The sequence below is a fragment of the Neomonachus schauinslandi genome, chromosome 1 (genome assembly GCF_002201575.2).
Source record: "Neomonachus schauinslandi chromosome 1, ASM220157v2, whole genome shotgun sequence".
Classification (NCBI taxonomy): Eukaryota; Metazoa; Chordata; class Mammalia; order Carnivora; family Phocidae; genus Neomonachus; species Neomonachus schauinslandi.
In genome coordinates, this window is record NC_058403.1 from 124,854,301 (window position 1) to 124,996,968 (window position 142,668).

General features: G+C 50.3%; 2 protein-coding genes across 3 annotated transcripts in view; both read left to right on the top strand.

Annotated features, from left to right (window-relative positions):
* Positions 1–33,255: 33,255 nt before the first annotated feature.
* SLCO2A1 (solute carrier organic anion transporter family member 2A1) lies at positions 33,256–115,691 on the top strand. The gene is made up of 14 exons (XM_021678702.1): positions 33,256–33,351; positions 69,309–69,446; positions 74,887–75,049; positions 94,658–94,885; positions 95,773–95,871; positions 97,958–98,094; positions 99,838–99,916; positions 100,452–100,616; positions 101,687–101,876; positions 104,085–104,250; positions 106,639–106,802; positions 110,254–110,318; positions 112,696–112,819; positions 113,712–115,691. The coding sequence occupies exons 1-14, from the start codon at positions 33,256–33,258 to the stop codon at positions 113,830–113,832; spliced, it is 1,935 nt and encodes a 644-aa protein (XP_021534377.1). The 3' UTR covers positions 113,833–115,691.
* Positions 115,692–135,660: 19,969 nt separating this feature from the next.
* The window catches only part of RAB6B (RAB6B, member RAS oncogene family), a 64,640-nt gene continuing 57,632 nt past the window's right edge, over positions 135,661–142,668 (top strand). For both annotated transcript variants that reach the window (XM_021678773.1, XM_021678775.1), the window contains exon 1: positions 135,661–135,730. In XM_021678773.1, the coding sequence (XP_021534448.1) occupies positions 135,661–135,730 (70 nt within the window). The remainder of the gene's footprint in view (positions 135,731–142,668) is intronic.

Here is a 142,668-nt window from a genome sequence, read left to right on the forward strand (position 1 = left end):
GCAACCCCACCCTTATTGCAATCCCAGTGCTAATATCAACATCAGCAGCACAGTATTATACATGTGGAACAGTGCTTCAATGGGGCCTGAAGGCTCCCAGTGGCACCTGAAACCAGAGGGTTCCCAACAACCTAGGGCCTCCTCTGTGGATCTGCCATCCTTCCAAGGTGAGCCATTGTCTCTGCAGCTGGGAACACTCAACGGGTAATTTCTTTTTCATGCGCTCTCCTTCCTATTCTTTTCTTTAAACTCCTGAGAAAGAGGGAGCTGGAGACAAATATGGGAACAGATTCTATAGGCCACAGAAAGGACTTTAGATTTTGGTCCAGTGAGCTGGGAAGTGTTCTTTGGACTCTGAAATGTTCTAGAAGAGTGACAACATCAGACTTACATTTTAAAAGATCATTCCGCAACTGTGTAGAGAATAGAGGGGCGAAGGCAGAAGCAGGGAGACTGGTGAGGAGGCCCTGGCAGTAACCCAGGTAGGAGAAGGTGATGCTTGAATCGGGTGGCAGCCATGGAGGTGGTGGGAGCGGTGGTCTAGTCTGAACAGAAAACTGAAGGAAGAGCCAGCAGAAGTTGTCAGTGGAGTGGGGCGGCGTGGGGGGGGGGGGGGGGGGCACCAGTAGAAGCCCAGGGTTTTTGTCTTGAGCTCCTGAAACGTGGGATGGGTAAAGCTGTGGGAGGGGCAGGTGCTGAGCTGCCCTTAACAGGGACAGAACCCTCTGATACCCTCTCAGTGTCACCATCTGACCCAGCAAAACAAACCTTCGCCATCACAGGCTTCAATTTCTTCTTGATACTTGGTGGTTGGAGACATAGGCTTGCGGAAAACCCAGTCTTGTTCGCCTTCTGGAGCCCACTGTGCAGTGCAGCTACTGTGTAAGGCCTTCCGGTAGGGTAGGACGCCCAAGGGGCTCTTCTTACTCCAACAGCCTGAGGACGCCTGCTCCAGTCTTTGCAAGAACACCATCTGGAGCAAGTAAACTCAGTTGCCGTGTTTAGGCCTACATCCTCCAATTCAATAGTAGAAGATAGTTTTTAGAGCTGGCTATTTTGGTTAAGTGATGACTTTTGTTGTAAACAAATAACCCAGCCAGAGAGCCCTCAACCGCAAGACCAGGAATTCTGACCCCATCCCCCCATTGTTGTGGAGAATGTCCACTCTATGTCTTTTGAAACAATAGAGCCAGCTGAAATGTAAACAGCGCCTTTCCCCTTGGATGTCCCTCCTGGGAGATCCTTCTCCCCTCCCCCAGGGTCTCTGCAAATTGAATAGCTTCTACAAGGAGACTCTCCGTCAGAAGTCTGAGGTCATGGCTGAGCTTAGAGCTCCTGCGTTCTTCCCAGGTAGGACCCTGACTTTCAGTGAGAGGGCCTTTCTGGGTCTCTGCATCTGTAAGTTTGGGGAGTGGGCAGATCCTCAAGTGTCTGAGTTTCTGGACACTGTTGCTTGAGGTTTTGTTCTGGCCACTAAGCCGTGGCTTAATGGTGAACTTCAGTGGGGGTGAACCATGAGCCCAGTGTCTATTTTGTTCATGGGTCTAGCATGGGGCTTGGCACATTATAGGTACTTGGTGAGGCGCCACTTAACAAAGACTGTGGGTCATTGAGGAGAGAGGGGCTGCCGCACCATCAGCACAGTGGCCTGGCACCTGGGTCACCCAGGTGAGGCTCCAGCAGGCACAGGTGGAGTCTGTTGATGATTCCCCCGGGGCCTGTCCTGTGCCCTGGGAAGGGATGGTGCTTTGGAAACACTCTTGAGCCTTAGAAGCTGTTGATAAGTGTGCCATGGAGGACCAGCCCCAAGCAGGCCTGAGTGAGGCTCTTTGTGGAGTGCGTGGGAGGCTGGGAGGAGCCTTCAGAGATGGATGGGAAGAAAAGAGGCCCACTCCATGCCGGGTCCTGACTGTCACTCCCTGACCAGAGGATTTGGAGAAGGAAGGTATGCCTGGGATGTCTAGAGCCTCCTTTGAAGGATCCAATCTCCTATGAATGGGTGTCTAGGATTTCCTTATATGAGAAATGACCAGCCAGGCCACGAGCATCATGGTAGCACAGGGCGGGGGCCCCCGGGACAGCGTACCTACCTTTCTGCCCTCCAAAGTGTCAGAGAGAACCTTCAGTCCCTCGAAGACATTGGGAGTAAGTCTCGCTTTCATTCAGTGAATATTTAATGAGCACCTACTTTGTGCCAGGCACAAAGCAAACCAAAACCCCTTCCTCTGTGGGGCCCACACTCCGCTGGGATGATAAGCCCTCTTTCCCATACATTGAGAAGTCTCACTCAGAGGGGTCTGGGCCTCTCCCTGCAGCCAAGAGGGTGGCTGAGTGGCATGGACTGGAGCTGGAAAGTCAGGCTGTCAGAAGCATCATGAGCAACAACCAGGCCAACTGGTTGCAGACTTTCTTAGCTACAGATTTTTTTTTTTTTAAGGAATCTTACCTGGAACCCCATGTAAACACTGTTTTACTAAGCCTAACTTTATTTGTTGCCTTCCTATTTGTGGTGTGTACTTATTAAGCCAATTGGTGAGAACAATAAGGCAGTTTTGAATAACATAGCCACTTGAAATCCAGGATTATGGAAATCAGTCAGAATCATGCCAACCTAAGCATCTAGCACCTTCCCACATATCAGGGTTTCTCAGCCTCAGCACTATTGACATTTATGACTAGATATTTCTTGATCGTGGGGGCCTGTCCTGTGCATTATAGGATGTTTACCACCATCCCTAGGCCCTACCTACTAGATGCAAGTAGTAACACTCCCCTCATTAGTGAAAACCAAAAATGTCTCCAGATACTGTCAGGTGTCCCTGGAAGGGGGTGGGGGTGGGAAAAATCACCCCATTTGAGAACCACTGCCATCTGTTTTGATTGAATATCAAGAAAATACTGTTTCACATGGAGAAGTACTTATATTTGGTAAGGGTGTGTTTTGGGTTTTTTTTAAATCAGCTTTCTGGACTCTCCTAGGACCACATTTTAATTAAATAGAAGTTTTATTCTAAGGTCTGTACAAAAAATAAGTTACAATAATGCAGCAGCCCAAGTTAATGTGTTGGTAGTTTTCAATGTACTAAAATTTGTATGTAACACATTTTGTGTGCGTGTGTTGTTTTTATTACAATTTTGAAGAATAGGAAAATCTTCATATTAAAAACACTCCAACCGAGCGTTGGCAGATCCTAAGCCCTCTGGGAGGCAGGTTCAGAGATGCTTGTTTCACATTAGGAAGCTGCTGTGGAGAGGCCAGAGTCTAATGACAGGGCAGGTTGGGCAGGAGGACAGGGTCATGATGCCTCTCAGCTGCCCCAGAGACCCCAAGACTTCACTGGACAATGCCTGGAGGGGGCAGGGAGGGTGTACAGAGGACTGGGGGCCTCTCTAAAGAGAATCCAGAATTGAAGAGAAGAAAAATAAAGACTGATTTAGGGGGTGAGGCCTCTCACAGTTCTAAGAAATAGCCCCATAATCTCGGGGACACAGGGCCAGGAGGTTAAACCCAAAATAATCATAATGAAAACAATCTGTTTGCACCATTTGATGCTTCCAGAAATTTTCAGGAGCAGGTCCAAGGTGGAGAACCCAAGCAGAAGTGCTGCTGATTGGAACTGAGCAGGCAGAAGTGAGATGAAAGGCTGGGGGACAGCGTCTCTCCCAGGTCCCAAGGAGAAGGGCATTGGCCACCCTGAGCATGACAGGGTGGGGGCCCACAGGCTTCAGAAATAACAGCTGGCTTTAATGTCCCAGCAAAAATAGCCCTTTGCTGGAATCAGTTTTTTCTCCCTCCTCCGACATTGGGAGCCAATTTCAGGGCTCGCTCCTGGGAAATCTGTCTCAAATACGGTGGGACAGCTGACCACAGGCTAGTGCTCACCACACCTGTGGGAACTAATAATAAAGCAAAATGTGGCAAAGGCCTGACCAGGGGACCGACGATCCCCGCTGGCTGTGTCCCCAGCTTCTGCTGCAGTTCTCAGACGGAGACTGGCGGTCAGGACGAACGCACTGGAGCCTGGGGTGCTCAGGGTCCCCCCCCCCGCCCCCCGCCTGGTCAGGGCGCTCTGAGCACCTTTCTCCCCTTTCCCTTCACCACAATCGCTCTGGGAAATTTTGTCCTTGTGCTATGATTGACCACTTTCACCATGTTCACATTTTGGTGCTGACAGAGGCCTGAGAGATAATGTGGTCCAACTCCTCATTTCACAGATGGGGAATATGAGGCTCAGCAGGGTGACTTTTCCAAGGTCACCCACCCAGGCATCGTGATCATCAACTCAGTGCTTTCTGACGGCAGAAGGCGACTTGTCCAGAGCCTCTCAGGTTTATCAACCAACCTGGTGTCTCCTGAGAAACAGAGGGAGCGTGAGTGAGCGCGTGCATGTGCACACTTGAGAGTGTGTAGGCCCTAGCGCCACCGAGGGAGCGCACGGGCTTGTCTACACGTGTTTGTAAGACGCTGACTACTGTCTGGACACTGCGTTAGGGGTTGTGATCAGGCTAAGGGCTGGGGGTTGCGGTGTGTTGGTGAGCCCTGAGAGTCAGGCAGTCCTGTGGGGACTGAGGGAAGTCCTCCGAGGTTTTTGGCTGGGGGGGTCTTGTGTTGAGCTCAGCCCAGTCAAAGAAGGCATCCCAGGACAGGAGGTCCACGCAGGATGCTCAGAATGTCAGCCAGGGAAGAGAGCCCACAGGAGGAACAGGGCTGGGGGGCTGGAAAACAGGAGGCATGTTTGGGAAAGGCCGAATGGTACATGTTGACTGTGGGGCAGGTTTATTTGGGGAACGAATAGTCAGCTGCCAGACATTTATTGAGCACTGGCTGTGTACAGGAGCTGGGCTGGGTGCTAGAGACAAAGGTAGAGGACGCTTGAGAGTTTACCAAGAGTTTATTCTGTTCCTTTCCCAACAAACTTACAGAGGCCCTGCTTGGTGGCACGCAGTGTGGCTTTGAGGAAGATGAAGTCCATGCGCTTGAGAACTCCCCACAGGGAAGACTTCTGGCTGGGAGGGCGGGGGGGAGGCGTTGAACACAAAACGCAGTACAGAGGGCTGTGGGGGCTGCCTGTGTGGGGCTCCTGCCTCATTCTCAGTTCCCTGCCTAATCCTGACTCCTACACACCCACCCCTAGGAGTCCTTCGGCCAGGATTGGTGTGCACCCCCCCCCCCCCCCCCCCCCCCCCCCCCCGGCCCCCCCCGGCCCGGGTTGGGGTCCCCCCCCCCCCCCCCGCCCCGGGGTCTTCTCTGAGCTCCCAGAGTATGCATGTGTGTATCCCCTCACCCCTGTGGCAGATTCTCAGAGACCTCCAGTGAAGAACCACTGGCCCCCATACAAGCCCAAGTCTTGGTGTGACGGGAGCGCAGAGCTCAGTTTATCTGGGGAAAAGAATCCCAGGACCCTGTACTTCACAATCAGGGACTCAAAGAAAGTCTTGAGGCTTTGCTTGACTCCTCATTCTGGGGCTCGTGCTGTGCCCTTGGAAGCTTGGCAACGTCTGTGCTCTCCATTGAAGGTTGTCACCGGCTTGCCTCAATATCTCTCCCCCAGGGTGACTGGACACCTCACATTCGGGAAGCACCTTACAGCCTCCTGTGACCTCACACCTCTCTGTGGCATTGGCAGAACAACTGTGCCTTCCATGCACAGACGAGGCCACTGAGGCTTGGAGAGAGGGAGGGTGGCACTCGAGAGCGGGCTCCCCCCCAAGCTGGCGCCCTTCACGAGCCTAGGCCCTGCCCTGCAGCTTTCCTCACAGCCCCCACCCCTTCCAGCCACCAGGCAACTTCGCTCACGACACAGGCCACGTGTGCTCTGTCCTATGCAACTGGAGTGGTTTCCAAAACCAGCTGTGAGGTTTCCTGAAAGGTGCTGCAGGGCCCGCAGCTTCAAGGGTCCCAGCAGAGCCCTGCCCAGGAAGCCCTGAGCGGGCACTTCCCTGGCTGTGCACTTGTGCTAACCCTGGCCTCAAGGGCCTTCCTCTCCTCATTAAGGAAGGATGCTGGGGAGGAGGCTGGAGGCTCCGGGGAAGCCAAAGGCCTTCTGGGAACCATCCTAAGGGAAGTGGATGCCCCTGTGTCGTTCTGCCCAGCACGGGACCACACCCGCCCCTGGCTTCAGCAGAGCTTTGGTGCTGGAAAGAATGGGTCTCAGCTCCCGGGCCTTGCAGGAGGCAGAGGTCAGCACATTGCAGGGCTCCACCTTTCCGCCTCCGAAAGCTCCCGGCAGACACAAGGCCTGGGCCCCCTCCCAGGCTGGTCTGGAAGCCTGAAGTGCCCAGGGTGTGGGGACCAGGAACCTCTGCTCTTCCAGCAAGCTCTCGGAGCTGCGGGCCTCTGCTGAGTGGGGACTCACCTGGGAACCTTCCTTCCCAAGGTCGCTTCTGGACCCCAGACCACCGCCCACTCCCAGTGCCTGGATCCCAGCCATCGATGAGCAGAGGGCCTGTTTCTTTGCTGGTGGACAAGACACGCCAGTTAGAGTCCTGCCTTTCACTCCAGACTTCCTGAGTCCACTACCTGGTCTCCCCCTGAGGCACACAGGCCTTCTCTGTCCCTCACAGCTCTGCCCCACGCTCTCCTCTGCCAGGAACGCTCTCTCCTCGGGTCTTCCCCTTACTGACTCCTGCTCATCCATCAACTCCATCTTTCCCCTCACATCCCCAGGAGGAGCTCGTGGACCCCAGGATGGCTGGTCCCTCTATCCCATGCCCTGGCCTTTTCCTCCAGAGTGCTCCTCATGGTCACAGTTGATGACCTGACATTGAGCCCTTGACCTCCCCTCTCCAGCCACAGGAGGACTAACATGGTGCCTGTCCCTTGTGTGCCCGGCCAGACGCGGTGGGATCAGCCCAGCTGTGTCTATTGGGCAAATCGAATGTCCTAGCAGGATTGGGGTTGTCAGAAGGTACTGTCATGTGAGCCTGCGTACACCTGGGGTGCGAGGGGGCATGTGTGGCCCAGAGAAGGTTCTTGAGGACAGGGCAGGTCGGGAAGCATTACAGGGCTCATACTGAGAGGGCAGGCCTGGGCAGGGTGCCAAGGGTGGTAACTGGGCGGGAAGATGAGAGGGGCAGCTCGTCTTATCACAGGTTTGCAGAGGAAGAAGAGACCCGTGGCGGACAGCCAAAGGCAGATTCCCTCAAGCCCTCATGCAATGGCACCAAGGGTCCCCCCTGTACAATAGAGCTTCCTCCTTGTGGGGGGGCAGCTGTAGATTCAGGAGCAATGGGCTCAAATCTACTCCCCACCCTCTCTCTCGATCCCCACTCTCCTCATCTGTAAAGTGGGAATGATAAGACCTAACTGACGGGGTTCTTGGGAAGTCAGATGAGGGAAAGGTGAATCAAATGTCATTTTGCTTTTTCCTTCTTTGCAGAATCACGGGCCAGAGGTGAGGGCCTCAGAGGAAGGGAGTCCTCCTGGCTTGTGGGAAGCGGTCCCGCTCCTGTGACTCATGGCTCTGGGAAAAAAGCAGAAGTGGATTCCTGAGACTTTGCAGAGGTGGGGAGAGTTTTTCTTGCCTTTTCTAGCCCCATTGTTCAACAAACATGTACCAAGCTTTTACCAGGGACCAGGCACTGTGCGGGCACCACGCAAACGCAGATGGAACGACACAGTTCTGCCTTCAGAGGACTCCCTCTCTAGGGCTCAGGGAGGCCTAAGCCCTGAATGGGGGGCACACTTGGGAGCCAGGGTGCATTTTCTAGAGCACCTAATGACCTGTTAGTGTGGGAGAGCCAGGGCCTGGTTGTCAACTACACTCACTCCTTGGGGATCTGTCTGGACCTTGGCTTTCAGTCCTTCTCTGTGTGTCTCAGGCTGGATGCTCTGGAACTCCAGACTCAGATGGCCAACTACCATCAATCCTTTCCCACGTGGGGACTGTTTGACAGCTCAAACACTTGTCCAAACCTGAGCTCTGGAAGCGCTTTCCAATTCTGCTCCACCCTTATCCCAGATGACGGCAACTCCAGCCTTCTAGTCCTCAGGCTAAAATCTTGATCACCCTCTTTTTTCCCCACAGCCCACCGCCAATCTGTCAGCCAGTCCTGTGAGCTCTACCTTAAAGTAGAGCAAAAACTCATCGATAGTGGTAGAAAGCAGACTGGGACACAAGGAAACTTCTGGAGGTGATGGTTTAATGGGTATGTATGTATGTCAAAAGGCATGTGCAGTTTAATATATGCCAAGTATACCTTAATAAAGCTGTTTGTTGTTTATTTTTTAAAAAACAGATGTTTCCAGTGAACTTTTCGAGTCCCAGACAAGTCCCTTCCCTCTTGTAGCCTCAGCTTCCCCACCTGTAAAAGGAGGGTCTCTAAAGGACCTTCCAGCTGGACCATCTAACCACCTGCCACCGTAATCAGCCCCCTCATCTCTCTTAGAAGCATCACACATCTTGAAGGGAGAGAGTAAGGCCTTGTGGCTCAGGTTTGTCCCAGGACTCTCTGATCCCAGCTCAGATCACCATTGCTCCCTATAGAGTCGGCTCAGACCAAATGAAGAGCTGAGTTGGGGAGAGATGGATGCCAGGAAATAGGGCCAAGTCATGTAGGAAAATAAGGAAGTGAGTAAATCCATGACTCCACAACTGCCTGGGCTCTCTTCAGGCCCAGAAAACCTCCAGAGGGCTGGACAGAAGCACAGACATTTTGCCAATGGGGAAACTGAGGCCCAGGGAAAAGTCATTTTTCAAGTATACTGAGCTGGAAACTGGCAGAGTTGTTACAGAAATGCAGGTTGCTGTTAACTGGACTTACTGTGGTGATCATTTCACAGTATCTACAAATATCCAATCATTAGGTTGCACATCTGAAACTAATATAATGGTATATGTCAATTCTATCTCAAAAAAAGAAATGCAGGTTGTTGGACTCCCAATCCAGCGCTCATTCCAGCCCGTCCCCTGGGGGTTAGAAGATACAGAGTTCGTCTGTGGGTCCCTGGGCCTCTCTAAGCTGGCTCCGCCTGTGGCCTCGGGCTCTGCCTCCAGGGCATCAGGGAGGGCTGTATCCATTTGTGAGCACCACACCCCAACAGGGGAAAGACTGCACAGTGCCATGTGCCCTGAAGTGTTTCCATTCAGAGAACCATCTGTACCTGCTTCCTTTGGGGGGCGGGAGGGCAAGGGCTGAAAGCCCTAATCCGAGGCAGGTCTCAGGACGTGGAGTCTGGAGGGCGTGGAGAGAACCATCTGGAACTGAGCACCTGTTAACTGGATCAGCACCTCACATCCATCGTCAGAGGTGGTTCTTAAACAGCCCTGGGAGGCTGGCATTGTTAACCCTGTTTTGTCCTGTTTTCTTAATGAGAAAACTGATATTCGGACAGTGAAGCAGCTTTCTTTGGCCTCAGAGCTGCTTGGGAACACCAGGGCTGGACTGCAGGCAGCCCCATTCTGCAGACTTTTCAGAAAGAAGGAGGAGAAACAGCAACAACGGCAGCAGAGTCTGGCACTTTCCACACCAGGCGCACCTTGTCCAAGCCACTGTCTGGACTATTTCAAAAGCCTCTTAACTGGTGTCTCTGCTTCCTCTTTGTTCCCTTGCAGTCAGTTCTCAGCACAGCAGCTAGACGGGTCCTATTGGAAGGTAAGACAGGCCGCACCCTGTCCCACCTCTGCTCAGAGCCCTCTGAGGTGGTCCCATTTCTGAGAGTAAAGCCCAAGTCATGGCAGTGGTCTGTGAGCCCAACACCAGCTGGTCACTATTCTCAACCGATTTCAGCTCCTGCACTCTCCTGGCCTCCCCAGCCACACAGCCTCCTTGCTGTTCCTGCAGCGCATCAGACACACTCTGCCCCGGGGCCTTTGCACTTGTTCTCTGCCTGGAATACTCTTCTCCAGACAGCCACATTGCTCAATTCCTTCATTCCTTTGCGTCTTTGTTTAAACATTGCCCTCTCCCTGAGGCTCTCCCTGACCACCCTATTTAATATTGCAATTTGCACTCTCCCCAGCCCCAGCATTCCCGATCATCCTACCCTACCCCTTTTCTTTTTCCACAGTACTTCTCCCTCTCCAGTGTATAACGTGATTTACTTATTTATTGTATTTATTGTTTGTCTCCTCTGGAAGACTATAAGCTCCATAAGGCCAGGGATTAGTGTCTGTTTTGTAAATGGGTGAGTCCCAAGCATCAGAATAGCACATTGAACAGTGCCTGGGGTAAAGTGGGCCCTTTATAAATACATGAATTGTTTTGGAGGTCACTACCCTGGAAAGAGCATGGGCTTCTGAATTATCTTTATCTGGGTTCAGAGCACTCCTCCAGCCCTGACTAGTTGCTTACTTTTATCTCCTTAAGCCCCCATTTTCTCATCTACAAAATATGATTTATTTTGAGATATAATGCACATGGGTTGCCCAGCAGAGTGCCTGGCCCACAGCAGCCGTATGAGAGCCAACTGCAGGGAGAAGTGACTTTATTTAGCAAATAAATGTTATGAGATGAAGCTCTGGCAAATTAAATAGGACAAGTAGAGCAAGCCCCCACAAACTTGATTGGGGTGTGAGGCTCTTCTCAGAGGAAATATTTTCTTCTCTCCTTGGAGGAAAGTGTTCTGGTCCCAAGCAGTGAGTTTGAGAGAACACTGCAGAGGAATGGGGGACCAGGCCTCAGCCCCGTTCACTCACGTCTGGCAAGGGCACTCAGGGTCGCTGGCTTCGCCTCTCAGGTGCCTCCCTTATAAAATAAGACAAGAATGCTTTCTGTGCTGACTTTGGGGGGAATTAAAGGGATTGAAGGGGAAAGCATGTGTGAACATGCTTTGTGGGCAATGCAGGATTGCCTTTATGAGTGGAATGCCTAGCTGCTCATATGGGATATGATGCTGGCTGCTTCCAGAAGGTGTTATGGGCTGAATTGTGCCCTCCCAAATTCCTATGTTGACGTCCTGACCCCCAGTATACCACAGAATGTAACCGTACTTGGAGATAGGGTCTTTAAAGAGGTAATTAAACTAAAATGAGTTCATTAGGATGGGCTCTAATCCTGTGTGGTTGGTGCCTTATAAGAAGAGGCATTTTGGACATGGCCACACACAGAGGGAGAAAACAGTCATCTCCAAGCCCTCCAAGCCATGGAGAGAGGCCTCCAAAGAAACCAATCCTGCTGACACCTTGATCTTGGACTTCCAGCCTCCAGAGCTGCCAGACAATACATGTGTGTTGTCTAAGCTTCCCAGCCTGTGGCACGTCGTTACAGCAGCCCCGGGACACCAACAGAGTAGGTCTGGGCGGGACTCACTGAACGTTAGCAAGAGCGGAGAACCATGCTGCTCTGCTCCCCTCCTGCCCACACACACACTGGCCCCAAACATCCATCTCTGGAGTGCCCCATGGTTCTCCCCCTACCACTGCCTCCCTCGGTCCCAGAGATGTCCAGTTGGGTCTTTCAGCCTGAAGAACCTGGGAGCTCAAGAGGAGTCCTGATAGTATCGCGGGGGCCATCTCTGGGCAAAGACCCTCAGGAACATACCCTGTCAAGGTTCCATGAGGAGGGGGTTTCTGGAAGGGTGTTGGTCCCATTGACTGGGATGGAAAGCGCAGCTTCTTCTCTCCTTTTTTCTGTTGGCAGAGGAGAGAAACGTCTGTATTCTCTGGAAAGGGCTGGGCATACATCCAGGGCCCTGTTCCCAAACCCCCTGTCCCTCCACATGCTCTGAAAGTCCTGTCTGGGCACGCTGGGCTGTCAGGGTTGGGAGATCTGTTTGTGTCAAGTGGTTGCCTCTAAGCTGTGGTGTCTCAGATCCTCCCAGTGAGAGCACAGGGCTCTGCAAAGCTGCCGGCAGATGGCCTTCCCTTCTCTCCTCTCCCAAACGACGTTTATTAAGTCATGAGATGCGGTGGGGTCCACTTGCCTTCCCCTGAATCACCTAACCCTGTCCCCCTTTCAGGCCAGGTGTCCCCTTCATATTTTTTAAATTATTTTTTAATTTTATCTAAATTCAAGTTAGTTAACATATAGTGTAGTATTGGTTTCAGGAGTAGAACTGAGTGATTCATCACTTAACCTACAACACCCAGGGCTCAGGTATCCCCTTGAAACTGCTTTGGTCAACAGTACAGGCTAGAGGTCAAGGAAATGAGACCCACATATCAGTGTAGTGGATACTGACCCTTTTGGAAGAGTTTCCAAGTCAGATGCTGGGGTACAAATCCTGTTAAACCTTGGTAGAAAGTCTCATTTCTTCTGCAGAGTAACAGGAACAAACAAACAAAACACGGGTTTTCTCGGCAAAACAAGGCCACCCACATCCAACTCCCCTTAAGTCTAGGCCTGCCTGGTGTAACTGTGAGTGTCGTTCTGTTGTCCTGTTATCTGTCACACTGCAGCACGTGGGCTGAGGTCATTTCCTCATTTGACTGGCTCCTGACTTAGGAAAATGGGAGCTCCCAGGCCCCTCCTTGTCTGACGCACCCTGGGGCCCAAGGGGAGAAATGTCTGAATTCCAACCCTGCAGCCTTGCTCCCAGTTGGCCCTGAATTGAAGACTAAAGTTCAGCCACCCTTGGTCTGCTGGGGGGTCAACCCCAAAGGAACAGACTGTCCTGTAGAAGCACCAGCTCCACAGTAACTGCTGGCCTGTGGTGTTTCTGATCCACAGGGAATCCTGTTTGACATTGGACAGTGTTCCAAATCCAGAATGCAGCTCTGGGTGTGAATCTTCAGTCCTGACCAAGTATTTTCAGTGAAGGGCTTTGGACTTTTGCTCCATCCATCACGCTTCTCCATAAAGACGGATGTTTTCTAACAGAAGCTGGACAACATGCAGATGTCAAGTTCTATGGCCTCTAATCTATTTGTGCAAAGGATCAAACCAAAGTGGGCTTTCCTTGACAGTTCCAAGAGTGGATTAGCAGCCTGTGACCTCTCCGAGTGACCTGAGACCCCCACCTTCTGTCCTTCTGTCAGCAGAGGAGTCTCCTGGGAAGGGAGATGACCAAGGAGCTGGCCCAGGTCCCCACATATCCGAGGAGTCCCCGAAGCTCCTTAGTAGCCTGAGCTTGGAAGGTCCTGGAAGGAGGTAGCTGCATCCCACGGGGCCTGCCTGCATTTGCAGCTAAGAACATGATGCCTGATTTCATGAGAGCCCACTGCCAGGGAATTTCCTTCTCATCATTGCCTCCACATTGAGGTGAAGACAAATAACCAATCAGGAATGTACTTTTAAAAGATGTTTAGGGAGTTTCCTGGCTGTCACCACACATTAGCTCTCTATACCTCCTACTTCTGCAGCCTGATCCAGTTGGAATTCAGAATGATGCCTCAAGAATCATAAAATCCCGACTAATTTTTTTTTAAGTTCAATTATGCCTACTAGATGATTTTTACAAAGTCAGGAAATGAGAATTATGTTTCGTAAAGATTTCAAAAAAAAACCCCAAAAAACCACACTGGACAATCTGTACTTGGTAGGGTGCCTACTCCACCCTCAGGGGTTCCTATGTTGACTGACTATGACCGGCTGCCCTGACCACAGCTGACTGTCCCCCACCCGAAGGCAGCTGCTCACGCTGACCAAGAAAGGAGTCTGGCACCTGGGTCCAGTTTGGCAAGTGCTTTGCTTTCAGGGCAGTTCCACAGTGGCTGGATCCGACTGCCCCTGAAGATCCTCTCCCAGGGAGTTTTGAGTTGGACACACAGAGCAAGAAGTGGGAGGAGATTTTGAGAAGGAGAGAGACATTGAGAAAGAGAAAGCAAAACCCGCAGAGATGTGGGCAGGTCATCTTGAGACAATGGCAGATCCACCAGGGCAGGAGAGCATCAAGATGGGCGGTGGGAGGCACCTTGGCAGAGTGGTTCTCCTGTGCTACATGGCTGGGCTTCCGACAGCTTGGGTTTGCATCCCAGCCCTGCACGGACTAGGTGTAGGACTCTGGACAAGTCACAGGTCTCTCTACGCCCCAATAGCCTCCTTAAATGGCAAGAATGAGACTCTATCTTATAAGGCTGTTATAAGCAGCACATGATGGGTGCAGAGCATCTAGTGTCATGTCTGGGACCCAGGTGGGACAAGTGCTCAGTGCATGCTCACAATCATCATTATTGAGGCTGCCTTAGTATTAATCCCAAACCATGAATCCTGACTGCAGGGTACTGCAGGAGTCCTGCCCGAGTAGCTCTCTGTCCTTTTTCTTCCTTTCCAATACACAGCCACCACTCCAACTAACTTGAGCATGTCTGTGTTTCTTGCAGCTTGAAAGATCTTCTCTAACACAGAAATAAGAAGAACTGTATTGATTTGCCAGAGCGCAGGTGGCCAGGATGCCCAGGCCCTCCAGGACTCCATGTTATACACGTGGGAAAAGCAGCTGCTGGGTGGTGGCTTGGCCTTTAAAGGGCGAGGTCTTGAGTGTCCTTTGGATCAGTGCAAGCCCAAAGAAATGCAGTTATGGGGCACGGCGTAGCTCCCGGAGGGAGAGGTGGTGGAGGCCATTTCAAGCCTGGAGTGGAGGGAGGGAGCGGATGTCCCAGCCTGTCCAGGGGAGGAAGGGCAGCACTCCAGAGGCTGCTGTCCCTTGGCAGCGAGGCCATGCCCCTGGCTGCGTGTGTGTGAAGCAGGTGTATGCGTGGACAGGGATGGGTGGATAGGTAAGAGCGCAGCATGTCCCATGTCCATTGATGCATCTGTGTTTGCCAGGGTGGATGTGTGTGAGGGCAGGCTGCAGGGAAGGGTATGCATGTGCAGTCTTGTACCTGGGGCGCACTGTGCTGGGGTATCCTGCGTGTGTGTGCCTGAGGATGGGTAGCGTGCTCAGGTGTGGGTGTGGCCCCAGGTGCGGATGAGTGTGGGGTCACAAGTGTGCTTCGTGTGTGGGTGATGGCTGTGCGTGCCCGTGTGTGTGTGTGTGTGTGTGTGTGTGTGATTCTGCGCATGGTGGGTGTGGGAGGAAGTAACCCTCTGCTTTCAGCGGCCCTGCTGGCCCTAGTGCGGGCGGGGCGGGGCGGGCTGCCTGGCCACCTGGCTGACGGGGCTGTAAAGACAGGCTTTATGGGGCCTGCTGAGTCCCAGGAACCAGAGCCATTCAGGGGCCGCTGACAGAAGACAAGGAATGAGGAAGTCCCAAAGGCTTCTCTGGGTTTTCATTTCAAGAGGCACGGAGTGACCTTTGTCCCCACCACTTGGGCTTGTGTCTCCCTAGAGAAGGAGAAAGGTCAAGTTTCACTTACTTCCAGTTGTTTTCACTTTCAGACCCCCTTGATTAAACACCGAGGAAGGTGGGGTGGTAATGGCATGACGTGTGCCCGGCTGAGGCGCCCTCATGAAGGCCCTGGCCAAGGCGGCCGACCGGCATGGACACTCCGACACAGGAGCCGCGACCCGCCAGCCCAGCGGACCTGAGGAGAGACGCGGTGACTCCCAGGGCACTCCCACGGGACCTGTCTGGGCCTCCTCGTTTGGACTGCCAAGAACACAGCTCCTCAGAGGAGGAGTGGTTGCCCCCGGTAACGCAGGGCAGAACCAGCCGTCAGGCCTGGGACTGGTGGAGCGCGGCTGGCTGACTGTCCCACAGCAGGTGGTGGCGGGAGCAACTCTCCCGACCCACGTCCTAACAGTCTGTGCCAGACGGCGTGGCTCCCAGCACCTCTGTCCGCCCAAGCCACCAAGCCACAAGGGGTGCCTGCCTGGGCCTCACTGTCCCTTCCTGTGCAATCGGGTGCCGGCTGGGCCCTGACTACTCCCTCAGGCCATACTCACTCCAGACCCTGGGGTCCCCCCAAGACTTCTCCTCAGCCTCAGTCTCCCACTCTTGAGGAAGGTCCCTCCCATGGGAACTGGCCACGAACAGGCCCAGCTTTCTCTCTGGGTTACCAACCCCCAGCTCCACATGTCCCCTCCCACTTGGGTCGTGTCTGTCTTGCCCTTGACCACTGCCCTCCCAGGTCCTGGGGCTCTGCTGGATAGTCACCGTTGGCTCTCTATTCTCCAGAGTGTCCCCAACAGCAACAACTCACATGTACACACATGGCCAGACACTGTGCATCCTTAGGGACACCTTTCCCCATCAGCACACGGCTTGCCTGCCCGCAGCCGGCCCCTCTCCCCTCTCACGACCCCTGTAAACTGGCCCAGATCCGTCTGAGGCTTACTCTCCTGGCCCCCTCACCCATCGACCTCTGCGGGCTCCACCTGTGTTGTCTATGTCTTGGCGGATCCTTGACGTTGCTCGGGAATATGTTTGTTCTGCGTGTCAAATAACATAATGATAGTCTTTTCCCCATCAGTCTCCATATGAAAGGGAGCCCAGAGCGTTCCTTCATGCCTTCTACTTTGTGAGGACCAGGTGAGAAGACAGCCATCTGTGAACCAGGAAGTGAGTTCTCACCGGACAGAATCTGCCAGTGCCTTGACCGTGGGCTTCCAGCCTTCAGAAACATGAGATAAATTTCTATTGTTTCGAAGCCAGGCTATTCTGTTATAGCAGCCTGAATAAACTAAGATACTCATGAATACTTTTTTTTAAATTGAGGTATAGTTGGGCGCCTGGGTGGCGCAAGTGGTTAAGTGTCTGCCTTCGGCTCAGGTCATGATCCCAGGGTCCTGGGATCGAGTCCCGCATCGGGCTCCCTGCTCAGCGGGGAGCCTGCTTCTCCCTCTCCCTCTCTCCCTCTCTGTCTCTTATGAATAAATAAATAAAATCTTTAAAAAAATAAAATAAAATAAAATAAATAAATTGAGGTATAGTTGACATAGCATATTAGATTAGTTTCAGGTGTACGAGATAGTATTTTGACATCTATATATACATTATGTAAGTCTAGTTAACCATCTGTCACCAGAATTACTACAATATTATTGACTCCATTCCCTATGCTGTACTTTACACGGGGATGGCTTCTTCATTTTAGAACTGGAAGTTTGTACCTCTTAATCCCCTTCACCTATGGCAACCACCAGTTTGTTCTCCGTTACCTGTGAGTCTGTTTTTGTTGTTTTGTTAATTTGTGTGTTTTGGTTTTTAGATTACACATATGAGTGAAATGTTATGGTATTTGTCTTTCTCTGTCTGACTTATTTGGCTTAGCACAATGCCCTGCAGCTGCACTCCTGAACACACTTTCAGAAAGGAAGAAGGCAAGCTGAAGGAAGACACGTACCTCCACATTGCTCTTGGGCAAAGATGACGCGGCGAACATCTTCGTGAGTGATTCCCATGTGAGAGCAGAGCTGGACTATGCTATGACATTATCCAGGTTAATGACACCATTATATGCATTTGTAAAATAAATAATAAGATTTCTTTATTCTTAGACTTTGATAATACTTCTAGGCCCTATTAATAATACTTGTGGATTGCAGATATACCAACAAAATCAAAATTTATTGCAAAATGTTCGCTATTTGAAAACAGATTAATCTTGTTCATTTATCCTGTAAAGTGTCACATGTTAGGCTGATTTATCTCCTATATGCTTGTGAAATGCTTTGGGATGAACATTGCTCTCAAATACAATGTCCGGAACACGATCTGCTTCACTTCCCTGCACGGCGTTTTGGGGATGTGTCGACACCTCTGTTGGCCCTGGGGGCGGGGTGGGCAGTCACTCCTTCCCACTCCCCAGTTTAAGTGGGTCAGCAGCCACATTTCCCGCCACATCAGCCTTGGCTGAAATAACTGGCAGGTTGACACAAAAACCTGCTTGAGCCTCATATTTCTTCTTGTTGTGGTTTCCCTACAAATGCCAGGTTACGAGCTGGATCCGATGTTGAAAGAACAAGCAGGAAAGAGGGGAGTTACACTGCTTTTGATTTGAGCAGGCAAAAGGCCAAGATGGGGGGCAGCAGGCGGACCCCAGCCTTGGTAAACTTGAGGAGCAGACTTCCTGCTCACTCTGCTCTCAGGAGTTCTGCTTCAAGAAGTCATTTTGGCCTCAGAGCCCAGAGAGGGAAACCTGGGGCTGTGACTTTGGTCACGTGGCCCAGACAGGCAGCACTCTCCAACCCCAAGCCAGCATGAACTGGCTGGACTGGGGGGGACAACAGTCATCTGCTGGAGCAACACATAAGGATTCTCGCCTGGCCAGGGGCCTGAGCAACACTGCCCAAAGAAAGGAGCGTATCCATGGGGGTACTTGAAATGATCTTATGTATATAAATTTTAGCATTTTTGTAAATGGTTATGAATTATTACAATCTAAACCAGGAAAATGTGACATCAAATTCAATAATCATTTATTATACCGTGATACGCCATAGACTGGCTTCTTTAACTGAATCCACATTATCACGTTATTTGGCCATTTTAGGTAAGACGGCTTTGTCTGCCCAGCAAGACTGACTTCCCTAAGACAGGGCCTATGCCTGAAACTGTATGGGTCTGGCACTGAGAGCCCCATCAGCAAGGTGAGCCAGGCATGAAAAGAAGCCCAGCTGTGAGCAGATCTTCCCAACTCTTGGCTCTGGGCAAGACAGGTTTGTTTCTATTTGGTGACCAAATCAATTCTTTAAAAAAAAAAATCTTTCGTGTGCCTTTTATTGACCTCTGGCTCCATCCCTGGCCCTTTTTTGTTCTTTAGTTCTCCTTTAAGGCCCCAAATCTGAGGACTGGGAATTAGGGGCATCACTTGATGAGACAAGGGGAGGGATGCCTTCAAAGTAATTAGAGGACACCCTGCCCTTGTGGATTCCTGGATCTTTAATCTCCAGAGAAGGGGAGGCAGCCCTGAATGCTGTCTCTAGTTGGGGGGCCATCAGAAGGTCGTTGGGGGCTCCTTCTGGGGTGGGGCCAGTGGAGGGGAGGGCCAGGTTGGCCAAGTGGACAGGGAGCCTGTGGCCAGGGGCTTTTCATTTGTGAGCTGCTGAGGGACCAATCCATTGTTCCTGAGCAGCTAGCTGCAGGATGGAAAGAGGATTTGTTTTATGCCCCATCTGAGAACTTCAAAAAGGGAAGGATTTAAAGAAACAGGAAAAACTCAGTTTAGATGAGAGTAGCCAGGATCGTGTCAGATCTTCAGGAATGGACAGATTATTCTGGAATGAATGCATTCGTTCATTCAACAAATATTTACTGAGCATCTTTTGAGTGCCAGGCAATGATCCAGGCACTGCTTCGCTGGCTTTATTAAAATATGGCTGTTTTAAATCAAATCTGGGTCTTGGTAAGGAAGTGAGTACCGCTTTATTACAGTATTTGCCAAAGAAAATATCAAATACTTTTAGGCTTCATCCAGAGAAACTCAACCCCCGCCTCAGCAGCTTCATACGTTCATGAGTACGTACACCTCAGCCCTCTGAGCATGAGCGCCCTTCTTCCTGTGCAGATACGATCAGCCATTGCTGGCTGAGGGAAACAGGGCAGACATTTGGCAGGGGACTCAAGGTAAAGGCTGTTTATTTAGTCCCTCCTACAGACAGAGGGCAGAGAGGAAGGAGCCGGGGTGGCTCTGAGGCTTAGCCCCTGGGGAGCGACGCTGGCCTGCATTGAGGCTGTGCTCATGCAAATGTGTTCATCCCATTTCCTTTCCAGGGCTGGCATCCGCCCTGTGTGGAAAGTCCTTCTGTGGGTGCTGGTTGGGGGGCTCAGGGTGCTAGAGGAAACAGAGTATTCTGAATGTGATTGATAATATTTTTCGGCCTTTGCAGAGGCATGTGTCCTTTTTTTTTTTTTAAGATTTTATTTATTTATTTATGAGAGAGAGAGAGAGAGAAACAGCATGAGAGGGGAGAGGGTCAGAGGGAGAAGCAGGCTCCCCGCTGAGCTGGGAGCCTGATGTGGGACTTGATCCCAGGACTCCGGGATCATGACCTGAGCCGAAGGCAGTCGCTTAACCAACTGAGCCACCCAGGCCCCGCGGCATGTGTCCTTTTAAAACTTACATGGATGGGACATAGAGAAAATGCAACAGTCCGAAAGGAATATGTGTGTCCAACCTGGAAGCAGGCAGAGCACCCTCTGATGGCCATCACTACCACCTACCTATGGCTTGCACACCATTAATGGCCATTAATTCTTACTTCCTGCTCTCTGGCCACAGCGAAGTGAACCAAGAGTGAGTCCAGGCACAGAAACAAGCTGATGTCAAGGGACTCACCATTGTCAGCTGAGCCAAAGGGGAAGGATGAAACCATCCCTCCAGCTTAGATGGCCCACATTTATATGAGCCTGCTGTATGTATTGAGGGCTTCCGGAGGAGGCCATTTCCCCTAAAACAGTGATCCTCAAAGCATGGTGTGAGCTGGACTCACAGCAGAATCACCCGGGAACTTGTTAGACATGCCAGTTCTCGGGCCTCACCCCAGACCCACTGCATCAGGAGCTCCAAGAGGAGGGCCCAGCAATCTGTGTTTCTGATATACACTAGGTATGAGAATCACTGCTGTACGCGCACTGCCTCCATTCATCCCTCCGCATCTGCACAGCCCAGGCAAGCTTTGTCATACGTAATCTACAGGTGAGACACCAGATCCCACTGTGCATTGAGTGGCCCTGCTGCTGCCCACTGGCCCCTCCAACTTCCACTGAAGCCCATCGGTGGTGGGGAGGACAGAGCAGCAGAGGTGAATGGACCCCAAAATGTGCTGTTGTAGAGACCAGATGGGCCAGGCTTCCATATGACCTGTGACGCTGTCTCTCAGGGACAGGTGGAAGAAGAGGTGACATCTTCACTGTCTGGGCGCCGAGATTCCATACTCTTGACACTTTAGCCTGGTTCCAGAGAGTGAATTATCCTAGTCTGGATGAACAACATCATGAGCATTATCCTTACTATTTGCTGCTATTGCAACTGCGTGGCTGTCAGGAGTGAGAAGGACATCTAGCAAGACTCAGGGATTTCTGCCTTGGCGTTGTTGATGGGAAACAGGCGAGCAAGGGGAGGAGGAGTTTTGGGGGGGAAAGGTGGATGCACTCAGCTGAGTTCCAGGCATCTGTGGGCTGTCCAGATGAGAAGTCAGCGGACCCTGGTGTGTGGCTTGGAGGTCAGAGAGGACCTGGGCTGGAGAACGCTGGTGTGAGCGACTCAGCGGCAGATGGCAGCTGAGGTCATGGGGTCAGAGTGGGGGAGGCTTAGAGCACTAGCGCGCTGCCATGGAGAGGTGTGCACACCATGAGGGTGCTGGAGGAGCCTGAGAAACAGCCCGGGGCGGGGGGCAGGAGAGGCAGGAATGGGGAGTGTTGGCTCAGCAGGGAGAGAGCCCTCATGAGAGAGCGGGCGAGGCTGCCGAGAACCCACCAAGAGCAGAACCCCAGCCCCTGGTGAACTTGTCAAGGGTAATCCCACTGGGACGGTGAAATCGCCAAGCCAGCTTGTGGTGGTTGAGCTGTGAATGGTAAGCGAGAAAAATAGAGACAATCTCAGGAAGCCTGACCGTAAAGGAGAACAAAAAAACAAGACAGCGGCAAGAGGAAGCCAAGGGGTTGTTCAGTTATTAATATGGGGAAACGTGAGAGCATAAGCAAATTTTCTGCAGAGAGAGAAGAGAAAGCGACCGCAGGGGAAGATGCCAGGGAGAGGAGGAAACTGGAAGGAGCAAATACCCTGCCGAGAAAGCTGCAGGGGATGGACACAGAGCACATTCAAGGGGTTAGTCACTCTCAGCCAAGAAGAGGGATAGCCCTTCCATGGAACTCTCTAGGCCGTGGGCTGGAAGGAAGTGGAAATAGGTGGGGACAGGGAGATGGGAGGATTGAAGGCGTTAAAGCACTGCGTGTCTCTGTGAAGTGCAAGGCCAGCTACGGTTGGGTTCGGCCAGAGTAGAACATGGGTGTCTAGGGGTGGAGCAGCTCCTGGTGGAGGCGACCCCCAGGTGTGGGCACAGGTGACTGATGCGGCTGAGAGGGAGAGGCCACCAAAGTGGAGGAGGTCAGGCACTGTGGATGTGGGGACGGGAGGGTGGTCATGTGGTGTGAGAGGAAGCCAGAGGAAAAGCTCTTGAAGAGTGAACCGAGGGACTGGAGGGGTGGGGGAGGGTGGGGGGGAGGGATGGGTGACAGAAGTGAGAAAGGGGCTGAAGGGAGGCTGGGTTGGATATGTGAGCCTCATGGTAGGCAGGGCCCAGGAAACAGAAGTGGCCTCAGGGACCCAGGAGAAAGCCTCCTGCCATCCTTATGGTCCTGGGTATTGGAGAATGAGCAGCTCCACTCAGAAGGGCACAAGTGGCCCTTGTGGGAAGCCAATTCTGATAAAAGGCAGGAGAAGGGAGCAGAGGGGGGCAGAGGCTGAGGAGGTGAGGGATGGGGACCACGGACCCAGGGCTCAAGGCAGGCTGAGAGGAGCTGGAAGGGCAGAGCAGTGGGAGCAGTTGGGTCTGGAAGGAATCACAGAGGGGACTCAGGGTGGAGGAGGCAAAGGATCTAGATCCAGAGGTCTTGCGTTTGAGCATGCCCCATGCCAGGGTGGGGGCCTGGCTGCTGGCCCGGGTGGACCCAGAGGCTTGGCAGGGTAGGTTGATGTTCTTCAGGCTCCAAGGCTGAGGGAGGAGGCAAGGGCAGAGGGGCAGTGATCACATTCCCTGAGTTACACCGGCACTTTCTCAAATCTAGCTATGGTTGGTGGTGTTCTCTTGTTGCCTTTGATGCCTTCCTCTCTCTCTGCCTGGATAGAGCCTACTCACCCTAATGCAGTTCCTACCTTCTCTACAAGCCTTTCCTGATCATCCTGGGCCTCTGAGCTCTTACCACATTCATTGTTTTCTCATTTTAATCCTCAAATAACCTTGAATTTTTATTTTATAGTTACCCATCTATGGACTCATATATAATTGGTGAGTCTTTGCTGATTGCACACCAATCAAAAATTTATTATGGATAACTCTTTTTATTAAGATTTTTTTTTCTTAGAGAGACAGAGCATGCATGGGAGTGGGGGGCAGAGGGAGAGAGACAATCTCAAGCGGACTCGCTGCTGAATGCAGAGCTCATCAGGGCTGGATCTCACGACCCTGAGATCATGACCTGAGCTGAAATCAACAGTTGGATGCCCAACCAACTGAGCCACCCAGGCGCCCCGATAATTTTTTTTAATGTGGATGTTACTATATCAAGATATGCGTATCATAAAAGCATAAAAATAGAAATTAAAAATCATGAGACAGAAATAGCTAAAAATAGTTGTGATATATTCTGTCCACTGCCCTTGGGATTGTTCTAGGCCCCCACCAGGGTGCACACACTCCTCTTGAGATCACAGATCTGTATTAGGAGCTGGAGGGATAGGCTGGTATCTTATATTTCCTCCATGTCTCCTTTGTGAATAAGAATCATGTCATGTTCATAGCAGGTGCTTAGTAAATATTTGTGAAAGGGACAAATAAACAAGTCATCCAGGAATGTTTTGGGATAGAGGCAGCATCACAGCATGGCCAATGGCTTGGACTTGGGCATGAGATGGATTGCAGTTCACGTTCGAGCTCTGCTCCTCACTAGCCCTATCACCAAAGGCAGGTTCTTGGGCTCCCCGAATCTCAGTTTTCTTCCCAGGGAAAGGGTCACTATGAGCAGAGCTCCCCTACAGGCTAATGTGAGGATGGAGCGTGCAGCGCAGGGTTGGGTTCATGATGATGGGCCACCAATGAGGAGCAGCGTTTTCTGGTTGTCTGATGTGTGGTCTTGAAGCAGCTGAGCTCGCCTATGCGCGCATGTGTGTGTGGATGTGGATTTTGACAAAAGTCAGTGATTGGAACATTAACACTTGGAGCACTTTGAAGCAGCCCACATACCCTCTCATTGTGCAGACACAGTGGGGAGTAGTGACCCCTCCTTCCCCTAAGACCACATGGTCAAAGCAGGGCTGGGCCAGGAGCATCTCCCCTGACACCCATCTAGGCAAGGGATTGATGGAGATTTGGTTTCAATTCTGAAAATGGGGCTTATGGAAAACTGTTATGTGGCCAAGTGATTCTTCTTTTGTTTTTTATAAAGCTTATTTACTTCATTCTAAAGTAATATTTATCATTAAAATCAGAAAGATATAGAAAAAAACAAGATTAAAAAAAAAAACCCTCACATTCCTACCATGGAAAGACTATCTTTATTAACTTTTTTTTTTTTTTTTTTATAATTTCTTTTAGTCTTGCCTGGTGTTGTCCAAACCTTGGTTTCCTGGATTTATCTAATATGCCAGCAACAGGAAATCCAGCTCCACAAAACTTAAACCATAAAGAGAATCTATTGGCTCACAGGACTGCAAAGTCCAGATGCAGAGTCCTGGTGGCAGAGCATGAAGGACATGGTTACAGGCTTCAGTGACCTCCATCCCACATTCCCACTCCTTCTCCCTAGAATGCCCCAGGCCCCAACACTGAGGGAGGTGCCCCCCGCTGCTGGCAGTCTTGGGAGAGAGTGCACCGTCCTGACTGAGGGACTGTCCAGCAGAGGGCCAGAGCGGCGAGGCCTGGCCCCCATGCTCCCACCCACCAGGCCTCATAACCTGAGAGTGGGGAGGGGTGGTACTCCAAAGGAATGTCAGGTGCTTCCACCCGAAGTGGGACAGATTCTGGCAGGGGCCCACAGCAGATGTCCACTCCTTGGTTATCATCCTACTACTACAGCCAGAGGGAGGTTCTTGGGCCCTGAGCCCCTGCAAGGATTAGCCCTGCATGCCAGTGTGAGAGGGCTGTGGTCTCCCCATCCTCACATCCAAACCCTCCCTAGACCCCCTCCTCAGCCTCCTCTCCTGCTGGCTTCACAGGGGAGCACTGAACATTCTCTTCCTGAATCCCCAGCAGTGTGCTTCCTCCCTGTGACCCATGACCAGGGAGGAGGCTTGACTTCCAGTGACCTCATCAGGTGACTCAGTGCACAGCGAACACGGCCCAGGGTGTGTTAGGGACCCAGGCCCAGGTGAAGGGCCCCACAGAGCTTTACAGGCCCTGCAGTCTACAGCTGAGAAAGCAGTCGATGCTGCCGAGAGCCAGGCGAGGGGCGGGGCACAGCGCAGGGACAGAGCAAGGACAGAGCAGGGACAGAGCGGCAGAAGAGGTCATTACCAGAGCGATCGCTGCCGGCCTGCAGCCTCCGCACCAGCGCTGTCCGGCTGGGAAATAAGGTCCAAGATGAGCACCTACGTCCCCACCAGTCCCCGAAGGAGAGGTGGGGAGAGGCAGGCTCTTCTGACAGTCGTCCCTGCTCTGTCTCCTGCGGGCGGCATCCTGCGATCCGCGCTTGTGTTTGTACTTGGTCCCTGCCCCGAAGGCTCACAATCCACTGATAGAGGCTCAGTCCAAACAATGCAGGAAGGGCGTGTGCCTGGTGTGTGCCCTTTCCCCGAGGGAGAGAAACAGGCCCTGGGAGACAGGGAGGGCGTGTGAGGCGCATAAGGGAGGGAAACGGGACAGAGGCCTTCACGATAAGCAGGGAGGCTGCAGACCTGGACGAGTAAAGGAAAAGGAGAAGGGGGGGCCGAGAAGCAAGACAGAGGGAAGAGGAAAAGATCCCTTCCGGGAAGCAAGGGTGGGTCAGGTGGGAGCAGGAGACCAGACCTGGATTCAGAACCAGGGAGAGGGCACAGGGAGGGATACAGGTGGCCCAGAGGGACGGACGATCAAAGGACTACTGGCCATGTGGGAAATGAAGAACATGGAAAAGAGGCTCAGCGCACTTCCCTCACCAGGGCTTCCATGTGCCGACCCAGCTGTGGACGAGGTGAGGGAGAGGTGAGGAAGAGAGGGGCACCTTCAACCGGGAAATGCCAAGAAGGCTTTAAGGAGGCCTGTGCGTGAGGGTACACGTGTGTGTGTGTGTGTGTGTGTGTCTGTGTGTGTGTGTGTGCTGGGCTCCTGGGGAGAAGGAGTGGAGGCCAGGACTGGGACTGGGACTCCCAGACTCTCCCATGCGAATGTAGAGGGGAAGACAGGGAGGGCAGAGGACAGCAGGGCCTGCAAGGACACCTAATCCTGTAGTTGCCTCCTGGACCCAACATTAGGGGAGGATGGGGCTCCAGACAAGCTTACTTAGGGGGTTGGACTAAGGGTCGCCTAGGCTCTACTAAACAGAAGTCTTTGGGAAAATGTCATTATGGAGAAAGCAGGGCCTCCTAAGGAGAAAAGCGGGGAACAGCTGAGGAGGGAGCAGGGACCCATGAGGAAAGCTCTGCTGAGTAAGGAGAAAACAACAGTAGTAACAGTGATGGTGATCGTTAGTGAGGGCATGTGTCCACTCCTCATACAGCTCTAAGTGGCAAGTGCCACCCAGAGAGGTTAAGTGGCTTGCCATAGGTCACACAGCTAATAAGTTGACAGAGCAGGGAGAGAACAAGAGGATAACCCCCCCTTTGGACCGTGAAGTCCAATACCTCAATTACACAGGTGAGGGATCCAGCACTCCCCAGGAAGGTGCCCATGCAAGGCCTCTGACCTACAGTCCTGGGGGCTGAGTTGCTTCGAGCAGAACTAGGGGTAGGGAACAGGATTTTGGATCAAGGTAGCCACACTCCATGGCATCCTTGGACCAGCCCTGAGTTGGCTCTCTGAGCTCCAGGGCTTGGTCTGGGCTGTTGGGGATAAGGAAGACCCCAGCGTCCCCAGTGCCTAGGTGGACTCTCCAGCTGGAAGAGCCATGCCATTCCCGCTGGGGCGCTGGTCTTCCTCTATTGGGGCTGAGAGGGATATCACTGGGGAGGGAGAAGGGACCTAAGTGGTAGAAATACAGCATGAGGACTGATTTTGAATACCATAGAGAAAAATATCTAAATGTGTTCAAATTACACTGCTTGCAATCAGTCCTAAGGCAAACTTTTTATTTGCAAAAAGTTATTCAAGTCGTTATTTGTAAAAGACAAAACTTAGAGACACCCCGAACATTCAACACCAGCTCTGGGTTTAAATAACTCCTCGTTGCCATTCAGAGAGATGGTGATGAGCCCTTCTCAACATGGAACAACGCTTATGGTCAAAGAGTAGGAGACAAATAGTACTGTGAATTTTCTAAGTGAAAACTTACTCACTGGGAAGAATTAGGAAAAAACAGAAATTCCTCAAAGCTTAAATAGTGGTATGGAATGATGGGTGAATGAAACAAATAGTTTCTCTCTCCTAGTAAAGACACAGTTGAGTTATCTTTGGAAGAGTATAATATAAAGATTAATAAAGTTTAAAAACAAGCATCACTGCAGAGACAAGGCAGTGGTGTTCTGTCTACTCAGGAGCATTCAGATGACGGGATCTGCTGGGTCCCGGGCTGCACAGGGCCAAGGATGACGTAGGTGCCCACTGACTGAGCCGTGTGTGAGCCCAGAAGGAGCAAGAGGCCGAGGTGAAGTCTGAGCTCTCCGGCGTGGCTGCTTATCACACAGGCGTGGTGATGAGCGGACACAAGGATAACAGGCTCTGATAAGCATCCCTCCGCATGACCTGCACTGAGGTGGGCGGGGTGCAGAGGCTGGGGCCAGACTGGGGCTCCTCACCCACAGGGAACGGACCTGGGAGGGATGCAGGGTGAGGCCTATTTAGGTTTCTCTTTTTCCTGCCCTGCTGTGCTTCCTGCCAAAGCAGAGCGTCACCTCCACTGAGTGAGACTCGGAGAGAAGAGCACAGCCCCGCCTTGAAAAGCCTTCCCTGGAAGCACATGGAAATTCCGTTGCTGTGTGCCCCAGCCTGTGCCAAGCGTTGCTGTACCCCAGGTGATATGCAGAGAACCTGGGGTCCCAGGAGGCGGGACCCCCTGGTGCTGTGGCACCCTTCCCTTTTGTCACGGCATTTTCTCAGGGAAAGGGAGGGCAAAGTCGGCCTCAGGTCCTGCGAGGGAGATGTGGGGCTGTTGGAGTGTAGGGTGGGCTCTATGTCACCATGGAAGAGAGAATGGCATGCAGTAGGTGTTGCAGGAATGGGATGTGCACGGTAGAGAGGAGCAGAATGGAGCGGGGTCTTGGAGCTGGATCTAGGAGGGCCACCGCGGCCCCAGGAGGTGCTCAGACCTCATTTAAGGAGAGCACTCCAGGCCAGTGGTGCTGGCAACAGAGGTTCGGAGGGGGCAAGGGTGGGCAAGGAACCAACATGGGCTTTGGACCCCTAAAGAACCATCCTGTGGGGGAGGGGGGCTCTGAGGTGGCCTGCCTGCACGCTGTGACTCGATCTCTGTGAGCAAGAACCTCCAGGAGCTGGGATTTTGCACTGGGCTGCCAGTGTCTGGGTCCTGGCTCTGCCACGTACTAGCTATGTGTCCTGAAGCAAGTTATTTTACCTCTCTGTGCCTCAGATTATCCAAATAAAAAGTGACACTAACAAAAGTAACCCCTTTCATTGGATTGTTTCGAGGATTAAATGAATCAATATTGTACTGGTACCAAGTACGGACCGTCAACACTGTGTGTGTGTTAAATAAAAATACAAACTAGTGGCCAAGGCGGCCCACGGGGGAGCAGGCTGCCGCACGAGGGGCAGTGACAAAGCGGTAGACAAAGCCGCAGGTGTGCCCTCCACCGGCCACAGGTGGGGCGCAGTCACTGGGGGACCTCCCCCGCCATGCCTGCATGTGCGCAAGGAGCGGGGCGGCCAGAGTTAATTCATGAGCACTTGAGGATTCAGATTGCCGGGAGTCCCTCATCAGTGGCTGCAGGCGGGCTGATAAACATACCTAGGGGACCCTGGCGGCCACCAGGGAGGACAAGGTAGACAAGAAGCCTGGGGGTGAGGGGTGGGCAGAAGGGACGGCCCCAGGCAGTAGGGGTTTGACAGAGAAGGCTTGGAAGCCTCAGGACAATGAGGTCTTCCCCAGTCACTGGGTCTTTTTGGAATTCAGCTAAGCTCAATTCCATTTAGTAGACGTTTTTTAAGCAACAGGGAATGCTGGGCCCAATGAGGGACAGAAAGAGAACTGGCACAGAAGCTCCCAAGGAGCTCACAGCTGAGTTGGAAAAAGAGACATAGGGCCCACTTATTGCCGTCGGCACTGCCAAGCACCATAGCAACAGCTGCTGGCGCCGAGAGCCCACTACACGCTTTGGAACAGCCCCCCAGCCACGCGTTAATATCTCCGTCTTCAAGAGAAGGCACTGGGGAGCTGGGAGGTTAAGCAGGCCATCTGAGGTAACCCAGCTGAAGAGAAGGGTGGTCAGCATCTACGTCTGACTGTAAGGTCTGCGCCCTTAGCCACCACATGTATTGTCCCTACTGTCACTGGTGATAATAAAGGCAGAGACACATTGTATGTGCTAGGGAAGAACCCTGAGCCGGAGTTTATTCATCTGTAAAGTGGGGATAGTGACATCTAGTTTCTTGAGAGACAAGGGATGATGTATGTGACAGGTCTGCACCATGCAAGGCATGTTTCTACTCCTGCTATGGTGGCCCAGAAAGGTAGTAACAGGAGCTGCTCTTGAAGGGTAGAAGCCAAGCACTATGCGGCCGGCAGGGGAACAGAATGAGCAAAAGCCCGGAGGTGTGAACATGCAACTGGTCCAGCATGAGAACGGAGAAAGCAGGAGATTCAGGCAGAGGGGAGAGCCCAAAGCTCTCCCCTCTCTTTCTTCCCTCTGCAACCCTGGAAAAGCTGCTGATAGCCCCTTTCCAGTTCCTCTGCAACACACATAATCTGACCTCTGCACAAACTACCCACCGGAAACACTCTTGCCAAGGTCTTCAACGCCAGCCTGTTGCCAGCCCATTGGCCATTCTTAGGTCTTATCTTCCCTCCTCCACAACCTGGATGTGTTCCTGACCTTCTCTTTGAAACACCACGTCTCGGCTGGCTTTCTACCCTGCATGCTGGGTTCTCCCCTCTGTCTCCTTTGCTGGCTCCATCCCCTGTGCCACCCCTGAATGTGGCTGTGGTCAGTCGTGGACCTACTTCTTGTCAACACATTCTCACTGGGAGACTCATCTGTTCCCAGGGCTTACCCACCGCCTGCATGTGGGATGTCCAAGACCTGATCTCTAGCTCAGCACCCACCCTGAGCACTGGACCCATATACCTCTCTGCAGGGCTTCTAGACCTGCATGTACTCCAGGCAGTTTGAACTCAAAATGAGCCCAGAGGGGTCCTGCATCCCCCCAACAGCTGCTGCTCTTTCTGGGTTCTCTCCACCAGGGGTTGGCATCACTAATGCAAGCCAGATCTTGGGAGTAACATTCCCTCACTAACACCTGGGTGCCATGTCCTGTCAATGTCTCTCGCATCTTTCTCTCCCCCGCACAACATCCCCACTGCCACAGAACACACCTTTATCATGGCTCCTGGGGTTCCACAGAACGCCCCATTGCACTCCTACCCAGCTGCCAGAGAGGTCTCTGTAAAATGCAAATCTGCCCAGGGCACCCCCTGTCCAGAAGCCTTCAGTGGTCCCCACTGTGTTGGGGATAAGGCCCACACTTCAGAGCAAGCCACTCAATGTTCCAGCCTCTGTACCACACATTCCCACTGTCCCTGGGTCTCCAACAGGACTGAAACCATGGAGCAGATAGGTTTACCTTCCTTCACCCCAACCATCCCAATCCTTCTAGTCCCTAGGCCTCAGCTTGAGGCTCCCTTCTTCCAGGAAGCCTTCCTACTGCCCCAGAATGAGTTAGGGCCCCTCTTCTGTGCCCCTATAACAGCTGTGCATGACAGAGAGCTATGCTCTCTTTCTACAACACAATAATGCTTTCTCTTCTTGCTCCCCACCTGAGACCATGGAGTCTTTGAAGTCAGCAACTGTCCTTGTGCTTTATTTTTCTATGGTGCTAAGAAATATTTGCTGAAATCAAAGGATTTGGGAAGGATCTTAGAAACAGACCCTGGGGTGCTTTTAGGAAATGGTTACTCTTTGTGCAGACATTGAAAGTTGAATACACTATATCCTTTCTCCCTTTTTCCCTAACATAACCCCAATTTTGTTCAGGAGATAGCAATAACATAAACTACATTTCCTAGTCTCCTTCGCAGAGGGTAGCCATGTGGCCTAGTCTTGGCCAACAGGACTTAAGAAAAAGTAGCTAAGTGTGCTTGGGAGAGATCTGCTTCCCCGCTGTGAGCACAACCCCTTCCTGTTTCCTGTCTTCCACTTCCTTCTTGGAATTAAGAGAAGAGGCTGGAGGTGGAGCGGCTATCTTGTGACAATGAGCTCGCCACACTCTAAGGAATCCTTCGGGGCCTAGGTCATGACCCCTGGACTACTACTATCAGGCTTCTTACTACGAGACAAATAAATCTCATTGAAGCCACTTTGGTCAGGTCTCCATTACATTTAGCTAATTGTAAGGGCAGATAAAAGCAAATGACCGTTGGTGAGCATTTCTGAATAGGCCTTTCCTTTGGAGATGATGCTGGTCCTGACAGCAGGCAGAGGGCAAGATTAATGGAGTAGGATAAAATGAGGGTTGGAGAAGATGACTCTCCCTGGGTTTCTATCAGAGGACCATGACAAGGCCTCACTCAGGGTTTGAGGAAGAAGCTCCAGGCATCGCAGGCCCAGTGTGCCTGTGACCAGGGCCTTCTCTGCTCTGAATGAAATGAAATGCTCTCTTCTTTCTCTTCTCATGTGAAATGAGGCTGCTGGACTAGATAACTTTTCAAAGGGCACAGTGCTCCAAGTCTGGGCTTTGGAGTCAGGCCGAGCTGGGTTTGGGTTCTAGCTCCATCACTTACTAGCTGTGTGTCTTTCAGTCATTTTTTTTTTTTTTTTTTAGTTGACCTCTCTAGCATCATCATCTGTAAAATCCAAATTGTATCAGTACCTATAACTGTTGGACTAATGCTGGGGTTCTAAGGAATCACGCATTTGGACACCCAACAGAATGCCTGGCACAATACACCATGGGTACTGCAGCGTGCATTGAATGCTCTGGGTGGCAGATGTCCTTGTGTTCCAAGTTCTCTCAAAGGGTAGACTGGTGACTTGGAGTTTCCTGCCTGTTTTGGGTCTGAGGATGCTGCAGGGCTCTGGGAAGCCTCTCTAGATGCCCTTTACTCTGTGGGTGAGTGAAGTGGCCAGAGGCTGCCCACTGTCCAATGGCTTTTCTTCCAGCACCACATGCTGTTGTGTCCAGGGTTCTTGGACCGCAGGTGGATAGGGGAAGCCCACAGACAGAGGACAGCCCAGACCAGGCCCAGAAAGGCTTTGTCCTGTGGGTCTTTGTCTTATCCAAATTTCCCAGGTATTGAAGCTGGGCTTGTGCTTTTCCTGGCAGTTGAGTGGGCCTGCACAGGACTACAGGAATTAGGGAGCTGGAAAAATACCTCCAGAATTGGATTCCTTACTGCAGCTACTTTTGGCATAACTTTCTTCTCCTTGTCTTGAAAAGCCTCACCTTCTTTCTCTTCTCTGCAGTAGGAATCCTGGTGGAAAAAATCTTGGGGAGGGGGGAGGAAATAAAGCCGCTGTTCTATTCCAGCCCTGAGAAGGTCAGTGGGGTGCGTCCCTTATGTCCACGGGGGGCCCTCTCTCTTGGCCGCAGTACTTCAGGCCAGACCCAGCCATGCTGACACTTGACAGCGCCTGCAGTTTACCCTGGCTCAGGTCCAGAGAGTTCGCCCGGGGCGGCCCCCTCTCCAGCGCAAAGAGCAGTTTAAATATAAATCAGTCCTCGACACAAACAGCCTCAGCGAGTCTCGGAGCCATCACCGGAACTGAGAGCCCAGGTTTTCGGCGAGTGCAAACAAGCAGAGACCCGCTCCGTAAATCTCCCCGAGGGCGTCGGGAGGAGCGCCGCGGCACCCCTCTCCTCTTGAAAATTCGGCGCCCCGTCAAGCCCCCTGGCTCCCGTTGGCCCCTCCAGCCCATCTCGGTTCTCCTGCCCCCGAAGCCCTGCCAACCTCTTCTCCGGTCCCCTCCAGTCGCCCGCCTGTCGGTCCCCGCTGCACCCCCCGCCCCGCCCCGCCAGCCCTCCAGGCCGCCCCCACCCCCCTGCCGGCTCCTGCTCCTCCAGCCGCTACCTCCCTCTCCCCGGGGCCCGCCGCCCCCCGCCGCCCAGCCGGGGGACCTTCTCCGGGGCGGTCAAGCCTCGCGGGTCCAAGCCGGGCTCCGGGAGCAGAGACGACCCCGGGCGCGGAGCGAGGTCACGCGCGGTCCGCCGCTGCGTCACACCTGTCTGAGGGGGCGGCCGCGGCGGGGGCGGGGGCGGGGGCTCTCAGCGCCTTCGACAGCCGAGGAGAAGAGGGAGGAGGGAGAGCGCGTTTCATCATCGGCGACGGCGGCTGCCACTTAAAAACTTCTGGGCGCGCACTCGCTCGCGCAGTCTCCGCGCTGCGAACCTCCTCCGGCGGCCGCGGCCGCTCTCACCAGCCACCCGCGCGGCCGCCCCAGCCCGAGGCGCCCGGCCCCTGCTCGCCCCGCCACCCGCCCGAGCCCTGCCGCCGGAGTGCCGCTGCTGCCGTCCCGCCCCGCCGGGGTCGCCACCATGGGGCTCTGGCCCGAGCCCGGCGCGCCCCGGGGCAGCGACGCCTCTTCCGGCCGAGCTGGCCGCTGTCCCCGCTCTGTCTTCAGCAACATTAAGGTGAGCGCAGAACCCGCGACCGTCGGGGCCCGAGCGGCGCCGGGCGAACCTTCGGCGGGCTCCGGCGTCCGTCGGTGCTGCGGAGCCCGAGGGGGACGCCGAGGCGCCGGGGCTTCCCCTCAGCCCTCGGTGCCGCGCTCAGGGACGCATCCCCGGGGGCCTGGCGGCGGGCGAGGGGCGCCCCGACGGAAGATCTCGTGCTGGGCGGCTGTGTGCGTGTCTCCGTGTGCTGCGCGCGCTCTCACGCTCAACTCTTCTCAGGTGGTGTCCTGCCCTTTGACTGAAAAAGAACATCTCGCGGGGGACTTTTTCGGTCTCCTGCGGGCAGTTAACTTGGGGAAGGGGTGGGTTTGGAGGTGCCGGGAGATGACAGGCTGTGGTTCCCCTGAGATGGGGGTCAGAGCCTAACTCATCCTGGGGTGGGTGGCAGAGGGGACGTTCTCCTTCCCCAAAAGCTGCAGCGCCTGGGCTCTGCTACCTCTCCGCGCTGCTGCCTGCAAAGTTCAGAACTCCCTCCCGGGGGTTGGCAACCAACACAGCGTGCTTCCTGGTCTGGAAATGGCCCCAGGAAAGCGGCAGGCCCTCGCAGTGTGTCCGTAACACCGGAGCAGGTGCCTCTGTCCTGGCGAGTTGTTGGGAATGGGTGAAGATGGGGTGTAGGTGGCCGAGGGGTGAGGACACTCTCGTCCCCAGGGGGATGGGGAATGCTCACCACTTCCTCACACGTCCAGGGGGACCTGGAATAGTTGAATCCACACTCAGGCTCTTTTGCTGGTTCTGCCTGGGCAGAAACAACTGAGAGATGCACCTCCTGCGAGGGCAGAGCTGCTGTGGTGAAGACTGCAGAGCCCACATTAAGGCTCCTTGAGGGTAGTTGCGGGGAGGGAGGATGGTCCAGAGAGGTTCTGTCCAACAATCATACAGTCAGATGGGGCTAGGTAAAGCCTCCAGTGGTGCAATTAACGGGAGGATGGGGGAGAGGTGCTCTGTGGACTGATTATGTGAGTGTTCACCAGAAAGAGATCTGGAGGTCACAGTGAATCCCACCCGTATACTTACTCATATTGTTAACAGTGGAGCTGGGATCCCCACTTCTGCTTCTGCTCTGGCCCCACACCACAATAAATAAAGGCTGAGTTGATTCCATGGTTGGATGTAAATAAGGCACAGAAATTTTGAGATAGTTTCAGATAGTCCTCAAATTGCCTCACCTTTGGCCAGACCTGGATGAGAACTGTGTGTGGTTTTGGTCCCACCATTCAAAAGAGTCTTGGAGAAGTTTCAGCAGAGAACTGTAGAAAATTTGGTGTTTATAAATTAGGGATTGGGAGGAAAGGGTGGGAGCAGCAGCTGGGTGGTCCGAAAAGGAAGAGGCCCAGGAGAGAGTCAGGGTGGGGGCACATCTCCCTATTTCACCAACAAGGGCAACAGGGGTAGCTTGTCCCAGAAGAGTTTTCTGACAGTGAGGGTCACCCCCCATGAGATTGATCCATCTAGACCTGCCCTGAGTCCCTAAAATGAGTTTATGGCCACAGTTTCTTTGAAGATCTATAAAAATGAGATTATGTATCATATGTTGATGATTTAACCACACATGCCTGAGGCCTGGACCCAGGCCAGTTGGCCTCCTAAAGGTTCATACCAGTTAAGAGTTTTTCTTAACTCTAAAAATCAGATTCTCTTAATTATTACCTCCACTGATCCATAGTAACTCTGAAACCAGAGTTTAGAGAGACTTCCACTTAGCTTCTCTTAATCAGCCTGAAACCAGGAACAATTTGGATATCTCAAGGCAAATCTGGGGCCTGGAATTCCATTAATTAAACTCATATAAGCCTTTTCTTCCAGAGGACAGTAATGGTTGTCTGGGGAATTGCGATTTGCTGGGAGATTCCCTCCTCCCAATGAGAGGTTGGGTGATTGCTCTGCATTCTCTCCCAATAGGTGATGGACTGCATGTGTCTTGTGAACATGTGTGACATGGGGGCTAACAGGGGACACCCAACCTAAGGACCCATTCTTTTCCTGGGACAGACTAACTAATTGGCTTTATGACATTCCTGCCAACCATATGGTTTAGGGGAAGGGGATGAGGCCACAAGATGTAGATCCAAGTCAGTCTAACCTCTTACTAACTAACACATGGGGGCATTTCTCACCTTTCCTGGGCATCAGAGTTCTTATATTAAAACAACAGCAACAAACAAAAAACAGGTACTATGAATGATCCCCACCTCATGGGGGCTCCTTAAGGATTATGTGGGATGAGGCACAGGAAACCGGTTTTGTAAACCATGTAGGACTCTCCAGGACTGGCATCAATAAGATGTCAGTTTGCCTCAACAAACAGGATGCACGTTTAAACACCATTTAGGATCTGTTGTTCCACCAATTATGCCTCACATGAGGCATAGTTAATAATTAAGAGAAACTACAGTTAATGTCCAAAATAGACGTAATAGTAGCTAACACTAATGGAGCTATCTGGATGTACCAAGAATTTTGGATATATTCCACCCATAATTAATCCTCATTACGACTCTATCTAGTGGATACTATTACTGTCCCCATTAATGATGAGGAAAACAAGGCTTAGTGAGGTGTGGACACATAGCCAGACAGGGGTGGAGTGTCGAGGAACCAGGTATGGGAGACCCCAGGGTCAGAGACTAACCACCACACAGTGCTGCTCAATCTTGGTTGAGCACTCAGGGATACTGGAGGTATGCTTGTTCCTAGGGGTCAGTGCTTTCTTCAGGCCCTGCTGACACACACATCCCAACTGGGAGCAGGGGTCGCTGTCATGGCTATAGGATGGATGTCCCCAGTCAGTAACAAGCTCATCATACCTTTTTACTCTTCACAACGCTCCCTAAAGAGCCTGGTGACTCTCACGGGTGAGGTTTTTGTACTCTCTCCTGTAGGAGTAAATACAATTGTATTTATTCTGGAGACAGTCTGTATTGCCTCTGGCTACAGGATTCTTAAGAAGCAGAAGACATGCTCACTAGTCATTGTCAGAGAGAACAGTTCAACATCCAGAACTCTAAATTAAAAACAGATTCATTCATCGATTATGGGGGTAGGGGTGGGGAGACAGGAGAGAGAGCCTTTGTGGCTAACGCATCCTGGCAGCCTCAAAGAGATCTGTTTCTTCTTAAAATGAAATTTGGGGGACCAAACTGAGGTTATCTTATAAAAGGAGTAGACCATTGGTAATTGCTGCCCAAATTTCAGGAACTCCCACACCTCAGGCCCCAGCGCAGGGAAATAGTGTATATCCTGTCAGTGAGGGAGAGTCCAGTGGGGATGGAGGGCATGGGATACACAGTGGGAAGAAAGGGACGGACAGATCTCACAGCTTGGCCTATGTGGCCCAGTGACCTCTGACCTGGGAGGGAGGTCCAAAATTGAGGGAGAGGTACTTTATCCTGGCCTGTGTCTATAACTTCCTAAGGCCTCTGACCCCCAAATGTGGGGAGACATCTTGGGCTTAATCTCTTGGGCTTAACCTCTTGGTTTCCAGAGGAAAGGGCTATATCCCACCAACCTGACTATTCATGCTTGGGGAAAACACTCTCAAAAGAATCCCTGGGGCCAAAGAATTCCTTAACTGGCCTCATGGATTAAGAGGTGCCCACTCCTCCTGCCCCAGGGCTGGTGGGTATTTCTCTGATGTTGAGGACAACATTTATCTATATGCCCTGAGAGGGCTTGGCTTGCCCTGCTTATATATGGGGGTGTGGGGAGGGGAGAACAATAGGAACTGGTTGGGTGGGGGTCACAGGTCACTCAGACCCTTTTCTCCTGTGATGATGCTCAACGCCCTTCTCCTGGTGATGAATTGGGACCTATACTGCCACAGAACAAAGGGAAGACTGATTTATGTCTCACAATATGGATCGCTGATCTTATCTCTTTCTGATCATTCTCTTTTGTCTGTGACAGTGACTTTGCTTCCATTCTAGGAGATCCAGATATGATGTTGGGATGCTGGGTTGGGAGCATGGCTTCCCCTCACCTTCTTTTGCTCTGTTTGTGAAATGCGGAAGAATGTGGGTGGTTCCCAGTGCAGACCTCATTCCTCCTTGTTCTCCCTCTTCACACCCCTGCTTGGTTTTATCCCCTCCCAAGGGTTTAACCACCTCCAGCCCTTGCTTCACCCCAGTTTCTGGCCTGTGGAGAGCTCCAGTTATGTGCTGAAGCCAGAGAGCTTGGGCATGGTGAAGCTAAGAAGCTTGGGACGCTCCCGGGCAGTGGCCCCCATTTTATATCATAAGTTCATGACCGTGTACTTGGGCATTGCACTCTCAGTGTCTGTTGAACAAGGACATAAAGAAATAGCTATGTGAATTTACACTTGTCTGTACCCCACAGGACCAGCACAGATGGGTTGTCACCATGGTCCTTGGGGGCTCCTTTTGAGGGGCTATGGGAGAAAGCTGAGTTCTTAGTACCAGACAAAGCTTGATTTATTTTGAGTTTTTAAAAAACTTCTTATTTTGAAACAATCATCTATTCATAGGAAAAATAGTGTGGAGAGGTGCTGTGCACCCCTCACCCAGTTTCTCGCAGTGGTTCTGTCTTAATTCTGCACTATAATACCAAAAGCAGGGACTGGACATTGCTATAATGTGTGTGTGTATTTTCATGCCATTTTGTCACACGTTTGGATTCATGGAACCACCACCCTACTGCCTCAAGACACAGAACTATTTCCGTCACCACCAAGATCTCTGTTGTGCTACTCCTCTGGAGTCATGCCCACCCCCTTCTGCCTGCCTCCTATCACAACCCCAAATCTGTTCTCCAACACGATCATTTGTCATTTTGAGAATGTTACATAAATGGAATAATGCACTATGTAACCATTTGAGATTGGCTTTTCTCGTTCAACATAATACCCTTGAGACCCGTCCAGGATGTTGCTTGTATCAATAGTTTGTTCCTTTTTATTGCTGAGTTGTATTCCATGGTATGGATGTCCTATGATTGGCCTAAACATTCACTTATTGAGGGACATTTGGGTTGTTTCCAGTTTGGGGCTATTACAAGTAAAGCTGCTATGGACAATCATGTACAGGTTTTGGGGTAGACAAAAATTTTCATTTCTTTGGAGTAAATGCCCAGGAGTGCATTTGCTGGGTTGGATGGTAGTTGCATGTTGATTTTTTTTTTTTTTTTAAGAAACTGCCCAACTTTTTTCCAAAGTGGCCATACAATTTTACATTTGCACCAGCAATGTAAGAGAGATCCAGTTTCTCTACATCTTTGCCAGCATTTGATGTTGTCACTACTTTTTATTTTAGCCATTCCAATAGGTTTATAGTAACATCTTGGCATGGTCTTCATTGGCATTTCCTTAATAGCTAGTGATGTTGAACATCTTTTCATGTGCTTATTTGTCATGTGTATGTGCTCTTCATTGAAATGTCTGCTTGTATAGTTTGTCCTTTGTCTAATCAGAATTTTTACTATTGTTTTGAGAGTTCCTTATATATATGAGATACAAGTCCTTTGTTAGGCATATGGTTTGCAAATATTTTCTCCCTGTCTGTAGCTTATCTTTTTATTCTCTTAACTGGGTCTTTTATAGAAAAAAATGTTTGGATTCTGATGAAATCTAATATATCGATTTTTAATTTTCTGGATCCTGCTTTTGGTGTATGTCTAAGAACTGCTCATCAAACCTAGTCCCTGAAAGTTTTCTCCTATATCTTTTTCTAAAAGTTATATAACCTTGCATTTAAATCTATGATCCATTTTGAGTTCATTTTTGTAGAGGTGTGAGGTTCTTTTTTTTTTTTTTTTTTTTTGTTTATAGCTATCCAATTGCTCCTGCACCATATGTTGAGAAGACTATCCTTTCTCTATTGAATTGCCTTTGCTCCTTTGTCAAAAGCCAGTTGGCCATGCTTGTGTGGATTTATTCTGGGTTTTCTGTTCTGTTTCATTGATGGATATGTATATCTCTCTGCCAATACCACACTGTCTTGATTACTGTAGCTATTCAGCAAGTCTTGATGTCAGGTAGAAGCTTGATTTTTTTTGTCTGCAGTGGTATGTGTTTATCTTATGGTTACCATATTTTATAACCCATTCAGTTTCCCTTCTACTTTGTCTTTTAGGAAGATTTAAAGACAAATTTAAAGCTTGCTTTTAGTAACTGGATGGGATTTTATGTATCTCTGTGCTCCAGCTTTTCTTCTGGGCTTAGCTGAAGAGTCTTTTCCTTTGAACTTGATTTGTTAATCTATGATCCTAAACCTTTTTTATTCTCCACAACAGCCTTGCAAGGGAGGTTTCAGCATCTCTATTTCACACTTGAGGAAATGGAGGCTCATTCAAGACCACCTGTCCAGTAAATAGCAAGCAGGAATTCCCTCTCAGGGTCAGCTCACTCCCCAGCCCTCTTCTTCCCATGGCCACAGAATGCCTCTCAGTTCTGTATTCTCTCATCCATGAACATTTGGACCTGAGCTCCGTGATCTCTGAGGTCCTTGCAAGTTCTCAGATTCTCATCTCATGCTGTTCAGTTGCTGATGGAGATGAGACTGGGAGCAGGGCCATTTGGGTCTGAGCTTTGCTGGGAGACCTGCTATGAAACCTGGCGGAAGTGGAGGGTGCAGACTGGCTTGTTGTCTTTGATCAAGCCCCAGCTCTCTCAGTTTAGAGGACCTTGATTCCCTGGGTGTGTCCTCCTGTTTGGGATGGATTACATTTGATCAGGGTGGGGAACAAAACCAAGGCAGGGAGTGTCAGGCTGCACCGTGGGTTGAAGGATGGGTAGATACTCCAATGAGTAGCCCTCTCCCAGAGCAAGTCCTCCCAGCCTCTTTGCCCTGTTGAACAAGATGCTCAGGAGGCTCCAGGGAAATGCTGGAGGCTCTGGCATGGCTGGAGGGAGGAGCACCATCCTGGGACACTAACCCCAAATGAAGTGGGGGACATTCAGTCTGGCCAGCATTGGTGCTGGCTCCCCACAGGGCTGCCTGCGTCCCCTTCCCCCGTCCCCCCCCGCCTCCCAGAAAGTAGGCACACCAACCCTTTGGTAGACATTTAGTGTGCACCTGAGTCCTGTAGGAATCTGGGAGTTCTGATAACAAGTTTCATTTTGTTTAGTCAAACATCAGTAATACCTACTTATGTTCCGAAGAATGTTCCATCTAACACCCCTGGGAGATGCTGGCCTAGAGCACAGAAGGCCTCAGCTAAAATGCAGATGTCATTAGGGAGGGCTGCAACAAGCCAGTGTTTGTCCAGCCGCCCCACCAAGATGCCCTGAATTCTAGGAGAGAGTGAACAGGTTTCCACACAGGGGTAGACAAGAGGATGAGTGGATGAACCACAAGTATTACATTTCTGGGATATTTTATGTTTTATCTTAAAATCAAGTGAATTTTATATTTTCCTCCACAGTATAGCTATGTGTTTCCGAATATGTTGTATTTTCCCCCAAATCTTGGAGTAACATTGATGCTCTAGGAAGCTGTGCCATGTCTAGCTCGTGTCTCCCAAATGTGACTCCCAGGTAAAGCATACCAAGTTTGGGAAACACAACACAGGTAAACCTCAAGTCAGAACTAGTTTATCCAGTTAGTTCACCCAGCCAGCTTGTTAAGCCAGAGGGAACGGTACCTAGAAAGTTTAAGTAGGACATATACGGGGTGTGAATGTCAGACAATTCCTGGGCCGATCCCTGTGGGACACCCAGGAGATGAGCCAGCTAGAGAATGTACTGAGGTCCCTGTGGGCTTGGAGGAAAAGGATAGTGGCAGAACGGAAGGGTGGGGAGGACAGCAGGCTTCCCGAGTCACCCTTGCCCTGCATAATGGGCTGCCAATGAGTTTGCAGGATGAAATTTTTTTTTTAAAGATTTTATTTATTTATTTAAGAGAGAGAGAGTGTGCGCATGCAAGAGAGCGCATGAGCCGGGGGGAGGGGCAGAGGCAGAGGGAGAAGCAGACTCCCTGCTGAGCAGGGAGACTGATGCGGGACTCAGGCCCAGGACCCTGGGATCATGACTTGAGCCAAAAGCAGACGCTTAACCGACTGAGCCACCCAGGTGCCCAGGATGGGATTAAAATGACCATTTTCTCAGTCTCTTTTACATCCTTCCTGTCTTGTGCCTCAGGCCCTTTTGAAAACTTTCTGCTTTGCCTTTGCTTCTCAGTGTATTTGAGGGAAGTGGCAGGAGCTAAGCATTGGTGCAGGAGTCTGGGGCTCACTCACTCATAAGCCTTTACTGAGCGTCCACCACGTGAGGCTCTGTACCAGGTATTACTGTTTGCACTTGGCTCCCTAAGAGGCTCCCAAGCTTCCAAGAAACAAGAGTCTGTAAATTCCCTGCCTCTCAACATGTCCACCGGCCTCATTTTGCCCAGGACTGAGGCAGTTTCTGGGACACAGGACTTTCAGTTTTAAAACTGGAGAAGTTCTGGACAGGTTGGGACAAGTTGGTCACCTTACTGCCTCCTTTGCTGTGACATTGTACAAGAATGGACTTCCACCTTGACCGTGGGGCAGAGGAGCCACCGATGGAGGGTCAGGGATGGTGTCCGGTGATGGAAATAAACTGCAAGGATCTATGGCAGGAAGGGATTGTATTCATCCAGAGAGAAGACGAGGAGGAACCAGGACACTGGTGGTGGGGCTCATGGAGCAACAAGCCCCATTACTCCTTCTTATTTGTATGCAGAAGTCCTCCTACCCTGTCCTGCCTTCGTTGCTCATCATGATTCCTAAGCATTTTTAACATCTCATGATATAGAATCCATACAAGTGATGATAAAACTGACCTGTAGAAAGATAGTGCTTCTTGGCTTATAGAATTATTGAATTTCAAAATTGAATGTGACGAGAAAGATCATCTGCTCAAAGAGGCAGGAATCCTCTTGATGATGTCCTTACCTCTGTTTGCATAGCCCTAGTAATGGGGAACTCACCACGTCACAAGGCAGGTCCAGGAACTGGTAGCACCACAGGCTTTAAGTCTCTCCTATGTTGAGCTGAGATCTGCCCCTGCCCTTCCATACGCATCCCCAGAGAGAAGCTAGCAGAACCCCCTCTTCCTGGTCACTCTCCTGGATATTTCCAGTAGAAAGCAGTCTCCCCTCTCCCATAAGTCCCTCTAACTGGGGAGCTACTCGTCACAGATGAAATGGAAAGCCAGGTGGTCTGGACTACCCTCCTCTAAAAGCCAAACCAGACTCTGAAGTTAGTCATTGCTAAGGGGTATGTGTGGTCCCCGACTCTTGTTGTCCCAGATCACAGAGGTTTTCTTGCTGGTTCTAGTCACTGCAAGGAGTTTGGTCACCACTCATGAAGGAACCTCCAGCTTTGTGGAGGCTGGTGGGCCCTGAGTTTCCTGGAACCAGCAGAGACCTTCCCATGATGGGGGCCTCCATCCCATCAGGCCCTGCAAATTTATGCCCTCATGAGCTGTGAGGCCTGCCCAAGCCCATCTCTCACACTCTTCCTCCTTACCCCAATCTTCCTCTGTTCTCACTGCTAGCTCTCACTTCCCCCTGACTCTGCAGGCCTTCACAGAGTGTCCATGCCAAGCCTGGAAGAGCCCTGGATAAATCATTGTCTATCCTCTGGCCTCCAGCTAGATGACATCTCTCAGGAGGAAGTAGACAAGAGGCTCACTGGGGACTCCATCCTGACTTTATCACCAGAGGGCCCATCAGAGACCCTCACAGAGGGATCTGACCTAATGCTAGCAGGAACATACCCGTGGGATATACTCCAGGGATACACCCCACACATCCCTCCCATCCCCAAATGGCAGGGCCAAATTATTATAGAACCAGCTTTGTCTATTGGGCCATCTCCACCCCTGAACCTTGTCACTGACTTGGAAAGTGAGCCTACAGCGCCTTGTGGTTGTCCATTTCATTTCACATTGCCCCTGCTGTCAGGAGACTGTCCTCCTAGGCTCACCACAGCCTGGGGGGCTCCTTCTTCTTTGTACTCAGCATCCTAAGAAAGCACAGTCCCACTGAATCAACATGTAAACTTAACATATAAGCATGTAAAACTAACAAGGAGTGGGGACAAGGCTGTTTTGGTTGCCTGAAAATCACAAATATTCAGAATTCCCATCCTCAGCAATACATTTTTATTAGTAACAGTTATGATTTTCTGAGCTATCTTCACAAAGATGGATATATTTTATTAGGGCGTGTATATATGGGAAAATATATGGGGGCATATGGATATCAAATTGTGAATGCAAATGCATTTGAGGGAACCTATTATGTGCCAAATTTAGTGAAATAATAAGTGGACCTTTCAGAAATGCTATCTGACTAAATCTTACCTCCCATGCTCCAAGATGCATACTATCCGCATTTCATAGTGGAAACTGGCAGGCAACTCATGGGAATTGCCACATTACACAGTGAGAAAGCTGGTATTTGGGGACTCTGTCTTACGACTCCTTCCTCTATGGCTGCTCCCTGCATCCCACCACAAATCCCAACCAGCTGGGGCGCCTGGAGGGCTCAGTTGGTTAAGCGTCTGCCTTCGGCTCAGGTCATGATCCCAGGGTCCTGGAATTGAGTCCCACATCAGGCTCCTTGCTCAGCGGGGAGCCTGCTTCTCCCTCTGCCCTTCCCCCTGCTCCTGTGTGTGTGTGCACATGTGTGCTCTCTCTCTCTCAAGTAAATAAATAAAATCCTTAAAAAAAAAAATCCCAACCAGCTGAGCCAGAGCTTTGCACTTCAGTCCTTCATACCATCAGACACAAGCAGGTCTACTTATTTGTATGTATTATTGTATTTTCCTAAGCCAAATTTGACAATGGTTGCCCTGAAAGTCTTCGTTCCTCAGCTTTCCTCTCTTTCCCCTCGCCCATGCTCATAAGGCTAGACAGATACTCCAGCTGTACAGCGCACAGCACGCAAGGACCCAGCCTGAAGGTGGCTTAGAAACACTTCCTAAAGAATAAATGGAAACCCAGTCAGCTGAACAACATTTTATTATGTGACTCATAATGCTCAGAAGCTTATAGTGAGGAAATGACTTATATATCTAGAAACTGGAGAGTCAATACACCAGGGGACATCCATCTATGGAATATTTACAAATTATTTTTTGAAGTTTTCTTGAGAATAGTTTAAACTTGGGGGAAGGGTTCATTCTATAATCTAAATAGAGGCTGTAGGATAGGCAACTATATGTAGAGATGATCCAAATTTTTAAGTCACAAGAAGACTTGAAGAGGGTATAGCTAAACAGATAGTTCTCTGTGTGAGAAGCCTACAAATGGTTTTGTTTTCCTTCTTTGTGACTTTCTGTGTTTTCCATTTTTCTATGATAAATATGTCCTGTGCTTATAATTAGAAAAAACTGTCAATTAAAAAGCCCTAAAGTCTGTGGTGACACCCACACCCCCTCTTTGCTGGATATTCATTGTGGGATATGAAATACCATATAAGATGGGAGGTGTCTGGTCTCCAGGTACCTAAGGCTGGACCAAAGATGAAGCCAGGATGGCCGGCAGGGCTGTGCGGTTCTCTAGAGGGACCATTCCCAGTTCCCATCACTGTTCCCACTGCATTATTACATTTGTTCTTGCATTTGAGTCTTATGGCTCCTCAGAGTTGGAGATAAAGTCAAATAACAATACTTTAATTCTTTTTTTTTAAGATTTTATTTATTTGAGAGAGAGAGCATGAGCGGGGGGAGGGGCAGAGGCAGAGGGCGAAGTAGACTCCCCGCTGAGCAGGGAGCCCGATGTGGGGCTCCATCCCAGGACCCTGAGATCATGACCTGAGCTGAAGGCAGATGCTTAAACGACTGAGCCACCTAGGTGCCCCAACAATACTTTAATTCTTAAAGAGAGATAAAACTATGGAACATTTTCTTCTTTGGGAAGATTTGAGAGGCGTTTCTCTACTTCCCTCTCTGCTCTTCTGGTGCCCACTCCCAGTGGCTGGCTCAGAGCTTGGGAATCTAGCCCTAAGTTTGGCCAAGCATCTTAGGGAAGTGAGTGTATCTGATGGGCTCCATGCCATGAAGGAAGAGTGGGCCTGAGGGAGAGGCAGTGAGGATAGAGGCCGGGACAGGAACTGCTAAGTGCTGCCTGGGGTCTGGTCCTGAGCCTGGACTTTTACACCCAGGAGGATGTGGGGACATTCTGGGTGGGTTTTCACCCAGTCATTTGGTAAGCCTTGATTAACTACCCCCTGTTTGTAAGATAACACTCTGCAAGCTTTGTATTCAGCAGGGCTTTCGAAACTCTGAGGCCAGGAATGGGTCAGGATGGCTGCCTGAGATACATTCATTTTGTTCATTCATTCATGCAACATGTTATTATTGATCACCTACCATCAACCATTGAAGATACAATGATGAACAAAAGAGTGGGCTATGCCCTCTCGAGAGATATATAAACAGTGGGCAGATGCACAAATAACATGGTTACAATGTGTGTCAAACGAGGGGGAATGGAACTGGGTTCTCTGAAGAAGAAGGGGGTAGAGATAGAACTGGATTCTGCTTAATACATATGCAGCCACGGGCTCTGGATTCTAAAAAGTCATCGTCATGCTTCTGATATATAACCTCTGCTTGGGGGAATACAGCTGTGCATCAGACAACACAGCTGTGCATCTTTCAAAGGCTCTGGTTAGTTAGGATAAGATGGATCATAAAGACCAATAGTGAATTATGGCTTCCATCAACATGACAGGTTCACATAACATGGGACTTCATACTATAAATACCTAGAGATGCTTCATAAAATAGAACACCACCAAATATTTAAAAGTGGAGCCAAGCTTGCAAGAAAGAAAGTGAAATTTTCAGGTGCAAGAAATGAAGAATGAGTTGAACACCAAAACAATGAGTGTACCAACTGACCCTGCAGCAGGGATGGAGGGGAGAAATGTGTGTGGTGTGACTAGACCAGTAAAGAAACCCTAAAGAAACTCGTAATGGAGATTAGGTATTAGTAATCACACAGGGAGCAAAGATGGCATGGGGAGTTGGCCCTCAGACTGATGCGTAAAGCTGGCCCCCTGGTGAGAAGGGTACTAATTAAACTCTGCCCACCACCCTAGGGACAGCAAAGAGGCTTATCTCTAACAGGACCTCTGGGTGAAATAATTCCTCTAAGAAATCATAACCCCAAGTCTGTGCCACATAGAATTGAAAACAACTTATACTATCCACATGGTATGGGAATCTCTAAGCAAATAAAGTAGCGTAAAATTTATTTTTGGGCTGGCAATAACTCTTTGCCATCTGGTAGACAAAAGAGTAAAACCACTCCGGAAGGATGTTTCTATAATCTAGACCAACCAGAATCCCTAAGAAAAGACAATGCCCTTGGAAGAAGAGTTTACAACAAAAAGTTACACAAGGAAATGATCCACCGTAAGCAACAGGCAGCAGATATATCAATGAGGAAAATTAGCACCTGAAGATTTTGAGATAATGGAACATTCTGAAAGAGACTATAAAACCATATTAAAATGTTTAAAGAGGTGTAAAAAGAAATAGAAAAAGGAATGGGCAGTTTTGAGAAGTACATGGGAATTCTAGAAATGAAAAACATAGATATAAAAAGTAAAAGTTCAGTGAATGGTTAAATAGCAGATTAGATAATTTCCCAATTTCAAACCCTTAACTTAATCACATCTGCACTTAATGATAATTTGGAAGTGGAAGATAGGATTGAAGAAGTCACCCTGAATACAGCACAGAGGAATAAAGAAGTGGAAACTGTGAAAGACTGGTCAAGAGATATGGAAACATTAAGGATGAAGTCCAATAAAAGTCTGAAATGAGTACCAAAGATGAGAGTAGAATGAATAGGTGACAGACAATATTGAAGAAATGACAGAGAATTTTCAGAATTGAGAAAATATATTATACCACGATATAAAAAAAAGCACAGTAAATTCTGGCAGGAATTTACAATAAGAGCACACTCTACATAGTATACTGAAATTGCAAAACAGTAAAGACAGAAATATTTTATGAGCTCTAGGGTGAAATTGCAGATTACTTATAAGGATCAGTAATTAGACCGACACCAGTCTTCTCAAAATAAATAATAGATACTAGACAATAGTGGAATGATTTTCAGAATGCTAAGAGAAAATTAGCACCAAATTCAAATTTTATAACTAAAAGATAATTCAAGAAGACAAATTAGAGATTTTTCAAACAAAAGCAAGGAATTTACCAATCATGAGTCCTCACTAAAATAAAGAAGGGTGAAATTCATAAGGCAAGAAATAAAACACAGAAGAAAAGGCTAGGTTACAAAAAGTGGTAGTAATTAATTGTAGGTAGACAAAAATAATAATGATTTATGGAGGGCAGAAAAGATTGAAGTAGGATAATACACACCATTAATATGAAAAGTTAGAAGGGAAAACTGGAGTTAAGTCTTAAGTCCTTAGCTTGTTTGGAAGGAGAGTGGAAAAATTAATTAACTTTAGTCTTCGTTAAGTCAGTTATGTATGTTAAAATGTATGAGTAATCATGGGGACACCCGGGTGGCTCAGTCGGTTAAGCGTCTGCCTTCAGCTCAGGTCATGATCCCAGGGTCCTCGGATCGAGTCCCGCATCAGGCTCCTTGATCAGTGGGGGGCCTGTTTCTCCCTCTGCCTGCAGCTCTCCCTGCTTGTGCTCTCTCTCTCTGACAAATAAATAAAATCTTTAAAAAAAAAAATGTATGGGTAATCATGAACAGAAAAGACATTGAATGTATACTTTCCAAAGTAGAAGAGAGTAAGAAGTTGAAACCTAATAAACCAATAGAAGGCTGGAAAAGAGAGAATGAAAGGCCAAAAATAAAAACAAAAAACATCATGGAAATAGGAGCACAATAAAATGAAGTAGATATTAAATCTAGATTTGTCAGAAATTACAACACATGAAAACAGACCACTCTCACCGTTTCAGAGCTAGAGAATCTCAGACCGGATTGATACAGAGACAGGGAGAGAGAGGGAGAGAAAGGAGAGAGAGAAGGAGGGAGGGAGAAAGGGAGGGAGAGAGAGAGGACCTAGTTACATGCTGTTTAAAAGAAAAAGTTGAAAATCAGAGGACAAAAGAAAATATATCAGGAGAATATCAACTAAAGAAAAGATTACCTACTTTGATAAAAAGAAGAGTTTTTTTTAAGGCAAGAAGAATGGTAGATTGTGAGATGCTTGCAGTGTCTAAAACTGACTAGAGACCAATATCTAGGCCCTAGGATCTCCTAATAAGAGAAATACAAGAACCAAAATAGAAAAATGTGCGAAGATATGGGCAGGTGGCCTGGAGTGCCAGCTGGGCTCTGTCTACCCTCTGTACTTTTCTCTGAATGTCACCGCCAGTATCTTACACAATAAACCTCTGTCTTCTTCATGGCTGAGTCATGCTCAGCAACCAGCATACCTGCTACCCTTTGTTTAGTTCCACCTTGAAATAATCCCAGGGCAGGACTCTGATTGGCTCCTCTGGGTCATGTGCCCCTCCCTGAGGCAGGGCAGGGTCCTCTGACAGGGGGCTCCTCCTGGAACCCTGTGGTTGAATAGGGGCCCTTCTCTAGAACAAGGAGGGGGCAGTGCTGGTCTCAGGAGGAGGGCTGAGCAGACAAGACAATTGAGACTTCCTATGGAGAGGCAGAGAACACACCTCTCGGAGACACTGAAAAGGAGGCAATGTGGTCCTGCTGAGGGAAAAGAGGTAGGCTGAATGGAGGCATTGCTACTGGGGAAGAAGGGAAGGTCCTGGATGAGTCAGCGTTTGTATTAGTTTTTTACTCCTGTTGGAACAAATCACCATCAAACCTAGTGGCTTAAAACAACACAAATTTACTGTCTTATGGTTCTGGAGGACCTCCAGTCAAGGTGTTGGTAGGTCTGTGGTCCTTCTGGAGGCTTTAGTGGAGCATCTGTTTCCTTGCCTTTCCTAGCTTCTAGAGGCCACCTACTTCCTTGGCTTGTGGCTCCTTCCTCCTCAGAGTCAGCAGATGAGCATCTTGAAATCTCTCTCCCTCTCACCTTTGTTTCTGACTCTGACCCTCCTGCCTCCCTCTTATAAGGATCCTGTGATTACATTGGGCTCACCCAGATAATCCAGAATATTCTCCTACTCTAAAAAATGTAATCACTTCTGCTAAGTCCTTTTTGCCATTAAAGCAACGAATTCACTGGTTCTGAGTATTAGGGGACTCAGACACTGGGGAGGCCATTGTTTTGTGTATCTCAGGGTTTGATCAAACCAGAGCCAGTAGAAGATACACATACATGTATGTATATGTATATGTATTTCAAGGAATTGACTTATACAGTTGTGGGGGCTGGATAAGCGAATCGAAAATTCACAGGGCAGGCAGGCAGGCAGGCAGGCAGGAAAAGATGATCACAGGCATTGGGCCAAAGCTCCTGTTCAGGGGAATCTTTTTCATTCTCTCCCTCCTTCCCTCCCTCCCTCCTCCCTTTCTCCCTTCCTCCCTCCATCCCTCCATCCCTCTCTCGCTCCTTCCTTCCCTCCCTCTCTCTCTCCCTCTCACATCTGCTCTTAAGGCCTTCTGATTAATTGAATCAAATCCACCCCGATTATTTAGGATAATCTTCCTTACTTAATGTCAAGTCATTATATATTGTAATGACATCAACAAATTTCCTCCACAGCAGCACCCATGTTACTTTGATTGAATAACTGGGGACTGTAGCCTAGCCAAACTGGCACATCGAAAGCATTGTCACAGGGTCAAAGGGCAGTGACATTCAGGACCTGTACATGACAGAATGTGGCAGCCACAGGCAGAGGGCTCCAGGAGAGGTGAGCACCACAGAGCAATAGGACAACCCCCCCAAAAGGGCTGCAGGGGCCAGAGGGGCTTTGCTGAAGTCACTGAGGGGAGGAAGGCGCGTTTTGGGGTGAGCTGCTGCAGGGAGGCCCTGGATGGGGCACTCCGTCCACTTCTTCCCATGACTGGAGTCTCCTTGCATCCTCTGTACAGATCAGATGGCCAGCATATGGCCGGTGATAGGCAGTATCAGTATTCGTCCTGTGATCTGCTGTACTGATAGGCAATATCAGTATTCGTCCTGTGATCTGCTGTGGCGGTCACAGGCCTCTGGCTGCAGACATGAATGGATAGCGGTGCTGGAAAGGTGGGTGAGCTCATGTCAGCTGGCATGCGGCTAGGGCTGCAGCTGGTAGGCGTCAAGTGTTTGCTTAGCTAATCTTTTCCCGTCTAGGGATGCTTATTGATGATTTCATTCATGAGTCTTAAACCTGCAGGTAGAAATCCCAGCCAAAACAAACCAGGTATGGATGATGAAACCACATTCCTCTGCACTTGCCTTCAACACCTCTAGGTAAGGCAGCGTGGGAGAGTCAGAGGAATTGGGAGGTGGACGGAAGTACACAGCCAGGACGAGTGTGCCGGCCCCCACCAGCAGTGCGGCCAGACCCTGACCATGTGAAGAGACCGCATGTCCAGATGGCCAGGTGGCCGAGGGAAGTGCCGAGAAATCATGAGATCGCCTCAGTTTTACCCCATTGTTTTTGGTAATGGAGTTGCACACAGAGGTTGGGCCTTGTCTCCAGGAAAGAGATGTCTGGAAAGAAAGGTTTAGGTTAAAGCTCAGGAGGACCTCCTTGAGTCTGAGGCAGTGGTTCCCTAAGTGTTGTTCCTGTACCAGCAGCATCAGCATCACATGGGAGCTTGTTATAAATGCAGATTCCTGGGCCCTATCCTAGAGCTTCTGAATGTAAAACTGGAGGTGGGGCCCAGCCGGCTGTTTCAGCAAGCCCTCTGTGTAATTCTGATGCACCCTGAAATTCTAGAACCTCTACTCTGAGGCAAGGCACATATCAGGACACTGATTCACATGCAGAGGTCACTGGGATGTCTGTGATATTCTTGTCCCCAAGATGTTCACTAAAGCCACTGATAGGAAGTGATCAGTTAAGCTGAAATGGTTGCCAGGGAGTGTCTCCAATGTGGGAGCCATAGCTGATGGGAGGAACTTTGGGGAGCTTCCTGCTGCGTGTAGCCTGGGGCAAAGCCAAGGGCTATGCATGTCAGGCCCTGAGACCTGCCCCTGGGCCAGGAGAAAGGAGGTTGGGGAGTGTACAGAAGGCAGAGCCTTCTCAGCCTGGAGAAGCATGGCCAGCCACATGGTGGAATTCAGAGACTCTCCGGAGGTGCTCTGGGCCCATTGACTTGCTGTGCTAGGCTGAGTTTCGTTTCGATCTTTTTTACCCCAAGTAGTTTGGAGATGGCAAATGTTCTCTGGTCAGGGGTGTTCGAACTAATGATATTTATAGCTTAAAATTAAATACTGTAGGTAAACAGAGAATTTGAGAAATTGGCTTGCTCTCCCCCTTGCTCCCACTCCTTCCCTCATTTCCTGTGTTTGGATGGGATATGTTATAGTGCAACAGAAGACCTTGACGCCCTGAGTGAGCCCTCCCAGCAGCGGAGGAGATCACTGCAGCCTAGTCCCCTTGTCACTCCCAGGGGTCCTGGGCAGTGGGTGTGGGAGGGAGTGCCAGAGGGTGTGGGTAGTAGGGAAGGATGTTCTGGTTGCTTTTATCTAAACACGGCTTTCCGGTGGGAAAGAGCCTAGCAGGCCTTCTTGACTTCCTGCCTTGACCTCTCATGTAACAGTTCCCTTTCCTCTCAAACACCAGCCTGAGACCTGAGGAAATCTTTCAAGAGAGGCTTTGGGCATTTTCTGCAGTGCTGACTAAAGCCCTCTCTTCTCTCTGCCTGAAGACTGGTTCCCACCCAGTTTCTTCTACCTTTCCCTCTGCAGGCCCGCCAGTGTTTCTCCCTCTTCGCCCTCCTTGCTGAGCTGAGGAGTGGAACTGGGAGGAAGGCAGATAGAGGGGAGGGGAGAGGGAGCACCTTGGGAGACACACAGGAAAGTCAAAGAGGTGAGGTCCCGGAAGGAGCGGCCCTCTGTCTGCAATAGCCCAGAAATAAGTTGAAGCAATGGAGAGAGTAGAGCTAGAATAGATGCCCCAGGCCATGTGCTGGCGGGGATGACTGCAGAAGACCACCTACATCCTGGTGCAGACTTTGGTGATAAAGCTGCCCACCCCTGGAGACGAGACGGAAGACTCAACTTGGACCAAATCGTAGTATGTTGTTAGCAACCAACCTGCCTCTGTCACGCTCCAGATCCTTCATTTTTCAAGTTAGACTTCCTGTGTCCCAGAGAGCCATGTGGCCTCCTGATTCTCCTGCAAATTTAGCAAGTGAAGTTCTGTTAGGAGGTATTCCCTGGGGCTCCATTTCAGGCAGACACTCCATCTCAAAGATGGTAACTTGCAGCTGTGTGGAGTCTAACAGGGCATAGAGCTCTTCTGGCCTCAGGGAAAAGGAGCAAAAGGTAAAAGAGATAATGGGACAAGACATCTTCTCATAGCTGCAGTCTTGCTCAAGGAGTGTATCGTCAACATTGCATAAAGCCCAAGGAGGGGGGGGGATTTATTTCAAAACTCTACATGTAGCTACCATTTTATTTTGGAGATTGGTCCTTGAATTCCATATGGTCCGAAGGATCTTTTCCTTTCTTCTTGGGTGTGAGGTTGAATAGCTATCATCACTCACCCTGATCCCATTGTCTTTTGAGTTCTCTCCTTCCCTTTCCTTGGTCACTCACCACCCCCCACTTCCACTTAGTCATCTAGCCACTGCCTTCCCTGGAGCTTTCCTCCTGCTGACATCCACCGGTCCATGGCCACCCCCGACGGGAGGCTTCTTCTACCCGTTCCAAGACCTTGCATGGGCCTACCTGCCTCTAGTCTTCCTTCTCTCTCCTCTCTTCCTCATCTTGTTACTGGTTAACCTTTCTAAGAACGGTTGACAACATTATTGCTGTCAACAAGTATTCAGTGATGGCCAAAGAGAAAATTCTGTGGCTCTCCTTGGGCACTGATCCTCTTTCCTGACTTGGTTTTCTCCTCTCACCTAACCAGAACTTTCTCAGGCTAACCAGATGATTTCCTGACCCCTAATCCTGTCATGCTTACGTTTTTCCGCTCCTCATCTTGTCTCCTGGGCTAGGATGACCCTTTGTTCCTCTCTACGTTCTGACATTCTCCTCATCCTCAAAATCCTGCTCTGACCTCATTTTCTCCAGGGACCTCTCCCTCGCCTTCTCATATTCTCAGCACCTCTGGCACCATTACTTGTATGGCTGCTCTAGCATTTGCCATATTGTCTTAAGATATTGTGTACATATGCCTCATCTTATTAACAAACGGGAGCCCCCGGAGGGGTCTGGCCTGGCTTGGCCCTTGGTCTCCCCTGGAATATGCTTGGCCCATGATGGTATTCAATAAATATCTGCTTATCGCATTATTTTTTATGTTTCTTCTGGGCAAGACTAGCAAATAATGCAACCTCCCCCCCAACACACACACACACATACACTCACAGCCCCCAATAAAATCTATCAGAGCTGGCAAGCCAAAGGAATTGTAAACTGTGTCTGCACTTTTGCCAGAGGGAGGCGCTGTTTCAGTCATCACAGGCAGATCCCACATTCAGTGAAGGATAAGTCTTGACCTGTGTGTGTTTTGAACTAAGTGAGGTTCCCCCTCCACCCCTCCCATATAACCACAACTGCCCTGGAATCACAAGTGTGATGGCATTAAAGTGATGTGCAAACAGAGTTTGACAGGGAAATCAGAGGCAGGCCGACGAGGAGTCAAGGGAGGGCAGGGAGCAGGAGAGTGTTCTAGGCAGAGAGCAGCATGCACAGGGAGCAGAACCCACATGAAGAGAGGTGTGTTTAAGGAATAGACACAAGTGCCTCCCAGAGCAGCCATGCAAAGGAAGGAGGCCTTGTACAGGTGTGCATGATGGCAGGCACCTGGAAAGCAAGTGAGAGCACTGGGGCTGGAGGGGGAAATGTTGTGGCCCAAGGGAGATGAAACAGGTTTCTGCGAGGGTCAGCTGAGGACAACTGGACGAAAGGGACAGGATTCTGTCACTGAACCGAAGAGATGAAGACCAAGGGGTTTGCAGATTCTAGTGATTGGCAGAAGTCCTTAGTATTCCTTGGCTTGTAGACACATCAGTCATTCTCTGCCTCCATTGTCTTGTGTATCTCGGTATCCAAATTTCTTCTCATAAGGACACCAGTCGTTGAATGGGGGCCTGCCCTATTCCAGTATGGCTTCACCTTAACTTGCTTACAGCAGCAAAGAGCCTATTTCAAAATAATATTACATTCACAGGTACCAGGAGTTAGGGCTTTGACCCTAACATAATCGAAAAACACAGTTAAACCCATCATCCCCAGCAAGGAGGCTGGGGGCAGCATAGGTGGTAGAGAGTGTCCCTAGTACTTTTCTGTAAGTTGCAGAGGCAGAGGGAGTTGGGTGTAGAGAGACATGGTGTGTTTTGAACTAACTGAGGTAGAGAGACATGCAATCAGTCACGAGGATCATAACAGAGAGTGTTGGGGGACAGCATGTAGGTGGTATAGTCCTTTGGGTCCATATCTTTGCTATTTTGACTCCCATGGGTCAGTGGGGAAACTGAGACTACCAGGTACATGCCCCTCTTGTTATCCAGTGGCAAGTGGCAGAAACTGGAATCGTGATCATAGCTTAGCACTTAGGGGAGACATTTTATTCCCTTGAGGGATCTGAGGGGATAGAGAAGTTCGAGTGTGGGACAAAGAGCCCTTTCCTCCTGCCATCCTTCCACCTGCCACCAGAAGAACAGAGGGAGGGAAGAACTACAGAAGGGTGGTGATTTTCCTATGTCGGAGCAATCAGTTCACTCTGCTGCAGGTTGGGTTCCCCCCCCCACCCCCGGGAATGTCTTATCCTGGCTGCCAGGGGCCTGCTCCACCTGGGGCCGAGGTTTTAGGGGGCTGCATCTCTCTCAGAGTGATGGGATCTTGGAAGGGTGTGGGCCTCTGGGAGAACAGCCCGAGGCTATGAATCCTGGGTCCCTCAGCATGCAGGGGAATGCCAGGGTGATCAGAACAGGTGTGACAGTGTTCCCATGCAGGAAAGCATGTTCCTGCTGCCGACAGGCCTGTTGCAGGAGAGTCCGCACCTGTGTGCTTGCATGTGATGGGAGAGGCGGGCTGAGCACGCCCATCTGGTGCACGCACGTGCCTGTGTGCCAGGGCCTCCGTAGGCCCCCCTGACAGCAGAGCGGCCGGCTGGACAGTGCTGACCAGGAGCGGCGCCCAGCACGGTGGCTGGGTCTGTGCCCATGGGCAGCCACACACACATGGCAGTGCCTTGGCCTCTCACCCCGGGCAGCCGCTCACCCTCCTTCAAGCACCTGCTGTGTTTGACTCTCTTGCAGCCCCTGGATGCTTTGTTCTCAGCCCTCCACTGTGGCTTTGATGGGCTGAGCATGCTGTGGTTCATCCGGGAACTCGGCAGCCTCTGAGGGGGGCTGTGGGATGGTCTCAGCGGGTAGTGGGTGGGCACGGGCTGCCCGCGGCAGGGGTTTCCCTGGCCAAGGACTCCTTCCTTATCCTGCCAGGGTACCCACCCATTTTCACCGAACCTTCTCAGGCTCCTCACCCGGTGGGCCAGGCCACACCCAGACGCTCGCTCTCTTGCTCCCCTCCTCCCTGCGCAGGGCAAGGCTTCCAGTCTCTCGTCTGCTACCACACCTGCTGGGGCTAAGAGTCAAAGATGGGTCCAGGCTTTCATTACTACAGATGCAGATGCTTGGGAGCTCTGATAGGGAGCTGGTCCAGGGTGAAACTCTGAGGAGAGTGGAAGAAGTGACGAGGGCTTGCTAAGCAACTTACCGGCCTCCAGAACTTTTTTTGGGAGATAAATGGGTACAGTAGGAGGGAAAGACTATCCATCTGCACAAGGAATTTACAATCCCTTTTAATCACTTCACATCCACTTACTTACGGCTTACGGGTGCCTCGGGAACCAGTGGTACCATTCACCGAAATGTATTTCTTCCCATTGCTTTATTGGTTATTGGTTATCATGCAGGGGCCAAGCCATCGCCTCCTCTCATCAAGTGGCAGCCACGCTTCTGTGGCGGTTCCTCCACCCTGCTGCCTGGTAACAGGTACATGCGAGGCGCCAGGATTGCCACAGGGCCCCAAACACTCAAGGTGCTTGTAATTGCAGCCTGGGCTCAGGGCCCCGAATGAACAATGGGGTGTGTAACAGGAGGGACATTCTCTGCCACCAGAAAGATCAGAGAAGCTAACCAGGGGAGAGGACGGGAGTAAAGAGCCCCCGGGGAGAGTGAATGGCCCCCACCCTCCCAGGCTCTAAGGGGCTATGAATTTTCCTCTCAGTTTCCACTTTCTACCACAGGCTGAACGGAGGTAGCTTGGTATCTGAGAAGAGGCCCGGGTGGTGCGTAGCGCAGCAAGAGCAGAAGGTACCCGGGGGCTGGGACAGGGAGGGCCCTGGAGGCTGGGGCACTTCGCTTGTTTTTACTCTGAGCTGGTGGGAATCTGTTGGAGGCTTTTTTACAGGTTCAAGGCAGGCTCTGATCTCCATTTTCAGAAGATCATGCTGACATAGTATGTGATTGTATTTCCATAAAGTACAAAACAGGCTGCCTGACCCGTGCTGCTAGAAGTCAGGAGAGTTGTTCCCTGGGACGGGGGGAGAGGCTGAGAAGGGCATGAGGAACTTCTGGGAAGCAGGGCGTGTTCTGCTTTTTGATCTGGGTACCGGTCCCTTAAGTGGCCCCAGTTTGTGAAATTTTGTCAAGCTGCTCTCTGTGACTTATGCCTTTTTTGTGTGAATGTTGTACTTAAAGGTTCTGAAAAGATTACTGCTGGCCCAAGAGCAGATTGGAGGGGGGAGGAGTGGGCTTAGGAAAAGGGTAGGAACCCATGTCACAGTGGCCAGGGGGGGTCTGATGGTGGCTGGAGTAGAGGGCAGCGGTGGGGCTAGAGACACGGCCCGGACTTGAGTCTTGGTTTGGAGGTTGCGTCCCAGGGCAAGAACTGAAACTGAAAAGAGGAGACGATCCAGGGGGAGATAATGGTTTGGGTCATGAATTTCAGATACTGGCAGGGCGTCAAAGCTGAAATGTGTGGCATGCAGTTCCCAGCATGGCCAGGCCTAGAGGAGGGGCGTCTGCCCTCCAGCAGTGGCAGGAGGCGTCAGCGGGCCTCTGGGGTGGCCCTGCGGGGCGTGAGCGGGGCGCCCAGGGCCAGCCTGTATAGGGAGACACGCAAAGGGGCTGAGGACGGAGCCCAGATACCATCCTCATCAGGTGGGAAGCCAGAAAAGAGCTCCCCCAAGGATTTCTAAGAAGGGACAGTCAGACAGAACAAGAGCACTGGGATGGCAGGTAACATCACAAAGGTGAGGGAAACCAAATGTGTTGAATGGTGCAGAACTTAGGTAAAGCCACCTTTGGAGGCCACTGGGTTGGCAATTATATAGCCAGCAATCTTTTTTTTTTTTTAAGATTTATTTATTTGAGAAAGAGAGAGAGCGCGCGCACACATGTGGGGGGAGGGGCAGAGGGAGAGAATCCCAAGCAGACTCCCTACTGAACAGGGAGCCCGATGCAACTCGGGCCTCGATCTCATGACCCTGAGATCATGACCTGAGCCAAAACCAGTCATCGAACACTTAATCGACTGAGCTACCCAGGTGCCCCGATAACCAGCAATCTCAGTAAAAACAATTTTAGGAAGCCTCCTTCCCCCAAATTCTCATAAGATTGGGCAGCTCGGTGGAGCAGGATGATGGCCTGATTTGGTGTCAGCTGGCTGCTACCATTTACTAGCTGTGTGACATGAGACAATTGCGTAAGCTTCCCTGAACCTCCGTTTCCTCATCCATAAACAAAAGGAATCCTACCTACCTCTCAGTGTAGTATGAGGATTAACTGAATGCAGCAAATATTGACTGGACATTTATTACGTGCCAGAGAGCCAGATGCAGAAGATATAGGGTGACCAAGACTGACACACGGGGAAAGACAAAATAAGTAAACACATATGATGATGTGAAGAAAATAGCCCCTTGGTGCTTCCCCATGGCCACAAGCCAGCCTTCCTCCTGGCCAGCTTCCTAGGGATCAGCTTCAGAGTTCTGAGCTCTTTGGATACCATATCCCCAGTCCCCACTTTCTCTCTCTCTGAAAAACTAGCTTCCCCTCCTTGAGGGCTTCATCTTCAAACCCTTCAGGGAAGTGAGGGGAAAATATTAATAACTTCTCTTGTTACTACAAAGAATAAGAAGAATATAAAATATGGTGAAGTCTCCCTATTAATACTGTTTTAATGTTCTTTTCCTGCCATAAGTAGATTCAAAGCAGTTTCCCTAACGGTGCTTTATTTCAATCTAACAGATTACTCTTGTGCCAACTTCCAAAAAAGACAAATGACACTTGTGGTCCACGAAGGAAAGCTTTTCTGACTGAAAAAAAAAAAAAAAAGAAATAACTGGGAATTTCTGCAGAAGAATTTGGACACATATTCACATAAATGTCAATGATAGGTTTGTTTCAAAGTTTTTATTTTTCTGAGAACCCTTGAGCACCATGCTCCTAGCTAATCTGATAAATTCAGATTATTAGAATTTCAGAATAATCTGAAAAATCAGATTTAGTCTCATGTGCTCATGTTTCATCTCTTCCAGAATTTTCTTTTTAATCAATGATTTCTAAAGCCCAGATTGCAGGTCCCCATCATCCCAGGCCATCTCTCACCCTCTGTTCTTCATTTTATCTTCCCTCACGAATGATACCAAATCAGTCCAGCCATCTGCCTTCTCCCTCCCTGGGGCCGAGTGTCAGAAAGGAGAAAACCTAAACAAAACAACCACAACCAAAAGTATTTGAGGATCACCGGTGTTAGAAGCTAGAGAGCTCATGTACCTCCCTTTTCTGTGCCCGGTGTCCCCTCAGACAAGGATGTTGCAGTGGCAATCCGTGTGTTTTTTTACAGATAGTTCTGATTTGTATACTTGCAAGGGCCCCCAGGACTCTGACTTATCAAAGGCCTTTTCTAGCTCATAATAATATTAAATACAAAACCATAAAATAATAACAAAAACTAAAAGAATTATGCAGGTTGGGACTTCCAGTGTCCATCCTAATTTTATCTTACATAGAGGCCTTCAGGTGAGATTTTTTTTTTTTTTTTTTTTAATTTTTTATTTTTATTTATTTATTTGAGACAGAGAGAATGAGAGAGAGAGCACATGAGAGGGGGGAGGGTCAGAGGGAGAAGCAGACCCCCTGCCGAGCAGGGAGCCTGATGCGGGCCTCGATCCCGGGACTCCAGGATCATGACCTGAGCCGAAGGCAGTCGCTTAACCAACTGAGCCACCCAGGCGCCCTCAGGTGAGATTTTTATCTAAGCTGAGTAGACTAAACTAAAAAATGGCCAAAAGATCTTGCCTAATTCAATTCACTGGGGACCTGGCTTCAAGAGGTGCCTTGGCCAGGACCCCCCAGGCAGTGTGAAGGTGGGAGAGGGTCCACCTGGGCATGATGCTCCTCTATGCCTGCTGTGGTTTCCTGTGGCCTCCTGGCCTCCACTGAGCCTCCGTCCTCCCTGAAGCAGCTCTCACAAGCCTCAGAGAATGGCCTTTCTCGGTCGTATTAGGAGAACCCTGCCATACAGTAAGGCCACTGTGTGGACGCTAGGGGCTGACAAGGGGACGCTGGAGAGACTGGTCAAGGGCCTGGCTTGACTGGCCTCCCCTCCGGTTCCCAGTTGCAACTCTCCAGGCTGGCTACTTCCCTCTTAAGGAACAAGGAGGCTGTAGTGGAAATCATGTTTTTCTTTTTAGGTTTTCCTGATTTTTAGACTTCCAAGGGCTCTCAGGACCCTGTCTTATCAAAGGCTTTTTCTAGTTCATAATAATACTAAAGATACCTTTTATTATCGCCACTATGAATACCACCAACTTTGACCCAAGACTGGCTATTTTGAATCTCTGAGCTTTATCTTGTTCAGACATTCTTCCTGCATGGGAAAATATTTGATTTCCTGAATCACTTCTTGAAAGAGACATTTCCCTTTGTGGCCACGGGGCCATGGTTTGGATCAAAAGTCACACCCTGCAGAAGGTACAGGAGGGGTAAGCAGGCCAGCTGGTGAAGGGAGCCTTTCACATCTGAGTCCTTGCTTTGCTCCCTTCTTTTTCTTTTGGCAAGACAGGGAAAAGGATCCCTGTCTCCCATCCAGCTCTGAGGGGCCTCTCAGGTGGGCCTCAGAGGAGCTAACCCAGAGACCCACCTCCCCTTTTAGAGGCCTACATCTCTCAGGTCACTGGGAAACAGCCAGGAGTTACCCTTTCTGAGTTGCCTTCTTCGTCCCCATTTGCACTATGGCCTCTTTTGCCCAGAGCCTCACCTCCTAGGTCTTACCCATGTGGTGAACTGCCAGCCACGACTGACAATGGGCTATGAGGGTAGAGACACTGAAAGACACAAAAACAAGTAGAGATGGGCAGACACCCAGAGCCAGCACCACTCTCTGGCTGTGTGCCTTCTGTTGGAGACACTCCAACTACTCTGGAAGATTCTGGCCAAATAAATGAGGTACTAGAATGCATGAATGTAGTAGGGAGGTGTGGGGGAGAGTTGTAGAGAAAGACCTGGGTACGCATTTTGGTTTGACTACTTAGTTCACTGACAAGTGTATGCTACTTTTTTCCCCCATTGGGAAAGTGGGCACAGAATTATCAATTTGTTTGCTAGACTGGCATCAGGAAAGACATTGGGTTTCTGATTCAAATGGCAGACTGGACACATGTTTGTCTCCCTTCAACTCCATCGCCCTCATTATAATGAGAGTAATGAATGAAAGAATGGTGAAAGCCAGTAACAGAAAAAAGAGGAAAAGGGGAAAGAGATTATGAGTAGATGAACGGTTGCAATAATTTCAGCAAGATGGAGACGGTTGGGAATGTCAATGGACCAAGGAAGGGCCTACAGTGCTCTCAGGGGCATGCATGGGGCCTACAGTGTGCAGAGCCCTTGGACTGGGCACAGCCTTAGATAGCAACAGACTTAGAACAAGGAGGTGTGGCCAAGACAGAAATGAGAAGTGGGGCTGAACCCCGAGGGGGTAATATAGAGCACCCCTTGACCCCTGGAAAGCACAGGCAACCTTCTCCATGAGCTGAGGGACCGTCAGCGAGCATGGGTGTGCACCCAGCAGGGAAGCCCCTGCTCCTTCGGGCTCCCAGCTGGCTTGCCACAGAGTGAAGTGGTCCAATATTAATGCACATATGCATAGAATGATTACAAGTTGGGAGGAGCAGGGAGAGGGGTGGGAGATGCTAGAGCGAGGGAGCTAAATCCTCTCCTCTAATGGTGTGCAGTCTACAGTGACAAGTCAGAAAACTGCAGAACAAGTGTATTATTTTGATATGTGTGGATGTGATGCACAGAAAAGCTGACCCCAGAGGTGGCTGTCCCTGACCTGCTGCACAGGTGGTGGGCTCGAGCTGGGTGCGGGCCTGGTCCTCGGCATTCTAAGCCCTTCTGTGTTACTTGATTTTTTTTTTTTTTAAAACATATGCGTGTAATACGTTGATTCACAATGAAAGGGAAAGATGAAAAAGAGAAAACAGCTGGAAGTGGACTTATGATTACCTAGGAGGGATTCCAGTTGACTGGGAAAAGGAGTTTCTGAATGCCAGGTGTCACTCAGACCCCATCGAGTTGTCAGTGGGGCTGTTCAGGTCTGATGCTTCCCACCAGATGTTTGAGCCTGTCTGCGGTGCGGTCGGCTCCAGCCCAGAGACAGGGGCAACAGAAGGGACACTGGGGCCAGATTTTGACTCCCAGAGATTGGAGGGATGAAAGCAAGCAGCACCGTGGGGTCTCCTCTCTCCCTCAGAGAACTGGAGAGTGGCCCTCAGCACACCCCTAACTCTCCCCAAATTGCTGGGGAAAGTGAGAGTAAGGTCTTACTGTGCTCTTCTTTTCTCTTTCTTCTCTCTCTCTCCTTCCCTCCCTCCTTTCCTTCTCTCTCTCCTTTCCCTCCTTCCCTCCTTCCCTCTTTCCCTCCTAACCTCCTTCGCTCTCTCCCTCCTTCCCTCCTTCCTTCCTTCTGAAGAATAGCTCCGTTGAGATTGCTGGCAACTGCCACGTATGGAGTGAAGCAGTTGTTTAAACTGGACGGTCACAGCCTATGTCTCAGTCAGGCCCCACCTCCTGCCCCTGAAGGGTTTTCTTCCCATTCCTAGCTCCCTCAGTATATTAAATTATCTCAGAGACATTACATCCTAGTGGACATCAGGCGTCAGGTGAATTTTTGGAGTTTTGCCTTCCCCAGGATATGTGTGGACCAAATCGGAAGTGGTTGACAGCAGAGTCAGTGATCAAACAGGTAGCAGGGTCCCTATAATCACAAGTGGATGCCTCAGATCCATCATCCTAATGCTTAGTTTGGAAAAGAGGGTGATGAACAGGTAGAGTCAAGGACACCACATCTTGGGTGCACTTTGACCCTTTCTCATACATCCTGAGCTGCGAAGGTTTCCCTCCTTGTCCTTATGGTTCCCCTTTATGGCTGTATGACTTACATCTGGAAGCTTGCCCGGGGCCTGGGGCCCCACTCTGAACCTCCACTTGCCATCACAGCAGCTCATCAGCCTTTTGTAGCTCTTTGGCACAGGTAGCAAAAAGATTTCTCTTCATTCGAAGAAAGATCTTCATGACCACCCCAGTTTCCGCACTTGCCTCCTCTCCAAGCCTCCTCTTCATGTTTGTTAGGGTTCGGAGGAGGAATGGAGCTGTGGCCGTGAACATTTGGGTCTTAGAGCTGCCCGCCCACCACGCCTTGCAGGAACATTCCCTCAAGTTAGCCTTCTCCTCAAGCTTTCTTCTACAAGATGTGTCTACAGACATGTACAGTCTTACACACACGGAAACCTAGATGTTTATACTGGAACACCACACAGACGTCACACTTACATGGATTCTCACCCTTTCAAAGTGGGCTCCTTGAATAAATGTATTCTGATGATACTGCCAATGCTCATAATATTAAAAAACAAAATGGGGCGCCTGGATGGCTCAGTTGGTTAAGCGTCCGACTCTTGATTTCAGCTCAGGTCATGATCTCAGGGTCCTAGAATCAAGCCTCCCATTGGGGTCCACCCTTGGCATGGAACCTGCTTGAGATTCTCTTTCTCTCTCCTCCTGCCCCTCCCTCCCTCCCCTCCCGACTCTAAAAAAAAAACAAAACAAAACTGTGGAATTCCCTTCAAAGCCTCGGAACATTATTTTGAATACTTTCATGGTTGCAAGTCTATTTAAAAATTAGTTTTTCCTTAAATCAACTCTATTGAAATATAGTTTACATATAATAAAGTACTCAGATTTTAAATGATTGATGAGTTTTGACAAATTATACACCTGTGTAAATACTGCCACAATCAAAATATAAAATATTTTGGGACGCCTGGGTGGCTCAGAGGGTTAGGCATCTGCCTTTGGCTCGGGTCATGATTCCGGGGTCCTGGGATCGAGCCCCACAGACCGTGCTCAGCAGGGAGTTGCTTCTCCCTCTCCCTCTGCCTTTCTCCTGGCTTGTGCTCTCTCTCTCTCTCTCTTTCACTCTCTCTCTCAAATAAATAAATAAAATCTTTAAAAATATATATAAAATATTTCTACCACCCCAGAAAGCCCCTTCAGACATAAATGCAAACGTCAAACTTTTTAGTTTGGGTTTAGAAACCCCCAACAATGATCTAGCGTCGAGCCAAGTAAATGAGTGGGGCAGCAGAGCGGACACATGCTGCTTTGTGCCTTGTGACCTTGGCGGCCTGTGGACTGACCTAAGGCAGCGCTGAAGCGGGGTTCATATATGACTGAGGACAGACCATTGGAATGAACCTGCAGCTTCCTGAATGGCTACTCTGATGGACGAGTTTCTGGAGCAAGAACTCATGAGTTAGAGTATTTAAAGACACGTTCATTCACTTGACAACCAAGCCCCAGCTACGGACCAGGCATCGTTCCAGGCAATAGGGAAGTGGCACCCTAAAAACCATTCATCATTTTTCCTCCCTGCAGTCGCTGTCTGGTGGGGGGACATGCCAGTAGGTGAGAATGATGTAATTTTAGGAAGCAAGAAGTGCCACGAAAAAGAAAAAAAGTAGAGTGAGGGGATAGAAAATCATGGTGAGCTATTTTAGGAAAGATAATACGGCCATGTAACACATCTTTATTTTATTTTCATTTTGTGAAGAAATCACAAGGCTGATTCTACTGTAAGCTGCTTTCTAAAAGTGACATGGGATCTTCCTTAAAATGTATTTTGCAGGGCGCCTGGGTGGCTCAGTTGGTTAAGCGACTGCCTTCGGCTCAGGTCATGATCCTGGAGTCCCTGGATCGAGTCCCGCATCGGGCTCCCTGCTCGGCAGGGAGCCTGCTTCTCCCTCTGACCCTCCCCCCTCTCATGTATTCTCTCTGTCTCAAATAAATAAATAAAATCTTTAAAAAAAAAAAAAATGTATTTTGCAAAGTACTATTATCTGTTATATATATATTTTAAAAGTGTATGTTGGGGGAAGGGGGCTCCATGGCTGGAGAAGTATGGAGAAAGTTGGATAAAACAATTAAGCAGTTCTTCCCACCAAAGACTTTCTCAGAGTCTTTAATATACTAATATGAATTGTAAATATTCATGAGGCAGGATGATAGTAAGCAAAATTTCCCCAACTTTTTTCTCTTGGGAATGCTTTCAACTTTAAGCATCTCGAGTGTGGGGTGTTCTGCAAGGCACCTTGTGGGAAATTCTGCTCTAGAGTTCTCATGCAGCAACAGAGAGGCCCAGTTACTTGGGCAAGTGAGGTGAGTGGAAGAAGTCTCCACTTACTGAGTATCCCTCACATGTGCGACACTCACTGTGGTTCACGCAGGGGGCCAGGTGCTTAAATGTGGAGGCCCCACAGCAGCACCGTGAGCAGGAATCATCATTGCTCCCTTTTCATAGCAGGGAAGCTGCTATCGGAGAGGTTAAGATACAGAGCCAAGGGACACGCCATTCCTTGCAGAGTCGGGATTGGAACCTACACTTGTTTGACTCTGAATCCAAACTATCCAAACCCGTAACGCTGTGTTGTCTAAAGGATGGTGGAGGGTGATGGCAGCCCAACTAGCCAACCTTTTCCTTCTCCCAGGGCATCCACATAGACTCTTAAACCCCATGTTCTGTTTCTCCTGCAAGTGTCGAGTATTTGTTGTGCCGTGTCATGCTGGCCATGGACTGGGTTCTCGGTAAGGTCAAGCAGCCTGGGGGGTGGTGCCAGGGTCCGGTCCACAGAAGCTCAGTAGGTGGGGCCCGATGGCTGTGACCCTGAGTGGCCCTGGCCAGAATGCTCTGCTGGAACCATCCATCCATTTCTTCTCCTTGCTGGCATTTTCTCCCTTGTGGCCACGTATCTTCTCATTCCTCTCCATCTGCTGAAGCCATTGGAATGAGGGGCCCGCGTGTACGCCAGCACGTCTGCCAGGACACCCGGAAGGCACCCAGACCCGACAGGCCTGCAGTGACCAAACGCTGGTGATGAAGTCGGCTCTGTGAGGGGGCATAGGACGTGGAAAAGTGCCTGCTGGCTCTAGGTGGAGTCTCCCACCTAGTATCGGGGGGAGAAAATAGGGGGTTTCTGTATTTCCTGGAAAGAGCAAAGGCATACCTTTCAGGAGAGACCTGAGACAGATTTTTTCTCCCACTGTGCTCACCTTCCTCTCATGAGACTGCTGGGGGGTTTGGTAGAGGTTAGTCACTCTTACTAATTCATTACTAATTTGGTTAGAGGGAGACTGGCCTTTTCTGAGCTTTATGCTCAGAAACTCAGGTATTCCACAGCTGAGCTCCCTGTCCCCCCTCTCCGTATACACCCCTCCACCTGTGGCCGCTATCTCCACACATGGCCTTGCCCCCTTCCTGGCGCTGGGGCTGGAGACTCTGCCCCTTTTCTTCCACCTTGAATCGGTGACAGCCTTGTCTTCAACCTCTGCAGGTCCGTCCCTGCATCCCCACTGCCGTCCTTTGGTCCAGACCTCGTACTCTGTCCCAGCTGTTGTGACAGCCCTCACTCCTGCTGGTGCTACCTCTAATGCCAGCCATGTGCCAAGCCGTCAAGAGGCCTCTGCAGCAACAGGGTACTGGGATTTTTAGAAGCAACTTCGAACTAGACTCATAACTGAGCCCCGTGCTGGGCAAAACGAGCCCAGAAGACATGGTTATCCAGACCAAGAAGGGGAAGGGTAATTCTGTCCAGAGAGTGAGCAAAGACACAGACAATGACTGTGTGCTGTGGGGAACTTGAGTCGTATGACCCTGATGAAGTTTGAAGGGCAAGCTGTGTGGCAGCAGGCGCTGCAAGCAATCTAGTGCTGCATTACAAAGCAACCCGAAACCTAGTGCTTCGAACAATGACAGCATTCAGTTTGTTCACACATCTGCCATCTATGTAAGGCTTGGTGGGATAGCTCATTTCTGTTCCACTTGGTGTGAAGGCTGGGGCTGGAATCCCTCTGGAGGCTCTTTCAGTAACATGTCCGGCAGTGGATGCTGGTTGCAGATGGAAACTTTAGCTGGAGTTGGCGGGAACAGCGACATGTGACCGCTCCGTGAGCAGGGAAGACTGGGCTTCCTTACAATGTGATGTCTGGTTTCTAAGGATCCCAAGAGAGGAGCCAGATGGATCCTCTATCAGGACTTAACTTCAGAGGCCGCAGAGCATCAGTTCTGCTTCATTCTCTTCATTAGAAGCAAGTAACAAAGATCAGCCCTGATTGAAGGGGAGGGAACACAGACCCCACCTCTTGATGAAGGAATGTCGTTGTCACACTGGAAGACATGCATGTAGGACAGGAGATACTGGGGTAGCCATCCTCATAAAATACAGTCAGCCACAGCAGGGCACAGAGCTGGAGGCAGGCAAGGTCTAGGATCTGTAGCATCTTCAATACCGTACCAAAGGCATGGGTTTTTATCTTGTAGGAGGCAGGGGGGCCAGTGAGCCATGTTAATTTGGAGATAGCCTGCTCACATTTGAGTTTGAGAAAGCTGTCTCTGGGGTGGTGGGATGGAGAGTTTTAAGGGGGCAGCCAGTGAGAGATTGCTGCAGTAATCCAGGGAGAGAGGGGAGCCCGAGACAAGACATGACCTGCACACACAGTGCAGGTCGAGTAGGAGAGGCGCCAAGGAGAAATCAGGGGGCTTCCACCAATTTTGATTCAGGAGGCTTGGGTTTGGGCCTGACTTCTATATTTCAAAGACACCACCACCTCCCACCAGGTGATTAGGGATCAAAACTGAGTTAAGAGCCACCAATTTAGCCCAGTTACCTCACAGGGAAATCAAGGGCCCAAGAGGCCTGGCACTGGCTAAGGGTTGCATGGTGGGGTGAGAGGCAGGCCCCAAACTGGTCCACCCCAGGCATCCCAAGGGCCTGGCCCTTAAGCCCAGAGGGCCGGCTGCATGCAGGATGCTGTGCAGGCATTTGGGATCCCCCTCTCTGGACTTCAGTTTCCCCGTTTGTAAAAGACAGTGGGACTAGTTTTCCAAAATACCTTTATCAAAAAATCTTAAGAATTCCAAAATATGAGGTGAAGCAGAGCAAAGGCTCCCTAGGGAGGCAGGGGTGGAGTGCTACCTCTGCCTCTAGATGTAGAGGCTTCCTTCCATCCCTGGTGAGGAGCTAGGTGGCCACGGGCTCAGGCAGGAGGCAGTTGGGAGAGGCATGTGGTTTTGTGGGTGTAATGGCCTCCTTGGATTTGGAAACTGTGAGCATGATGCGCGGGCAGGCAGCCAGTGCCGGGCCCTGTCAGAAGCCCCAGGCTGGCCTCACAAAGGCTCTGCCCCGGCAGGTAGGAGAGGGAATGTCAGCTCTGATCCCACAGCCCGGAGAAAGGCCCCTGCACAGGAGGTGGGCTCAGCTGTGCAAGGAAATGGAAATGAAGGTGGAGCCCCAGTAGCTGTCCTAAGATGCCAGCCCTTCAATTAAGGGAAGAACTTGGGCAGGCTATGACACATCAGGGCCCCCCACCCTTCCCTGAAGGAAAAGTGTGGTCTCCAGAAAGGGGCACCTCACAGGGGTGCTCAGCGATGTGGGGCTCCTGGCTCTGAGCCTGCTCTGGCCCAACCCACCAGCCAAGAACCCAGGAAATCCCAGAGCTCAGCCTGGAGCCAAGTCCAGATGCTACAAACCGCTGTCCACCCTCCGCGTTGGGTATCTGTCCCATCAATCCAAAACTCACATCCCCATTTCCTCATACCTACAGGACAGGCATATGGGGTGCGGTAGGAGGCAGAGACAATGGCCTGGGGCCTTCCCAGGGCCCCTATTATCCATCCAGGAGAAGCAAGCACAATCACAGATACCCCAGATAAGAGGTGATAACAAGCTGCGGGGGGGGGGGGGGGGGGGGGGCATTCAAACCAGGCGGTTTGCATCTTCATGGTGCATTAGAGGGGAGCCTCGGAGAATGGGTGTTAATGGTGGAGAGGAGAATGGAGGACAGCTCAAGAGGCATGAAGCAGTGTGACCTAGGGCTTGTTGTACCCCTGGGAGTGACCGGGACTGGCTGGAGAGTTGCCTCCAGGCCGCCGAGGACACAGGAGGGAGGGCAGAGCAGTGCCCACTGGGCTCGGTGGTGCAGCAAGGGAAATCAACAATGCTGAGGGCCCTGGATGTGGGGCTGGGGAGTCGGGCCTTTGCCTGGGGGCGCTTCTCCAGCCCTGTGGTTTTGCGGGGCCATTTATGCTGACCGGGATGTGAATGGCAGGAATGGAGGGGGAATGGCTGACAGCGCTGAGCCAGCGCGCGGGGTAAAGCATTGGTGTTACCATGGTGCTGCTTCACCCTCAGGACCCTCCCATGACGGAAGTGTCCCCAGGTAACAGGTGAGCAAACGGCCAGACGGCTGGGCCTCCCTGCTGCAGAGGTCCCACAGGGAAGGGCCAGGGTCACACACAGCAGGGCTGGCTGTCCCGAGGCCTCACCGGCCAGTGTCTCCCCCGCAGGTGTTCGTGCTCTGCCACGGCCTCCTGCAGCTCTGTCAGCTCCTGTACAGCGCCTACTTCAAGAGCAGCCTCACCACCATCGAGAAGCGCTTTGGCCTCTCCAGTTCCTCCTCGGGTCTCATTTCCAGCCTGAATGAGGTAAGCAGGAGGTTCTGGTGCATCCGACTGCACGTGGGCACCCCCCGAGCCCAGGGTCCGGTTGGGGGCTCTGCGAGGGGCAGGGGAATGGGGAGCTGGCACGTACCCATGGGGGATAGGAATGGCTAGACGCAGCCGGCGCGGTGGCAACTACATTTCCTGAGGCTTCCCTGCACCCGGCCCCGAGCAAAGAGCTCTGGCAGCGCCTGACCCTGGGGCCTCGTCACAGCAGCCCTGCGAGCAGGTGCTCTACTCCTCCCACCTGACGGATGAGCCTTCAAACTCTGTGTCTCTCTGATTGAGTTCTAGGGCCACGCACAAGCTGACGCGGCCTCTGCTCGTCTGCAGTCCGGGGGCAGACGAGTCTTAGGCCTGCAGGTGGAGAAGCGGCCCCAGGCCCGAGCCAGAGCTGCGCAATGGCCTTCACTCCCAAACAAGCTCGGATCTCTGTGACCTCCCGGCAACGGGGATTTCACACTGTCCCTCAGTGACCGCACATCAGAGTTGGAGGAGGATGGGGCGGCCCCAGGGACCCGGAGTGGGAGGTCATTGGGCAGGGTCAGCCAGGGGTCACTGGAAACCAGGGAGGGAGAGGCCGGGGACGCAGCCGAGCTCCCTCCGTTGTGGCCGCCACACCGGTGGCTCCACGTGAGGAGATGGGGCTCCCTGGCCTGGCTTCTCCTCTCTTTCCGCAAGGCCCACTGTTCCGGGATGGAGGCATGGCCTCCTCCTCCCAGAGCAGAATTCGATCCTCCCTTGACTTAGTGGAATTCAGGTCCATGTAGTAATCTAGAGCCTGGCCTCCACCAGGGCAGCTTCTAAGGTGGAGCCATAAAAGAAAGTGGGGTGCCTCCTAGCACCACCCTCAGCCGCCACCTTTCGGTGTCCCCACCCCCCATCCTGCTCCCAGCTGGAAACGCTCCTTTGCCCTTCACTCGTTCATCCTCAGTGGCCTACACAGCAGTGCCCTCAGGAGCCCCTGCCCTGTGCCAGATTCCCCTTGCAGTCCTAGGAGTGGGGGTGTCTCTGCATAGCCATGGTCTCCAGATGAGGAAGCTTGCATCTAAAGCCCAGGTGCCGCATCCAGGCTGGCCACATCCATGCACGCAGGGCAGCCAGTATCTGAGCCCAGGTCTGTCTGATGGCCCCCATGCTAAGGCCTCCCTCTGAAGCCCCAACCCCCCTCTTCCACCAGTCCTCCCCACTCCCTTGTCCACAGCCCTGCTCTGCTCCAAATCCTCTCCTCCAAGCACATGGCCAGAGTCTGTCTTGGTGCCCCTCTCTGCACGCACTCCCCCCAACATGGGCTGTCTTCCGCACCTGGGACATGCAGGGACTTGCCCACATGCAGCGCTGTGGCCCATCAGTCATCCCTGCTGGCCTCAGGCCCTCTCCTCTGAACTCCCTCCCAGAGCCACTGCTTCCTGTCTGTGTCTGTGTGTTTTAGGGTGTGTGTATGTGTGTGCGTGCACACGTGTGTCTGTCTGTGCGTCTGTGTCTCGGCTTCCTGGTGATGCCGGTGACCGGCCTACCTCTCCACGTAGGCTGTGCTCCTGCAGCTCGGCCAGCTCCCGTATAGCACCGATCACAGCACAGGGACCTGGCAGTCCTCCTACGGACTGCACCCTCCTCGGGTTGGCCTATGACTTTAATAATGCCCCTGGCACATCTTGTCCTCACTCGTGAAGGGAAAACAGAATCTCTGACATCTGGGTCACTGCAGTCCTATCCTAAGACCCTGGCAGGCATCACTGATCAACCACAGTCGTCTTTCCAGCTGAGTCCAGACTCTGACTCCTTCTCAGCACGGTGTTCTAGGCACGCTACTAATCAGTAACAGATTAGTATCAGGCTGCTGCCCAGTCCGAGAGCCTTCCAGGCTGATGGGTGAGTGATCAGGAGAGGAGGGCTGGGTGCAAAAGGCCAGTGGCAGGATGAGGAGCTTGGCTGATGGGAGAAGACATGGGCATCTTGCCCTGTGAAGCAGCCGCTTCTCCTGCCCACTGCTAAAGGCCAGGCCTGAGCAGACAAAATCAGAGGGAGCCCTAGAGGCCCCACCCTTAATGCCTCCCACCAGTTTGCCCGGGGCCTCCTGGGTTTGGGACACTGATGGGCAGGGATGTGTTACAATGGGGCTTGGGTTGTAGAAGGGCTGAGGGGCTGAGTGGTGGACTATAGAGGCCCTCCCCTCCTTAGCTAGAACAGCTTCATGTATCTATATAAAATGATATATTGTATCATATTGTATCATATTGTATTATATTATATTATATTATATTATATTATATTATATTATATTATATTATATTATGGAAAAACTGTTTTTGCAAAGGGACTCCACTGCTGAAGAAAAGTTTGGGGACCCAGGACTTAAGCCAGCATCAGCCATAACAGCTGTGGAGGTCCCACTTCCTGCCGAGAAATGAGCACACGCCCTGGGAGTGCTGGAAGGGCCAGTCCAGATGGGCAGGGCCGGGGCACCCCAGGCCTTCCTCCCCCTTTGGGGCACTCTGCCATCCCTCACCCAGACCTTTTAAAGTCCGTTTCAGTTAGTTTAGCTGGTGTAGTCTCACACTTACAATCATTTCTTGAAAAAATGATAAGAGAAAAACATGGGGAGATAAAATCTAAGAAGCTTAAGAATAATGCTTTGCTTCCAGGTATGGGTTTCAGAATCTCCTAGAATGATATCTGGCCAGGGGCTAGAGCCACCCCCTGGATCAGGCTGGGCTGCTTCCCCACACACCTTCACATCCCCTTTCTGTGTGTGGTCTTCTGGGCAATTGTGTCCTCTTGAACAAGCCTATCATTTGTTCATTCATTTACTTACTCAACAAATATTTGATGAGCACCAACTATGTGTCAAACACCGCTCTAGGTGCAGGGAGGCAGGAATGAACAGACAGAAATCTCTGCTCATATATCATTCTAGTGATAAATATAACATTTGTTTTTAGAAGTAAATAAAACTTGGTAGATCAGATTATAGTAAATGTATTGAAGAAAAGTAAAGTCACGGAGGGGAGTGGTGGTTATATTTGAAATAACTATTTAAATTATAAAAATATTCAAATGTAATTTAAATTATAAAATATATTTAAATATAACTTAGATTATAAGTGATATTTAATTATTATAAATATAAGTTATACTTAACTTCTTTTTTATTGAGATATAATTGACATTTAACGTGATATTATTTTCAGGTATACAACATAATGATTGGACCTTTGTATATATTGCAAAATGATCACATTTGATCACATTAATGACCACAATAAGTCTAGTTAACATCCAGCACCTCACATAGTTACAACTTTTTTTTCTTCTGATGAGAACTTTTAAGATCTACTCTCTTAGCCAATTTCAAATAAACAGTACAGTGTTATTAACTGTTGTCACCATGCTGGGCATCACATCGCAGTACTTCTTTTATAACTGGAAGTTCGTACCTTTTGAGCACCTTCACACATTTCACCCACCATCACCCCCTTATTTTTCAGAGAAGCCCTTCATAAGAAGTTTCCATCTCAGCAAAGGTCTAAAGTAGGTTAGATGTCAGGGGAGCCCTGTGGACAGGTAAGAGAAGGGGCAGCAAGTACAAAGGCCCTGAGGAGGGTATGTGTGTGCAGCTAGGAGAACAGCTGGAGGCCGAGCAGCTGGGGCAGAGGGGAGGAGAGGGATGGAGAACAGGTCAGAGCCTTCACGGGGAAGCAGGCTCTGGGACAGACTTTGCCTTTACTCTTTTGGGTTTGAACGGAGGTAACGTGGTCTGACATGTCAGCAGGACCGCTCTGGCTGCTGGGTGGAGAATAGGCTGCAGGGAGGCAAGAGTGGAGGCAGGAGACCCAGGGAGGAGGCTGCTGTAAGAAGTTCAGATAGGATGCTGCAATGGCTCAGACCAGAAGGTAGTGATAGAGATGGAGAGAAGCAGCTTCCAAGGGGCTGCTGAAGGTCCAGCCAGCGGGATTGCTGACAGCTGCATGTGGCTGTGAAAGAGCAGTCAGGGATGATGCCCAGGTGTTTTGCTTGAGCCATTGGTAGGATGCAGGTGCCATTTACTGAGCTGAGGATGACTGGGGTGGGGGGACCAGGTTTTCAGGGGGAAGATGAGGCGTGACGTTTGAGTGTGCTAAGCCTGTGAGAATTAGAAGCACACACAGAACATGGAAAGCCATGGGACCAGATGAGCTCACCAGGACAAGAGCGGAGGTTCAGGGACTGAGCTATGAGAGTTGGGAGTTCAGGGAGGCGAGGAGGAACCAGCCAAGGAAATGGAGAAGGAGCCGCCTAGGGGAAGAAAACTAGGAGAAGGTGGTATCCAGGAAACTCAGTGAAAGAAATGTTTCAGGAAGGAATGGTCATCTGAATCACATGGTGCTGAGAGGTCAAGTACGAAGAAAACTGAAATTTGGCCAGTTGGTGATCTTGATAAGAACCGCATACCAAGACTCTGTCTCCTATTTCCTGAGACGGGGCACCTGCTTTTCCAGCCAGAAGGAGATTGTGGTGTGGACAGGGCAGGGCTGTGGGTACTGACATTCAGGGCTCCCCCAGTCCAGATGAGCTTACATCCTGGGCCAGAGGATCATCTCTTTGGATGGAGTTGTAGTCAGAAGATCTGCCAACACCCTGTTTTATCATTTAAGACCTTGCTCCCTAAGCTGGGCCTTCACTTCCCTTCCCTGGCTCAGGGTGGGGCTCAGAGACCACACCTTCCAGGGAGCACCAAGAACATGGAGTTACTGATGTTTACAGCTGGGAAGAAGGAACTTAGGGGTGACTTAGTCCTCCTCCCTCACTGACAGGAGTGGAAGTAAGCCCAAGGAGGGCTAGGGGCAGGTCAGTAGCAGAGCTGCTGGGGCAGAAGCCCACTTCTCCGAGAGGCAGTAGACCAGTCCAGTTAAGACTGGGTGCTTTAAACTCATGCAGTCCCTGTTCAAGCTACCTCCTAATCTCATGGCCAGGACAAGTTACTGACTATTCTGAGTCCCACTGTTGTCACAAAAAAGAGAGTTGTTGCATGATGAAATGAGATAGTACACATTGCTTGGTGGTTATTCTGACCACCAAGCCAACATCCCTAGGGCATTTAGTTAGAGAGTATGTGCTGTTCCTAGGAGGCAGCCAGAACTGGAAGCTTCCTTGGACTTTGCCCCAAGAGGTTTGGGCCTAAGATGGTTGAAATTTAGGCTATGAGCTTTTCATGGTCTCTAGATGCTTCCCTTTGTCTGATCCAGGAGGCTGAGGCTGGGAAGGGACAGTAGGGGAGAGCTGAATCAGCACATCCTGGGCCCACTGTGAGGCTCTCTGGGTGAGGCTGACACTAGGTGGCCTCTTGCCTCTCTGCTTCTCCTGGGCCAGCTACAGTCAGGTCTTCTCTGTGGGTGAGTAGGGACCAAGTCTCTGGTCTCACTCAGCCCCTCTGCTCTCTCTGCAGATCAGCAACGCCATCCTCATCATCTTTGTCAGCTACTTTGGGAGCCGGGTGCACCGTCCACGGCTGATTGGCATTGGGGGTCTGCTCCTGGCTTCGGGTGCCTTCGTCCTCACCCTCCCACACTTCCTCTCAGAGCCTTACCAGTACACCGTGGCCAGCATTGGTAAGTGGCCTCCAACCCCCGCTTCAAGGGGATGCGGAAGGAGTGGGCATCTCACCAAAGTTGGTGGGGATGCTTCTGGGGCAGTGGATACCACTCTAGGCCATGCTGTCCTCTCCCACCAGAAAGGGTCTTTGGCTTTCATTGTTTCGCTTCTCCCCAAAGCACATCTGAAAGTGAAAACATACAAAATTATGTAGAGCTTTGGAGCAGCCCTGACTTGCTGAGATCAGAGCGTGCAGCTGGTGACTCGCCTCCCCCTCTGATTCCCTGTAATTCCCCGTGCTTCATGCAAGGAATGATCCAGTACACACAAGGGGGGATGCTTTCGAGCAGTGCCTGTGATGGGCTTGGCGGAGGGTCAAAGCATTGCCCATGAGGAGATCTGTGGATTTTCTGCGTGTTTAATCATGTGTTTAATGCTTCCTGACATTTGTACAATCATCCATCATTCTTTAGGTTATAATACACATAAACTGTGATCTCCTTTGATTTTCCTGGACACCTGTGAAAGGTAGAGAAAAGGTCTAAGATGAGAACTTGGCACTCGAAGTTGTCTAGTAACTTTCCCAAGGGCACCAGTTAGGGAGAGACAGACCCAAGTCTCCTGATTCTCAGACAAGTGGCCTCTTCTGCAACACAGAGTCTCTGGTTCTTAGTGGTATGCCCTGTGGTAAGGAGAGATGTATGAGGATTTTGCATAAGTAATAAATAAGGAATTAAATAACACGAACTTGCCTGGTAAGAGTTCCCTTGTCTTTAAAAAATTATTTTATTTTTAACATGAAAAAATCAAAATATAGCAAAGTAAATAATACAACAAACACTTATATACTGATATGAAGATTAATCTGTTTTCCTTCAGATACCTCTTCTTTTTTTCTTTTAACAGTTTTATTGAGACCTAATTCACATACCATACAGCTCACTGTACATTTAAGGTGTTTGGGTATATTATGGTTTTGGGGTGTGTGTGTGTGTGTGTATGTTTTCAAGTAGGCTCCATGCTGGGCGTGGAGCCCAACACGGGGCTTGAACTCATGACCCCGAGATCAAGACCTGAGGTGAGATTAAGAGTCAGAGGCTTAACTGACTGAGCCACCCAGGAACCCCTCTTATGTTATTTTTTAATTGTGGTAAAGTATACATAAAACATAAAAGTTGGGGCTCCTGGGTGGCTCATTCTAATTAAGCGTCTCCTTTTGGCTCAGGTCGTGATCCCAGGGTCCAGGGATCGAGGCCCACATTGGGCTCCCTGCTCTCTGGGGAGTCTGTTTCTCCCCCTGCCCCATCCCCCAACTCGTGCTCTCTCTCTCTCTCTCTGACTGAAATAAATAAATAAAATCTTAAAAAAAACATAAAAGTTGCCATCTTAACTAATGGAAGTGTACAATTCAGTGGCATTAATTACATTCACGATACTGAGCAACTATCACCACTATTTCCATAATTTTTTCATCAACTCCAAACAGACACTGTACCCATTAAGCAATAACTCCCCACTCCTCTCTCTCCCTAGCCTCCGGTTATCTCTAATCTGCTTTCTGTCTCTATGAATTTGCCCATTCTAGGTATTTCATATAAGTGGAATCATACAACGTGTCCTTGTGTATCCCGCTTATTTCATTTTGCATCATGTTTTCAAAGTTCATCCATGTTGTAACATGTTGTAACATGTATCAGAACTTCATTTCTTTGTGGCTGAATAATATGCCATTTTATGGGTACAGTACACTTTATGTATCTACTCACCTGTTGATGGACTCTTGGGTTGCCAGATGCCTCTTTTTCAAAAAGAAATAAGACAAGGGTTATTATGCTAAGCGAAATAAGTCAGTCAGAGAAAGACAAATACCATGTGATTTCACTCATATGCACAATTTAAGAAACAAAACAGGTGAACATATGGGAAGGGAAGGAAAAATAAAATAAGACAAAAACAGAGGAGACAAACCTTAAGAGACTCTTAACTATGGGAACAACTTGCTTCAGGGGAAGGGGGTGGGGTTGCTGGAGGGGAGGGGGGTGGGGGATGGGGTAACTGGATGATGGGCATTAAGGAGGGCACTTGATGTAATGAGCACTGGGTGTTATATGCAACTGATGAACCACTAAATTCTACCCCTGAATATATACATACACCGTATGTTAACTAAATTGAGTTTAAGTAAAAAAATTTTAAAAATTAAAAAAAAAAAAAAGAAACATTAACTCCTTCTTGGCTCCTCACTTCCTCCGCCACAGGAGGTGGCCACTCGCCTGTAAGTTTGTGTGCTTAAGTTCATTGCATATCAGTATACTTTTTCCTTCTAGTGTTATGTCTTATCTCTTTAGGCTTATCTTTTTTCTTCTACTGGTTTGGAAGTTATACAGTATTAGTTATCCTTATGTTGAAACATTTAAAAATTATTAGAGAGTAAGATTGACTTTTCATTGGGGGTGACACATAGTTCTATAAATTTGAACACATTTATAGATTTGTGTAGCCACCACAGTCAGGATATAGAACAGTTCCATCACTCCGACATGTCCATCATGCTATTCTTTTATAGTCACACTCTCCCCAGGCACTGCAACCACTAGCCCATTTCCATCACTATAGTTTTGTGGCTTCGAGAATAACACAGAAATGGAAACATGGAGCATGTAACATCTTGAGACTGGATTCTTTCCTGGGCCATAGGCCTTTGAAATTCACTGAAGTTGTTGCATATATCAGTAGTTCATTCCTTTTTATTGCTGAGTAGTATTCTATTGTACGGATATACCACAGTTTACCTATTCATCCATTGAAAGACATTTGAATTGTTTCCAGTTTGTACCAAGTACAAATAGAGCTGCTATAAATATTTGTGTTTAAGGTTTTTTTTTTTTTTTTTGTAAATACAAGTTTATGATGTTAACATCTTTTCATGTGCTTATTTGTCATGCATATATTCTCTTTGGGAAGGTGTCTGTTCAAGCCTTCTGCCCATTTTGTAATTGGATTATTTGTTTTCTTACTGTCCAGTTTGAGAGTTCTTTATAAATTCTGGATACAAATTCTTTATTGGGCAGAAGATTTGCGAATATTTTCTCCCAGTCCTTAGCTTATCTTTTACATTCTTTTAACACTGTCATTTGCAAAGCAAAAGTTTTTCATTTTGATGAAATACAATTTATAATTCTTTTTTCTTTAATGGATCATGCTTTTGGTCCACATTTAAGAACTCTTTGCCTAATTCCAGGTCAGAAAGATTTTCTCCTATGCGTGTGGTTTTTGTTTTTGGGTTTTTTTTTTTTCTTCTTAAGTTTTATAGCTTCCCACTTACATTTAGATCTATGATCCATTTGAGTTAATTTTTTAATAAGATTCTTTTTCTTCTTTTTGCCTATGGATGTTAAATTGTTTGTGTCATTCGTCAAAAAGACTATCTTTTGGGGTGTTTGGGTGGCTCAGTCAGTTAAGTGTCTGCCTTCGGCTCAGGTCATGATCCCGGGGTCCTGGGATCGAGTCCCACTTCGGGCTCCCTGCTCAGTGGGGAGCCTCCTTCTCCCTCTGCCTGCCGCTCCCCCGCTTGTGCTCTCTCTCTCTCAAATAAATAAATAAAATCTATTTAAAAAAAGACTATCTTTTCTCCACTAAATATTTTTCGCACCATTATGAAAAATCAATTGGTCATACTTGTGTGGGTCTTTTTCTAGACTTTCTGTTCTTTTCCAGGAGTCTCTGTGTGTGTTCTTTCCCACTGTCACACTGTCATGATTCCTGCAACTTTATAGTTAAGATTTTAAAATTGGGTACTGTGATTCCTCCAACTTTAGTCTTCTTTTGCAAAATTGTTTTATCTATTCTTATTCATTTGTCTTCCCATATAAATTTTATAAACAGCTTGTCTATCTAAAAAAGATGCTTCTGGAATTTTTATTAGAATTGCACTAGATTCATAGATCAATCTGGGGACACTGGACACATTTATTGAGTCTGCCAGTCCATGAACACAGTATGCCTCACCCTTACTCTTACGTTTTAACACTGACCTATGACTTAACAAACTCTAAAGCTGATGAATGTCTCTATTCTCCAACGGAACAAAGTAAGGATGCTGGGATATTTTACTGCTCACTGTCCTCTTCCATCTTCCATGTTTTTGTTGACCCGTACTTTAGTTCTGCCTGTCTTTCACCTCCCCCCAGTACCCATTATTATTATAGTCGTTGTTAGTTATAAATAAGTCAGCACTTATGTGTATTTACCCACAAGTTTACTAGTTTCTTTGCTCACAATTGCTTCTTGCATTTCACCTACCCTTGTTGATTTAATTTCCTTTTTCCTGAAATATATTCGTTAACATGACTTGCAGGTGGGCCCATGAATGAGAAAATCTCTAAGTCTGTGTCTGAAAATGTCAGTTTTACCCTTGTCCTCGCATTATGGTTTGGCTGCAAGCAGGATTTTAAACTCATAGTTATTTCCTCTCAGTGCCTCTGTCTTCTGGCTCCTCTTTCTGGTATTGGGACTTCTCCATCAGTCTCATCGTCAATCCTTTCTGGTAATTCCGTTTTTTCTCTCTAGTTGACTTTAAGATTTTCTCCCTTCTTTGTGGTCTTGCATGTTTACCATATGGTGTCTAAGTGTAGGTTAATTTTTACTTATCTGTTTGGAAGTTCAATGTGCTATTTCTTTTGAAGATTAAGGTTTTTCTTTGATTCTGAAAAACTCTCAGCCAGAAACGTTCCCGATATTGCATAGCCCTATTTTCTCCATTCTGTCCTCTAAAAATCCATATAATGTATTATATATAAAATATATAAATATATAATATATAACATATAAAATATTTTATATGTTATAACATATAAAATAAATATATAATATAGTATATATAATATGTATATATAATACATTAATGTATTATATATGTACATTAATGTATTAATGTATTATATATAATACATTTTGATGTCTGGCCTTCTCATCTTTTGTCTTTCATAGTTTCAAGTGCTTTATTCATCTAAGCTGCCTCCTGGTAATTTCCTCAAGTATGTCTTCTTGCTCACTTAGTCTCCCTTCAGCTCCCTTAATCTGATCCAACTCATACTCTACATTGTACATTTTAATGGCTCTGTATATTTTGCTAATTTCTAAAAGTTATTATGTTAGTTTTTCAAATCTCTCTGCCCTGTTTTCATGATTTTTGATATTGCCTTATGATTTCTATTTACTTTGGTCTCTTCAATTACTTTAAACAAATTTATTTTATAGTCTTTTTCAGTTTGCTCCCCTTAGCTAAAGTTTTGAGGATGCTAAAATGTTTTGTGTTTGCTTGCTCTTGTTCATGGTGGATTATTTCCTGTATGTTTTATAATGTTTGACTGTGGGATCATTTGCAGTGGGATTTTTTTTCCCCTGTAAAAATTTTGTGTGGTCTGGGTTGGGGAAATAGCCTTACAAAGTGGTTTTGCATTTGCATTCACTCAGCACCCCAGGAACAACATTGCTTTGGAGCTAATTTTATGATAATTTATTGGCTTGGGATAAACTTGTACATGTTTTGAAGGATGTAAGAAGTGGCAGTGGCTTTGTGATGAGCAGCAATGAGAGTCCACAAATGCTCATCCTTGGCCCACTGTATTGGAGGTGAAGATGTCTGAGAATAAGTAAGCCACCAAAGGATATGCTAAGGGAATAACTGATTCTGATTCCTGTTTACCTGCTTACTTAAATGTCAGGTGCTTTTTTTTTTTTTTGGTCTCATCTAGAGGTCAGGTTCAAGAGTTGAATCACTTAGAATGATAGAAGGGATTCCTTTTTTTTTTTTTTTTTAAGATTTTATTTATTTATTTGAGAGAGAGAGAGAATACACACGTGAGCCGGGGAGATGGGCAGAGGGAGAGGGAAGAGACACCCTAATGAGCAGGGAGCCCTATGTGGGGCTCGATCCCAGGAGCCCTATGTGGGGCTCGATCCCAGGACCCCAAGATCATGACCTGAGCCGAAGGCAGACGCTCAACAACTGAGCCACCCAGGTGCCCCGAAGGGATTCCTTTATGGGTTCTGAGACTTCTGGTAGGGACAGACAGGAGGCTGAAACGGAAAAAGAATGGAGCCAGAGTAGCAGTGTCTAATGATGAAATGTCTGCTGGGTTCTGATCATGGGGATCTTTTCCCCACCTCTATGTAAATCACCAGTGAACTAATCTTTTCTCATGAATGCATTGTGGCTTGTATCTATTTGGACTATGTAGAGACTGAGTTCTTCTTCAAGTAGGTCCAGGTGGAAGACAGACCCAAACCTAGGTGTCCTGCCATGCTCTTTCTCCTCCTCAGTCTAGACAAGGGACTTGAGGCCAGCTCTGAAGGAGAGTCAGGCATTGCTGGCTACCGTCCCAGAGAGTCCTGTGCCAAGCCCACTCCAGACCCAGGGTCCCTGCCCTTCCCCAGCAGCATGAGGACTGGATTAATGAAATCAGCAAGGGAGCCCAGGGCACTGGGGCCAGGCTGAGGGGAGGGCATCCTGCCAGGCACCACACACTGTGGGTTGGTGGGTTGGCTGCCCAAAGCCTGGGCCACATACCAACGGCATTTGCTTCACACAGAGCAGCCACCACAGAGGGTGGTTAGAGATGGGCGGGCCCCTGAAAGCAATCACTCTGCTCCTTGTTAGGGATAGTCCGTTGGCTGGGGTTCAGCCCACCATGATCCTCTTTGCTCAGAGGGAAACACTCTGGCATTCCCTCCTTGACCTCAGTGCTCTCAGACAAACTCCACTGAGAGGGAACTGAAGGGGACTGGGACAGGGACCACAGCTGGCCTCTCAGCCTGCCAGGAGGAACCACAGGCCAGGAGAATCAACTTTTTCATTGTTTTTGCTCGTTTCATCTGTGTAAATTCTATTTGCAACAACAAGGCCCGGCAGTCTCCCTTACTGTGGCTGGGGTCAAAACGGCAGCTGGAAGTGCTCAGGGCTGAGGCGCCTTTAGGGCATCTTCCTGGTGTCAGGAGGAGGGATGAGGAGGACTTTGGCCCCGGAGCCACATCTGTGGCATCTATCTGGGGCTGTGCGCTGGGTACCAGTGCAGCATGGGTATGTGCTGTGCTAATGTGTGCAAATGAAAATATCCAGAAATCTCACTTCATGGGGAAAGTTTGAAATGCAACTCCTATCTCATAGGTATTCCTATGGGAACTTTAGTTTTGAATTAGTCAAGGCGATCAGGAACAAATGAATTTTATTAAATGCACCACCCTGAGTGGTGTTCTGGAGTCAGGCAGTCCTTGGGAATGGAGACTCCCTCCCTCGGGCCACCTCCTCCACAGCTGAGGCTCAGTTCCTCCCCGTATGAAACAGACACTTGCTCACAGGGCAACGAGAGCTGGGAAGATGCTTGCTCAGCATTTAGCCTGTTAAATGTTGGCTTTTATAACTGGCAGTGGTGGGATGGGGCGCCTGGGTGGCACAGTCGGCTAAGTGTCTGACTTCGGCTCAGCTCATGACGTTGGGGTCCTGGGATGGAGCCCCATGTTGGGCTCCATGCTCGGTGGGGAGTCTGCTAGTTCCTCTGCCCCTCCCCCAGCTCATGCTGGATCTCTCTCTTTCTCTCTCTCTCAAATAAAAAAAATCTTTGAAAAAAATAATTGGCAGTGGTGGGGACAAGATATGTATTATGCTGGGTAAACTAGGGTCCCAAATGAGGAAGCATCCTGCTTCATATAACAAGCTGAGTCTCATAGCTCATGGGCATGGGCTGATGGGCTGGGCTTCCTGGGGGCATCTGAGCGCAGCTTCTCCCTCGTCCTCACTGTAGGTCTTCTGCTCTGGCCTAGAGCAGGGCTTGTCACTCAACATAGTCCCTGCTGCATCCTCCATATGTGAGTCCATAGGATTTCTCTCAGTTGAAGCTGGGGCTGCTATTCTGTTCTATTCCCAGACCCTAGTTGGAGCAGCCTGGTCTGATGGGAAGAGCACAGACTTCAACGTTCAAATGTAGCTCAGCCATTTACTTGCCAAGGCTCCTTAAGCAAGCTCCTACTTTACCTTCCTGAACCTCAGTTTCCTTATCTGTAAAATGGGACTCATAATACCTTCACTTTCAGGGTGTTCTGAGGGCAAAATTAACACAAAGTAGTATAGGTAAAGTGCCCATGTTAGCTGTCCAGCAAATTTTTCTTTGCCTGCCCTTATTGTGACATTTGAAATTTGTTACTCATAAGTAATGACCCCCAGACCTATTATGTCTTGATTGCTGATTTCCTCCCCTTGGAGCAAAGCTACTCCAGAAATGAACATGGGAAATGAAGAGTAACTATGTATTTTAGGAAAAAAATAAAGAGGGGCTGAACATTGTGGGAATCATGGAGACCTTTAACAACTGATTGCTAATTTTAAAAAGGCCAGGCAGACATTTATGAATGTTTAGATTTTCTAAATGTCAGAGGGGTCCGGAAATGTGCCCTGGCGCCTTTAGAAAAAAGACTAGTTACCCAGCCAAGCCTCCAAGACCACTTCTGGAAGGCACAGAGAAGTTTCGGTAGATGGGAAACAGGCCAACGTGATATCAATTCCCTTAGGAGATGAAAGAAGGGTCTTCGGAAACCAGTGTCTGGCAGGACTAGGTGTAACCTGTGGAACCTCCTAAGCCAAATCCAGAGGGAAGTCGGTCCCTACACAGACAATGGATGCACACAGGCAGGGAGCTTCCTGTAAGATAAGAGGTGGGGTTGGATTGTGTTTTTGAAGCAGTCAAGAAAAGAAAGGGAAGAGTCAGCTTTCTAGTCCTTTATTCATAAATGTGTCAGCTCGTCCATGCTCATTCATCCCAAGGGTGTCCCTGGGAAAGAGGGTGGTAAAGAGGCATAAGGAAGGGAAGCCTCAGACTCCTGAGTGACTGTATTTCTTCCTCAGTGGACAACACACAGGGCCTAGAATCAGCTCCCCAACCCCCAGAGCAGAACCCACTCCCCTGAACTGTGGGAGCCACTCAGGGTCCTTCCACTGAGGGAACTGCTCATGGCAAACAAACTCAGGGCTGTCCAGTGGTGAACAGCCAGCTGTGGTGTGAGATGGGTATGCTTAGAAGGTGTTCAGGGCAGGGCGGGGGGATGTGTGAGTGTGTCTGTGGGGTAATTGTGTATCAGTGTGTGTGTGAGGGAAGGTATACTGGTGTGGACGGGAGGTGGATGTATGTGGAGGTGGGAAGGGTGGGGGTGGGGCTGTGTGCGAGGGAAGAAATGTGGGGGAGGCGTGTGGAGGGTGTAGGGGGACCGTGTGGATGTGTGGAGTATGGAGATGGGGATGTATGTGAGAGGGAAAAGTGTGTATGGCAGGGGTTGGTCGGGGTGTGGAGGTGGGGGTATATGTGGCGGGGGGAAGGGGTAAGTGTGTGTGTGTTGGGGGGTGAGTAGGTGAACAGTTGGGGCGGAAGTTGTACAACCTGGCCAATTGGATCTATTTAACCTGAAAAAGAAGAGAAAACAACAAGAGGGGGGAAAAAAGTCACAAAACACATGGGGGTGATTAAATCAACTGAGAAAAAAATAGCCCCAAACAGATGAGCACAGCAAAACCTAATGAAATTTGATGTGGAACATTTTTTAATGCATAGTGTAGGAAAGAATAGAAACCAATGGGGAGAAATGATAGAAAACACTAGACTGTGGTGCTGAGCATTAGGGGAAGGCCAGGGAAGGAGCTGGGGCTCCTCAGGTGAACTGGTCATTTCCATGGCAACAGGACCATGGCCTCTCTAAAGGCCCCAGCAGTTGATGTGAGAGGAGTTGACCGTCAGGTTCTCTTAACATCTGCTTTGTGGGCAAGCCACAATCTCCCCCCTTGGCCAGCCTGGAAATGAGAGCCCCTTGTTCTCCTAGTCTCCAGCTGAGGTCTGAGTAGGGACCTGAGCATGGTTCCCCCTCCCAGTAAGGCCTGCAAGGCTTGTTTAGTCATTTCCCCTGTTCAGGAATGAGGCTGGGGTGGCAGACCTGCTTGGGTCTGGGAGGAGGGGCAGTGTTATATGGCAGCCTGCATCCTGCAGGTTGTATCCTGCACCCTGCTCCCCTGGGGAGAGTCACTTCTCCAGCATTCCCAGCTGACTGGATGTCTTGGGCGATGTGGGAGGTTGCAAGGGGGGGTCTCCTCGGGGGAGTTGGCACACAGGGTGGGAAAGAAAGGGTGGTTACTATTCCAGTGGCTTTGGGCACCCCAGGAAAACTGTTAGGGAGTGAGGGATAGCCCTACAGAAACAGTGTGGGTCCCTGTCCCACTGGGGATTATGGCTTGAAGAAACCATTGGCCTCTCCTGCAGGAGGCCTGGGGCTCCCTGAGGATCCCTGGAGGACACAGGGAGGAACTTTCTGTGCCACACCTGGTAGAACAGAACTGTTGGCTGTGCCCAGATACCTCCTGTGGCCCAAGGGTTTGAAATGGGAACCACCAGACACATTTGGGTAGTGTGCCACCCACCAGGAGGCAGGAAACCAGCAAGAGACAGGGACAAAAGGACTCTTCAGGATTCAGAGCTTGGATTGGCCACCATCAGAAAGGATGCGAGGCCCAGATCTAAAGGGGGAAACAGCACAGAGAAGTCAGGACCACCATGAGTGTGCTAGGAGGTGAGGCCTGTGGGAGGTGATTAGGTCACGAGGGTTGTGCCCTCATGAATGGGATCAGAGCCCTTATAAGAGGTCAGAGAGCTCCCTCACTCTCTTTCTGCTTTGTGAGGACATAACAAGAAGTTGGCAATCTGCCACCCAGAAGAGGCTCTCATCAGAACCTATCTGTGCTGGCTCCCTGATCTCACACTTCCAGCTTCCAGAACTGTGAGAAATTTCTGTTGTTTACAAGCCACCCAGTCTAGGATACTTTGGTATAGCAGCCCAGACTGATTCCATTAGATTCATTCTCCTTGGTTGGAGCCCCTCCTTATAGCCTCAGGCCTAATTTTGAGTTTTCAGGTTTTGGACTGTCATTCTTTCTTTTTTTTTTTTTTTTTTCCTCTCCTTTTTTTAAAAATTAACATATAATATATTATTTGTTTCAGGAGTACAGGTCTGTAATTCATCAGTCTTCTATAATGCCCGGTGCTCATTACACACATGCCCTCCCCAATGTCCATCACCTAGTTACCCCATCCCCCCACCCACCCCTCCCCTCCAGCAACCCTCAGTTTGTTTCCTATGATTAAGAGTCTCTTATGGTTTGTCTGTCTTGTTAACTATTCCTCCCCGTTTTGTGTCATTTGTGTCATTCACAAATTTGTCAGCTGTTACTGCTTTCACCCAAGCCTGTGACAACAGTGTTGAGTGGTGTGCAGTTAGGTCCATCTCCCGGGTTGCACTGGCCCATTGATGTCAGCCCTGGGCACGCTTTGAGCCAGTTCTCCCCAGAGGACTCTCCAGCCACGTGTCCGCATCTTGTCTACCAGGATATCATGACAGGCTTGTCAAAAGGCTTCCTCCAGTCAAGTAACACCATGTTACAACTTCCTGCTGGTCTACGAGCCCTACTAACAGAGGAAATGAGGTTGGTTTGGCATGACTGGCTCTTGATGAACTCATGTTGGCTCAGCTCATCATTTTTTTTTTTTCCAAAGAGGTCCTCATCAGCCTATTGAATAAATCTGTGAAGAGTATGTTCTGCTTCACTCCCAACTGGAGGGTGCATATTAAGCTCACATCTCTTCCAACATTTTAAATGGCTTTAAGCCACCATCCTTCTCACTCAGGTATATCTCCCGTCCCTACTGTGCACTAAGAAACAGTTTGATGATGAGCCAAGCCAGGTGATGCCTTCTTCCTTGGCCTGGTGGCAATTCCTTAGGGCGCAGGGGCAAGGGTGTGCGTGGGGAAAGCTCCTCGCCAGCAGGGTAACATCCAGTCTTGTTTCACCGTGCACAGTGGACCTGCCCTCTCACATCTGGCCTCCTCAATACAAGTAGGCATTTTCCCCAGTGCTGGGGTGATGGTGTGTGAGGGGTGACCAGCCAGCCTCAGCCTCAGAACTAGTCTTACAAACTCAGTTGGAGAGCAGAACACAGGATCACTCTCCTTCCACTCCCTGAGCTCACTCTTTTCTTTCAAAGATATGAATCCATCCTCTCCTGATGATCAGCACTGATCTTACTTGTCTCTAGTTTCTAGACCCAGCCCCCAGGTTCTTAGAAACCTGGGCTTTATTGCCTGTCTCCAGGGTTCCACCTTCTCCCTTCTTCATTTAAATTTTTCAGTTTCTGGCCTCTTTGGATGAAAATTGATATTATTTGATCACTATGTCCCAGGTTATAATATACCCATTATTTTAATCCTAATAAGAATATCACAAGGTAGGTATTATATCTGTTTTGGAGATGAAGACATTGAGGTTCTGAGAGGCCCCCAACCAGTGAGTGGTAGAACCAAGATTTGAACTTGATTTGTCTGGTTTCAAAATATGAATCCCTTTCACTACCCCATGATGTGTCTCAGGCTGTCAAACTTAACTCTGTCAGTTTCTGCTGGTGCAGAAGAATCTGTTCTCCTAGTTTCCCAAAACGAAACTCAGGATGCCCACAGAAATTTTTTTGTAAGTGAAGACTTAGTCTAGTTGGAATAGACCACATATTATTAGCGGGGCATTATGGAGTAACAAGGCTTTGTGAACTGCACTGGGAACCCAATCACTTACGATGTGTGAACAATCCACTTTGCAAACCACTTTGAGATCTCAAATCATCTGAGTTTGGGACAGTCTGTTCCAGGCCTGCTGGTGGGTGTTGCCAGAGTTTTCGGGAAGGACTGTTGAGTAGCTGAATTTAGGAAGATGAGGAAATAGGTCCTTCAGAGGGGAACATTCTGAATGAGGTTCCAGGGGTTTGCTGATAGCCTGAGGGCTTGGCACCTTGGCCTTGTTTCCAGAAAACTCTCCAGAAGCACCCCCCGGGCCTTTTCCTATTATTCTCTTACAGATTGCTTCTGAGGCTTGGGTCTTGCCTCACTTGACCCTACTCACCCACAAACCATGCCCCCTTCTGAGCAGGGAGGTATGTGTGGCTTTCAAGGAACATGACTTGAGGGAGAACTCACTGCCGCCCTTCTGTGCCCCAGAGGAACTCTCTTCTACCAGAATGATGAGCATGACTATTCAAAGGAAAGCCCCATTTGCCGTGGCCTTCCTATATTTCTTGACCCTTCTAGGGTCCTCTCTCAGACCTAGTTTCAGATCTTTGTGCAGAGACCTCTTACATCCTTGGCAGCCCTCCAGCTGAGCTCAGCCTGGCCACACCTGGAATGTGTGTCTTTGAACAATGGAGTGGCTAGACCTTGGTCTGCCCAGATTTGTCCTGTCTCTGTAGGTCCCATTCTGGGGAAGTAGACCTTCCTGCCACAGAGTCCCCTATCTTTCCAAGCCCACTGAGGGGTCCAGAATTAGAACTGAAACTCTGAATTTAAATTGTGGAATGAGTCAGAGGGTTGACTCACGTGCAACTGGGGTGGTGCTGGGGTAGCTGGAGGAGGAGAGAGGTCCCAGCCTGTTTCTAGTTAGCATTTCACAGCCCTGTGAAAACTGGCACAGCCAGACTTCTGGGTCTTGTGGGAAAAGAATGTGCTCTGATGAACTTGAGCCTTCCAGAAGTCTGCCTTGGGGAAGATGAGAAACAAACTGACATCCCTCTAATGAACAGATTCCCCTCCCTCCCTTTCTCAGGGCCCTCCAAGATGGAGGAAAGCGACCTTGGGTGGGCAGGCAGCCTCTGGAGTCTGTGGTGGCTGGAATAGACAGGCATTTCTCTGACCTTACCACAGGATTTAACATGGTGGGAAGGTCAAAGCTAGCAACATCAGAAGAGGAGGGTGATGTGTTTCCATCAGTCAATGGAGAGTAACTGGGTAGAGGGCCTTTGCTGGAATGCTTGAGGAATGGGGAGAGGTGGCTCTGTCTCCTTCACATGGGCCTGAGCTCCTAAAGGAAGCTGAGAAACCACTCCAGGGAGAAGAGGGGTGGGGTGGACCAAAGAAACTGAGTCTCCACCTCCCCCCCCCACCATCGGTTTTGCCAAGGTCTTCTGACACAAGGTCTTTTCCTCCCCCTTCTTCCAGCCCTTGGACTCATCAGTCCCTGTCCTCTAGATTTTTAGGAGAAAAGCCTAATGGTCTAAATTCTAGAAGACTCCGCTCTCACCAGAGGAAGCCGGCCATGTTTCCCCACTGCCGGAGTCCCAGACATGAGTTCTTGGGAAGCCCACACTATGCCTGTCTCTGGCATAAACACCTGTGCCCACATTGAGGCAGGGAGCAGCAGGTCCTACCCACCACCGCACCCCGCTCTTCCTGGCTCCAGGGCTCCCTGCCCCCAGGACAGCCAGCTGCTGCATCCCCACGGGCGGGGCTCCCTGGTGAAAGAAGCCTTGTCCTCTGCAGGTGAATTTCGCATGAGTCACGGCCTCGGCCAGGGTGGATTTGGCCCCATTCAGGGCTGGCATAAGGAAAAGAGAGTTCAAGAGATCTTGAATCAATTTAGCATGCGGAAGAGCCAGAAAGGAACTCCATAGACTTGGAGTTGGGGCCAATTGACTATATTTTAAAATACACATTTTAGTAAAGGCAGTTGCTGACATGGAGTGTGACATTCTAAAAGTTAATGAGAACACACGAGCCCCAGAGGGTTTTACCTCCTGGACGTTTCATCAGGTAGAATTTCGCAAGGATTTTTATGTCACTGGTGAACTGTGCCACGCGCCGGGCGAAGACCAAATAAGCCAGTCAATGTTTTCCTGATCTTCGATGACCATGACATGCCCCACAGAAAATAATGTTGCCAGCCAAGCCGGCAACAGTGTTCTAATAAACATGAGTGTAGTAAAATAACAAGAATCCGAGAAATCAAGGACTAGAGCTCTTAAGAGAAACAATCTCCAGGCCTTCGTTTGTCACGCGCTCCTGCAGCCAGCCTGGCCTTGCATGTCTCACACGCATGCCTCTGGGCTGTGCGTCCCGGAGCCGGCCAGCCCTCCCTGCCCCTCATGCAATGCATGGCCTCACCTATTTTGCCACCAAAATAGCTCTTTATTGGGTCAATTCCACTCCCTACACATGGGCCTCGGATCTTGTAAACTGGTCTTAATGCCTCCAGTTGTGTTCGTGATCTTGACCCTTCTGGGGTTTTCCTTAGGATACAATCCGTGCCCCTTCCCAGGACCCACAAACCCTCCAGGAGTGGCTCTGCCTCACCCCGCTTTTACCTGCATGCCGCTCGTACTGAACTGCATTCTGTGCCGTGGAGCGTGTCACCCACATCTCTCAGCCCCTCCACATTGCTCTTCCTCAGTCCTCCTCGCTGCTCTTTGTCTACTCCTATTGCTTCTTAGCTCAGGGCCACTTTCTCCGGGAATCTTTTCCCAAACCCTCTCCCAGTGATGCTGGGTTGGTGCTTCTCCCACACGCTCCCTGTTCTCTCCCGACTCGGTGTGGAGCAGGCTACATTATACTTTATTGGGGTAATTATATATATATATATATATATATATATATATATATATATATACATATATATATATATACATACACACATAACATTTACCGTTCTCACTTTTTTTTTTTTTAAGATTTTCTTTATTTATTTGACAGAGACAGAGACAGCGAGAGCAGGAACACAAGCAGGGGGAGTGGGAGGGGGGAAGCAGGCTCCCCGCTGAGCAGGGAGCCCGAAGTGGGACTCGATCCCAGGACTCTGGGATCATGACCCGAGCCGAAGGCAGACGCTTAACGACTGAGCCACCCAGGCGCCCCTGTTCTCACTATTTTTAAGTGTATAGTTCAATGGCATTAAGTACATTCACACTATTGTACGACCATCAACACCATCCATCTCCAGAACTTTTCATCTTTCCCAGCTGAAGCTGTACCCGCTAAACACTAACCCCCCATTCTACCTCCCACCCAGCCCCCAATAACCACCATTCTACATTCTGTCTCTGTGAATTTGTCTATTCGAGTTTCTTCATATAAGTGGAGTCTGCAATGTTTGTACTTTTGTGTCTGGCTTATTTCAGTTAGCATAATGTCTTCAGGGTTCTTCCATTTTGTATGTAGCATGTGTCAGAATTCCCTTCCTTTTTAAGGCTCAGTAATATGCCATTGTACGTAGCTATCACATTAATTGTGTTGGTGGACATTTGGATTGTTTCCACCTTTTGGCTATTGTGAATAACCCTGCTATGAACGCTGGTGTACGAATATCTGTTAAGTCCTGTTTTACATTCTTTTGGGTATATACCCAGAGGTGTAAATGCTGAATCATATGGCAGTTGTATTTAAAGTTTTCTTGCGGAACCGCTGTACTGTTTTCCATAGTGGCCACACCATTTTGCATTCCTTCCAGCAGTGTACAAGGGCTCTAACTTTTTCCACATCTTACACAAACAACACAATGTTTTCTGTTTGTTGTTGTTGATAACAACCATCCTGATGGGTGTGAAAGGGTATCTCATTGTGGTTTGGATTGGACCAGGCAATGCTGTGGTCGCTTCTTCAATGAGCTGTGTACCCCAGTAGGCTGAAGAGTTTGTAAAGGCAGCACCTGTGCCTCTCTCCATCACCTCCTGTCCCCCACCCCAGCAGAGTGCCTGCCCACAGTCACTATTGGCTAAATAACTGACCAACTGAGGATGAATGAAATTTGGCCTGGGAGTTTTTTCAGGACTCAGCATTTAAGCTTTCCCCCTGTCTGGATGACTCTGACAAGAAGACATCTTGCCCTCCCTTGCTGTTCCTAGGATAGGCCTCCTGTTCAATGGGGGAGCCCCGTAGGTCAGCAGTTTTCAAATGTATCCTATACAAACACCAGTGTAGAGGACAGGTAAGCGTGGGGCCAGGCTGGACAGAACATGTGTGCCTGGGGGAGGGAGAGGGCAATGAGGAGAGCAGACCCGCCCCCACCCCACCATCCAGGGCAGCCTGGGGCAGAGTTGAGCATAAGGGACAGATCTGGTCTGCAGCCCTCATATTTCCTCTCTGTGGGGCTTTGAGGCCCACAGAGATCAGGGCTGATACCCTCTCTGGGAGGACCCCAAATGAGAATTAAAGGGAATTAGGTTAGTATGAAATGAACAAACCCATAGAGCAAGATCAGTGATGTCAGTGGTGTCCATTGGCTTGGACAAGGTAAGAGAAGAAGGGATCTTTTTTTTTTTTTTTTAACATAATGTATTATTTGTCTCAGAGGTACAGGTCTGTGATTCATCAGTCTTACACAATTCACAGAGCTTACCATAGCACATACCCTCCCCAAAGTCCATCACCCAGCCACCCCATCCCTCCTACCCCCCTCCCCTCCAGCAACCCTCAGTTTGTTTCCTGAGATTAAGAGTCTCTTATGGTTTGTCTCCTGCTCTGGTTTCTTCTTGTTTCATTTTCCCTCCCTTCCCCTATGACCGTCTGTCTTGTTTCTCAAATTCCTCGTATCAGTGAGATCATATGATAATTGTCTTTCTCTGATTGACTTATTTCGCTTAGCATAATACCCTCTAGTTCCATCCACATCATTGCGAATGGCAAGATTTCATTTTTTGATGGCTACATAATATTCCATTGTATATATATATACACCACATCTTCTTTATCCATTCATCTGTTGATGAACATCTAGGCTCTGTCCATAGTTTGGCTGTTGTGGACATTACTGCTATAAACACTGGGGTGCACATGCCCCTTCAGATCACTACATTTGTATCTTTGGGGTAAATACCCAGTAGTGCAATTGCTGGGTCGTAGGGTCGTTCTATTTCAACTTTTTGAGGAACCTCCATACTGTTTTCCAGAGTGGCTGCACCAGCTTGCATTCCCACCAACAGTGTAGGAGAGTTCCCCTTTCTCCACATCCTCGCCAACATCTGTCGTTTCTGACTTGTTAATTTTAGCCATTCTGACTGGTGTGAGGTGGTATCTCATTGAGGTTTTGATTTGGATTTCCCTGATGCCAGGTGATGTTGAGCACTTTTTCATGTGTCTGTTGGCCATTTGGATGTCTTTGCAGAAATGTCTGTTCAAGTCTTCTGCCCATTTCTTAATTGGATTATTTGTTCTTTGTTGAGTTTGATTAGTTCTTTATAGATTTTGGATACTTGCCCTTTATCTGATATGTCATTTGCAAATATCTTCTCCCATTCTGCTGGTTGTCTTTTGTTTTGTTGACTGTTTCCTGTGCTGTGCAAAAGCTTTTTATCTTGATGAAGTCCCAATAGTTCATTTTTGCCCTTGCTTCCCTTGCCTTTGGCGATGTGTCTAGGAAGAATTTGCTGTGGCTGAGGTCGAAGAGGTTGTTGCCTGTGTTCTCCTCTAGGATTTTGATGGATTCCTGTCTCACATGTAGGTCTTTCATCCATTTTGAGTCTATTTTTATCTATGGTGTAAGAAAATGGCCCAGGTTCATTCTTCTGCATGTGGCTGTCCAATTTTCCCAACACCATTTGTTGAAGAGACTGTCTTTTTTCCATTGGACATTCTTTCCTGCTTTGTTGAAGATGAGTTGACCATAGCGTTGAGGGTCCATTTCTGGGCTCTCTATTCTGTTCCATTGATCTATTTGTCTGTTTTTGTGCCAGTACCATGCTGTCTTGATGATGACAGCTTTGTAATAGAGCTGGAAGTCCGGACTTGTGATGCCACCAGCTTTGCTTTTCTTTTTCAACATTCCTCTGGCTATTCAGGGTCTCTTTTTGTTCCATACAAATTTTAGGATCATTTGTTCCATTTCTTTGAAAAAAGTTGATGGTATTTTGATAGGGATTACATTAAATGTGTAGATTGCTCTAGGTAGCATAGACATTTTCACAATATTTGTTGAAAAGAAGGGATCTTATGGAAGGGAGCCCTCAAGATCTCTCAAGGCCTTGGAGAGCAGACAGTGCTGATTGGTTAGTGTGGGCCAAGTTAAAAACAGCCGCATGGAATGGCAGTCCAGCCTGGCCTGGTCCCCACAGCCACAGGCTGCATGGTGCTCATGGCATGCTGGGAGTCTCTGGGACCCTCACAGAAGGGTCTGAAGGTGCAGCCTGGCTCCTGTGGTGCCCATTTGTAATAGGAGGGACTAAATTAGACAGTCTCAAGTCCTTTCCAGCTCCCCAAGTTGTAGGATTCTTGGTTGCTGCCCACATTCAGTAAGGACATTAAATGCCTTTGTGTGACACACTGCCAGGCTTATCCAGGAATCAGGCTCCAAGGGTCAAGACACAGGAGAGATGCATCCCAGGTGGGGCTGACACTGTCTTCTGTGAGACAGAATGGCCTTTGTCCTGCTAAAGAGAACCACACCCTGAGGACCTCAAGCTTGAGGCTGAGCACGGGGCACTTCAGGCCAGCAAGCCTGGGTTTTGATCCTGGATCCCCCTTTTTCAACTGGGTGACCCTTTCCTCCGGGAATGACAGTATCAGCCTCCATGCTCAGGCCCCTGCCTGTACTCGTAGAGGACAAAGAATGAATAGCCATGGGCGGAAGATTTGTCTCCCACCCAAGAAGGTCTGCTCCCAGAGCAGGGAGGCCACACTCTGACCTCTGTGTCTATAGTCACTTCCCAAAGGCCTGAGAGGAAGGGCAGGTTTGGAGGGCAGCCGGTGGAGCCAGGAGACCGGCTGGTGACTGGCATGCCCTCTCATTGCAGGGAACAACAGCTTCTTCCAAGCTGAGCTCTGTCAGAAGCACTGGCAGGACCTGCCCCCCAGCAAGTGCCACAGCAGCACCCAGGACTCCCAGAAGGAGACCAGCAGTATGTGGGCTCTCATGGTGGTCGCCCAGCTGCTGGCAGGCGTTGGGACGGTGCCCATTCAGCCGTTTGGAATCTCCTATGTGGACGACTTCTCTGAGCCCAACAACTCACCCCTGTACATCTGTGAGTCACAGGCTTGAGGAGGGCAGCAGGGAGGGGGCCCAGTCCTGAAGTGGCCTTTGCTGAGGCCCTGAGGGGCTGAATCGAGGTCGGACCTTCTTTGCCCCACTAAACACAGCAAACGAGTGCCGAGGTTTGGGGAGCAGACAGATCTGGCTGGAAGGCCAGCTCTGTTACCTACAAGCTGTGTTATCCTGGGCAGGTGGCTGGGCCCCAGGGTCCCAGGTTCCCTCGCTTGCAGAACGGGGCTAATAGTATCCGTGCCCTGGGCAGCTGTGGGATTATATAAGTAATGTAGATCACCCCTTAGCCCCACGCTGGGCACAGGGGAGCTCCTTACCAGCTCCTGGAACGATTGCTGTCCAGTCCTCCAGGCACAGGCCGGGGTACCCGTGTCTTCCTGACCGTCCACTTAGGGACAGGACAGCCTCAAGGAAGGACAAACAAAGCAGATAACCAATGACCACCTGACTGCCCCCATCCTTCCCTTAGAACAAGCCACACTGAGCATTCTCGAGGCCCACGCCCCAAACCAGACAGAGCACCCGCACTGGCTCAGTAGCCCCACAGCTCCTGCCAGGGCCCCCAGCATCATACTCGCAGGGAGCCTCGCCCACCAGCACACCCGGCAGGAATCTTTAAGTGCTGGGGAGGCTTTTCCTCCTGGCAAGTGGATCTCTCTGGCTGGAGGAGAAACAGCTTTGGTTCTGCACATCTCAGGATCTTGAGTGATTCTGGTCTTGTCTATGGGAAATGCCCTCAGTGTGGACTTGTTAGGGCCAGGGGACAGATGGCGTGACATCTCAGGAATCCCTCAGCTAGGGAAAGAACCTGGGGCTGCCACACTCTCTCAAGCTCCCTCAGCCTCCTTTGCCTGCTCCCCTTTCCAGCCATCTTATTTGCCATCTCTGTATTCGGACCGGCCTTCGGGTACCTGCTGGGCTCCGTCATGCTGCAGATCTTCGTGGACTATGGCAGAGTGGACACAGGTGAGTGTGTGCAGGGAGTGTGTGCAAGGATACTTGTCCTACCACTGGTTCCACGAAGCAGCCTCCCCGGCCCCAGCCAGGCAGGGCAGAAAATGAAGCTTTAACTCCAGATGCTTGGGCCCTCTCCTTCCCTCACTCATTCACACCTGCAGAGCCTCAGACAGCCAGGAGCAGACCACGTGAATCTTCTGGCACAGGACTCTTTCTGTCCTCAGGAAGTTCGTAGCAGGAAACCTTGAGACCTGGGGCAGGGCCTCAGCTGTTGCCACCACAGCTGCCCATCTTGGTGGTGCTATTAAAAACAGTTTTATGGTCCTTGGACTCTAAGGTGGTATTTAATTATTTTAAGAAAAGATTTAATAAGAGCTCTTTTGAGCATCAAAAAAGCACTACATAAAATATACACATGGATTATGATTCACATCATGCTTAACAATGTGGGCACTGGCAGTAAACAAGCTGTGTCTAATCCTGGTTCCACCTCTCACTGGCTGAGTGATCTTGAGCAAGTGTCTAGATCTTTCTGTGCCTCGGTTTCCTCGTCTATAAAATGGGGCTAATGATAGTAAAATAGAGTCGTTGTAGGGATTAGAACATGTCTGATATATATTAAGAGGTTTACAGGTATGAGCTCTTATTCTTCACAAAATGGTATGGACTAAATTACTGTGTATCTTAGAATGAAGAGGACATATGGTCTATACACCAGGGCACAAACACTGAGGTAACCCCTCATGGAACCAGCCCCCAGTGAATCCTGCAAGAGCTCATGGCCTTTGTAAGCTTGTCTTATGCCACCCAGCCTCCCAGAGGGCAGGGAGAGCCAGCACTGTCACAGAGGGGCAGGCAAAGTGCTTTGGAAGCTCCAAGGCAGGAGACAGTGCTCCTGCCTGAGGTGGTCAGGGAGGGCTTCCCAGGCAGCTGACATCTGCATTGAGCCCCATCGGTGGGTGGGATTTCTGCCTTCCAGGTGGAGAAAAATACTTGGACAAAGCCAAGAGGTGGAACATGTGTGGAGTGTGGTGGTGGTACAGAAAGCTCCCACTAGCCAGAAGTTGTGGCTAGAAGGCAGATCTGAGCCAGACTCTTGGGAATAGTACTCCCACCAGTTCCTGGCACACAGATCAGAGCCTGCACATCACACAAAGAATGTGGACAGGCATTAAAGCCACCATGCTGCCAGAGTCCACAGACTCCTGTTCTTGGGGACCATCAGACCATGATGTCTTCTTGAGGTGTCACCTGCCTTTACTTCACATGACAGGGAAAAGCCCGGGGGAGCTTTCTGCCTCAGGGTCAAGCCATCTTTGCCCTTTTACTGGCACTTCCTGAATTGGTTCCTGCCTCTTGGTTGCCCAAAGAGACTTGCAGCTGAGCTCCCTGTAACAGGGCCAGTGCCCAGCGATGCCTGGCATTGCTTGGGTGAGGGCCATTCTGCTACCTTCTTCCTCCTTCCATGCCCACATAGTTTCTTTACAAAGAGAGACACAATGGCAGACTCTCAGATGCGGGTGGGAGACATTGCCAGAAGTATCTCTTTTGGAGGCTCAGCAGCCCACTCTGATGATGGTTGTTCCCTCAGGCTCCTAAGGATTATGGGGCCTCCTTTCTTAGGGATCAATAAAGTTGGGAGGCAGTAGCAGTCAGTGGTTAAGAGTGCAGGCTTGGACACCAGGGAGACATGGGTTTAAAACTGACCAATGAAATAATACTTACCAGCCTTGACCTTGGACCAGTGCAAAGCTAATGTCTCTGATCCTCAGTTTTCTGATTGGTTGGAGGTGGGTGGATGCAGCCTCCTTCATTGTTATTTCTACCAAGGGCTGGGAATAAAATAAAGTGAGGCCAAGGTTCTGATTGCTTCAGCCTGGGGATTCTCTGATGCTCTGCTTTATGCTCAGTGGTCACCATGCTCTGGAGACCAGATGGCCTGGACAGGGAATGTTGTCTTGACTCAGATTCTAGCCCATGGCTTACCTCTTCTGCATCATGGGAAGAAAGTCCCCCTAATCAAAGGCCCTCTTTACAGCAAAATGAGAACCCACATTCATCCAGAAAACACTGTTCCCTTTGCTTTCTTTCCCAGCTGCCGTTAACCTGAGCCCTGGAGACCCCCGGTGGATTGGAGCCTGGTGGCTGGGCCTGCTCGTCTCCTCAGCGTCCTTGGTTCTCACCTCTTTCCCCTTTTTTTTCTTTCCTCGAACAATGCTCAGGGAAGCGGAGGTAAGGTTCTGAGAGCCCATGACTCCCTGCCTATCAGAGTTCAAGAAAGGGAGGTGTGGGAAAAAAATAAACTGAACTGAGAAGCAAATTCTGGGTGAAATCTAAACAAGTTATATGACGCAGGACTTCTCAGAGGCTTTGAGAGGTGAGAGTGCTGGTGAATTTCCAAAAGATGGTCTCCCACCAGTGTCCCCTTACCATGTCAGCATCTCAGGTATCAGGAGGGTTCCAGGGAACACAGTTTGGGAAACACCAAGTTCACAGTGAAGAGCCAGGAAAAGCTGAATATATGACCTGGCACAGTTGGCCCATCACGTGTGAACCTGCAGGACTGAGTCGGAAGGAGACCCCCTAGAGCTGAAGAGCGTGAGGGCGAGCTGAAGAGCGAGCCGACTATGGGCAGATGGACCTTCTGTGTGTCTGCTGGGGAAGAAGTCAGAAAAGGATGAGAATGGAAGACAGAGACGAGAAGTCTAGGAGGGGCTTTGATGTTAGGCCTAGGGTCTAAAACTTGTTCCGAATCCATGAAGTTCTGGGGTGCTGCAGTGACTGGGTGACCACGCAGGGGGCACCATGGCAGCTGGGCTGAGGTCGGGGAGTCAGGAAGGAGGGGAGGCTGGCCATCTGAAGAGGCCTGTGTAGAGATGGGGGATGAGGCTGAGCGCCAGGGCGGGGGCTGCTGGGCAGCTGAGGCGAGGGCAGGGAGTGATGTTCTTGGAGGGGCTGCCAAGGACTGAGCGGCGGACAGATTGGAGGAGAAGGGGGCCGAAGTGAGCCAGAGCCAGAGCTCAGCGTTTGGCAGTGAGGTGTGTGAGATCTAGGCCGAGCTGTGGGAAGAGGGGCGGGAGTGGGAGAGCCTCCGCTTGTCTTGGGGAAGAATTTCAGAGGTTGTCAGTGCCGTACGGTGGTTTGGGGGTCAGGCAAACCTGAGTCTGAGTCCAGATGCTGAGTGATCTTGGGCAAGTTTCCTTGTTTCTAAGTTTCCTTTAAAATACTGGAGATAGAGCACAAGTCTCAGAGGAGGCTGTGAGGAGTGCCGATGCGTGTGGAAGGCTGGGCATGGTGCCTGGTGTGGAGTAAGCATTCAGTGCGTGGGAGCTCCCGTGCCTGGTAGTGTGTTCTCCAGGGGAGCCCCAATGGCATCAGGGCTCGGGGGGAGCCTTGCACACCTTGTGCAGGGGTTCAAAGCTGCAGCTGACGAGTTCACAAGGGGTAGGCGAGCTCACTGAGGTGGTATGGGTAGAAAGTGTGGGCCAGGGGCCAGGATGGAGCCTTGAGCAGGACTCAGCTTTGGGCCCAGAAGGAAGCAGGAACTCTATAGAGGAGACAGAAAGAAAGAGCTAGAAACAGGTAATTCTAGACCAGGTATCCCAGAAGCCTGCGGCCCCTGGAATCTGAGGACGGGGAGGAAGTGTAGCCATGACAGACAGACAAGGGGTGAGATCTGATCGGACACCTTTTGGCATCAGTCAAGGGAAAGTTAGATATGAATAACATGCCCAGGGGAGTGTCGGGAGGCATTGTCGTGGATGTGTTCTGGCCGGCAGCCACAGCACTGGGCTCGCTGACATGCAAGTAGCATTTGCTTCAAGAGAACATTCTCTGGGCGCCCTCCCACCCACACCTGGGGCAGCTTAGTGCTGCCCGCCCCTGAGCCACCGAGACCAGGAGGGGCAAGGGCCCAGGGAAGGGTCACTACAGGGAGCCTATGCCTTTAACGTTCACCCCCTTTGCTGCCTGCAGAGGTCTCCAGCCATAGTGGATGAGGCAAGGAAGATGGACGAGGTCAAGCCAAGAAGCTCCCTGGTGGATTTCATTAAACGTAACTAACTGACCCAGCAAAGTCCTGGGGGGCGGGCCTGGCTTGCAGTGAGGGTCAGGGGGTATCCCAGCCCATGTGGTGTGATGTGTGGTAAGGGGCAGTAAGAGCAGGTGGTCCCATCTCTCAGGAGGGGTTCTGCCAGGGGTCCTGGTGACTGCTTCTGTGCAGGTTCCAGGAGACTCAGAGCTAAGCAGAGTCAGCCCCACCTCCATGGTCTGGCCCCCGTGTTCTCTCCTCTCCTTTTACATGGAGGTGGCTCTCGTGTGAGGAGGATGTTCCCAGTGTTAGCTCTATTTCTATCCAGGCTTCGCCTGATATCTCCCAGGCACGTCCTCACTTTACTTAGCCCGTTGGCATGTTGAGTGGGAGTCGAGCGGCTGTGTGCCCCTGGCCACTGAACATCTTGGTGCCTCAGATCTGCCCTGAGGAAGAGAAGAAGGCTGCCTGGAGGAGGAGAAAGGGCAGTGACTAGTCCCAAGCTACCCGTGTGGTGACTGCCATGAGGGCCCGGCCCCTGACAGCCATCTGTTTGCAGGCTTTCCCCGCATCTTCCTGAGGCTGCTGATGAACCCACTCTTCATGCTGGTGGTCCTGGCCCAGTGCACCTTCTCCTCTGTCATTGCTGGCCTCTCCACATTCCTCAACAAGTTCCTGGAGAAGCAGTATGGTGCCTCCGCAGCCTATGCCAACTTCCTCATTGGTGAGTCTGGAGGGTGGGGGTGCTGCAGGAGCTGGGGGGCCCTGCCTGGGCCCTGCCTGTAGGAGTGGCTGGCCCTCCTCCACCCATCCAGGGATGGGCGAGGCCAGACCGGACACAGACAAGAGCCAGAGGAGGACTGGCCCAGAGGAAAGAATTTTAAGGACATTTTTCCTGGTTAGCAATCTAGACTGTTCTTGGCAGATCTTTGGGGCCCCTATCATTCCAGGCAGGAGTGGGTGGAGGCTAGGGTCTGCCTTCCTCCCCGTCAGAGGGGCTGGAAACCTGACAGCCTCCCAAGGCCCTGACATCATCAGGGCAAACAGAGGAAAGAGAGAAGGTAGAATTTGGGGTTAGGCAAAATGCCTCGTGGTTTTTTTCCTTTCTTCACCAAGGACTCAGATACATTCACTTGGGTAAGGAATATGTGGCCCAGTGATTCTCTACCCTGGCTGCACTTTAGGATTCCCTGGACAACTTTTAAAAAATACAGTCACCCAGGCTCCCTGCTCAGTCAATGAAAGCAGAATCTCTGAGTGGGGCCCAGCGTTGGTATTTTGTGCAGCTGAAGTTGAGAGGCACTGATGTGGTCCCACCAAGTACCAAAGTGAACTACAGAGCCCAATCCACAGGTGAGCCTGGCCATATGGATGTGGCAAGGTGGTCAGGGCATTGGCTGTGACCTCATCCCTTTAGCCTTCAGTCACCAGCTAGCACATCAGTCAGCGACACCACCGTGGGACCCATGTGGTCACAGTGAGAATGCAATGAGGGGCCAGGTAATGAAAGGTGCTTAATAAATGCACCTTCAACCCACATCCCTCTGGCTGCAAGGACTCCACTTGTTTCTTTATTCTTTGCACAAGCAGGGCAATCTGCTAAGTCAGGATAACTCTGTAGATGCTCCTGGCAAATAGTAAGCGTTCAATTAATGTCAGTTATTACCACTGCAATTGAATGTATCAAATGTTCCTTCAAGTAGCCATGCCCCTTTGTCCATGGTTCAGCTCAGTGTCTGTGCCCTGCCCCCACTTCCAGTCCTGTGCACCCAGACAGCTTCTCTTTATCTGTAGGTGCTGTGAACCTTCCTGCCGCAGCATTGGGGATGCTGTTTGGAGGAATCCTCATGAAGCGTTTTGTTTTCTCTCTGCAAACCATTCCCCGCGTGGCTGCCACCATCATCACCATCTCCATGGTCCTTTGCGCCCCTCTCTTCTTCATGGGATGCTCCACCCCCACTGTAGCGGAGGTCTATCCCCCCAGGTAATGGGAATGAGAGGTGAGAAGATCCCCTTTGCTGAGGCCAGAGCCTGGATCGGGCTGCCATACGCTTTCCTATCTGCTTCCTCAACTCTCTTCTCTCCTTTTCACTTTTTGATCTAATCTCTTACGTGGCAACTTAGAAAATGAGGTCTTGAATCATATGCTCAATTATGAGAAGAAATCTGAGGGTCCTAGTGGGCCAACAGCAATCAGGGTCAGGGTTCTGTTTTTTAAGAAGCACCAAAAACTAATGAGTTTGGTTTAAGGATAAATCTGTAGGGCTGTGAGCCTCAAGAACCAGGAAATAAGCTATGTTTAGCATCAGCTCTATGCCGGCTACAATTACAAAGTCTCCTTGAGCTGCTGAAGAAAGATGAGAGAAGGAGACTTGAAAAGATCTGGGAAAGGATAATGAAAGTGATGGCAGACTCAAAAAATTAGAGCAGGTGAGGAAGAGGGCAGGTAAAGTATACCTGTCAGTTTGCATAAAGCAATCTGGTCCCAGGTTTTAAGTCTGGCTTCATGTTCAGGAAGAGCTTTAGAGGCCCATGAGGGGAAGGTGCTGAGCAAGGAGCATTTATTTTTTCCTGGGTGCCCCTTCCAACCACCTCTTCTTTTAGGTTTTGCCTAATGAGGTTGCAACGTTTGGAGAAACTGTACCTTTCAGTCTTGAGTGTTTTCTCTTTTTCTTTGAAATACCATCTTTTGTCTTTGGTGGGTGAAGGAGAGAAGGGGCACAAGGGAAGGGAGAGTTGCTCAGGGCAGGAACCCCCACCCAGTTTGTATTGTTCTGCAGGCTGACTATGGATTGGAGAAGCCGAGAAGACTTTGAGCCTTCGGGTGGTTCTCACTAGGAGCTTTTTTAAAAAAGATTTATTTATTTAGGGGAGCCTGGGTGGCTCAGTCGGTTAAGCGTCTGCCTTTGGCTCAGGTCATGATCCCAGGGTCCTGGGATCGAGCCCCACATTGGGATCCCTGCTCAGCAGGGAGTCTGCTTCTCCCTCTGCCCCTCCCCCCGCTTATGCTCTCTCTCTCTCTCTCTCTCTCTCTCTCTCTCTCTCTCAAATAAATAAAAGAGAAGGAGAGGGAGAGGGAGAGAGAATCTCCAGCAGACTCCCTGCTGAGCACAGAGCCCAACACAGGGCCAGATCCCAAGACCCTGAGATTATGACCTGAGCTGAAATCACAAGTCAAACGCCTAACTGACTGGGCCACCCAGGCCCCCCCCCCCCCGGGGAGTTTTTAGCACAGGGCTTTGTCATCAGACTGGGGTGAGTTCTGGCACAGTGCTTTGTCGGCGAAAGTTACTTTTCTAATCTTCAGTTTTCTTGTCACGAGAGGAACGTGATTTAACTGTAGAGTTGTCATGATGGCAACATGAAAAGTCTTGGGCACTGTGCCTGGCACATAAGAGATACCCCATTAATGTTAACCATCAGCAGTGTAATTATTTTAGCAGAGCCCTGGTCTGCGATTTGTCAGCCTATCCCAACCCCCTCTCCCCACAGAGAACAACCGTGACTATCAGATGAGGAGGATGGTAGGAATGGTGAGATCAGCTGGTGAAACCCCCTGGATTATGGTGCAGGGGGGATGCAGTGACCAGGGGCCCCAGGCTTCTGTCAGCCCAAGTCCGGGTGGAGGAAGAGAGAAAGGAAATATTGCCTGTGACTTTGGTGTAGTATCTGCCATCTCTTTCATCGGAGTCCTGGTTGGGTGGTTGGTTGGTTGATTGTCTTTTTTTTTTTTTTTTAAGATTTTATTTATTTATTTGACAGAGAGATCGCAAGAGCAAGAACACAAGCAGGGGGAGTGGGAGAGGGAGAAGCAGGCTTCCTGCCGAGCAGGGAGCCCGATGCGGGGCTCGATCCCAGGACCCCGGGATCATGACCCGAGCCGAAGGCAGACACTTAACGACTGAGCCACCCAGGCACCCCTGGTTGGTTGTCTTAATGCCTTTCTGCAGTGTGGGGTTTGCTGACCAGGTCTTTCTGGCCAGCACTTGGTGGGTGCCATGAGCACTGACCAAGCAGGGCATTCACCATTGGCTCCAACAGGCGTAATTCAGATCCCAGGGTGGCGCTGGCCCAAGACAAACGGAGACACACAGGCACACGAACCAGGCGGGGAACTCACGCTGGGCTGGCGTGGGGAGGTTTTTCTTTGGTCTTGCTTTGTTTGATTCCCCATTTCCTGTTTTGCTGGCAGGACATCAAGTTCTATACATCCGCAGCTTCCTGCCTGCCGCAGGCACTGCCTGTGCCCAGACTCCATCTTCCACCCGGTGTGCGGAGACAATGGAGTGGAGTACCTCTCGCCCTGCCATGCTGGCTGCAGCGACGTCAACATCAGCTCTGTGGCCTCCAAGCAGCTGGTAAGGGCCGGAGAAGGCCCGTGGGGGTGTCTGCGCTCAGCCCGTGCCCTCGCACACTGCTCCTCGGCTCCAGGATGGGCAGAACGCCACTCGCTCCCAGCCTCGTGGCTCTGGGCCACACCCGCCCTCTCTCCACCTCCCCTTCCCTAAGGTCATGACCAGATGCCTACAGCCCAAAGTTAATTAAAGTTTGGCTGATGTTCAAAAAAAATTCACATTCCTGAGCCCCAACAATGCTCAGAGCAGAAACAAGCCAAAGCAGTCTTTCAGCTGAGGCCTTAGAGTCTCATCCTGATGGATCCTAAGGGGCATCTCTGGGTCCTGCATCCTGCCTGTGTGGGAAGCCACAAGGACAGGCCCAGAGAAATCGAGAGCAGAGGGTCTTCTGTGATCTGAACCCGGAAGGTTAGAGCTGGAAGTGTGATCTAGGGCATTTGGTTGAATCCCTCAGCCCTGATGTGTAGCTATACAACTGGCCTAAAGTCATGCAGCTATTTAGGGGCAGCTGTGGGACCAGGACCCTGCCTCAGTCTGGCGCACATCTGTTCAAGGTCATGTATCTGCTGGCCACCGACCTTCCACTTGTGCAGCCCTCGTTCACTGGGCCCACGAGGTGAGTTTCTACCAGCCCTCAGAGGGCTATGGCTCCCGACTTCTAGGGTCAAGCAGCAGCAAACCAAGTCAAGACATCTGTTCAGCTATTCGGCAAATACTTAGTGAACAGCCAGCACAGCCACGGGTGTTGAGGACTCAGTGGTGAACCCATCAGACAAGGTCCTGCTCTCGTCGAGTTTGCATTCTATCAAATAAATGTACAAGGTAGTTTTAGAATGTATCCCATGCCACGGAGAGACTTGATGACTAGACTCTCTAGTTCCTGGGGGCCTCCCTGTGGAGGTGACACTAGAACTGAACAACCAGACTAGACTCTCTAGTTCCTGGGGGCCTCCCTGTGGAGGTGACATTAGAACTGAACAACCAGAAGAAGAAAACCTTAGGAAGGCCTGGAAGTGAAGCCTTCCAGGTAAAGGAACAGCAAGTGCAAGGCCCAAGGGCATGACAGAGCCAGGCACAGGAGAGAGCAGGGAAGGCCAGGGTTGGCGCTAAGAGGCATGTCACACCCAGGCCAAGACTGGGCGGGCCGGGCCCAGGAGTCGGATGTACCTTCTACTAAGAGCAGTGGGAAGTTCGTGCAGTTCTGCTAAGGATGCCCTAAGGAGAAGAATGTGCCTCATTACCTTAAGTCCGTGTGGAGGGCATGGACAAGACTAGCCCCCGCTAGGCATCCTCCTCCGAGAGCACAGGGCAAGGCTGCTCCCACAGCCACTTCCGTGGGCAGAGAGAGAACAAAGAGCGCAAACAAGGTGGTCTCTCCATGGCCTTCTAGTCGGAGGGGTCTGTGGTGGCTTCTGTGGTTTTCTTATCTTTATTTACTTACTTCTGACTCATCTACTTCCAGAAATCATCTTGACAGGTTTCCAACAACAGCACAAATCCACTAGCATAACATCAAGAAAAGACAGTAAATTATAAGGGGGGAAAAAAACCTATGTTAAAAAAATGCAGACTGACGGAAATAACAGCCATATTATATAGAACCTAACTTCTGAGCTTCCTGGCAGCCAAAATAAAGAGGGTGCATAGTTCCTGCTGTCGGCCAGGAGGAAGCATACTAGCTCGTTAGTTCCATTAGCAGTTGTAACTGCTATGGCACTTAAATGGTCCCAGGCTAGGCCATCAGATGCTGTGAGAAGTAAGGTGAAGACCCCCTGACACGGGCAGTGGCCCCCAAGGCCAGTTGTACCAGAGTACTGCGCCATATGAACTTGCAGACTGGAGCCAGGGGCCTCCTTCCCTAGAGTCCTTCACAGACAGGAGTTCCTCTCAGGCAGGAAGCTCTGGCAAAGGCCTGACAGATGAAGAGCTCAGTGGGTTCCACTGGGTTCCCACTGCTATCTCCTCCTGTCTATCCCGTCCTTACCTTCCCTGCAAGAAGCACACAAACAGCAAACACAGCACCCACAGAACCACTGCGGTGACGCACAGGGCGGCCTGGCCCCAAAGAGAGCCCTCCTGGCCCCCGGTCCCAAGCTGGGCAGGCCTTGCCTGGCAACAGGGTCCCGCATGTCCTGCTGTGGGTGGAACTTCGGGAGGGGCCCAGCCCCTGCTCGATGACCGGTTTTGGTGAAGACGGTTTTGATGGCCTAAACAGTGGTCAGAGGTGGTATCCGTGGGGCACCTCAAAACCCCCCCCCGGGCCTGCTCTCCAGCCTCCACACACAGCATCGCCCGAGGGACTCTGGCTGGAGCTGGTACCGGCGTTTGAAGTGTGTGGTGGTGCGGGTGATGACAGCAGATCTCCCCCTCCCCCTCCCTCTCCTTTCCAAGACGTATCTGAACTGCAGCTGTGTGACCGGGGCGTCCACTTCAGCCAAGTCGGGATCGTGCCCCATTCCCTGCGCCCACTTCCTGCTGCCGGCCATCTTCCTCATCTCCTTCGTGGCCCTCATAGCCTGCATCTCTCACAACCCGCTCTACATGATGGTTCTGCGGTGAGTGCGCTTCTCAGTCCCCCACGCTCCCTACTTCTGCCTCTCCTCCTTTCCTGCCACTGAGAGACCCCACCCCCGGGAGGGCAGAGCCACGAATGGCTGAGCCTCCGGGAAGCCAGGCTGCCTGGCTCCACACTGTGGAAATGCCTGAAGATTCACATATGTTTAAATCCTGAAAGAACTAAGAGGAAGGAAGAGAATTCCGTTAGATGTACAAAATCAAGGGGGGAAAAATGTGGAAAGTTCAGAATGAGGGCTTTGAGAAAGGATGAAAATAAGAAAAGTGTGCTAGGAGCCAGGACCAAGTTCTCAGGTCAGAAGAGAGAGGCTGGCCAAGGTGGGAGGGGAGAGCAGAGGTGTCCCCTTACAGTGGCAGTGGAATGCCTCTGAGGTTTTGAGAGGGAATTGACCCTTCCTTCACCTCACCCTCTGCCAAAGAGAAAACAACATTTCAACCAAGTTCACCTAACCCACCCCTGCCCGCCTCTTTCCTGTCCTCACCCCTCTTGAGAGCAGAGAGGGAAAAACACAGGATCTGGATTCCCAGTGCTAGGGTCAAAGGCCCAGCTCGGCCGTACACTGGCTGGATGTCCTGGGATGTTGCCAACCTCACTGAGTCTCAGTTTCCTCATTTATGAAGAGGTTCATGATATTGACCACAAGGGACTGGTGTCAGGATTACCTGATAAATTGCTTTGTAGATGTAAGGTACTCTATATATTGGTTAATTATCACTATTAACCAAATTCTAAGAATTATTAACAGCTAGCTAGTTGCCAATGACCTATTTTCCCCAAAGGCTAGGAGATGAAGAACAGAAGCAGCCACCTGTCAGGGCCTGGTATTTTAGCCTATTGAAAGTTAGCTTGCAAACTACCAAGCTCCTATTTTTTTTAAAGATTTTATTTATTTGACAGAGAGAGACACAGTGAGAGAGGGAACACAGGCAGGGGCAGTGGGAGAGGGAGAAGCAGGCCTCCCGCCGAGCAGGGAGCCCGATGCGGGGCTCGATCCCAGGACCCTGGGATCATGACCTGAGCCAAAGGCAGATGGTTAATGACTGAGCCCCCCAGGCACTCCCCAAGCTCCTATTTTGTTACTGTTTCAAGAATGCTGGCAGCAGACAGGAGACTCCTGGTTCAAAGACAAAGGCCTGTTACTCACAGGTGCATGCAAAGAGCAGGAACCTTGCATCATTTATCCTTGTGCCCCACATCCCATGGAGTGACCTGGAATACCCAGGTGTATGCGTCACATGCAGTGAGCTTCTCTCACAGTGAGGAACACTGAGCTTGGGAGAGCCACCACCTATGTAGACCAATCCTGCTCTTGGTCTAGGGTAAGGTTTTATCCCATGCCTCCAGGTTGCTCATTGCAACCACAGCCCTGAGAAGTAGCCCGGGAAAAGAGCAGTCAGAACCTTGTGTTCTTAGCATATTCCCCAGGAACATGTGGGGATGCTCAGGGCCACAGCATATTGCCCCTCCCAACACCATCAGCACCCTCTTTCTACCACTCCCCACCCTATGCATTCCAAACACTGGTGCTGTCATCCAAGGCCCTTGAGTGGGGTTACCTCTTGCACCAGGGCCAGATGGGCCATGGTGGACCCTCTAGCCCTGAGAAATACCTGTGGGTGGCCATGATGAGGAGAGGGAACAGGATAAGGACATTTCACAGGGAAGTTGCTGAGCAGCAAGTAGGGGGCAGTCCCTGTCAGTCCACCTCCCAGAGGATTCCATCAAGCCCCAGAGCTAGGGAAGCTGTGGAGGAGGAGCATCATTTCAACCACAGGATGGGCTTTCCTAGAAAACTTCTCCCTTCTAAGTCTGATCATGGGCTGGAGTGAAACTGAAGAGGTTCCAGGATCCCCAAATCATTTAAAGATAAATCCCACTGGCAAAGATGAGAGAATGGATGCAATTCAGTGTGAAGAAGGTGAACCTTAAAGGTGACCTTGTAGGCGACCCAAGTGTTATTTGTAACCTGGCCCCCAACCAGGCATGGAAATACAGGCTGGGAGGAAAGGTTCACCAGAAATGTGGAAGAAGAGAGTGGTCCAAACTCCAGAGTTAGTTCACAGCCGAGGGCAGACACCAGGAGGGGCTCAAGCTGTCCATCAGAAGCCAAACTGGGGTGCCCAAGCCCTATTCAGTCCAGAATCTAGGGGCGTCTGCCTAGGGACAATGACCAGGACTATTATGAATTTGGGCCACTGGAGGGACCTGTGGGCATAAAGGAAGCATCCATTAGATTGAGATTTGAGGCACTTTCCATGGGGTGGGCATCCTAAGTGGGTGCCTCAAGCCCATGAGTATCGCTTTCACTGGTCCACCTTTCAGAGGAACTGGAAGAGGGCCCCTTTCCACTTTGCTAGCAGGACTGTGAGGCCAGAACAAAATGTGTGCAGAGACCTGAACATTACTTCTGAGTTCCCTTCCTTGATGTCCCCTCTGCCCCAAATGCCCTTCCCCCACAGGCACCCCCACCCAGGAGTGTGGGTGTTCAGAGCACGAGAAGCCTGGTGCTTCTGCAGGCCACCGCCTGGCTCCCCACCTTGTGGATGGGGTGTCCTCCCTCTCTGCCCCTTGCCCAGCTGGGATGGCAGGGCCTGGCAATACCACCGCCAGATAGCTTCCCCATCTCTCTCCGAATCTCCTTCCTCAGCCAAATGCTTGTCCTCTCTTGAGGGAAGAAGGGTGGGGGCAAGACTGGCTATATAATTTGTAGGACCCAGTGCAAAATGAAAATGGGAGGCTCCTGGTTCCAAAATTATTAAGAATTTCAAGACCAGCCACAGCAGAGCATTAAATCAAACCTGGGGCCTTTCTGAGGGCAGGGCCCTGGGAGACAGCACAGGCCCCACGCCCACGAAGCTGGCCCTAGGTAAAGGATTCTTCTAGTTGCACACAGAAGCCTACGGCCCAGGGGCCTTAATTACACTTTCATCCGGGCTGTCTTTATTGCTCTTCACACTCTGTGGGAGTTGTTCAGACCTGCTGCTGTGAACACACCCTTCCCCATCCTTCTCTCCATTCCCAGCCTCTTCTGCCCTCTGCCTCTTGAAGGGGGCAGGGGCAGCCCTGAAAATCAGAGACCAGAGGTTCTCAAATTTGAGTGCACAACAGAATCTCCTGGAGGGCTTCCTAAAGCACAGATGGCTGGGCCCCACCCCCAGGGACCTGAGTCTTAGGTTTAAGATAGGGCCTGGGAATCTGCATTTCTAATGAGTTCCCAGGGGTGGGGGCTCACGCCGCTGGCCCAGCGATCGTGCTTTGAGAACCGCCGATACAAACAACGGGAGCACGCGGCTGAGGTCAGTCGAGTCAGCCAGCTAGCTGTCAGGCCCCTTGAGGGTAGGTTCTGGCTTGCTCTGAGGCCGGCTGCCCCTGACTGAGTCAAGGCACAGCCCCGAGTCCTCTGGCTGCTGACTTCCTATCTTCCTTTTCAGTGTGGTGAACCAGGAAGAAAAGTCATTTGCCATCGGGGTGCAGTTCTTGCTGATGCGCCTGCTGGGTAAGTGTCTGAGATGCCCCCTTCCTTCCTGAGGAGCGGCGCCAGGGCATCCGAGGGCTGTGAGGTGCAGGGAGGGGCTGAGGGAAGCCCTGTCTCATCTCTGCGGTAAGGAGAGGGCGCGCATCACCAACACATCGGCAAAGGCCGAGACCCTATATGGGCGGTTTCCCCCGTTACTTGAGGTTAGGAAAGATTCCATCTAAGGCATTAATTCCAAACAAAACTACGTAAGAAAAATGAAAAGTGGACACAGCTGAGGATACCTAATGAAGAATTGAAGGCGGGTATTTTTTCATCTCTCTCCAAGAACTGGCTGTGGGAACAAAACCCTGCATTCCTGTCCCAGCCAGAACAGCAGCTGAGCCCAGCCCTGGCTTCCCTCCCACTTGACAAAACTCACTCCTCTTGCCTCTATTCTGCAAATGTTCTCAGTGCGGGGCCCTCTGCCGGCAAACCCGGCCTACGCTCAAGAAGCCCAGAGCCCACGGAGAAATGGAGCCTGCGCAAATGGTCAGCAGTGCCCCCCAGGAGGGCCAGGTGCCCGCGGGGAGCGGGGAACACCCGGCCCTCCCTGCGGACCTGGGCTGGGGGGGGGCCTGCGTGCCCCTCGCCCGCCCTCTCCCAGAGGCTCATGCTGGACTGTGCCTTCTTGACCCATCCAGGCAGTAATATGCAGGCCCTTGCAGTGCCGGGCAAGCCAAGTAAAGGGACTACGTTCAGCTGAGTATTGATTAAGGACGCAGTGGGTGCCCAGGGCAGCGGGGAGTAGGGCAACTGCAGTGGAGGGACTTTAGCCGCTCTCGGAGTGTCCTTGCTGACCTCCAGTGCTGAAATCCCTGCAGAGCCCGCTGTGCCTTATTATCCGGGAGCCAGGCTGCAGTTGGCCCTCCAGCAGCTTCCATCATCCTTCTGGGCTGTGTTGGTGATGTCCCTCCTGGGGCCTGCTGAGCTAGAACCTGTGCAGGGCCCTCTCCCCCAAAGGTTGGGTGAGGAGTGCAGATGATGAGGACTGAACCAGCTTTTCCACGGGATCTCTTGGTATCGGGCCATTTGCTGCCCTTGTCCCAGCACTGCCCCTTCAGAGCCTGCTGCTCAGGCCTATATTACCAGCGTGGAGGATGCAGGGCACGAAGCCCCGCGTTGTGCCCAGCGCAGCCAGCGGCCAGGAAGGGCTCTGAAGAGCTTCTCCCAGCCACCTGGAAAACAACCGCTGTCCCACTGCTCATGGCACCTGCCGTCGTGTTTTGTCACTTGAGCTCAGACAACTCGATACGGGATCACGGTTAGAAAATCTGGGCTGGAGGCATTCCTTTCATCATCACCCAAGAACGCAATCGCACTCTGGGGTAGAAAGAAGGACTTCACATGGATAAAACCCAGCAAGTTTAAAATTACCCACTGGGACTTGGCTGAAAATGTTTCTGGACTGTGTTTCTATTTAGGGTAGCATCCTTGGTGGACAATCCCTGTGGCCAGTTTCCATCCCCTGCTTAGCCAGAGACTTGGAAGTGAGCAGGGTGTGAGTAGAGAGGCTGGTTCTCAAAGGTTCCCACTTATGGGTGGAGCCACAGGCAGATCTCTTGCTTTCCTCCTCAAGCAGCTTCTCACAGTGCCCTCGACAGAGTCGGCGAGGCTGTTCTGAGCACAGTGGTTCAGGGTGTGGATCCTGGATAAATCCCTCCCCAGTCCAGTGACCGCCCAGAACTGTAGCTAAGAATATGGGGGTCATCCTGAATACTTAACAGAAGGAAGGCATAGCCTCTGCTGGATCGGGGCTCACCACTCAGCTGTGGGGAAGTTCAGGGGGCTGGGGTAGAGGCTCTGAGCAGTCAGGGTGTCGGGGGTCTTCTGGGGGGGTTGTCTAAGCCAGCTGGGCAGCCTGGTGTAGTGGAGGAGCATGGGCTTCGAGGAAACTAGGGCTCAAAGGCCAGCCCTGACCCTCTTGGCTATGCAAGCATGAGCTCGCTGTGCCTACCTTCCTCCTCCTTAGAGCGAGGGCACCCACCCACCTCCAGGCCCTGTGAGGACGTGAGGAGTCGATGCCCCACGGTGGAGGCCAATCCAGTGTGAGAACTATATTGTCGGTCTGAGCTGGCAGCTAGGTGACCTCTGTGACTCACTGCCCTGACAGGATGGCTCAGGTCTCGTTTCTCTTCTAAGCCTCTAGTGAAAGAGGAATTCAGCCGTCACAGACAGCGATTTGGCTTTCCGAAGTCACTGTGGTTCCCAGGGGTGGGGCAGAGCCGTTCTCATTCATAGGAACCATGCAGGGGCAGCTGCGGGGGGGGGGGGGGGCTTGCTGCCCACCTCGTCGGGCACCTCTGCCTGCAGCCCTGTGTAATCTGGGCTCTCTGAACTCTCTTCCCGCGGACGCCAGCCTGGCTGCCATCTCCAGCCCTCTACGGCCTCACCATCGACTACTCCTGCATCAGGTGGAGCTTGCAGTGCTCGGGGAGGCGTGGGGCCTGTGCCTACTATGACAATGACGCTCTCCGAGACAGGTGAGGGCCCAGCACGCCCCCGTGGCCCGGGGTGGGCGGTGTCAGGCACTGGGCCAGAGCAGAGGGCAGCCATCTGCTGTGGTGCCCTTTGTGGGGGTTGCCAGGCTCCCAAGGGAGAGGCCCAGAGGGGTGCTGCCACAGACAGGGAGCAGGGGTCACTGGTGAAGAGAGCCACGAACGTCCTGGAGTGTGTGTGTGCGCACACGTGCGTGCTGCTGGGAGCTAGCGCCTAGTCCACAGTCCCTCAGGAGAAGCAGTCGCAGAAAGACATTTGTCAAACGGAAAGGGGCTGGCTGGAGTCTGAGGTGAGGCCGTGGCTGTGGGACGATGCCAGGCCAGCTCCCACTGCTCAGAGACAGGTGGCCCCATCGTGGCTCACAGTAGAGGTCAAGGGCAGGTGGGCCTTCCCTGCCTCAGCGGGTCCAAGCCCAGCTGCAGCTTCATTAGTTCTGCACCCCCTCCAGCCACCTCACCTGCTGCCATCATCACATAAACCAGAAACCATGGGGAGAGTGGGCTTGAGGGGGGCTGAACGGTATGGGGGTGGCATAGACAGCCAGGAGAGGGGTGCCCCAAGAGGGCAGCGAGCAGGTACCCCTCTCCTTCTGGCTCTGCTGGGAGGACTGGACCCTCCACGCTGGCTGGGGCTGCAGTGTTGCCTCTGGCCCTGGGGGAGTCACCGGTGTAGGAATGAGGACCACTGAATTAGGAGTCTCATGCCTCCTGGGAAGTGGTCCCCACCAGGGTGGTAATGGATCCTTACCTAAGTGGTGACAACATATTCCCTGGGCCACTGTGAAAGTGATGCTACTCTTCCTGATGGCCCTGGCCCACGGCATGGCCACAGAGCCTCCACACCCCCTCACTGGTCTCGTCTCCTCCTGCCCCACAGGTACCTGGGCCTGCAGGTGGGCTACAAGGCGCTGGGTGCACTGCTGCTCTTGTTCGTCAGCTGGCGGGTGAAGAAGAACAAGGAGTACAACGTGCAGGAGAAGGCTGCGGGCCTCATCTGACCCCTGACCCTCGGCCCAGCCACTGCCCTGTTCCAGAAAGTGGACCCTGCCCTCCACACCTGCCTGTATTTACTAATGTTAACACATCATTTCCGTTTTGTTTTCTAAATAAGAGAAAACCCCAGTCACCATTTGCCCTCCCTGCCTCCACGCCCCCACCCCAGGATTCCTTAGGTCCGCTGTGTACCTGAACTGGATGGGCACTGAGCTGGAGGACCAGGTCTTTCCTGGCTCCTTTCAAGGCACCTGTGTGTGCCCAAGCTTTCCTCAGTGCTGGATCCCCCAGCAAGGATGCCCACTGAGGCAGCCCCTGCTCCCCCACCCCAGCCTTGTGGGTGGGGCTGGTTTCCTACGTGGAGAGAGCAAAGCGTTATCTTCCCAGAGGAAGGAGGGAGAGGGCTGGGTTATGATTAATGGCCAGAGGCAGGCTAGGGGAGGGAGAGCCTGGCTGTAGCCTTCTTTGTGTCTTGGTTCAGCATCAGCACAGAACTCAGGAGGGACTGGCCTCCTTCCCCTCAGATCTTTGCTTCCTGCCCCAAAAGGCCATTTTGGAAGCTGCCATGTTGGGAAGTATGGCCAGCCGGTCCCCTCTCAGTTACCCCACACTCAGGCACCAGAGCAGAGACCAAGACACCATGAGGTGGGTCATCCAGATGCTGTTCCTGTTAACTCTAGATCCTTCTGTGCTGAGAAAGCCACACCATGGTGAAGACCCAAGGAGGGCCATGAAGTGGTCAGTAGCCCAACCTCCCACACCCTCTATGTGAGGATGAGACCACTGAACTCAGAGTGACGGGAAGACCCGCCCTGAGTTTCCTTGGGAGCAGATGAGGTGGCCGCACGTGGGCTACCCTGTCTGGACCTCACCCTGTGTGCCAAAGAGTAAAGACAGGCAGTCCAAGATGTCAGCAGAGCAAGCAATGAAGCTGGGGGAGGGGTGGGGGCGGGTGTCAGGGTCTGCCAAGCTGGATGGTAAACCCATGAAATAGAGGCCAGGGTGGTCCGCTTCCCTGGCTCCAGACACTCCTATGTTCAACATGTTCTCAGCCTCTCCTCACTGCCCCTCTGGGGGCCTGGGTTGAGCGGCCCCCCTGCTGTGTGGTAAAGGTTCAGAGTTGGCTGTCCACAAAGGAGGCCTTTCATCAACAAGTATTATATTTATTGCAGACCAGCTTTGTGCAAGGCAGTGCTAGTACATGGCTCTCCAGCGAGCTCTCCTAGGCTCTCCCCTCCCCGCCCCCCATCCACACCGGGCCTTCTCCTAGAGTGTGCTGGGGACAGCGGCAGGGGTGACACAGCATGAACCCAGAGACTGTCAACAGGACCTTGACCATCTATGTCCCACCAGATGGCCCCTGCACCTAGCCCTTTGCCAGACAGAGACCTGGCTCACCGTGTCCTCTGGAGCAGCTGGGAACTGGTTATTGCCACACATGGCTCTCTTGAGCGCCATACCTCTCGGAAGAACCCTCCAGAAGCATACCAGAAGCCATCTCTGGAAAGGGCTCATATGGTGGTAAGCCAAAAAATGTATGTCAGTGGCCAAACCGCCAGGAGACTGAAGTTTTTGTGAAAGCCACTGCTACACGTGGCCTTTTTTCCAAAGATCTCACTCAGGAAGGGAGGCTCCATGCAACCTCAGGGGCTAGTTTCAGCATTTTAAGATGGTTCCGCTTGGAAAATGATTCCCTGCAACTAATCCTGGTCCTTCTCTCTGTGATTTAACCAAATTCTGAAGGCACTGCCTTCAGCTGAGCTCACGAACAATGAATGCCAACCTGCAGATTCTGGAAGATTGGTTGCCCTCCCAAGGCTTTATTCTATTATGATATTGCTATTAATATATTATAATTTTGCTATTGACGTAACTTGGTCATGAATTTGTACTGTCATCTGTGTCCGTCAGAGAGCCTCTAGAACCTGCACTTTCTGGCCAGAGGAGATGCCCATGCCCCAACCACCGGGGCGCATGGCCATGGGGATCGGAGGTAACGCCGCTCTCCACCCATCAGCCTGGTTCAGAGCAGGCAGCAGGCTCTCGTTGTTCCTTCAGTGAAGTTCTGCAGATAACCATCAAAGGCCCACAGTGCTTGGCTCTCAGGAGGCCTGATCCCTGCCTTGAGTTTATATCCACAAGTGGAGTGGAGCACCAATAGCTAAGTCCGTGATACAAATCAGAATTAATATCATAATCGTCTTTGGTCACTTGGGCACAGCCATCCTACCACTTCCCACAGCAAATCCCTTCTCCTGACGGCCTGCAGAGAATACAAGGTGTCACCTTCATTTCACTTCTAGAGCAAACACTTCTAAAGCTGAGCAAACTTCCTTGAGTGCTGGACACTCATAGAGGATGTGGTTAAAACACAGCTTCCCAACCTCTCCAGCCAGCCCCCGAGTCTGTGGGAGTGGCACCTGTGACCGGCCTATCCTGTGAGGCCGGCATGGGTGGTCCCTACACCCTGGTGGTGGGTCATCAGTGCGGCAGAAACTTGGCGACACCCACTTGTGCTTAGGCCACTGAGAACTTTACAGACTCTGTCGGCCTTTGGTAAGGAAAAGACGACAAGGGAAGGGGGGCCTGTTAATCTGATTTCCTGGGTGGCTGCCATCAGGAGCCGGTGGGCATGAAGAATAGAGCTCACCGTTCTGTTAAGAGCATACTACGTACTAAAAGTGGGACTCTCGCTCTCCCAGCTTGAGTGTGCAAAAATGGCACAATTATTCTCTAAATCAGTTATGTTTGTTTTCTAGCTGTCATCCTGCTGGCTGGCTGGAAAGTAGCATCGACCATCCTCGATGGTCTGGCCCCAAAGGCATCCACGATCCCTTGGGTCCTGCCAGTATGAGTCTTTGGTCCTTTCCCAGGCTGAGGCTCCCTACTTGCCCTGCTTCCCCCTGAGCCTGGAAACCGTGCAGAGGCCAGATGCAGGGCTAGGCCCTCCCCCGCCCAGCCCTAGGAAGCCCACCCCTCTGTTGCACTCCGTCTGCCAGCATAATCCAGCCCCTCAGGGGCTGAACAAAAAAAGCCAGGAAAGAAAGGGTCTGTAGGAAAATTTTACCTCATCCTTCCTGGAACTTCTTAACACAGGAGGGGGAAAATGCAGTGAAAATCAAATACCATATCTCCACGAATTATCCCTTCGGCCTAAAGCCCTCTGGGGTGATCCTCACCATAGCCCCATGAGGGAGGCCAGACTGGTCTGAAGGCCCCAACTGAAGATGAGGAATCTGGAATTGAGGAAATCATTGTGGCCCACTTCACCCAAATGACACCTAGCTGGGTCTGGACTTAAACCAGGCTGTCCAGATCTTTCTTCTCCAGACTCAGCTGCAGCCCCAGCCTCCCTATTCTGAAATAGGGGGAGGCCCGTCTATTCCCACTGAAATTCAAGCCCGTGGAGGGAGGTGGGGAATCTACTGAGGGCTATGTAAGGTGGGATGGAGGTGGGGAGGACCAGGTACGACGTCATTTACCCCACCTTCAAGTAGCAAGAACATTACACGTGCTCATTGCACAGGGCCGGTTTCACCTGATAGCACCATGAGTTAAAGGAGAGTCACAGAGAAAATGGACAAAGAGGAAAAAGCTTTCACACAGACAGACCTTCAAGGGAACACCCCCACCTGGTGACAGGTTAGCAGATTCTCACTTAGGAAACAAAGCCACATCGTGATCTTCTCCAACCAGCTAAGCAGGGGGCTGAATCCGTCTGTCTCAGATTGTTATTAAAATATCATATTACAGACTCCTGAAGTGATGAGATTGGCAGGGGCTCCGTGTGTGTGTGTGTGTGTGTGTGTGTGTGTGTGTGTGTGTGTGAGACAGACAGACAGACAGACAGAGAAACCCTACGAATCCAAAGGAGAAATCCTCTTTTCCAACCACAGGAACCACATATCCGGGGAAAATGTCCATCTCCTGCCAATAGCACCCGATTCATTATAACCTTTCCTCAGAGATTAAATATGTAAACAGGCCCCGGACAAGCCCTTGGCAAATCGTAAGTGAGAGAAAGTTTTTCTCCCATGGCACACCCTGCCATTCATCCCCACACGACACAGGGGTCACCCCAGCTTGCTGAAGCCCCTGCCCCGCCCCCCCAGGCACTGCCGCACCTTGATGTCAACAACAGTGACTAAAATGCGCGGGGATCTTGTCGCCCAGCCGCGCATCTCCCCTGCTCCTCTAACTGCAATTCAGGCAGGATAGGCAGGGCCGGGCTGTGGTAACCGCCCCCGTCTATCATGTGACACAAAGGGCGCTCCTCTCTTGCTCACCCAAAGTCTACTGTGGGTCTGGGTGGCTCTCCAGGGCAGTGGCTCAGCCGTGCAGTCTGCTCGGATGCCGAGGTTCCTCCATTTCATAACATGCCACCAGAATTGACGAGGCAGGGCCAGAAAGTCCTCAGAGGTCTCGCACTGGTAAGTCCGGGTTCTGGCCCGGGGGTGACCAGCTCCATCTCTGCTCCCAGCCTGTTGGCCAGTAGGTGCGTGTCCCTGCCCAACTGCCACAGGGTGGTGAACCTGGGGGACATGGGTGCTCTTGGACACTTAAGCCAGCTTTGTCAGGCTGTCAGGAAGGGGGATTTCCCAAGGAGGCACAATCCATGCTGGCTCTGAAAGGGGATGGGACGATTTCTAGGCAAGGCCTAGCCCACAGGCAGTTTGCAGAGGGCTGGGGAGGTGGGGAAGGAAACAGAGGAGGTGGAGCTGGGGCGGCAGCTGAGAGAGATGCAGGGCCCGGGAAGGTTCTCTTGAGATGGGAGAGGTTTGCTGGGGAGGCTGAGAAGCCAACGAGAAGTACAGCTGTCCGAGCGACCCTGGGAAGGAAGAGGGGATGAGCTGATACACTCTGGAGGAACCTCACCCCGAGCTTCCACCAGCCCTGGAAGGCCAGTATGGCTAATCCTAACCTCGGAATGGAGAAAACGAGGCCCCTTCTAGCCGTCACTTGTGCCTCCATTTATTCATTTAGTACCTGATGCAGATGAGGACCGGAGATGACAAACACGTGGTCCCTATCCTTCAGGGGCATATTAGGAGCCAGAATAAGACCTTAACAGAGGGCAGGGTTCAAGTGCTATGAGCTCATTGGGTTGAGAGATCAGAGAAGGGGGTTGATCCAGGTCTTGGAGGATGGACTAGATCTCAAGAGACTCAAAAAATGCCAAAACATTCCAGGCAAAGGGAAGGAAGCAGGAAAACCTGGGTAAGCTCTGAGAAACCATGGACACAGGACCCATAAAGGAGATCAGACATAAGGCCTGGAGAGGCAGTTGGATCCAGGCTCAGAGGCTGCTGGAGGGTCTTGAGGGCTGGCTGACACCAGGCTGTGAGTGGTGGGGCCAGCTGGGTCCTGGCTCCTGGGTCAGGGCCTGGGAGAAGGGCCTCAGAGCTCCAGCCAACCAATCCCAGGAAGGTGCTCCTAGCTCAGGGTCTCCTCCTGGAGTCTACACTGGAAAGGGGCTCCTGAGTGAGCCATGCTATACCCTCAGGGGGCTGTCCTTTCTGTACTCTCAGCATGCACCAGCCCTGCCCCACACATTCACAGGGAGACCCCACCGCATGTGCTTGAAGGAGATAACCCATTTGCAGCCTCCCTCTTGGCCAGTGCTCCAGGGCTGTCCCAGCCAAGGGTGGGGTGGAAGCTGCTCTGTCCCCACTCTTTCCCTCCCACCTCCTCTCTCTGACCATCTGGGCCCTGGAGCCACAGGCTTGGAGCTGGGATTAGAGAGGCTCAGTCTCAGGGCCAAATAAAGCAACTAACTTAAGTCCCCCAGTGTTGCCAACCCCTTTCTCTTTACAGACACCAAATCCATAAAAGTGACCTCAGAGGTCTTGGATAGGGACCAACATTTGTTTAAACCTTGGTCCTCATTTCACCTCACTACCCCTAGTTTACAGAAGAGGAACAGGGATGGCTGGATGAGACAGAAGCTCTCCCTTGGGTCCACAATGGGAAAGGACCCAGGCCGATTTCACTCTGTTTCTGTCTGGCTCCTTGACCCAGGCAACCTCTCCAGACACACTGAGATTTCAGAAGGGCTCTTGAAGCGCAGAGTTCCAATAGCTTGGGAGTGTTGAGCGCTCAGACACCGTCCCAAGTGCTTTAGACAGGTTTGCACCTTGAATCATCACTGCACCCCTGTAAGATGCAATCATCATGCCATTTCACAGACGAGGAGCCCGAGGCGCGGCGCACCGCGGTCTCGGGTGCTTTTCTCTCCTTTGCAGTGAGGTGCGGGCGCGCGCCGGGAAGGCGGGCGCTGCGGGCTGCGGGAGTGGCGCCCCGCCCGGGCCTCAGGAGCCAGCCGAGTGGCGGCCGGCCACCAGAGGGCGCGCCCGTTCCTGGGCCCGGGTCCCACCAGGAGCCCCGACGAGGCACCACGCCCCGTGGACGCCAGGGACGAGCGGCCCGGCCCGCCCGGCCCGCTTCGCGCCGCGATGGGGCATCTGCCCGGGTTCCGGCCGCACAGCTGCCCCGCCCCGCCCCGGCGCCCTTGGTCCTGCCGCCCTCCTCACGCCCACCCCACCCCCGCACCGCCTACACTGGCCGCCGCAGAGCGGCCCGCGGTCTGGGCGCCGGCTCACAGGTCGTGGCCTTGAGATGTCCCCCTCTCCCGCTCCACGACAAAGCACCATTTAGTCTGTTTATCTGTATTTTCAGCGCGAATGTGTAGTGAACCCATTAAAGAACAAGGAAACCAAAGGAAAAGATGCCGGGAAGCACCAAAAGGCACACACGGCTTCCTGACTCTCTCTGACCTCTTGTGAGCAGAGCGGCCACCCAGCCCGCAATGTGGGGTCCTCACAGCCTCTCCACAGCGTCGCTCTCTGGGGACCACCATTCCACGGCTGCAGGGGGCTCAGGTCCCTCTGACCCCTCTTTCCTCCGGTCCCCAGAGCACCTCCTAGGGCCTGGCCCTGAAATAGGAGCGAGCCTCAGAGAGAAAGCCGTGTCTGTGTCCTGGGCCTCTCCACTTGGGGAGTGTTCCAACTGCCCATCCTGTGGAATCAGGCATCCAGCAAGTACTGGACACCAGACCTGTGGCGTGAACAAGACAAACAGAACCCCCTCCCCCTTGGAATTTACAATTGGGGAAGCAAGAGAGACATAACCAAGGAGGCACACAAATTGCATGGCAATTGCTAGTAATCTGTTACAGGTGCCGCAGTGCCCCGAGGAAGTGCAGACAGACAGATGGATACCTGCATCGGACTGCAGGGGGAAGGGCAGGCGTGGGGTGCTACCACAAAGCCGAGAGAGGCCAGTTCCCCAACAGATCGGAGTTGGGGGGGGCAGGAGTAGAGTCGGTGAACTCCAGCTGAATCTTGAAGGGTAGGGCAAGTTTGTTGAGCAAGGTCTCAGAATGGGGTGTTCTGGGCAGACGGGGCTGCAGAAGTGAAGGCTCAGAGATGAAAAAGCTTGGGTATGTTTGTCTGGAAAGCAGGGGCAGGTAGTGCGTATTACAAGTTGTCAGAGCGTAATGGGTGGTCGTTGTACCACGCACACCTCCTTTAGCAACTGGATGCTGGCTGTGGGTAATGGGAAGGCACTGACAGCTTTTTAACAGGCAAGATACAACCAGGTTTCTGGGTTATTTAATAAAAGGCCCCTGGGGCTTGCAGGTGTACTTGGGAAGGGGAGCCTGGCTGGCAAAGGTGGGTTCTACGGAAGGAGGCTGCTGGGGGAACCAGCAGTGGAAACGATCAGAGCTGGGATGCTCCCGTGGGTCCAGAGCTGAGGGAAGGGCCAGTGAGCAGCAGAGCACCCCAGGCCCCCACAGGCTCCCAGCAGCCACGCTGTGTGCCACCCCCCCACACACCACCCCTGAGTACTGGAAGGGATCCAAGCCCCAGAATGCGCCTTGTTAGAAAGCAGATGTTGGAAACCAACCGTGTCTGGGTTCTGATATGCCCACAGGACATTTATGTTTTCCAGTTAGCTGCAAACGTCGGGAGTGTTTTAATTTTGGATTTTCTCTGGAAAAAACCCCTGGGCCAGCACTCCTGCCGGATGACAAGGGGCTGGAGCTGAGTACAGAGCACTCCTTCAGATGGTCCCTGTACTCCTAGGGTTGCTGTGGCCCCCACATCACTGGCTTAGTCCCTGTGGGTATTTAAATTTCCACGCATACACACACCCTGAAAGAGTCCAGCTGAGCCACTGAAAATCCAGGAGAGTGTCTGAAAAGGCCTGAAGGACGGTGCTTGAGCAATAAGGAGCAGGTGGAGGACTGCCGGCGGGGGGCGCTAGAGAGTAGCGTCCGAACTGAAGTCCGGGTCTCTGTCCGGACCTCCTCCCCCTGACTCTTCCACCCCACCGCACTGCATGGCACGCCAGCCTTCTGGCTGATCAGACCTAGAAGAAAATAAGCGAGGAAAGCTTAGGAACTGGGGAGGCACGAGGGGAGGCTTCCGTGGTTGTAGCTATGTTCTGCTTCTGGAGTTCGTGGAGGGTCCATGGTTTGGGGAGAATTCATTGAGCTTTATGTCCTTCTGTGTCTTCTAGTTTGCAGAACGAAGGGCCAGCATATCACGCGTGTATCTCAGTCAGGCCCCGCTACAGCCGTTCCATCACCCCGGGGGTGGGGGGGAATCTTCCGTAAAGTAAAACTCACACTTCAGATTTGATTTTCCCAAGGTTGGTTTACGTAGTGGTTCTGAGTACATTTTAGATTTACACGCCGAGTAGGGTTTTATTGTACAATAACATTTTACCATCTTTTTAAGCAAATGGTCTTTGTATTAAAATGCCCTCAGATGGAAAGCCTTTCCCATTATAAAACTTTTACCAATTTACTTTTATATTTATGATTTTTTTTTAACGAGGGCCGATATTACCATGTGGCAAGGCACCACCTGCCCTGCAATTGATTTGAGACAGAGATGGCTTTGAGCCAAAAGTCTGATTTGGGTTTTTTTAATTTATTTTTTATTTTTAAAGATTTTATTTATTCATTTATTTGAGAGAGTGAGAGAGAGAGAGCACAGGAGAGGGGGCAAGGTCAGAGGGAGAAGCAGACTTCCTGCCGAGCAGGGAGCCCGATGCGGGACTGGATCCCGGGACTCCAGGATCATGACCTGAGCCGAAGGCAGTCGCTTAACCAACTGAGCCACCCAGGGGCCCAGTCTGATTTGTTTTTAACTTAATAAAAGAAAGAAAATAAGTGACTTTTTTATTCCCCACTTTCTCAGTCTGCACTGATAACGGCAGAAAACAAATTATGTGAGAAAAAATAGGATTATCATTTTTAACATTCAGCATAAATTGTAATAACATTTTAATCTTTATTGTTTGAAAGTCATCTGGGACTTAAAATGTCATAATTAATGGCTTTCTACCCAAAAATAGCTTCATATGTTTGTTCTCTCTTGTCAGAGCACAATATTTACTTGTAAAATGGAAACTTAATTATTAATAATTTAATTTTATACCCACAAGCTACCTATTTCAAGAGCAAAGTTTTTATGTTTTTTTTTTATAAAGACCGTTCTCTACCCATGAATTTTTAAAACTCATTTAATATGCTTATACACATCTTAGAGTTTTAAAATCACACTTCACTTGGCTTTCTATAAGATTGCAAAGATGGGCCCCCTGGGGCTGTCGGGACACACGGCCGGGGGGGGGGGGGGGGGGCAGGGAGAAAGAATGAAATGTTCATCAAGCCTTTGGTTGTTAAGACAATGAGTCAGGAATCCACAAATCATGTACTGTTTATCTGAATACCCCTGGAATATTATTCCACATCTCTGAGTAGATAACCTCATATGGCCATGATTCATATGTGCTGAGTGAGAATCCCTAGAGACACACCCTCCTGTCACCTCCCACTTCACTCTGTTCCTGGGGAGGATCTTTCACACTTAAACAATGGAACAGAGGTACTCAACCCAGTGCTAGAAGGGCCTCTCAACCCACACGACTTAGTCAAGTAGGGAGATTTTCTGGGGTGTGAAGCAGAAGGCGCCATCCAGAGTGGGGGTTACACACCCTGACAAATACACAGCAAGCACCTCCTTTTTGTTCTGGCTCCTAAATTGTGGGCCCTATTGTTGAAATGTGAATGATGCCCCCATACAAATGCCCTGTGCACAGTTAAGAAAAGGAAGGAGACAATGTGGTCAGAACTGACTCCTGTTGAAACAAGTTGGGGCTAGAAGCACAAGAGTCCTAGACTGGCCATTTGCGGATCAGTACACCCCCTTCTGCCTTCCCGTCCCTACCAAGGATCCAAAACAGCAAACACTCAAGCCAGCCAGCATGGGTGTCTTCTCCGACTGAGGCTTTATCCTCTAACTGCAGAAAGGCCTCACAAAGGGAGGCCTGAGGAAAGCCTGACCCTCTGCCTTGGCCTGGGACAGCGATGGAAACCTCCCACGTGGGGGATTCCAAATTCAGATCGGAGTACAGTCGCGCATTCCCAGCTTTGAGATGGAAACCTGAATTTCTAGTATGAGGAGAGAGAAACTTTTCTAGGTTTCTTAGTCTTACCACCTACAGTAAGCTGAATGTTGGCCCCCAAAGATATGTCCATGCCCCAGTCCCCTGGAACCTGTGGATGTTACTTTATATGGCAAAGACTTTGCAGATGTCATTTAAGGATCTTAAAATGGGGAGATTATCCTAGGTTATCTGGGCAGACCCTAAATACCATCACAAGTGTCTGTATAAGAGGGAGGCAGAAGATCACATACAGAAGAGAAGGCAATGGGAAGAAGCAAGAAAAAGTGTCCGTGAGAATCTCCAGAGACAGCATAGCCCTACCAACGTCTTCATGTCAACCTACTTTCAGACTTCTGGCCTCCGGAACTGTAAAGATAGGCTTCCGTTCTCCTCTGTTGGTCTGAACAAACTCTGACCAAAGTGGCGGTCATTTGTTACAGCAGCTACAACAGGAAGTTAGTGTGCCACCTCTCAGCCAGAACCCTAAATACACCTTGTGACCAAGTTTCTAAAATTTTGGTCCTCAACACAATTGGCTGGCAGGCTGGCATTTCCTTGCTATGTGTGATCAAGTGGTTATACAGCAGAATCAGCCCCTCCTAGCTGTGAGCTGGCAGGGAAGTGTACCCTAGACATCCCACAAGATAAAGCTCCATGCCAGGGAGACCAGGCATCCTGTCCATCTGGCCATGATTTCATAATTGCCATAAAAGAGACTCTATGTGGGACGCTTGGGTGGCTCAGTGAGTTAAGCATCTGCCTTCAGCTCAGGTCATGATCCCCAGGCCCTGGGATCGGGTTCCTTGCTCAGCGGGGAGCCTGCTTCTCCCTCTGCTTGTGCTCTCTCTCTCTCTGACAAATAAAATCTTTAAAAAAAGAGACTCTATGTTTTATTTTAAAATAAATATGCTACAAATTCTTGCCTAAATATTTTTAAGGAAGAAATCTTACCTTTAATTTTTTATTCCCCAGAGACTCTCCTTATTTAATAAACTCTCAGATTAATTACAAACAAGGTCAGAGGGGACATAGTCAAGAATTATTTGTCAATGGGGCGCCTGGGTGGCTCAGTTGGTTGGGCGACTGCCTTCGGCTCAGGTCATGATCCTGGAGTCCCGGGATCCAGTCCCGCATCGGGCTCCCTGCTCAGCGGGGGGTCTGCTTCTCCCTCTGCCCTCTTCCCTCTCGTGCTCTCTGTCTCTCATTCTCTCTCTCTCAAATGAATAAATAAAATCTTTAAAAAAAAAAAAGAATTACTTGTCAAGTGGTTGTGAGCAAATCAATTTCCTACCACCAATATAGTTTGCAACTCTAGGGGAACATTCATAATTTTTTATAACAAGCATCTTGATAACTACTTTTCTCTACTGAACATACAAAAAAAAACACTTTTCCCTACCAAATACACAAAATAAGCATTGCTGTTTCTAAGGCCTTGAGAGGAGAGGTTACATTCCAAAGAAAATTAATGGTAATTCTAGAGGTAGACTGCAGAAGATTACAGCACACTCCTGCAAATAAACTACTTAAGGTAATGATGACAAGATTAGAATAGCAAACAATTTTTTAAATTTTTTCTCTTTTATATGAAAGAAAACCAGTATGAGTTTTGTTAGAAGAATGCATACTTATTATAAATTATTCAAGCACTGCATGGAGGTTAAAAAAATTCAAATGCCACTCTTCATAAATAATTAACATTTACATTAGGAGGATCTTTTCATGTGTGTGTTCCAGAAAGGCTAAAGAGATATACCAAAACGTTTTGATAAATATGTGACTATTTTATGGGGCATCTGGGTGGCTCAGTCGTTAAGCGTCTGCCTTCAGCTCAGGTCATGGTCCTAGGGTCCTGGGATCGAGCCCCGCATTGGGCTCCCTGCTCCGCGGGAAGCCTGCTTCTCCCTCTCCCACTCCCCTGCTTGTGTTCCCTCTCTCGCTGTGTCTCTCTCTGTAAAATAAATGAATAAAATCTTAAAAAAAAAATATGTGATTATTTTATATATGCTATTTGTAATGTTATTACATTTAACTTCATTTGTATTTAAAACTGGAAGAAGAAATCAAAAGGAATCTAAAAGATTATATCTAACTCTAATTATTATGTTTAATAATATCTGATATATATAATTATCACATAATTATATATGACATATAATAATTAGATATATTAGATATATTAGATACTAGATTTTTTTTACTAGATTTGTTTTTTAGATATTAGATACATTTTTCTTAGTTACATTAGATATTTTTAAAAGATCTTTTTATAATCACAAAAAGAGATTTGGGGGAAAAACACATTGAAACTAGAGTAATTATTTTTACATTCCATACTTCGATTTAGGCATCATCTTTTGACTCCCTGACATGAAAAATGAGGACATCAGATCCAGAGCCTTCCTTTCCCCTCCCCCACATCTTCACATATTATGATATTAATATTCTTATATAAATAGTATTTATATTTTAGCTCATAACTATAATTTGTAAAATGGATTCTATTAATATTACTTCATAGTTAAATGTTTCCAAATCTTACCACAGCTTCTCTACTCCTGAAATCTTCATTTTGACTTACAGAAATTTAACTTCAAATAAGATCTTTATCCCCTCTCAGCTAGTGATATTTATTTTGTGAATGTTTTTATTTACAAAAATACTTATTTTCAACAGTATTTCCCCTTAATTTTTTTTTAAAGATTTTATTTATTTATTTGACAGAGAGAGTGAGAGAGGGAACACAAGCAGGGGGAGTAGCAGAGGGAGAAGCAGGCTTCCCGCAGAGCGGGGACCCCGATGTGGGGCTCGATCCCAGGACCCTGGGACCATGACCTGAGCCGAAGGCAGACGCTTAACGACTGAGCCACCCAGGCGCCCCTCCTCCCCTTAAATTTTTTACTCTAAGTTGCGGCTTATATTTTCTTGAATATTTAAATTTTTCCCAAGGCTTAGAGAAATTAAAAGCTTTGACCCAATGTCACACAGCTAGTGTGCAGAGTCAGGATGCAAATGCAGGCCTAATTTCAAAGCTCACCCGTTGTCATCTATCCATTATCCACTGCTCCCATTCAGTTATACACTTGCTCATTATCCATCACTCCTCACCTATGTAGCCCTGTATCTATCCATCTGTTACCTCCATTCATCCTTCAGACATCCATTTACCTACTTTTCCATTATTTCACTCACGCACATATGATACAAACTTACATACATATATACATAGCCATTCATCTATCCAGACATTCTACCTATTCCAATCCATCATCCTTCTATTCACCTTTCTATCCATTTACCTGCATTAATTTACTCCAATATCCATCCATCCACCTATATATGGATACACAGATAGATACATCCACTCATCCAGACATTCATCTGTCCATCTACTCACCCACAAAGCCACCCTTTCACAAACCAGTCCATTCCATCTCCCAAGGATCCTTTTATCCTTTCTATTAATTCATCTGCTCATCCGACCAGTTTATCTATTTATCCAGTCACCGTTAACTCCGAAAACCAGAACTTCCATGGAATAGGGAGTTGTCTCCTTCTCAGATTCTCTTCTGTTCTTGTTCCATTTCCCAGCCATCAAGAGAGGACCACAGCATTTCACAAGCACAATAAGGAGGTCTGTGAACCCCTAACTGTCTCCCACCCATATGAAAATTCTTGCAACAGAGACTGTGGGTCTTATGGTGCCCTATTAAATATGGAGCCCTTCAGTAATCTCCCCAATAATTGAACCTTCTAGTATTCATACAGTAACGAATCCTCTCTTTACGGAAGAGTCAGCAGCCAAAATTACAACCTAAGACCATGAGGCAGAAATCTTGCCCATATTTGGAATCCTTTAGACCTCCTCTATCATTGGCCTGATATTTTTGTTGCCATCACAACCTTCTATCAATCCACCCACTGCTTAGCTCCCCGACCATCCATAAGCAGTCACTGAAGGTGACTTGCCAATTGACACCTAGTGTAACTTCACTTTGCCCGCCCCCAGTGTAGGTGAAGCAGCCTGGATGCACCACTCTGGTGGACCTCAGTAAGAACGTGGCATGAGAGAAGCTCAGTTTCTCACTCAGATGAGTGATTCACACCTAGAATGACTGGATCGAGGTTATTCGTGACAAAGACAAGGCAAAACAAATCAAGAGAAAAGAATATAGAAATAAAAATAAATTCTAAAGGCTCTCTTGCAGAGTATTCTGAAAAGTAGAGATAATGAAACTATAATCAAACTTGGAGTAGAAAAAGAAAAGGAGCAAGAGGAAGAAGGAGGAAGAAGAGGGGATTAACGATGGTGACGAGGAGTTCTAGGAGGAAGAGGGGGAAGAAAGAGAGATAGTAGTGCCCTATGACCTAGAGAACTAGCCTTGGCTTCTGGTTGCCCCCAAAACAATCAGTGATAAAGAAATTACAGAGATAAGACAGAGAAACAAATATAAGAACTGTGACTGGTTTCTGGGGAGAGTAAAGCTGGGGTGGGTTCATGTGAAAGGTTGACAGCAGTCTCAGGTGGGGGCAGCAGGCACAGAGATGGGGAGAAAAACTGTGGAAGGGGGACTCTCAGTTCAGTTCATTCCTGTCTCCCATATTTCCCAGGGAAGATGACTGGTGGCATCTGCCACTAGAAGAAAGAAATCAGTGGTAATAGCTTGGCGGCTCAGGAAATATGCCAGAGTAATATCAGAGCTGTGCCGAGTTGAGATTCTGATAAAAACACAAGCAGGCTGACCAGATACCCAGGCATTTACTCTTCTGTCCCAGTCTCCTCAAAACCCTCATGGATGGCAGATGACCATTTCAAGGGCAGTGGATGATCTCCTTGTGAATGGTGGCTGACCGTTCTAAAGATCTTGTTTTCTTTCAGTGCTGCTTTTTTTCTAATAATTTAAAGAGGAATCTCTGACTAGAGAAATTTCTCTGTGAAATGAAAGCAGAAGGGATGTGGAGTAGCAAGTCTGGAGTACCTGAGCCTCTCCATCCTGGGGCTCATCCCTACTCCTTCCTTCACACTCACTGGAGGGACAAAACCAGACCTCTATCGTATCCCTCCCCATTAGCTGACTGGGCAGCTGATACCCACGAGAGAAAAGTGAGCTCACAAGCCAGAGTCAGTAGAGACATGAGGAGTAAAACCACTATAAAATATATACAAAAAAATGAACACCGTGCAGACCACAGATAGATCAACAGTGTAAGATAAATATAAAAAATATAACAAAGATACTCAAAGATATGAGAGAATATTGATAAAATTAAGAAGGAACAACTGGGCAGCCCAGTTGGTTAAGCATCCGACTCTTGGTTTCGGCTCAGGTTGCAATCTCAGGGATCGAGCCTCTCATCAGACTCCATGCTCAGCGGGAAGTCTGCTTCTCCCTCTGCCTCTGCTTCTCCCTATGGCTCATGCCCACCACCCCCCCCAATAAATAAATAAATAACCGTAAAAAAAAAGAAGGAACAAGAAGAACAAGAAGCAATAAAAGAAGACAAACCTGTGCCTCTTCTGATAAGAATAGGAAATTCATTCAGGACAACAAGAGAAACAGGCACCATTTTTAAAGACATACTTAAAGATAACGGGGAGAGAACAAAGTAGTAAAGAAGTGGTCGGGGGATCTTGGAGATCTTGGAGAAAACAGGAATCCAGAAAAGCGTGCTGAACATTTGGACTACTTCTGCCTTGGGAGCATTTACTGATTCTGGACAAGTCAGCAATATTTGTAATAAGCAAATACTGGAAACAACCAAAATGTCTCTCTATGATAGACGGATAAATAAACTGATACATTCACATGATGCAATAGCGCACAGTAGTGAAATGAACCAACTACAACTACATGCAACACCATGGGTACATTTCAAAAACTCACTACTTAATGAAAGCAGCTAGATGCAAAAGAGTACCTGTTGTTTGATCCAACTTACATAAAGCTCAAAAACCAATCCATGCTGACATATCTGAATAGTTATGTCCTTTGTGGGAACAGTGTAATGACTGGGAGGGTGATGGAGATTTCTGGGGTACTGGTAATATGTAGGTAGGTCGGTGGAGCCCACACACTTTTCCCTATTCCTCCTGCTAAATACAACTGAATACCCTAGATATCATATATAAAACAGAAAGGTGGAGAGAAGAAGACAGACCAAGTTTGGACCTTGGGACCCAAGGAATGACATGGTAATGAGTTCCCTATATGCTGTTTTTATTCATATATCCTGGACTTGGAGCAGAAGAAGCTGGTGACTCAAAAAGACCACTGAATATAGACAAATATAAAGAACCAACAAAAGCCTGCTCTCTCTATTCAATGGACCGGGAAAAGGATAGCCTAACAAAACAGAAAACTTTAGTCAATAACTGCTATATTCCAGTCAAATGCCACAGTAAAAACTGTGAGTTCTCCCCTATCACCTACCTCCCCCGGCAAAGTCCACGCAGTGAGTAGAGACTTCCACCATTGCCAAGCTATATCAAAGCTGGGATGGGGTGTCAAGGAAGGTCAAGATGGAAGCCGGGCCTTTCATGCCCACTGGGCAGTACTGAGCCCTTCCCCACCTGTACTATCAGAGGAGACCATGCAGAGAGTCTGGACATTCACCCCCCCACACACACAGTAACAAGGCCCACCTGATTTTTGACAAAGGTGCAAAAGTAATTCAATAGAGAAAAGATAGCCTTTCCAAAAAATGGTGCTGAAGCAACTGGACATCCATAGGCAAAAGAAAAAAGACCACCTCCAACACACCTCATACAAATCTAACTCAAACTAGAGCATAGACTGAAATGTAAAACCTAAACCTATTTTTAAACTTTTAGAAAAAACATAGGAGAAAATCTCTGGGACTTAGGACTTATTGAAGAATCCTTGGACATGACACCGAAAGCACAATTCCTAAAAGAAAAAATCAGTAAGTGGGCTTCATCAAAAGTAAAAACTTTTACTGTGCAAAAAGCCCTGTTAAGAGGTTGAAAAGACAAGCTGCAAAATGGGAGAAAATATTTGCAAACCACACATCTGATAAAGGACTAGTATCTACAATATATAGAGAACTCTCAAAACTCAACAGTAAAAAACCCAAACAATCCAGTTAAAAAATGGACAAAAGACATGAGCAGACGGTTCACCAAGGAGGACGTACAGATGGCAAATAAGCACATAAAAAGATGTTCAGCCTTGTCAGCGGTTACGGAAATGTAGATGAAAACCGCAATGAAATATCACTACATAGCTCTCTGAGGGGCTTAAAAAAAGAAATAAAAAGTGACAAAAGCAAAGGCTAGTGAGGATGTGGAGAGACTGAATCCCTCACACATTGCTGGTAGGAATGTAAAATGGTACAGCCACTCTGGAAAACAATTTGGCAGTTGCTTAAAAAAAAAAAAAATTAAGCAACTGCCATATGACCCAGCAATGCACCCCAGGAATTTATCCCAGAGAAATAAAAACTTACATTCACACAAAAACTTGTACATGATTGCTCACAGCGGCTCTATTGGTAACAGCCCAAACCTGGAAATAACCCAGATGCCCTTCAATAGGTGAATGCTCAAACTGGGATAATCCATAATCCATACCACGGAATACTCCAAGGGAGTAAAAAGGGAGCCAATTACTGATACACACAACCTGGATAGAATTATGGTGAGTGAAAACCAATCCCAAAGGGCTACCTACTCTATAATTCCACTTACACAACATTCTTGACACGACAAAATTATTGCAAAGAAGAACGGTTTAGTGGTTTCCAGAGGCTAGGAAGGGGCTGGGGCAGGAGGAGAGTTGGTGTGGGTATAAAAAGACAACATGAGGGACCCTTGTGACGACGGAGATGTTCTGTATCTTGACTGGATCAGTGACAACACCCTAGCTGTATCATTGTACTACAGTTTTGCAAGATGTTCCCACTAGAGGAGTCTGGGTAAATGATACCCAGGATCTGTGTTCTTTCTTACAACTGCTTGTGAATCTATAATGACCTCAAAATAAAAGGTTTAATTTTAAAAAGTATGTACAATAGCAAAAGGCTGAGAATAGCCAAGACTTTCTTTAAAAAAAAAGATAAATATAGGTGAAGAAGTAGAAGTGCATGACCTGAGGACAATCTTTGGAAAACAGTTTGGTTTAAAATCGAACATACTTGGTTCTATACCTCAGTGCATCTACTCGATACATATCTTGGAAAAATTTCTCCCAGGTGCCTCGGGAAGCACATAAAGGATGTTCATAGCAGCATCTGTAGTACGCAAAGAAAACTCTGGGCATTTTCCGATGTTCATTTCCTGGTTTTACTAATGAATGATGGCAAATGGAAGATGGTATCATTGTGAATCTAAAATTATTTTAAGTTAAAAAATGTCTTATCTGGACACATTTTACTGGAAATGATACAAAAACTTGAGCATACACTCCAATGTTCACGAAATAGCAGTGAAAACAAAAGAACCACTAGTATATGCATCAACAGACATATCTCAGGGACATAATGCTAAGAAAAATGCAAGTCATAAGAGAGACTATACAGTTTGAGACCTTACATAAAGTTCAAAAGACGCAAACAAAACAAAGTATTGTTGAAGGACACATCCAAAAGCGATAAAACCCAAAGAAAAGCCAGGGTTGTGTATTTCTGCCTTGAGGAGGGAGGAAGGGAAAAGGACGCAGGGGAGGGAAACAAGTAGAGACCTCAGAAGTGTTGTAGCACTTGACTTCTTAAAAGCTGGCTGGAGGGTCAATGGGAATTCATAATGATAGGTTTTCTTTACAACTTACATATACTTCGTATGTATGCAATAAAAAGCTTTACCTAATTAAAAAAAAGTAAAGGAACACAAAGATGCTATGTGGAAGAAACTTGTTCTGGTAGGGTTGGCAAACTGAGTACCATAGTGGCCACGTTCCACAATTTTTTACCACCTGGAGAAAGCCTGTCTCCTCTAGGGCAGTGTAAGGACAAGACCCCAAATAAGGAGAGGCAAGTAATGACAAAAGATGGAGAAGGAGGGGGACATGGAGCAGAGCAGACTTGGACTTCCAAGCACAATGACCACATTCTGTGAACAACACCAGTATCAGCTCCAGACATGAGCCAACCTGTCTTGCTGTGCTTAAAGTTGGTGGAGCTGGGTTTTTGTCATTTAAACCGGAAGAATCCCGACAGAGTCCTATAGGCATCCTGGCCCATAGTCAGTCCAGCTGGGTCTGACTTTGAGGCTTCTAGGTGTGCAGAGGGGCCTGGGTCCCATCCATCCCTTCCCTTCTGCCATACAATTTTGTGTGTGGAGGACCAGGTGATCCTCCTCTCCTACCAGAGAAGGTATAGGACTTGCCCAGACTTACCTAAACGATGGCACTTTTTCTCTCACATTTCAGCGGCTTTGTCTTGACACTGACAATGTCCTCAGCACAGGATGAGAGGGTGCAGGAAGACAGCACGAGGTGGCAACTTGACCATATCTCCTCTGGAATTTCAGTGGAGAGACCACTCAGAGGGAGGCAGGGCTGCAGCGTGGGAGTCTCAGCTCCTTCTAGAGCTTCCTTCAACCTCATGCTGGATGCAGTCTCCCGAGAGAGCAAGAACCCCAGGGCAGAAGGAGAGCGGGAGTGTACAGGGAGCCTCTGAGCCTGATGCCAGGCACAGTGGGGTAGATATCCCCGAGTGCTCGCCTGTCATCCCTGAGGCTCCAAACCAAGGGTGACTCTGAGAAAGAGAACAGTTGTTTTGATTTGTGTTCTAGACATTCACTCAAACATTCAACAACTGTTTACTAAGTTCTCAGGTCCTTGAGATCCTATAGTGGACCTTCAACAGCTGCTGTCATGAAACTCACTTTCTAGTTTTCAAACAAGCAATGAGAGAGGGACTTTAGGTAAACAAACCAGGGAGACAGACAGGGAGACATCCCAATCAAGCCATGTACGCAGAAAGAGGATAACCAATGTCCTTGGGTTGAGCTTGCTTCTCACTCTTCTCTCTCTCTCTGTACACACACACACACACACACACACACACACACACTGCTTGTTCCCAGATAAATAAATGTTCTTTGAACCGCTGTAAAGAAGAAGACCATGTGGCTGTAGGAGAGTAGGAGGCAGCTTTGTGAAACCTCCATTAACCGGAATGCCTTACCATCGGGGCTGTCCTGGGAGTGCTTCTAACACTTGAGCTCCTTGCTCTCACCCACTCACAACTTGTCCCACATGCCTCAGTGGGCCAGGGGAACACAGAGAGGAATGGGAAGCAACCCTCCTGTCCTCTGGGAGCTCCTTGTCCAGATACAACTAATTGCCATGGCAAGCAGTGGCCTAGTCAGCCTGGTGGCCCCAGAGTCAAGAACTCCAGAGCACTGTCCAGAGTCGGCCACGCAGATATTACGGTGTCATGGCTCCTTCTCTCCCATGGGACAGCAGATTTAGGATAAAATTATCTGTAGGAGAGGTTGGCTTGAGACTGGTGCGCCTTTCCTGGTCCTCCTCTCTTGCTGGCCAGGTCTGAGGGGAACACCTATGACCCCAAAGAGGCGCCCAGAGGAGGGATCTGGACCTAGAGAAGGGAGGGTGGGCTAGAGGCCACACGGGGTCACAGTCAAGCCAGTCTACCCCCACATGGTCCACCACACCCTTGCTCTCCCCCAACCTCCCTTCCTTTCCGTCTTCTGAGATGGACGTGCATCAATCAGGCGTCGCGGGAGGTGGAGGAAGGGACGGGAATCTAGGTTTTAAAAGACCAGGGACAAATGTCCCCTGCCAATTTCGTGTCATTTTTCTGGATTCAAAGGAGGGGTAGAGTTAGAGTAGGGAAGACAGACGTAGAGGGGCAACGAGAGACGGCCCGATCCGGGGGGTGTCTCGGAGGCCCGGCCAGGTGGTTCTCTCCCGCCGAGTGCGGGTTCCGGGTGGGCGGGCGGACGCCCCCAGCCCCGCAGCGGCGCGAGCCCCGCATGACATCAGAGGCTGGGGAGCGCGCAGAGCGCAGGCGCCGGCCGAGGAGGGAGACGGGAGGGGGCCGCGGCGCGCGGCTCGGGAGAGCGCTCCTCCGCCCCGCGCGCAGTCCCTGCGCCCCGCTCCGCCCGCGCCTCGCTGTCCGCGCCGCGCCTCGGGCGTCCAGAGCGCGCCCCTCGCACCGCAGCGAGCGCCGCCCGCAGCAGCCCAGCCCCAGCCTTCTCCTCCTCCGCCGCCGCCGCCGCGGGACACGCAGCCGCAGGCCGGGGCCGGGACGCAGCTGGGGAGTCAGGGACGCGCGCAGCCAGCCCTTCCCCCTCCGGCTCCCGCACCGCCGGCCGCCTCCCCTCGCCCTCCTCTTCCCTCCCTGCTCCTTCGCTTCTCCTCCTCCTCCTGCACGGCCCGGCTGCCATCACCATGTCCGCAGGGGGAGATTTTGGGAACCCACTGAGAAAATTTAAGTTGGTGTTCCTGGGGGAGCAGAGCGGTAAGTACCCCGCTTATTCTCTTGGCTTGGCGCCGAGTCGCCCCCCGCCGCCACATCATCCACCCAGTTGGGGCCCCGGCCCCGGCTCGGAAAGGCCCCTCCAAGCCCGGGTGGAGGGGAGGGACGGGGATGTGGGAGTCGGGGCCGGCTCGGGCGGGGCCGGGCCGGGGAGGGGCCCCGGGGAGGGATGGAGGGGGCGCTGGGCCGGAGGTGGGGGTGAGGGTGGGAGGTGGAGGTGAGGGTGGGAGGTGAGGGTGGGAGGTGGGGTGCGGGGCTAGAGCTGCGGGGTGGACGCCGCGCGGCGGGAGGCCGGAGGGCGGCGGCTCGCTCAGCCGCGGCGGCCGAGGCGTGAAGGCGCCGGGCTCGCCGGCTCGCTCGCAATGCGGCACCGGCTGCGGGCGACCGCGCAGGTGGCCGGGCGCGGGCGGGGGCCGGGGGAGGACAGGCGCCCCTCTTCGGAGAACGAGGTGGGGCCGGCGTCTGGCCCGAGGGCTCCCTGCGGACCCTACCCGGACCGGTGTTTAATGACGGGCACGTCCAGGCCCTGGAGCAGAGGGCCGCGAGGGAAGGCCGACACCTGTCTTCTGTGGAAAGAGCGGGCGCAGGCTGTAGGGGAACAGGGCGCCTACCTCCCCTGGCCTACGTCCGACTGGGCACGGAAGGTTCTAGACGCTGCCCTGTGCCAGCGTGTGTGAGCGTCTCTAGGGCTCAGGGTCTGGGCGAGGACAGCGAGGGTTCCCCGGTGCGAGGCAGATTTGGGGGATGGTACGGGGTGCCTCGCACCAAGAGGCAGCGAAGCCTGGAGCTGGGCAGAGAAAGGACCAGGCGACACGCCCTGCCTGGCTTCCCAGCACCCCTCCTGAGAGCGTTGACGGCAGAGGAGTCTTCCCACCCCCACCTCCCAGCTCACAGCCCGTCTTGGGGGAGGGGAGGTCACCGTGGCAGCCGGCCAGGGGCGGGGGGGAGGGGGAGACAAACGGCTTCCTTGCTGCCCATCAGCCTCCCCGGGGAAAGCATCTCTGAAACCCGGGTTGGCCCCAAGGTGGAAGGACCAGATTGAAGAGCGTGGACCCCTCTGACACCTGTAGGAAGGAGTGGTTCTCAGAGCATCTCTCCAGAGGCCTCTCACCTGGGGCTGCGGAGGGACTGGCTGGGCCTTGCCCAGCTCACCTCAGGAGGAAGGTGGCCGCTGGGGACAGGATCCCCAGCTCTAGCTCTGCAGACCAGTCCAGTTCACCTGGTTTGGTACCTGTCTGTACTAGGGACCAAGACACAGGCAACCTTAGGAGGACCTGATGGGCTCAGGGAATAGTGCTACCCTGGTGTGGGTACAGGTGGGTTGTGAAGGTCACATGGCAGTCTCCTCTGTTGCTACTCATTACCTGGGATGGATGGTTCAGAGAAGGATGTCAGAAGGTCAGGCCCTAACATGGGGATGGATCCTGGGGCCAGGCTGGGTATTCCAGAACAAGATCAACTCAGCCAGCCAGCCCTGTGTCCTGGACTCTGAGTTTCTGATCTTAACAGAGTCCAGCTTCAGGACTCACTATTTCCCATGCCTGAAGGATTTCAGGAGTCTTCACATCCCAGTGCTAATCTTACCTGGCCTGGAGCCCTGGGCGAGAAGTCTGATCAGGCAGCCTGGGAGCTGAATTCCTACCTGTGTTTCCTTGAGCAGATTTCCAGGCCTCTCTGAGCCTCAGTTTCTGTCTCTGTGAAATGGCTGCTTGAGGTTCTCTTACTCCTTCATGTTTCCCCAGTGCCTCTCACAGGGCCTTGGCCCTGATAGGTTCTCAAGAAACATTTGTTTATTCCAAGTCTGCACATGCTTCAGTAAAGCACCAGGGCTTTGATGAGGAGAATGTCTCTTGTGAGTAGGAGTGAAAACTCTGGACTCCCTCAGAATCTCTGATGGGCTGAGGCCCCTGAGGAGCCACACCAACCCCCTTTGTTCCTAAATCATTGAAATGAGAGCTTAAGGCCTCAGAGATGGAGCCCCCACCTTGCATGTGTAGATTAGAAGTCTGAGCCCCAGGGATGGGGAGGATTTGGGACAGTCCCACTGTGAGTTGCTAGCACTTCTGGGGCTGGAACCCACACCTCCTGTTCCCAGTCATTAACATGTCATTGGGAATTAAGATGACCTTGAATCAGGGCAATGAAGAACTGGGGAGCCTTCCTGAGTTGAGATGAGGATTGCCACTCTCTGGCCAGACTTGTGGCTCCATTGGGTGACCTGGTGGGAATGCTGGGCTGTTTGGGTTGGGGGCAGGGTTCACAAGTCACTAGAAACAAAGGCTCTGCCATCAGTGGGATTGGCTGTTGGCCACTCTGGTCCCTTCTGGCTTGGAGCCCTAGGGCCCTGAGAAGCCTCCTTCCACTTGAGTGTGTAGTGGGTCGTATACCTTGTATTCTACATGGCTTTTGGGGCCCCCCGAGTTAGGTTGGGACACATGCATCCCTGAGCCTGGGGGGATAGGGGAACTGCCTTCGTAGACACTGCTTCTGCCTTGCCTGCACACAAGTTTTTGTTTTGTTTTGTTTTAAGATTTTATTTATTTATGAGAGAGAGAGAGGACTCAAGTAGGCAGAGCGGCAGGCAGAGAGAGAGGGAGAAGCAGGCTCCTCGCTGAGCAGGGAGCCCAATGCGGGGCTCGATCCCAGGACCCTGGGATCATGACTGAGCCGGAGGCAGATGCTTAACCGACTAAGCCACCCAGGCGCCCCCCCTGCACACAAGTTTTGTGTGTGTTGGTCCTTTGTGTCACTGCAGCCTATGCAGTGCAGGGAGCCCCTGAGGTCTGGCTCCCCCGTTACCCTGGCTCTCCCTCCCTATGTGACCTCAGAGGTCCCTCACCTTCTGTACCTGGGACACTTGGGCCAGCTGAGCTTGACAGAGTCTTCTAGAGCCACATGGGTCTGCCTGTAAGCTAACTCCCCTGGATAGAAGCCAGGGGAAGGGGCTGGAGGGATGTGGCCTTCTCTTGTTTCCTGTGCCTGGTATAGTGGTGGCATCTCCCTAGGCCAGTGGGTGAAGACAGCTGGATTCCAAAAAGGAGTACCTGACCTGGAGCCCAGTGATAAGGAGGACACCCTGAAACAGATAATCCCAGGAGGGCATCAAGCCTTCAAAGATAGCAGGACCTGGTTTGAGTGGAAGGCCTTAAGGAACCACTCTAGAGAGAACACCCCTAGTCCGTGAGAAGGCCCCTCTCCTGGCAGCAGAATGACTGCTGTCCCCTAGACCACGGAACACAGGCTGGCTGGTAATGTCAGCCTGGCAGGGGGTGGGATTGTGGAGAGGGACCCAGGATGAGGGGACTCTTTGCAGTAGGAAGGCTGTGCAGTCCTGCTGGTGTTCAGATGGCTGTTGCTGGGCTTGCTGGCCATGCTCTTGTGCAGATGGCAGTGGGGTGGGGAGGCACACTGGTCCCAATGGCAACACTTGATGACATCCAGAGAACACAGACACGAGCTGGTGTCTGAGGAAGGAGTGGAGGCCTGGGGGACACACGTCTTCCTCCGAAGTTCTGACGGTGTTCTGTGGGGGGGTTAGGCTTCCCTTGGTGCATCCGGGAGTGTCATGGGGACTGGGGATGTGGACAGGCCTGTCGGGTATTCTGGCCCCTTCTGATCTCCCTTCCCCAGGACTCCTCCAGCCAAAGCAGGGAGATTGAGGGACCACCACAAGTTCGGTCTGCTTTCCCAGGCTGAGGCGACAGGACAGCGTCTCCCTCTGACGTGCGTCCTCCCTGTCCTGTCCCTGACAGTTGTGCTGCTGGAGGGGCCATCACAGTGAGCACGATGTGAATGGTGTCCCCAGAGTTGTGCAACACAGTGACTCTGCACACAGCTGCCTTTGGCCATTTAGTCATTTGTTCACTCATCCCCCTTCCATCATCCATTTATTCATTCAGTCAGGTCTTTGAGTGTATCCCTGCCTCATAGGACTTATGGCCCACTGGGAGTTCAGATATTTGTGGCTATAATTACAGCAAAGGTCTATGCGCGCTACGACGAGAAGAACAGCTGCTGTGAAAGCGCAGAGCAGGGCGTCCCACCCACCTTTGTGGGCAGGTGTCAGAGATGACTTCTAAGGCTTCAGAGGAGGAGATGCTCCTATAGGCAGCCGGCTGGTACTCCTTCGGTGAGCTGAGTGCAGGGACTAGGTCTTGTAAGGGGCCCACCCTCTCCAGGGGGCTTTGTCTGTTTTTCTCCCTGCTCTGGAGAAAAAAGGGGTGGGGTGGTGAGCAGGAGGACGAGGGTGTCTGGCTTGTTAGTGCTGAGAAGGGGCTTTCCCCCACTGTCACCTCATTCCTCCAGGTTAAGGAGTGGTCTTCCCCCCGACCCCCGCCACTGCCCAGAGGGCTCCCCCTGCCCCACCCAAGGCCTGGCCCAGCCTGACCGCTGCCGTCCCACCACACACCACCCATAATCACACAGGGAGCCCTTTGTACCTGAGGCCCATCCCAGAAGTCTGCTCCCTGCCACCTCCCAGACCCGCTCGCTCTGCTGTACCCAGCCCACTGGGGCACTCACCATGACATAGCTTTGGTTTCTTTCTGAGCATTTTTAAAACACTATCACATGCTGCCCCATGACCTCTCTGTTGCCTCAGTCACTCTGGATTTTTAAATGTTTATTAGCTTTTTCAGATACAAATCTCTAACTGAATTTTAAGCCCCTTAAAGGTGAATTTAAGCACCCAAGAGGACCAGGTCTTAGCTCCTTTCCCCTCTTCCCATCTGCAGGGGATTTGTACTCATTAAATGTCTGCATTTAAAAATGATGAGATTATCCTCGCTGTGTGATAGGTACTGATAGTCCGTTGGTAGATTAAAAGTCAGGGGAGTCAAGGCAGCTTTGAAACAGGATTCTTCATCCTGACACATGCTGCTTTCTCAAGCCTGGAGATCTTAGCAACACTTAAGAATCTTTCACTGAGGGTTGGAGCATTTAGCCTTGGTCGTGCCCAATGCACAGTTCATCTCACAAAAGCTGAACTTCTCAGGGCACCCCCACCCCCACCACCTTCTCTAAAGAAATAGGAGAAAGCAGCAAGGCCACCAAAGATGGGAAGGAAGGGACACGCCCAAACCAGATGTTGCCAGAGCTCACTTGGAGATCTTGGGTAAATCACCAAGTTGTTCTATGCCTCAGCTTTTTGGTCTTGTTTTCTCTCCTCCCAATTTTTTTTCCTCCCTTCCTCAGTGGCTGGAATGATGGGGGGAACCTTGGATGTTGGGTATGGACCCAGAATGTTGGCTTTGTTTCTTTAAAGAGGTATGCATGAGATGAGAGAACGTCAGGTGAGACCCCAAGATGAGAATTAACCTGTACTGGGCATAAGACAAGCATGGCGCCCTCAATGCTGAGGGTCAGGGACGAGAGAACTAACCAGAAGAGAAAAATGAGACTTGGCATATGTTCTGGTTCTACAGATGTAATAGTACCATCCTGTGCATGATCTGATTATCCTTATCATTTGCAGCCCCCAAATTAAAATGAATCCCATTAGAATACAACAGAATAACCTCATCATCTTTTTGTTACTTATAAAATCCCTTAAGTCAGCCCACGAATATTTACCCTTATAGGTGTTATCCTGACCTTGCAGACTTGCCCGAGGCAGACCTGAGAGTGGTACTGTCTGTGTCCGTCCAGGCTGCAGCGTCTCTCTGTCCTCCGCCCTCTGTGTCTTCCACTGTTGCTGAATGAATGAACCATTGAATGTGCAGGGCTGTTTGGTCTCAGTATAAATCACTTAGAGAAATTGTTGGGCAGAACCATTGATTAAGGTGAGAAAAGATTAAGGTGAACAGCAAAATCCATAGACATCCAGGATGGACTGCTAGAAAAACTGTGCTGGGCATTTTCTCAACTGTCTGTCTGTCCTCCTTTTCCATTTATCAGCACAGAGTAGAGAAGATGAGGGAGGTTGCCAGGGAGAAGCACCAGACATGCCCTGAGATGGGCAGCTTCGGCTAGAGCAAAAATGACAGGCACCTGGAAATGGGGCCCCAGACAGAGTCTCTGCTTCATGGGACAGGGAAGGAGAGGATAAAGATTGATAACACCTCTGGACTCCTCTGAGAAGTTCCTTACTGTATCTTAGGGCTTTTTACTTCCATAACGATTGCCTTAAACTAAGTGGAATCTTTTTAAGAAGTAAATGTTCACTGTTATGAATAATTTGTCATTTAATGAAATGACTTATTTTTAGTAAAAAAGCATATTTATCCTGGTCTCTTGGTAACAAGACCAGTGGGAGCCCAGGTGACTCAACCGTGTGTCCTGGGCCAGGTACCACCTGTTCCCAGTTGGGGACGTACCCAAGGGACAGGCCAGGGTCCAGGAGAAAACAGATGATACCCTGCTCCTAAGGGCAGAAGAGAGACTTAAAAGCCAAGGTTACTTCCAGGAAATGCACAGGAAGACGGGCAGCCTGATGCCCTGGCAGGTGCTGTGGATCATGAGCCAGGGAGAGAGGAAGACTTGAGTTGTGTGCAGTCTATGCTAGAGACCACAGCTTTCTTCCAGGGCCTGGATGGACAGTTGATGAAGGGCCATGATGCCTTGGTGGGATTTCCCCAGAGAAAGGGGCTTCCAGTATTGGGTTAACCGGCTCACCCAGTTTCCCCTGTGGCTGGAGATGAAGTGAGGGCAAGTCCCAGAGGCTGGCCATGAGCTGGGACTTTGTTCTGAGGGAAGTGGGGAGCTGGTGGAGGGTCCTCAGCTGGGGAGTGTCCTACACCTAGGAAGGATTCTTCATTCTAAGGGCTTGGAGAGGATGATGGACAGGGAGGGTCCAGAACAAGTCTGCCTTTCCTGGGAAATGGAGCTGACCCTCCCAGGTTTCTGTGTTCTTCCTCCAGATAACCTCAGGTGGCATTTAGGAATACCCGCTATGGCCTAGACTGCACACAGGGTACTTTCTC

What these genes read in the sequence shown, in the direction of transcription:
- SLCO2A1 (XM_021678702.1), top strand. Translation starts at nt 33,256, where the DNA reads ATGGGGCTCTGGCCCGAGCCCGGCGCGCCCCGGGGCAGCGACGCCTCT. An exon ending in GCGGAGGTCTATCCCCCCAG is followed by an intron (nt 101,877 to 104,084) that starts GTAATGGGAATG and finishes TTTTGCTGGCAG; the next exon opens with GACATCAAGTTCTATACATC. An exon ending in CTTGCTGATGCGCCTGCTGG is followed by an intron (nt 110,319 to 112,695) that starts GTAAGTGTCTGA and finishes CGCGGACGCCAG; the next exon opens with CCTGGCTGCCATCTCCAGCC.